The 140,409-nt window shown below is 57.9% G+C and overlaps 6 protein-coding genes across 7 annotated transcripts; 2 read left to right on the top strand and 4 right to left on the bottom strand.

Annotated features, from left to right (window-relative positions):
- The first annotated feature begins 6,311 nt into the window (after positions 1-6,311).
- KCNE2 (potassium voltage-gated channel subfamily E regulatory subunit 2) lies at positions 6,312-7,474 on the top strand. Its single transcript, XM_080655307.1, has one exon. It carries the CDS (start codon positions 6,686-6,688, stop codon positions 7,265-7,267), a length of 582 nt encoding a protein of 193 aa, XP_080511433.1. The 5' UTR covers positions 6,312-6,685; the 3' UTR covers positions 7,268-7,474.
- Positions 7,475-11,233: 3,759 nt separating this feature from the next.
- SMIM11 (small integral membrane protein 11) lies at positions 11,234-21,308 on the top strand. The gene is made up of 6 exons (XM_080655306.1): positions 11,234-11,315; positions 15,382-15,460; positions 16,072-16,191; positions 19,803-19,970; positions 20,555-20,752; positions 21,089-21,308. Exons 3-4 carry the CDS (start codon positions 16,180-16,182, stop codon positions 19,956-19,958), a joined length of 168 nt encoding a protein of 55 aa, XP_080511432.1. The 5' UTR covers positions 11,234-11,315; positions 15,382-15,460; positions 16,072-16,179; the 3' UTR covers positions 19,959-19,970; positions 20,555-20,752; positions 21,089-21,308.
- Positions 21,309-23,623: 2,315 nt separating this feature from the next.
- On the bottom strand, positions 23,624-24,364 carry LOC308241749 (protein FAM243B; the record flags this gene model as incomplete). The annotated part of the gene is made up of 1 exon (XM_080655305.1): positions 23,624-24,364. The coding sequence occupies one exon, from the start codon at positions 24,362-24,364 to the stop codon at positions 23,624-23,626; it is 741 nt and encodes a 246-aa protein (XP_080511431.1).
- Positions 24,365-27,596: 3,232 nt separating this feature from the next.
- On the bottom strand, positions 27,597-32,772 carry SMIM34 (small integral membrane protein 34). Its single transcript, XM_080654561.1, has 2 exons — positions 32,460-32,772; positions 27,597-28,740 (listed from the first exon to the last, which is right to left on the bottom strand). The coding sequence occupies exons 1-2, from the start codon at positions 32,464-32,466 to the stop codon at positions 28,334-28,336; spliced, it is 414 nt and encodes a 137-aa protein (XP_080510687.1). The 5' UTR covers positions 32,467-32,772; the 3' UTR covers positions 27,597-28,333.
- Positions 32,773-48,446: 15,674 nt separating this feature from the next.
- Positions 48,447-56,076, bottom strand: KCNE1 (potassium voltage-gated channel subfamily E regulatory subunit 1). The gene is made up of 2 exons (XM_080655234.1): positions 55,978-56,076; positions 48,447-49,523 (listed from the first exon to the last, which is right to left on the bottom strand). The coding sequence occupies exon 2, from the start codon at positions 49,476-49,478 to the stop codon at positions 49,089-49,091; it is 390 nt and encodes a 129-aa protein (XP_080511360.1). The 5' UTR covers positions 49,479-49,523; positions 55,978-56,076; the 3' UTR covers positions 48,447-49,088.
- Positions 56,077-76,908: 20,832 nt separating this feature from the next.
- Positions 76,909-137,120, bottom strand: RCAN1 (regulator of calcineurin 1). Of its 2 annotated transcripts, none has more exons than XM_080656246.1 (4): positions 136,723-137,120; positions 82,166-82,339; positions 80,555-80,714; positions 76,909-78,447 (listed from the first exon to the last, which is right to left on the bottom strand). In XM_080656246.1, the coding sequence occupies exons 1-4, from the start codon at positions 136,954-136,956 to the stop codon at positions 78,275-78,277; spliced, it is 741 nt and encodes a 246-aa protein (XP_080512372.1). In that variant the 5' UTR covers positions 136,957-137,120; the 3' UTR covers positions 76,909-78,274. The 2 variants fall into 2 exon arrangements, with proteins under 2 accessions (XP_080512372.1, XP_080512373.1); XM_080656247.1 differs by lacking the exon at positions 136,723-137,120 and adding an exon at positions 84,494-84,862.
- Positions 137,121-140,409: the final 3,289 nt, after the last annotated feature.

Genomic DNA, 140,409 nt, shown 5'->3' with positions numbered 1-140,409 from the left:
CGTGCGGGGGTGCTGGTGTGCTGGCGTGTGGGTGTGCTGGTGTGCGGGCGTGCGGGCGGGCGGGGGTGCTGGTGTGCTGGCATGCTGGTGTGCTGGCGTGCGGGTGGGCGGGGGTGCTGGTGTGCTGGCGTGCGGGCGTGCTGGTGTGCTGGCGTGCGGGCTGGCGGGGGTGCTGGTGTGCGGGCGTGCTGGTGTGCGGGCGTGCGGGGGTGCTGGTGTGCGGGCGTGCGGGCGTGCGGGGGTGCTGGTGTGCGGGCGTGCTGGTGTGCGGGCGGGCGGGGGTGCTGGTGTGCGGGCGTGCGGGCGTGCGGGGGTGCTGGTGTGCGGGCGTGCGGGCGTGCTGGTGTGCTGGTGTGCTGGCGTGCGGGCTGGCGGGGGTGCTGGTGTGCGGGCGTGCTGGTGTGCGGGCGTGCGGGCGTGTGGGTGTGCTGGCGTGCGGGCGGGCGGGGGTGCTGGTGTGCGGGCGTGCTGGTGTGCGGGCGTGCGGGCGTGTTGGTGTGCTGGCGTGCGGGCTGGCAGGCGTGTGGGTGTGCTGGCATGCGGGCGTGCTGGCGTGCGGGCGTGCTGGTGTGCGGGCGTGCGGGCTGGCGGGGGTGCTGGTGTGCGGGCGTGCTGGTGTGCGGGCGTGCTGGTGTGCGGGCGTGCGGGCGTGCGGGCGTGCGGGCGTGCGGGGGTGCTGGTGTGCGGGCGTGCGGGCGTGCTGGTGTGCGGGCGTGCAGGGGTGCTGGCGTGCGGGCGTGCTGGTGTGCTGGCGTGCGGGCTGGCGGGGGTGCTGGTGTGCGGGCGTGCTGGTGTGCGGGCGTGCTGGTGTGCGGGCGTGCGGGCGTGCAGGCGTGCGGGCGTGCGGGTGTGCGGGCGTGCGGGCGTGTTGGTGTGCTGGCGTGCGGGCTGGCAGGCGTGTGGGTGTGCTGGCATGTGGGCGTGCTGGCGTGCGGGCGTGCTGGCGTGCGGGCGGGCGGGCGGGCGGGCGTGTGGGCGTGCGGGCGGGCGGGCGGGCATGCTTCATTCCACTGTCCTGCGGGGACCGTGCACAGGGAACCACCAGGGCCACTGTGGGGCCGTCCCTTCCGCTGCTTTCCAGCCAGCGCCGCGGGCCACTCTGCTCCCATCCGTCTCATTCCCCCGTGGAGCTGTCAGTGCCACGAAGCGCCGCTAAAGACAAGCCACTAAACCATGTGTCGGACGATTATACGCTTGAACCCCATGCAATCTTAGTAACCACTGTCACCCCAATACATTTAATTTAAAGAATGGGGGGGGGGCGAGGGGGCAGATAACCTGGCCGGTGTGGCTCAGTGCTTGAGCATCAACCTGTGAACCAGGAGGTCAGGGTTTGATTCCCGGTCAGGGCACAGGCCCGGGTGGCGGGCTCCATCCCCAGCGGGGGGCGTGCAGGAGGCAGCCGATCATGACTCTCTCCTCACTGATGTTTCTCCCTCTCCCTCTCCCTCCTCTGAAATCAATAAAATACCCTTTTTTAACAGAAAAAGTAAAAATAAGCCCTCAGGGACCCCTCTTGCCCAGGCTCTGGAAGCTGCGTCTCCGCGGCGGGGTCCGGTCCGCTGGCCTCTCACTGCCCCTCTCCTGGCTGATGTCCCTGTAAAACAAGAGCAGCGGCGGGTGCGCCCGGGCACTCACGCTGCTGGGCGCAGGCCTGCCCTCTGCCTTATGGCCACTGGTGACCTCGTTCTCCCCATGAGGTGGGCACGCGGGTTCCCTCCCTCTCGGACGAAGGATCCGCAGACCAGGGTCGCTGAGTGATTGGGCCGCCTGGTCTGTCAGCCTCCAACGCCTCGCTTGCTCGCAGCCACCGGGATGCATCGCCTTCCGGTTCTGCCTCGACTTACCCAGCGTACCCCTGCACCCCGCTGGGGTCTCCTCGCCCCTGCAGGGGGAGAGGTCTAGATGTGAAGTTCAACAGCCGCTTTGGGAGGGAGGCGATTGGGCTCTGTTCCCGCTCCCACCAGCAGGTGGCGCAGTCTCCCAGCGGATTTCCGGGGCCCTTTCAGTGACCCTTGCAGCCCATTAGACCAGTGGTCGGCAAACTCATTAGTCAACAGAGCCAAATATCAACAGCACAACGATTGAAATTTCTTTGGAGAGTCAAATTTTTCAAACTTAAACTTCTTCTAACGCCACTTCTTCAAAATAGACTCGCCCAGGCCATGGTATTTTGTGGAAGAGCCACACTCAAGAGGCCAAAGAGCCGCCTGTGGCTCGTGAGCCGCAGTTTGCCGACCACGGGATTAGACCATCAAACCTTCCTTCCTGGTGGGGTTGCCTCTTCTTGTTGGGTGAAGGCGATCTAGCAGCGCAGCGGTGCCCGGAGGAGCGGGTGCAGAGTGACCGTGGCCTGGTGTTTGCACGGCACCCGATCCGTGAACTACTACAATGTGCAGGCCAGACACCCCAGCCACCTTCCGCCGGCCCGCGCCCCTCTGCCCGCAGGTGGACTTCAGACCACAGAGCTCGGAGCACCGTTCCGTGAGAAATTCCGTTGTTCGGCATCGTTTCCTTCACGCGGTGCCCTCACGGAGCCGCGGCGCCTGGGCCCGCCGGGGGACTTCGCTGGCCTGGACCCCACAGCCGCCTTTGGGATCAGCCCCAGATCCTGGCTCTTCCTCCCCGTGACCCGACCCCGGAGCCCTCTGTGCCTGGCAGACCACCTGGCACTAATACAGTGGAAGCTGGCAGAAGCACGGGTCCTCCCGGGGCGGGTGGCGGCTCCGGGTAAGCCTCACGCTGCCCATGGCTCGGCCTCCGCACCATAGAGACGGAGCTCTTAGGCCAGGGGTGGGCACACTTTTTGACTCGAGGGCCACATGGGTTCTTAAACTGGACCGGAGGGCCGGAACAAAAGCATGGATGGAGTATTTGTGTGAACTAATATAAATTCAAAGTAAAGGAGCGGAGGGGAGAGCAAGAGAACCCTCTGCTCTTTCGGCTCCGAGGGCCGGATAGAACAGCCGAACGGGCCGGATCCGGCCCGCGGGCCGTAGTTTGCCCACGGCTGTCTTAGGAAATGTTAGTCTCCCTGTGCTTGGCGGGACTTGCCGCACCTCCGCCACGCAGCGCCTTCCTGGTGGCCGGCTGCCGTGTTGTGAGATGGCCGTGTTGCTGCAGAGACTTTGCCATCGTCCAGGGAGGAGCAGTTCAGCGGCATCTGGCTTTAGGGGAGGCGGAGGGAACAGGGGCGCTTGCCGCCAATCCTTCCGGCCTCCTCGTCGCCCCCCCCACCCCGCACCCAGGGGCGCCCGCCCTCCACCCAGCTGCCATGGGCGTGTGCTATGGGCCGGCTTCCTGGGGGCGGGGGGTGGGGGGGTTCCCCGTGCCAGGCATTGTCCTGGCTGAGCTGGGTCACGGGGCCCGGGAGCGGACCTGGCACTTCTGCGCAATGCCAACACTCCAGGCGGCACACCCCCGGCCCCAAGGCGAGCTCCGGCGGCCGTATTTAACTTCCCACACAGATTAGATTAAACACGGGGCTCCCCACGCGCCCGGAGGTGCCACTGCACTTGGCAAGGGCGGCTGAGGGTGCGCGGCGGCCGCCAGCCACAGCGAGACGGCCAGGGCCCGGCTGGGAAGCAAGGGTTCCGCGCCCGGCGCCCGCCGGTGAGTACGGGTCCGTGGCTGAAGCTTTACCTTTATTTCATCTGAGGAAGGAGGTGACGGAGCTCTCTTCCTTTGCCAGGAAATTACAAAAGGAAAGGTTTTTAAGGGTTCCTCTCTCTCTCCCTCCTTTTGTTGGTAGGGTTTTCCTTGTTTACTCAGCAATTACATTTTGTGCGTTCTTCTTTTTAATCCTCACCCGACGGTACTTCACCTCTGATTTTTAGAGAGTGGGGGGGGGAGGGGAAAAGACAGAGAGAAACATCGATGTGAGAGAAACACATTGATTGGTTGCCTCCTGCACGGGCCCCGTCATCTCCAAGGCCCATGGTGGTGGGTTTTTTAAGTTTGTTTGTATTGATTTCAGAGAGGGAGAGGGAGAGGGAGAGGGAGAGGGAGAGGGAGAGGGAGAGGGAGAGGGAGAGGGAGAGGGAGAGGGAGAGGGAGAGGGAGAGGGAGAGGGAGAGGGAGAGGGAGAAACATCCATGATGAGAGAGAATCACTGATCGGCTGCCTCCTGCACGCCCTCTACTAGGGATGGAGCCCGCAACCCGGGCATGTGCCCTGACCGGGAATCTAACTGTGACCTCCTGGTTCATGAGTCAACACTCAACCACTGAGCCACCCAGGCTGGACCATCATGGTGTTTTTGTTGTTACTGTTGGAGCAAGAAATCCTTAGTAAAAATATCTGAAACGTATAGGCCCACCTGTACTTGGTGGAACCATGTGAAATTGCCAATTTCGGCCGTTTTAGCCTGTATAAGAGGCAGTGTCACAGGGTTTAACAGAACGTAAGTAATGGCTTACGTCAACACCTATTAGGGGGAAGTATGCATTCCAGACATGGCCAGCGCCTCGGTGACAGAGTTGTGTGGGTATCAGAACTGGAACCCTACTTGTATGTTTCTGCGTGTCCGTCGGGGCAACGCCCTCGCACGCTGAGCCTGGGCTCTTTCCTGAGGTCGCGGAGCAGACCCCGAGTGCTCAGTGTTCAAAACGGGGGTCCACCTCGGACTGGACTTTCCCAGCCTGGCCAGGCCCCTCCCGGGCACTCACTCCCGAGGCCTTTCCCTGCGGTTCGGTCTTATCAGAAAGCCCCTCCGGGCTGCTTAGCGGACGGCGTGTCCCTGCAGGAGAGCTGACGAAAGAGCAGGGTGCGCCAGCGGGTGGGTGAGCGCCGCCACGCCCGCACCTTGAAACCCCTGGGGCGTCCCCACTGAGGTATTTTGTTGCAGATTCTAGGATGGGCTTGAGGGGGCCCAGGAGCCCCTGAAACGGAAGGGAGAGCTTCGTATGTACCTACGTACACTGCTCAGGAGAAAGATAAAATGAAATGGTTTCCTTTCTTGAGGGACCTGCACACCCTTCTCCTGCCCTGACTCCTTCCCTCCCCTGCAAATACGTCACGCGTCACTGTTGCCGTGGTTTCTGGTTCACTGCACAGGACACAGGAGAGGCACGGTCACTCGCCACTCTCCGAGGGCGCTGGGCAGACCCCTGCTGGGTCGCTAGGGTTCTTATGGCCTGAGAGGACCTGCAGGCCCCTGCTTGGCACAGGCTCCTCCCTGGCCGGGCCCTGGTCGGAGGTGTGCAGGAAGCAAGCAATTGATGTGTTTCTCTCACATTGATGTTTCTCTCCATCTCTCCCTCTCTCTTCCACTCTCTCTAAAAATCAGTGGGAAAATATCCTCAGGTGAGGATTCACAAGACAAAAAAACAACAAAAGGAGACAGTGACCGGCGTGCAGGACAGAGAGGGCAATGGGGCCGAGGAGGGGGTGTGCAGGAGGCTGTGTGGCACAGAATGGCGCCACCAGGGTGATGCTGGGGGCTGGGAGGGGGTGGGCAGTGAGGCGGAGAGAGCTGGCTTAAGGATATGATGGCGTCTCAGGTTGTTGCTTTGCATCCTCACCTGAACGCGTCTTTCAGATGCGGATGGAGTGGTCACCTCTTCGCTGTACTTGGGAAGGCGCTGCCTGGACATAGGGTCTGACACGAATTCCAAACCCTGTCAACGTCCCTTTGCAGCCTTCCATCCCATAGTTCTCTAAGCATGGGGCACCCGGGCCGTCGGGGTAGTAGCTGAGGCTCGTGGAAAGCCTCTTACGAACAAGGCATTGTGCTAACCACTGTGAGGTTAATAGTCCATCTTAAAGCAAAGGAATGCAAGAATATTGGTGAACACTGGAAACGTGAGAAAAGCATAAAGAAGAAAAGAAATGTTAAGTGTACCACTCACTATTAACATTTCAAACTACTTATTTCCAGTCTTTTTTCCATTTTCCCAGGCCTTTATATTCCATTACATACATATTTTATTTATTTGTTTTTATTGATCTCAGAGAGAGAGGGAGGGACGGGGAGAGAGAAAGAGAAACACTGAACAGTTACCTCCTGCACACAGCACGACAGGGGATGGGACCCTAAACCTGGGTACGTGCCCTGACCGGGAGTCGAACCTGCCACCTTCTGGTGTATGGGACGACGCTCCAACCAACCAAGCCACGCCAGCCAGGGCTATGTGCATATATAACTTGGGATCATACTATGTACAGTGTTATGTCCCGCATTAATGCCAGACGTTGGGCATAACTTAACACCAGTGGGTCTTGATCCGGCATCTAGAAAGGTTCTGGAATCTGGAGAAGGGGCTGTGCGTAAATTAAATAAGAGTCCAGAGACGAAACATAATTTTGAGAGGCATATTGGGGGAGGCAGAGGAGCCTGGCTGAAGAAACCAAGTTCTCCTCCTCTCAGGACCCCTTGCTTTTTATTAACACAATTTGTCCTAAGGCGAGGTAGATATACACATCAAAGGGTAGGGTTTAGTACAGAAGCATTGTTAGATTGGGGAATTGCCTTAGGCTGTTCAGGTGTTTGGCCAACAGGAGGCAATAACATGTAGATTAGATGCCTGGAGCTGTCTGGCAGCAGACAATCAATTTATGTATCCTTTTCAGGTTTGGGGAGGGAAATGCCTTCAGCCATTCCCAACAGGCGATAACATATGTGACTCAGCCCTTGTTGAGTCCCCAAGTTCCATCAACCTTTCAATGAGACTCTTGCAGTTATGACATGCTGGAACTGGCTTCCGGCACCCCATTACACTTTTGTCAAATATCAGGCATGCAGCAGAGGCATATGAAAAGCTTGAAGACCAACCGAATGTGCGCTCGGCCCATTGCCAGCCAGGTTAGGGAGGGATCACATCGCTTCCCCTGGCGTGAGGCAGGGACCCCTTTTAACTGTCCGCCCGTCTCCCCGTTGGCTTCACGCAGGAGCAGCATGCCCTCCCTGGCCAACCTGACGCAGACCCTGGAGGATGCCTTCCGGAGGGTCCTCGCGGGGTACATGGACGCGTGGCGCCGGAACACGACCGCCCAGCAGGACGCCCTGCAGGCCCGCGTGGACGCCGAGAACTTCTACTACGTCATCCTGTACCTCATGGTGATGATCGGCATGTTCTCCTTCATCGTGGTGGCCATCCTGGTGAGCACGGTGAAGTCCAAGCGGCAGGAGCACTCCAACGACCCCTACCACCAGTACATCGTGGACGACTGGAAGCACAAGTACAAGAGCCAGATCCTGAGCCTGGAGGAGGCCAGGGCCACCATCCACCAGAACCTCGGCGCGGCGGGGTCCAGCGCGTCCCCGTGAGCCCTGGCCGGCGTGGCTCGGTGGATAGAGCCTCGGCCTGCGGACCACAGGGTCCCGGGTTCGATTCCAATCCAGGGCACGGACCTGGGTGGCAGGCTCCTCCCCGGCCCAGGCCCTGGTTGGGTCGCGCGCAGGAGGCAGCCCATCGATGTGTTTCTCCCACATCGATGTTTCTCTCTGTCTGTCCCTCTCTCTTCCACTCTCTCTAAAATCAATGGGAAAACATCCTCGGGTGAGGATTAACAAAAAAATAAAAATGTCTCCTTGACCAGCAAGAAAGGCAGGGAGCCGACCTCGGACGCCCGCGCCCTGGAGCACCCCAAACTCTCTGCTCCGAAGACACCGCGCCGCTCGCTGTCGGCGGAGACTCTGCATGGAGCCCGCGTGCGGGTCCCTGAGGCAGGCGGCGGGCCTGGCGCTGCTCGTGGGAGTGCTGTGCTGTGTGAGGGCCCCTGACTGCCCGCGATGGGACTGTCACTGTCCATGTCAGTGCTGAACACAGAGCCGGATGGAGGCCAGGCGCCTGCGAGTGGCGGGGGGCAGGAAGGAGAGATTCGCAAAGCGCCGCTCGTTCCTCCTCCGGACACGTGATTGCGTGTGTGGCTAATTCACTGACAAACAGGATGTGTGACCAGGGGCCGCGGGTGGAGATCTGTCACTTGTCACTGGGCTGACGGGGAGACTCTGATTCTCTCGTAGCGCGGGTCCCGATGAAGATGGCAGCGCCGGGGGCTTACGGGAGGGGCATCGCTTTCCTGGCGTTGAACTTGCTCGGAGTCTGACCACAGAGCAAGCATTCCCAGGGCGGCCAGCCCACCAGGGCAGGAGACCTTTAGGGCCACCCGCACACGTTTCTCCGTGGCCACTGGCAGTCCTGCAGAAAGGCGCTCTCTACGCTCCTCGGTAGCATGGAGGGGACGCTAACGCAGCCGTGGGCAAACTATGGCCCGCGGGCCGGATCCGGCCCGTTCGGCTCTTCTATCCGGCCCGCGGAGCCGAAAGAGCGGAGGGTTCTCTTGCTCTCCCCTCCGCTCCTTTACTTTGAATTTATATTAGTTCACACACACTCCATCCATGCTTTTGTTCCGGCCCTCCGGTCCAGTTTAAGAACCCACTGTGGCCCTCGAGTCAAAAAGTTTGCCCACCCCTGCGCTAAAGGCATGACGTGGCTCAGGAACACCCTTTTCTCCCCACACAGTTGCCTCTGCCTCTCTTCACAGGGACCATCCTTACTCAAGTTTGCAAAGACAAAGGGGACAGAATGTCGAACTGCTAGTGTCTGCTGCAAAGCTGGACAGCAATCGCTTACCATCACGGAACGTGAGGTCGGGGGTCACCCGATCATCACACGCGTGTCAGGCGGTTTCACGTGTAGATGATGAGTCTGCCCTCCGCAGATTAGGGGCCTTCGCTCGTTAATTCCAAAAGCGGCATTTGCCATCCGTCCCCTCGGGTCACGGGCTCGACCTCCGCAGTTCAGAGGGGACCGAGACCCCCTGAGCGGGAGGCACCCACTCAGCAGGGAGGCAGTCAGACCCCTAAGCAGCATGATGATAATTGACAAGGTCACAGCAGAGATCCTCAGAGTGGGTGGGGCTAGAGCAGGGCCGGGGGCGGGCCTAAGGCAGGCCACAGTCCACTCTCTCAGGAGCTGGGGGAGACAGATGCCTGGGCCGCGGCTCCATGGCGCTCCCTGCCTCCTGCCTCCCCCTCCCTCGCCCAACCCCCATCCATCCACAAGGCAGAGCAAGGCAAGCAGGGCCTCACGTTTCAGGGCAGGAGACAAAACTCAAAACAGGAGCCCTCCTTCCCCGCGCGCTTGCTTGTCGGTGCATTCCACCTGCTCCAGGGTCTGTCTCTCTGGAGGGAGATATAATCAAGGTATCGATTCCTAGTAACAAGCTGCGGTTTTGTCCCAAAGGCAGGAGAGTTAGCTCAGGGGACAGAGGCCCTGGGCTCCATCCCGCCCTTCTAAGTTAGAACGCTGCGGATGTGACCTGTGGCTGACACCTGTCCCTCGCCTGCCCCTCGCTGCTCCCCTCCCAGTTTCCTGGGGCAATAATTAGTTGAGACAAATAAAAACTGGCCTCAGCCAGCGTTAGCAGCTACATTGACCTACATGACAGTTTTTGTTGTTTTTTAAAAAATATATATTTTTATTGATTTCAAGAGAGGAAGGGAGAGGGAGAGATGGAAACATCCATGATGACAGAGAATCACTGATCGGCTGCCTCCTGCACGCCCCACACTGGGGATCGAGCCCGCAACCCGGGCCTGTGCCCTGACCAGGAATTGAACTGTGACCTCTTGGTTCATAGGTTGATGATCCACCACTGAGCCACACTGGCCAGGCCTCTCCCCCTTCTTGGGTGTGCACTGCCACTTTAACAAACCTGCTGTGCTTGGCTCTGTCCCACTCTTGCGTACTTTCCTGCGAGGTGACGGGAACCTGGACACTGGCGCCGGGTGGCGGCCTCCCTCCCAGAGCATTGGAGCCAGTGCCAGAGAAAGCCACACCTGTTCCGAGAGCAGAGTGGCCGAGTGGCTTCCTCCTCAGAGCAGAAGCCCAGGAATGCTGCCGCACCGGACATTCATGCCAACGTGCCCACTTCAGTGACCCGCCTGCAAAGCTGGGCCTCGGGTTGGGCACGGTGCTCTCCGCGGACCCGGCGCTGGCCAGGCTCCCGGGAGCCCCCTGGTCACACGGAGACCTGAGCAAACACGGGAAATGCGGGGTCTGCAGGAACGCTGGGCGTGCAGCTGTGGCAACCCTCTGCCCCATTGGCCACTCCAGCCCCAGTCCCACCGAACCCAGGCTTGCCACCTCAGCCGGGACGGGAAATGCCAGTTCAAACAATTCCCCAGCCCTTTGCTTCAGGACTGCCCTCTGCTTGGTCTACCAGCCCTGGGAGACCTGCGCCCACGAATTCGAAGTGATTTGGTCAGGAAGCCAGGCTGCCCCGAGGCCAGATCAGACCAGGAGTCAGGCCCCGCCTAGCCCGGCTGCTCTAAAGCCTGCACAGATCACCTTCATCTCCTGTGTCCGCCTCTCCTCCTCTATGGACCCTTTCTGGCCTTGTTATGAGGCTTCCCTTTGACAAGAGCCTCAAAGTGCTTAGAACAGAGCAATTTTTAAAAAATGCTTGCTAAGATTTTTAAAATTTTTTTATTTTTACTTATTGATTTTATTAAGAGGAAGGGAGAGGGAGATAGAAACATCCATGAGAAACATGGATCGGCTGCCGTCTGCACGTCCCCTACTGGGGATGGAGCCCACAACCCGGGCAGGTGCCCTGACCTGGAAGAGAACCAGCGACCTCCCGGTGGTGCACCGGACGATGCTCTAACCACTGCGCACCCTCGGGCAGAGCAGAGCAATTCTGTTACTTTCTCCTGGACAGCTTTGATTGACGCACGAACCCCTGCCCCCGGGCCGTCCCCTCCAGGGCACGCCTGACACACGTGCTTCTGCACACACAGTCACGGGCGGGGGGGGGGGGGGGGCTGGGGTCAGGGCGCCTGGTTCCCATCTAGCTCTGCCCCGGCTCCTCCACGCTCTCCAGCCCCAGGCAGTTCCTCTCCCCTGCGTCACGCCGGGTTCTGTCCGGGTGCGCACGGGGTCGGGACTCAGTGCTCCAGCTCTGCACGCGGGGATCGGGAACCCAGCCCGGGGCACCCGCGCCGTCCCCAAGGAAACCGCGCATTTTGTGGCGAAAATGAAAGCTGAGCTGGGAACTCCTGGGGAACCTGGGGTCCTCCGTCGCGAGCACCAAGGATTGCGGCGCAGCTGAGGGTGGAGGGACCCCGAGACGCACCGCCCTCCGGCCTCCAACTTCCCCCGAGGGGAAGTCCGGAACCGGAAATGGCCCGGGGCAGTACCGGGCCCGGGCTCCCTGCGCAGGCGCAGAGCGGTGCGCCCGCGAAGGCGGCCCAGACCCACTGCGCCGGCGCGGAGCGGTGCATTTCGGGACCTGTAGTTTCCGCACCGTATGTGGGAGTCCTGGTTTGCAAGCTCACCGGGCGCCGCGGTCCCCCGCAACTTGGAGCTGTAAGTCATGACCTCTCAGTCAGCGGGGTCCTGACGGGAAGCCCGAGGGCTCTTTGGGGCACTGGGGTGTCCCGCGGCCGACCCCGCGTTCGCGCTTTCTCCAGGATGCCCGCCAATCGGCCCCCGGCCATGCGGTGCCGGCTCCCCGCCGAGTGGGGACCGGAGGGTCATGGCCCTCACCTGCCCGCCTACCTGGCTAGGTTGTCCGGGCGCCGCGAAATCCAGGCACCGGGGGCGGCGTGTGTAGGCTGGCACGTGGCCCGGGAGGGCCCGGGGTTGGTGCTGGCCAGAGGGTGTTGGTGTCCGAGGGTTGGGGATGAGTGAATGTTCTGGACGCCCTGTTCAGTGGAGGGTTGGGGTGTGAGGGGGGCAGGTGTTGCTCCCTAAGTTTGGGGGTCGGAGAGGACCCTGGCCGGGTGGCAGAGGAGCTGAGACCCAGGTCTCTGGCTCAGGGAACCCCGGCTGACCAGGGAGTGGGGCCCCGAGGTCGGCCAAGGGATGCCCCTCCTCCCCGCACCTCCTTCAAGTGAGTGGGTGAGGGGTTGGGGTGGAAAGGGTGGACTGGGAAGGGAACAGCTGCGGAAAGTTGGGACTAAGGACACAGCTGGCAAGAGTTGAGGCTCCAAGGGCGCGAGACCACCCTGGAGTTCGCCAAGAAGGAGTAGATGGCGGTCAGTACGTGTCCGTGTTGCTTCAAGTGGCCTGGCCTAAGTCAGCGAGTAGCTTTTCTGTTTATCGAGAAATCTGGCAAAAGAAAAAATCAGGATATTTTTGCAGTAAAGGAAATAGAACTATTCCTCTCTAAGCCATTATTTGTTAAAATACTTTTATTGATTTTTTTAGCGAGAGGAAGGGTGAGGGAGAGGGAGAGACATCGATGAGAGAGAATCATCCATCAGCTGCCTCCCGCACGCCCCCACTAGGGATCTTGACTTCTTGATGGGAATGGAACCTGGGACCCCGGGCCAGTGCTCTATCCATTGAGCCGGACCGGTTAGGGCTATTTTTCAGTTTTAAGCTAAGACTGAATAGTTCCAGGAGAGTTTAAAGTGCCCTGCACTGCTCAGGTTGACTCTACGCCTCAGAGCTGTCCCCAGCTTGTCGTTTGCAGACAACAGCTGCCTCCGTTTCTAATTTTGCACCAGGGGTTTATAGGGAGTCAGAGCACAGGCCGGGATATTTTTAGCCTCCTCGGTTTTCATTTGCTGAAGTCCTGCCGAGGCCTGCAGAGTGGGAGCATGTCACAGGGAGATGGGACCCCCCCCCCCCCGCCTCCCGCAATGTGGATGGAAGCAGAGGGTGAGAGGAGCCACTCTGATCTGCCTCTCCTCCCACCCTCACCGCGCCCCCAACACTATTGCAGGTTGACTTCCTGTATTTCTCTCCTAAAGAGCTTGAGTTGTATCACGCGAGGCATGAAGGCGAGGCAGATGCCAGTATATTTTTACTCTCTAATTCATCTGTGATGTCCGCGAGAACATCTGTGATGTCAGCGAGAACGGTGGCTTCCGAATTCCAGAGTGGCAGCATTGTTCTTTGGATTCTGATTTTTTAGAAAATATATTTTTATTCATTTCAAGAGGGAGAGAGAGAGATGGAAACATCAATGATGAGAGAATTATGGATCTGCCTCTTACACACCCACTACTAGGAATCGAGTCCACACCTGGGCATGTGCCCTTGACTGGAATCAAACCCGGGACCCTTCAGTCTGCAGGCCGATGCTCTATCCACTGAACCAAACGGGCTAGGGCTGTATTCTGATTTTTTTAAAAATATATTTTATTGATTTTTTACAAAGAGGGAGGGAGAGGGATAGAGAGTTAGAAACATTGATGAGAGAGAAACATCGATTAGCTGCTTCCTGCACACCCCCTACTGGGGATGTGCCCGCAACCATGGTACATGCCCTTGACCGGAATCGAACCTGGGACCCTTCAGTCCACAGGCCGACGCTCTATCCACTGAGCCAAACCAGCTAGGACTGGATTCTGATTTTTAAAATGAGGACACTTTGGCCCAAAGAGGCTCATGACTTGCCCCAGGTCACGTGCCCCGCCTTGGGTGCCACCGGGAATGGAGTCCAGATGCCGGCTCTCCTGGTGCTCGCGTGGTCTCTATACCATGGCGGCTGTCTTTCAGTGACCACATTTCTCACAGGATGGCCCTCGTTTATGGTCTGCAGCTTGGCCTGTCCATGAGCGGAGGAGAGGCATTTATCATAATCATCGTGCTTGACGTTCATGTAGTACTTTCCGTGGGCCGAGGGTGGTGCTTCGGTTTCTCATCCAGCCTCGAAGGAGAATTTACAGATGAGGGAGCCGAGGCTTGAGAGGGGCCAGGTGACGGGTCCGAGACCACACCACCAGTAAACACACGTCGTGCAACAGATCTCCAATGACGTCTGTCCTTTTGTTCAACGTTGTTTCATGACAACCTTGATGAGACGTCGTAGGCACTTAACTCTTGTTTATGTGACTTAGCCTCCTGCAAAATGGGTTTCACTTGATGTCATTTTGCTTAAAGTTGCAGAACCGATGGCCTGTTGTGGGGAGGCCTTGCTGTACCTATTTGCCAGAGGGCCAGACGCCAGGGTGTTCTTTTTCATTCACTTCCTCCTGTAAATATTTTGGACCTGTTTGTTGTCCTTGACCTTGGGGAATCAAGGTGTGTAGTGGGGATCAGCCAAACTCACCTACTGTATTTGTACACAACTCAGAGGAGTTGTAAAAGTGCGATGTACACAGCCTTAGGTATTTTATTTTCACTTACAACATGGCTAATCCCTGAGATTATTCGAGATTGCTCCAAGTGGAAACTCTGGCAACACTTCAGTGCAGATCAGAATCTGCTGCTCCTTAAAGACAAACAGGCCATTTACACACGAAGGTCAGCACACCTTCGATCACAAGTAAACAGATTGTGATATAAATTCCTATTGTTAGCTTATCTGACTTTGAAAAAGTCTTGGGGAAAACTTGGCTATCCTGTGCCAACTCCCAGCTTGTTTTCAAAATACTGTGACCTTGAATAGATGAGGTTCGAATGTTTTAGAGAGAGAGGAAGGGCGTGAGAGAGAAACATCAATTGGCCGCCTCCTGCATGCCCCTTCCTCGCCCCAGGGATTGAGCCAGAAACCCAGGCATGTGCCCGGACCAGGAATCGAACGGGCAACCCCTTCAGTGCATAACACAACACCCAACCGAGCCACACCGGCCAGGGCTGAACATTTTATATTTAGACTAGAGGCCTGGTGCACAAAATTTGTGCACTCGGGGGGCGGGGGTCCTTCAGCCCGGCCTGCGCCCACTTGCACTCTGGGAGCCCTCGGGGGATGTCTGGCTGATGGCTTAGGCCCGCTCCCTGCAGGGTGGGCCTAAGCTGTCCGTCAGACATCTCCCAAAGCGTCCTTAGCGCTGCCGCAGAGGCGGGAGAGGCTCCCGCCGCCAACGCTGCGCTCACCAGCCAGAGCCCGGCTTCTGGCTGAGCGGCACTCCCCCTGTGGGAGCGCACTGACCACCGGGGACAGCTCCTGCGTTGAACATTTTGCCCCCTGGTGGTCAGTGTGCATCATAGCAACCAGTCGTTCTGCTGTTTGGTCTATTTGCATATTAGCCTTTTATAATATAGGATGCTTTTGCAAGTGAAAACGTTTTCTATGAAACATCTTCTCTGAAGTTTGTAACATCTCCATCCTGCAGGCCTATGAGACTCTGCTGTCTCTCTTCGTTTTAATTGTGAGTATATTTAAAGAAAAGCATCCCTGTGGTTTTTGGGTGCAGAGCTCTCTGCCTACCTCAGGATAAGACCGTGGGGCCAGACTGGAGGGTTGAATCCCAGGCCCCCCTGCCTGTGACCCTGGACGTGTTTCATAAACTCTGTCCCGGTCTCTGAAGTGGAGACAGCGAACTCCCCTCAAAGGGCTGGTGTGAAGACCGAATGAGTGGGTGCATCGCTGCCCGTCGGCCTGGCTGGGCACCACGGCACGAAGCTGTACGTCTCCACATTCCAGAAGCAGTAGGGGCCCTGGGCCCAGCCAGTTGACACCCCCTTTCTTCGTTTGCAGATGGGACCAAGGCCCCAAGAGGGAAGTCGCCCGAGTGTGTAGTGTCTGCATCCCGAGCTCAAGTCTTCTGACTCTTGGGGTATGTGTCACCGTCTCAAAACAGTGACCGCGAGGCCTCAGAGCCACGCTGTGCTCCGCCGTGTCCCTGCCTGTCACGGCCTGTCCCCCTCTTTCCCGGGGCCCCTCACTTTAGGAGGGAGTTCTAGGCCAGAATGGCTTTCTTAGACGTTTCCCATGTCATGCACTCCCTTCCCTCCAGATAGTTTTTAAAAACCTAGCTTTGCTTAATTAACACTCAGGGGCTTGAGAAAGCCTCTCACCCACAAGGCAGCTCGGGTTCAGGGCAGGAGGGGGTGGAGGCTCCGACTTTGGACCTGGGCTTGTACGTCCCCAGTGAGTGGGAGCACCGTCCCCGTAGGAGCAGGAGGGCCCTTCTGCTTGCGGCCGGGCTGCCATTCCTGGCAGATCAGCCAGATCTTTCTGCCCCACAAGCCGCGCCTGTCCCGGCTCTGACCCAGGTCGCTGCTCCCCCGCCCCCCGGGCTCCGGGTCAGCTTGCTGGGGACACAGCCTCCTCTCTGCGGAGCGCGCTCTTTGCTCATCATGGGCCCTCTCTCTCCATCAGAGACTTCTTTCTAAGGTGCTCGGCCCCGGACAGCCCCCGCTGACCTGTTTCTTCTCTTCCCTCCAGACCAGCACGCCAGCTCCTCCTCGTGTGCTCGCCGGGGTCTGCGTCGACCAGGAGTGACTGCTAGTCCGGCTCTGTGTGGACCAGGAGTGACGTCACAGTTGGTCCAGCATGAACTGGGAGGTGACCGCACTTTTAAACATCGGTGGCTCGGGGGTTTTTTTCTTTCTCCTGATTGTAGAACTTCAGGATGAGGAAAAGTCGACTCGAGCAGGAATCACGCTCGTAGTTAACATTTGGCTTTAAGTTAAAACACGCAGGTGTGCGCTGGCTCACCGGGCCTCCTGGGCGGGGCCCACGACCAGCCTCGGATCCGCCCCTTGTCTTGCAAAACCCACACCTTTAAAGTCCCCACGTTTCCCATTGCGGTTCCTTCGCAGTGGATTGCGATCAACGGGAGCATCTGCGTACGAAATCGCCCCCCATCTGCATGCTCTTCCTCCCTAATCTTTACCTTTGTGTTGCCAACAAGTGGGTTTTCCTTTTCCAACGGAAACTTGAAAATGCATGGAAGGCCCTAGCCGGTTTGGCTCAGTGGATAGAGCGTCGGCCTGCAGACTCAGGGGTCACAGGTTCGACTCTGGCCAAGGGCACATGCCCGGGTTGTGGGCTCGATCACCAGTAGGGGGCATGCAGGAGGCAGCCGATCAATGATTCTTTCTTTTTTTTTTAATATATATTTTATTGATATTTTACAGAGAGGAAGGGAGAGGGATAGAGAGCTAGAAACATCGATGAGAGAGAGAAACATTGATCAGCTGCCTCCTGCACACCCCCCACTGGGGATGTGCCCGCAACCAAGGTACATGCCCTTGACCGGAATCGAAGCCGGGACCCTTCAGTCCGCAGGCTGACGCTCTATCCACTGAGCCAAACCCGTTTCGGCTGATTCTTTCTCATTATTGATGTTTCTATCTCTCCCTCTCCCTTCCTCTCTGAAATCAATAAAAAAATATATTTAAAAAAAAAAATGCATGGAAGGCATTACCCTGGGTTTTCAGGGACACAGTCTTCTGTACAGTCACCCTTCATCAGTGTCATGTTGAAGTCAGTCATCTACCGTGACGTCAGGTGCAGCTGGCCCTGGCTGGGGAGTAAACACGCCTGAGCCCCGGAGGCATGGCTCGGTGCTGGGAGCAGAGGTTCAAGGGCAGCGCAGAGGCGCCTGCGAGCCGAGCGGCCGTGGGAGAAGTGTGTGTCCCGTGTCCTGTGCAATCCTGAGGCGGGTGGGGTTAGCTGGGGCTTGGTCACAGGACAGCCGCTAAGATGTATGTTATTGTAGGTACTTTGAAAAGCAGGAAGTCAAATAGAAATCATGCATCGTCATACCATCCAGGGAAGGTACTAGGAACAATTTTGGTATATTTTTTCATGTATGTAACTGTGATATGTGTATTTTAAACTTAGGATCTTGTATGTATTTTTTCAGTTATAATTCCTTGTTCGAAACATCCCTGGGTTTCTATTGCAAGAAGATCTGGAAGGGTCTGGAAGCAGGAGGGGGGAGTACAGACCCCTACTTGCCAGCTTCTGGGGTGTGGGACTGGGGGCTTCAGGAGGCCGGGGGGCCTGTCACGGGGTCCACGGTCTCAGAACCCCTGCACCCTAGACGAGGCGATCAGGACTCTGGGGGCAGGGCCGCACCTGTGCTAACCAGGCCTGTTCACAGCAGCCGTCTCACTTACCCCCCAAGGTCTGCACGTTTGGACGGATTTGTTAGCAATCAAAGGAAGGGGTTAACCCAGTGAAGCTTAGCGCCCGAGAGGCAGGGCGGGCCCTGACCCTTCGCTTCAGCCCCGTGGTGTCCTTGACCCTGGCTGCCCTGCTCTGCCCTCTCGTTCCCGAAACGCTGCCTCCGCTGGGACCTCTAAGGAGGGAGTCAACAGGACCCGCTTCCCCGTGTCTGTTTGTGGTGGTTCCGTTTCATTGGGTTTCCCGGCTCTGCCTGCAATCCGATCCGCATGCCGTGGCCGCAGCTCCTGGGGCCGTGGCTGGGACTGTGGCGGGGCTGTGGCTGGGGCTGGGACATGGGCACGGATGCAGCAGGACTGCACGGCGGGCACAGAGATTTCCAGAACTGGAGCGAGTGGCTTTCCCAGTATCAGTGAGGCTCAGCTGCCTAGAAATCCTAGGAACATACCAAGAGGCTTATTTATGGCAACAAACTGGTTTTTTTCCCCTCCAAGGAGGAAACGTAAGGTGACAGTTAATAGCTGGTTGAGAAGCGCGCAGCCGAGCCTCGTCTGTAAAATGGGACGCGCAGGAGGCCTGCAGGGGCGGGGAGGGCGGTTAGCTGTGGGTCAGGGAGGGCGGACTGGGAACCAGTCCTCGAAGCTGCTGGTGGTGTTGGAGTAAAGGCGTCTGCTTGTGAAGTGTTAGGACTTCGGGTCTCCTGCCCGAGCGACCTGCCCGCGTGGCCTGTTGTTGGTTCCTGTTGACGGGATTGGGTGTCGGCTGCTGTCCAGTCCCTCGGAGTTCGTGCTCTCACTGTCTAGCTCACTGAGGACAATTGAAACATTCAGTTCCTCCTTTTGATTCCCATGTATTTCCACCCCATGACGCCACAGCTTCCTCACGCCCCGCAACAGCCAGCGGCCTGTGTCAGAGGAAGTGGTTGTGCAGGCGCAGCGCCTGTGTGCAGCCGCATGTGAACAGGCATGTGCGCGGCCTCATGTGAACGTGTGTGTGCACGGCCGCATGTGAGCGGGGGGGTGTGCAGCCGCATGTGAACGGGGGTGTGTGCAGCCGCATGTGAACGGGGGTGTGTGCCGCTGCATGTGAACGGGCGTGTGCGCGGCCGCATGTGAACGGGCGTGTGCGCGGCCGCATGTGAACGGGCGTGTGCGCGGCCGCATGTGAACGGGCGTGTGTGCGGCCACACGTGAACGGGTGTGCGCGGCCGCATGTGAACGGGCGTGTGCGCGGCCGCGTGTGAGCGGGTGTGCGCGGCCGCGTGTGAACGGGTGTGCACGGCCGCGTGTGAGCGGGTGTGCGCGGCCGCATGTGAATGGGTATCTGTGCAGCCACACGTGAACGGGTGTGTGAGCGGGGGTGTGCGCAGCTGCATTGAGTGGCGTACAGGGTGTCCTTACTTTTGTATTTGTTTTACCTTCTGTGCCAGTGCTGCTGGGTGGTGGGAACCAAGAGGAAGTGGTGGGACTGGAGCTGGAGGGTCTAGACCAGCCGTGGGCAAACTACGGCCCGCGGGCCGGATCCGGCCCGTTCGGATGTTCCATCCGGCCCGTGGAGCCGAAAGAGCAGAGGGTTCTCTTGCTCTCCCCTCCGCTCCTTTACTTTGAATTTATATTAGTTCACACAAACACTCCATCCATGCTTTTGTTCCGGTCCTCCGGTCCAGTTTAAGAACCCATTGTGGCCCTCGAGTCAAAAAGTTTGCCCACCCCTGGAGAGGGAAGGGCAGGCCCAGCAACCCGCCCAGGCGGAGAGGCGGCCGCTCCGAACAGCCGGTGACGCCCGGCCACTCAGTTGGTGGCAGCGCAGAGCAGGCCCGGCCCCGGCTCCTTCCGCTGGCGCTCCGCCTCCGGAGCAGAGGGCCTGGCGGCGCGGGCAGGGTGCGGTTATGAGACCAGCGTCCTGAGGTTGGCAGCCCCCGCCGGGCCTGGCAGGAGGGGCGGCTCTGGGCTGGATGTCAGCGACGTGGGGACAGGGACGGACGTGGTCACGCACGGTAGCGTTTGATGTCGCACGTTTAGAGCCGCTTCTTCTTTCCCTAGGTTCTCGATCACGTGCCCCTGCTGCTGTATATCTTGGCAGCGAAAACGTTAATTCTCTGCCTGGCATTTGCCGGAGCCAAAATATACCAAAGGAAGAGGTTGGAAGCCAGAGAGCGACAGCTGGAAGCGGAGAAGACGGGGAAGAAAGAGCGCTAGCGGGAGCCACAGGTACGGGCGTGGCGGGCGGCAGATGCAGGCGGGCGGCCGGGCCATGTCCCTCGGGCCTAAGGGGGTGCGGGCCGGGGTGCCAGCTGTCAAGTGCTCCGGGGAGACGGGAGAGACCCTGACCCTCGCGCCTGTGCCGATGAGCCGGGAGCTCGGGGTTGGTGCTCGCCCAGCCTGTGATTCTCCCTCGTTGAGGGCCGGGGCGCTTCAGGGCGGTGGGGTCACAGGGCTTGGGGAATGGCGTGAAAGCTACGCCTTCTCCTCGGAGAAGCACACTCTAGAGCAGGGATGGGCAAACTTTTTGACTCGAGGGCCACAATGGGTTCTTAAACTGGACCGGAAGGCCGGAACAAAAGCATGGATGGAGTGTTTGTGTGAACTAATATAAATCCAAAGTAAAGGAGCGGAGGGGAGAGCAAGAGAACCGGATAGAACAGCTGGATCCGGCCTGCGGGCCATAGTTTGCACACGGCTGCTCTAGAAACACCTGCAGTTGTCCGTAAAAGCACAAGCGGGGGTGGGGAGGAGGTGGGTCACAGGCCTGAAGCCCGCCTGCACCTCGATGAGCCCCTGCTGTGGGTCTTCAGGGTGAAGTGTGGCGTCAGGGGTCCTCACCCAGCTCCCCTCGCCGCTGCTGCTGCTGCTGCTGCCCGCTCCTGCAGCGTCCGGACCCGGTCCTCGGAGCCGCCGGCGTGGTGGGCGCCGCCTCCTTAAAGAGATGCTCCGTCGGCTGGACCTCGGGAGCCGGAGCCGGTGGGGGAAGAGGGAACGCGTCCAAACGAAAGGTGAGGGGCCGCTTGCACAGAACGTGGGCTGAGTTTTGTGGGGATCTGAGAAGGGGGGGTCGATCACACACACTCCTCCCTCCCTGGAACACCAAGGCTCAGGGAGGGGCGGCTGACGGCTGAGCTGGGGCTGGGGGTTTGGGAAGAAAGAAAACTGTGATACTGAAAGTACGGGGGGACCCTTTTCTGAAAAATGAACAAAGAAAGCACGTTTATGAAAAGGTGGGCTCAGTGGAGTCTGAGTCAGGGTGGCTGCTCGTGAGCGCTGCGCTGAGCGAGTGGGGCGTCGGCGCCGCCGATCCGACGGCTCCTGCTGACCCCGGTCCTCTTCCCCAGACTCCGCACCGCACGGCGCCCGCCCGCGTGGAGAGGACTCGGCCGAGGAGAAGAAACTCCCGAGCGAGCGCCGAGGGGTGTGCCGGAGGTGACTCCCAGCCGCAGCTGAACTTCCGGTGATGGCAGCTGGCGGAGGCTTTAAGAACCCGTGTTTCCTTGAGTAAAGTCAACACCTGGACAGGCGTCTCTGGTCTCTGGGATAGGCCTGCGTGGTGCACGCACGTGTGCATGTGTGTGTCCGTCTGTCCGTCTCTCTCTCTCTCTCACACACACACACACACACACACACACACACGCTGTGCTGTGAGGCAGGGAGTTCTGCAAACCCACAGCTGCTATAGGTGCCCCCCCGCCCCCCCCCCAGGGCTGGGCTGTAGCAGTGGCCACGCTGTGGGGCGGAAGCCCCCGCTGCACACCCTCACCCTCTGACCTCCGCCCTCTGACCTGCCGCCCTCCTACCCCGTTTTCTCCTCTTCCCAGGAGCTCGGCCCTTCGTGCTTTCATTGAGGGGAGGCAGGGGTAGGGGTGGCGTGGCCTGCAGGGCCTTATTGCCCAGCCACTTGGACCGTGAAGGGGTGGAGAAGGGACCGAGTCTGAGACAGGAGTGGAAACGGGCCCCTGGGTTCCTGGTGGGCGCAGATCTGTCATTAGCCCTGAGCTGCCACTTCGTGGGGGGCGGGGTGGGGGCGGGGGTGAGGGTGGGGCTCCTCCTGTTTTGTGTGAAGCTCTGTGGTTAGGTCTCCACTCCTCACAGCCTGGCCTGGTACCACCAGCCTTGCCCCATGTAGAGGAGCTCATCCGTGCCCCCTGCCCTGCCACGTGCAGGGGCTTGTCTGGCTGCAGGAGTCACGTGTGTAAAACTGGTGGTTTGTCCAGCGATGCGATAGGAGGCGAGCGTGCCTGGGTGGCGGCAGCCCCTGACTGGCCGGCTGGCTCCGTCCACCCAGTGGGGCCTGGACCTCAGGTGGGCAAGGCCAGGGCAGCGGCCTCCGGGGCAGTACCTGCCGTCACCTCGGGTCGCGCTGGCCCAGGGAGGCCGGGGGGAGGCGGCTGTTGGGGATGCCCGGGCTCCGTCAGCCAGCCTCGGGAGAACGTACGTGGGGTCGCTGTCATCGTCACCCGCGGTTCACGCTGCTCCGAAAGGGCTGGGCCTGTACCCACCATCTCACCTGCCCGCCCGCCCACCCGAGATGAACTCCCCGACTTCCTGCCGAGGGTCTCGAGGCGCAGACTGGTGCCCTTTGGTCAAGTATCTGAAAGCGCGTCTGTGGTGGTGCTGGGGTACAGGGAGGGATTCCCTCAAGAGCAGGCAGGACGGGAGGTCAGGGTTCGGTCTGAACGAGGACGCGCTGAGCCCGGACTCCATGGGCAGGGCCACCACGTATTGAGGCCCAGGCCCCACGGGGTGGCGGGTGCCCAGCGTTTCAGAGCCCTCACCCCTCAGGGAAGCCAGGGAACTCGCCCAGAGCCTCATAGTTAAGAGGCTGAAGCTTGAGTTCCATCCCGGTCCCTCTGACCCCTGGGCGCCTCGGTGCCCCGGCGGGAGGTCCGTGCAGGGGCAGCGCCGCGTTCCTCGGATCCATTCCTCGGGTCCACTGGCCGCCATGTACTTTCTCTTCACCCCTGCGGTGCACAGGGCGCGAGGCTCACCTGACATCACACCGGACAACGGGCAAAGCTGCCACCACACAAATCAGTGTCCACACGGAACAGCGGGAGGCGGAGACCCTTAGAGACGGGTTCGGGGTGGGGCTAAAGCAGGGGTGGGCAAACTTTTTGACTCGAGGGCCACAATGGGTTCTTAAACTGGACCGGAGGGCCGGAACAAAAGCATGGATGGAGTGTTTGTGTGAACTAATATAAATTCAAAGTAAAGGAGCGGAGGGGAGAGCAAGAGAACCCTCCGCTCTTTCGGCTCCGCGGGCCGGATAGAACAGCCGAACGGGCCGGATCCGGCCCGCGGGCCGTAGTTTGCCCACGGCTGGGCTAAAGGCAGGCTTGGCAGGGTGCCCAGTGAGCAGGGCGCACCAGCAAGAGCTACTCTGGTGTGAAAAGCAGAACCACCCAACCTCGGGTTCAGGGCGCCCCTCCTCCGCGCCTGGTGTGATGTGAGCAAAGCGGGCGGGGCCGGCCTCTGAGCAGAGAACATGCGTGGGGGACGTGAGCACGCCTGGCCCTGTGGGTCGTTTGGGGCGGGACACAGGTGGGCACACTCCTTAGCTCCAGCTCCTGGGGGCCTGCGCACGCGTCTCCCGTTTCTGAGACCTACACGTTGGCCCCTTGAGCTGGGCTGCCCGCCCCCGGCCGCCCCTGGCAGAGCTCCAAGTCACCGTCACGCAGGAGTCCGGACCCTCCTCTCCCGGGAAGCTTTACTGAGCCGCCGCGCTTCGCCCACACCCCCGGGAGCCGCCGTCCCCCTGGCGTCCCTGCGCGGTCGCCGTGGAGCCCAGGGGCTGCCGTGGTCCAGTGGAGCCCAGGGAGGCCGTGGCCCCGCCCAGGCCCGGACACAGTCTGGCTGCTCGGCGAGGACGCGCCCTAAGAAAACCTGGCCAGGTGGTGGTTCTCCCACCGGCGCACTTTGTTAATGAGCGTCCTCCACTTGCTGGGGTTGACCCTCTCCATCCCTTTGCTGATGAGGTCGCTGAGCAGGATGAACTGGTAGGCGTAGACGCTGTCGATGGACTGCAGGCAAAACTCGTTCCTGTTGTTGATGATAAACCACTTGAGCGAGGACCAGGCCAGGTCCAGCGGGTTCAGGTAGCCGTACGGGGAGGGCAGGCAGAGCAGCTCGTGGCCGCAGGCCTTGGCCACGTCGGGGCAGCAGGCCATGCTCGTCAGGGTGATGACGGACCGGGCCTGGGGCTCCCCGTCCTCCTTGGGCCTGGCCTCCGGCCGCCGGGCGTCCTTGACCACGATGGCACACTTCCCGTAGGTCTTCCTCACCGCCTCACAGAACTCGGCGAAGAAGCCGTCTTCCGGGCGGACGCTCAGCTCGTCTCTCAGGAACACCCGGTACCTCCACGGCACCCAGCCCTGGCTGCCCCCCGCGTGCACCACGCACCAGCTCGGACTCGGCAGGCAGGGCCCACCCCTGAAGTCCTCCCCCGTGGCCAGGCTCTCGGGGATCTCGGTTTCCCCCAAATACACAGTCTTAAACCCGTCAAACTGCAGCGTTCTCAGCACCTTCAGGTACTGGAGGCATTGCTTCCTCTTGATGCCGTCCAACGGGCTCCTGATGACGATGTTTCTAAAGAGAGGGTGTGCACGGTGAGGCATGGCGGTCCGTGCTGAGGGGCTCACCCGTCTCCATCTGGGGGCTTCTGCCCGGAGCAGGTGGTGACCTCACAGAGGCCTTCTCCCTGCGGGGCCTCCCCACGGACACCCCAGGGTGGTGACCTCACAGAGGCCTCCCCACGGACACCCCAGGGTGGTGACCTCACAGAGGCCTCCCTGCTGGGCCTCCCCACGGACACCCCAGGGTGTGACCTCACAGAGGCCTTCTCCCTGCGGGGCCTCCCCACGGACATCCCAGGGTGGTGACCTCACAGAGGCCTTCTCCCTGCGGGGCCTCCCCACGGACACCCCAGGGTGGTGACCTCATAGAGGCCTCCCTGCTGGGCCTCCCCACGGACACCCCAGGGTGGTGACCTCACAGAGGCCTTCTCCCTGCTGGGCCTCCCCACGGACACCCCAGGGTGGTGACCTCACAGAGGCCTTCTCCCTGCGGGGCCTCCCCACGGACACCCCAGGGTGTGACCTCACAGAGGCCTCCCCACGGACACCCCAGGGTGGTGACCTCACAGAGGCCTTCTCCCTGCGGGGCCTCCCCACGGACACACTTGGGTGTGAGAGCATCGTGGGGCGTGTTCAGAACATTCCCTCTGGCTTCTGTGACGCGGGAAAGAGACGTGTCACCCGCAGAAGACGTGTCTGACGTGGCTTCTGCCTTAGGTCTGGGCAGAGGTGGGCAGGCTGAGTTTGCTGGGGCTGCTTGGCTTACACAGAAGTTCACTTTCCCGCCGTCCTGGGGTGGGAGTCCCGGGTCAGGGTGCTGGCGGTTCGGTCTCCCGCCGCCTCTCCAGGGCTTGTAGGTGGTGCCTCCTCCCCGTGTCCCCAGGTCTTCTCTCTGCTTGAGCGCATGCGTCCGTCCTAACGTCCTCCCTGGAGAAGGGCACCCGCCGGCCCTGGAGGTGACGGCTGGAATCCCCGAGCCGGAGAGGAACTGACAGGGGACTTGGTGCCGGGCCAGCAGCCGCCCCTGCAGAGCCGAACCATTGCACGGGAGGCCAGAACCTCCCAGAACCTCGAGTTCCTGCTGGACACTGCCTCCTGGGATGCGAACCAGCCTCCTCCAGTCACCTCCCACCTCACCGCCAGGGGCCAGCGTGGCCGTGTCTACCCAGCTCCTTCCCTGACCCAGCCAAGCCCTGCCAGCCCCAGAAGGCCCCGCCCCTTCCCAGGGGGACCTCCTCCCGGACTGCTTTCCTGGGGCACACGGACTGCTTTCCTGGGGCACACGCTGCTCTCCTTCCTCCTCCTCTGCCCAGTGACTCGTGTTCTCCAGGGACATGGACATGCTTCCTTCATCCCAAGATGCAGCGTGACAGAAACCCTCCTCGGCAAGTCTGGCTGCGGTTCTGCTGGGCAGGATATTTGTGAACTGGTGGTACACCGCCCCCCCCAAAAATAAAACGGAAGCAGTTGCCACACGTATGAATAGGCGTATGCGTGTGCCAGTTTGGGTCTTACTCCGCAGACCCAGTTGCATGGGAAACATCCCAGTTATTTATTTAAGCCGTCACCTGGGCTCAGGCATTGTCGGGGCTCCTGACCCCACTCCCAAGGCCAGAGCAATGGCAGGGCCAGGGCCCCCCCTCCACTCTGGCCATGGTGTGCGCAGCTCCAATCCTCTGGCCCCATCCCCGGGCACTGCCTACTGCTGGGACTCAGAATGTCAAGGAGACAGACGCACAGAGCCCGAGCCGTCACCCTCCCACTCCTCACCTGCAGGGAAATAGGGGTGTGTTAGTGGGAAGGTCACATGAACTTGGGAATCTGATAGACCAAGCTTTGAACTTCCCGCCAGCTGTGTGACAATGTGCAGATCTCTGCCTCTCTGGGCCTCAGTTCCCTAGCGTTGCCACCCCACGGAGCGGGTGAGGGCATCAGCTCCGCTGGCCAGAGTCCTAGCACTTGGTAGTGTTCGTACATGTTTGCTTTCTTCCTGTGGCACCGTCATGGGCACCTGCTTGCCCACCTGCTTCCAGCCCCTTCCCCACAGCACCGTGGGCGTGGTTCAGGTGTGGGCCTGTCTGCCACCTGCTTCCAGCCCCTTCCCCACAGCACCGTGGGCGTGGTTCAGGTGTGGGCCTGTCTGCCACCTGCTTCCAGCCCCTTCCCCACAGCACCGTGGGCGTGGTTCAGGTGTGGGCCTGTCTGCCACCTGCTTCCAGCCCCTTCCCCACAGCACCGTGGGCGTGGTTCAGGTGTGGGCCTGTCTGCCACCTGCTTCCAGCCCCTTCCCCACAGCACCGTGGGCGTGGTTCAGGTGTGGGCCTGTCTGCCATGCACTCGGGTCCTTCCTCAAGGAGGAAGCCACACCTAACCTGCCTGTGACAGAAGCAGCCCAGGATGAATCTCAGGACTCCCGCATGGACTTCCAGGGACTCAGGCTGCAAGGGGACCAGACGTCTTCCCCTGCGCCTCTCTCCCGGAGCAGAGCTGTCCTCTGTCCTCACGCACAAAGCCTCACCGACCCTTGTCCGGACACATCCAACCCAGCGGGAGCACAGCCTGGACACCCGTTGGGCCCCACTGACTTGCTTCTGCTGATTAAACTTCCTAATATAATTCCAACACCTCAATCATCAGCATCACCACCATCACCACCATCTACATCAACCTCCCCACCACCATCAGTATCAACCATCAGCACCACCACTACCACCACTCAGCACCACCACCACCATCTACATCAACCTCCCCACCACCATCAGTATCAACCATCACCACCATCACCACCACTCAGTATCAACCATCAGCAGCACCACCACCATCTACATCAACCTCCCCAACACCATCAGTATCAACCATCAGCACCACCACCATCATCTACATCAACCTCCCCAACACCATCAGCATCAATCATCAGCACCACCACCACCATCTACATCAACTTCCCCAACACCATCAGTATCAACTGTCACTACCATCATCACCACCACTACCATCATCTACATCAACCACCACCAACAACACCATTAATATCAACCATCACCACCACCATCCACATCAGCCTCACCAACACCAGTATCAACTGTCACTACCATCACTACCACCACCATCATCTATATCAACCTCCCACCACCAACAACACCATTAATATTAACCATCACCACCACCATCAGCAGCAACCATTGGCACCACCACCACCACCAGCCACATTAACCTCCCTACCACCACCAACACCAGTATCAGCTATAATCACCATGAACACCAACAACACAAGGCTTATAATTATGTATTTATTTTACTTTTCAAAATATATTCCCATACATGATCTCATTAACTCTTATGCACTTTGTAAGGTTTGAAGAACTGGCGTCATTACCCTCATTTTATCTGTAACAAAACTAAGATTCACACCAAAGCGGTGGATCATGGAATATATATATTTCATTGGTATATATATCAATGAAAACGAAACACTTCCCACCAACTTCTGATGTTAACGACTTTGGTTCTACATTCCAGTCGGGGTCTTCAGAATGACTGATCCTTTGGGACCATCTATCCCAACCCCCACGCGTCCCAGGTGAACCACTAGCCCCCAAAGTTCTTGTGACCCCTAAAGTTGCAGTTTCATCCAGGGCTCTGGACACCAAACTCAGCCTTCTCTCCGTGACAGGAGGCCACCTTCACGGGCCCCCGGGGTCTCCTAGCTCTGAGAACGTGGCTGCCCTGAACCCTTCCCTGGAACACAAGCTTTTCTACTGAAGGGACAGTGTGGCCGGGAGCTCCTGCCCCTGCGGTCTCGTCTCAAAGCTCCAGAAGGCCCGAGAAGGACACAGGATGCTGGCTTTGGTCAACGCCACCCGCCGGAAGTGCCCCGGGCAGGATGGCCTTCAGCCCCTGTCTCCCGGGTCCAGATAAGCCCAGAGCCTCCCCGCACCCTACCCCCACCCCCCGCAGGCAGGCCGGGCCTATTCTCTGGCGACCTGGCTGCCCTGCCTTCCAAGGGACGCCCTAGATTTCGGTGTGGGGCCCGCTGTCCCCGCGCCCGGGCCCCAGGCTGGCCTGGCGGGGCTGCAGAGCGGCCGTGTTGCCGATGGTCAGCGTGGAGCACTTGGCTGCCCTGCTCGGGAGCCCTTTCTTTTTGAGTTCAGAGGTCAAGTTGAGGTAATAAATGTCTTCCAGGGACTTGTCGTTCTTCCTGAGGATGTTGCTGGCCAAGCGGAAGAGGAAGACCACCGCGTAGATGCCGATGATGGTGAGGATGTACCAGGCGGCGCTGGTGCCGTCGGGGAGCCGCAGGGCCCTGGGGGTGCTGCTGCCGTTCCTCCCCTCGGCCGAGTCCCGCAGCAGGTGCGCCAGGGTCTGGGCAGCGCCCGCCTGCGTCTGGTTGGGGGCTCCCCGGGCGGTCCACTCGGCCACTGAGAGACAGAGAGACCCAGGTGAGACCCGCATCCTGGGCCGGGGCTGCCTGGCCAGCAGGCCAGGGCCGGGGAGGTGGGCACCCCAGGGGGAAGCCCGGGCCTGCGGGAGAGCCTCCTGTCCAATGAGCAGGAGCCTGACCACACGTCCACAGGGTGATCAAGGTCAACGAGTTCAGAACACCAAGTTGTTGGATAGGAGACGAAACATCATGAAGATGTCAATTGTCCCTAAACCCGTGGTCGGCAAACCGCGGCTCGCGAGCCACATGCGGCTCTCTGGCCCCTTGAGTGTGGCTCTTCCACAAAATACCACGGCCTGGGCGAGTCTATGTGGAAGAAGTGGCATTAGAAGAAGTTTAAGTTTAAAAAATGTGGCTCTCAGAAGAAATGTCCATCGTTGTCCTGTGGATATTGGGCTCTGTGGACGAAGGAGTTTGCCGACCGCTGCCCTAAAGTAACCTACACAAGTAACACAATTGCAGTGCAAATGCAGAAGCATTGCATTGAGAACTAGACAAACTGCACAGGAAAAATGAGCTGTCAAGGCTAAGCGGAAAGAACGTGGGAAACAGGGCTGGGCGGGAATCGCCAGCCAGGCAGGACAGCGATTTACCTTTTCGGGAGCATGAACCTTGTCCCTGCCCACCTGGCCCCCTGGGCTGTGCAGCGGGAGTGCGGGCGCCAAGGGCCAGGCCCACCGCTCCCTAGACAGCCCCCCCGAGCACACAGCTGGAGCGGTGGGAGGCGGGCGCGCCACAGAGAGACCAACGGCCCGGCCCGGCCCTCCGGAGGCGGCAGCGGGGTCTGTAGGTGACAGAGGGCCGTCCCTGCCCCGCGAGGGAAGCTGACCACTTGGGAGCCTGCAGCCACGGGCCCTCGGCCCACGTCGCCCACGTCCTGCCCAGCCAGTGCAAAGTCCAAGGTGACGGCGTGGAAAGAAGCCATTTAAAGCAGGCTAGGTGATCCCTTCAGGGGTCCTCCAACTTTTCAAACAGGGGGCCAGTTCACTGTCCCTCAGACCGTTGGAGGGCCGGACTATAGTTTAAAAAAAAACTATGAACAAACTCCTATGCGCGCTGCGGGCCCGGGACGTGTCGGCTGCTAAGCAGGACAGGCAGCGGCACCCGGCGGGCCGGATCCATGTCCTCAGCGGGCCGCATGTGGCCCGCGGGCCGTGGTTTGAGGACCCCTGCTTTCACCTCGGAGTGAGTTATCTCTTCTAAACATAACCCAACGCAGAGGGAAGGAGAGAACAAAGGTTAAATTCAGCCAACAGAAGAACGTTGTTTCTGCTTACTATTAAACCAAGAACAAACGGCAAATGAGAAAATTTACGATTTATACCCCTGAGTTTCTCTTCATAGCTTCCGGTTCTGGAAGAAAAAGTCCAAAATGCCAGTAGAAAAAATATGCTAAGGATACAGACAGTTAAGTTACAGAACATGCAAAAGGCTTCTCACTGTCACTCATAACAAGAAAGATGCAAATCCGAAGTACAGAAACTACGTCTTGCTACTATGGGTTCGCAAACGCACGATGGCTCAGGTGCACCGCGGGCGTGCTGGCTGGCTGGCTGGCTGCTGGGAGGCGAGGTCGCACACCTCGTTTGCAGGGCGCGACAGCACAGCCGCTCACCTTGGACCCAGCGCCCCACCTGCGGCCAGCGGGGCCTGGCGGGGGCAGTGCTGGGTAAGGCAGTCCCTGGGCGCCTGGCTGCTGCCCGCGAACAGGCTGAGCGCACCGCCTTCACACGGCGCGGGGCGTTCTGGGAGCTCCCTGCAGCGGGTGCTATGCAGCCCCGAAAATCCATCAGCGTCTTTGGTACTAAATATTACTAAGGTGAAACCCAAGTGTGGCATAGTGTGCAATCGTGCGTGTAAGTGAAGGGGGATGTGTTATCTGCTTGAAGCTTTTACATATATATATGAAATATAGATATATATGAAATATAAATATATGAAATATAAATGTATGAAATAAATATACATGAAATAGAAATATATATATGAAATATAAATATATATATGAAATATAAATATATATGAAATATAAATATACATGAAATATAAATATATATATGAAATATAAATATATATGAAATATAAATATATGAAATATATACATGAAATATAAATGTATGAAATAAATATACATGAAATATAAATATATATATGAAATATAAATATACATGAAATATAAATATATATATGAAATATAAATATACATGAAATATAAATATATATATGAAATATAAATATATATGCAATATAAATATATATATGAAATATAAATATACATGAAATATAAATATAAATGTATCTATGAAATATAAACATCCCTGGGAGAACAGGCAGGCAGGACTGCGGTGCCCATGGGGAGGAATGGGGGGAGATGGGCTGGGCCCCGCCTCTAGTGCATGTGACTGTGTGCATTCATTTCACAAAGAAAAGGGTTGAAAGCCGCGGAGTCCCAGCAGGCGCTGTCCGGCCCGGTGCAGTGCCCTTGGGGAGAGCCGGTGCCCTCCCAAGGCCGGGAGATTAGCATCTAAACTGCTGTTTAATCCAAAACTGTTTTCGCTCCCAGGAGCCACGGGCAGGGAGGACGCAGCGAGGAGCCGTGAGGAAACTGAGGCGCTCCCTGGAGCTTTGCTGGCCGAGTCCCGTGCCGTGCGCCTCGTGAGCACAGAGGGAGTCAGACACGTCACAGGGTGAGCCTGTGGCCCGCTGCTGGGGGCCCGAAGGCTCCATAAATGCTTCTGTGTGAGGTTGTTGCTGACTCATTTCGCTGACGCAAGATTCAGAGAGGCGGGTATTTTTCACGGTAGTTGATTGTCAGAATGCGTGAATAACCTTAATACATGTATGTATGTATGTATGTACGTACGTACGTATGTATTTTTTATCCTATCACCTTTTATCCCCTCTGTGCCCTCTCCCCCTTCACCCACCCCCCTCCACCCCCACAACCACCACACTAGTGTCCCGGTCCACGAATTCTCTCTTTTCTGTTTTGCTCAATCCCTTCACCACCACCCCCCAAGCTGGCAGCCTGCTCTCTATCTATGAGTCTGTTTCTATTTTGCTTGGTAGTTCAGCTCATTAAATTCCACATCGACCAGTAACCTGAGCACTTTAAGATGAAGGGAGAAACCAGTTAAAAATAAACTCTGCACACCAGTTTGGCAAAGCCCAAATGAACAGATTTAAGTTGGGCACTCGTAAGAAACACTCCAACCCTCAGGAATTCGACACCACAGTTGGCCGAATGCTTGCGAACTTTATGTGAAGAAGCGGAAACGCCCGTCATTATTGTAAAAAGCAACTCAACCCGCCAAGAACATCATAAACGTAATCAGGGCAAGAGGACTTGTTTAAACGTGGAACACACGGATGAGCTCATAGAACGGTCTGCGAATTGTTACGGAATGATGGCCTATGTTCAAACACACACACAAACATCCAGCTGAAACCTGCGGACATGAACTCACTTAGAAACCGGGCTGTTTGCCACATGAACAAAGCTGACCCTGTTCATCAGTGAAGCACACTGGTCTTTACCTCTCTTCCCTGAAAACGGTCAGGGTGAGTTGGGTGGCTTCTGTGCATAAACATCCTGCAGAAGAAACAGACCACCCACCTGTGGCGTCCGCACGTGTGCAGATGTGAAATACACAAGTGGCGCCGGAGCGGCCACGCTGGCATCGGGAGAATACTCACCCTCCATGCGGTCCTTCCTCCACGCGGGAAGGCGAGGAGGGACTCCTCTTCAGCGGTCGCCGTGCCCCTGCAGTCAGGCGTGGAGGTCCCCAAGCGGGGGTAACAGGAGCCCGAGACGGCAGGGCAGCACCAACCAGAAACTTAGCAGAAAGGAGCGGGGTGAGTTGCTCATTCAGTTAATCAGAGACCTGAGGGTCTGTCTCCTGTTGGCACAGAATGGAAGCGCCTCTTGCTCTGGCTCGTTTGAGAAGGTCTGGAGCGAAGTAGCTGTTGGAACCCATGCTGGTCCCAAGGGTTGTCCAGCCCTCCTGTCCCCTCCAGCCCTCCTGTCCCCTCCAGCCCTCCCGCCCCTCCAGCCTGTGGGGCGGGCCTTTCCCTGTGGTTGGCTCCCGCCTCACAGCCTGATGGCTCCTGAACTCCCTGGTCTGCACCTGCTGCGGGCGTGGCAGGGTCAGGTGTGCGAGGCTATGTCATGGGGCCAGGAAGCTCCAGGGGCCAGTCACCACTTCCTCTGGGACTGTCCCTGGCTCGGAAACGGGCAGGAGGCTGTGGAGGACACAGCCCCACAGGGTCAGGGAGCAGTGGGTCCGGGCCAGGCTGGAGGAGTGTCTGAGCCACAGGCACATGCAGTCGAAGTGGGTCTATTCTAGCCCTGGAGAGGGTCCGCCCCCGGCCCCGTTCCTCCTGACTCACCACTCGCAGGACCATGCCCTGCCACACTTGTGAAGGGTGTGGGCTTTTATCTATTTATTTTATACTAGAGGCCCAGTGCATGAAATTCGTGCACGAGAGGGGGGGCAGTCCACTCAGCCCAGCCTGCACCCTCTCCAATCTGGGATCCCTGGGGGGATATCTGACTGCTGGTTTAGGCCTGATCCCGGGGATCGGGCTTAAACCGGCAGTCAGCCATCCCTCTCACAATCCGGGACCACTGGTTCCTAACTGCTCACCTGCCTGCTTGCCTGATTGCCCCTAACTGCCCCCCCCGCCGCTGGCCTGGTCACCCCCAACTACCCCCCCTGCTGGCCTAGTTGCCCCCAATTCCCGCCCCCCTACCCCACTGGCCTAGCTCCCACCCACCGGCCTGGTCGCCCCTTACTGCCCCCCATGCTGGCCTGGTCACCCCCAACTGCCCCCCACCCCCGCCGGCCTGGTCACCCCTCATGGGCCCCCCCCCCGCCATCCTGGTCGCCCCAAACTGCCCCCCCTGCGGGCTTGGTCACCCCATGCAGCCTGCTGTTCGGTCGTTTGGTCGCCCCTCACTAACCCCCCTGCCGGCCTGGTTGCCCCACGCAGCCTGTTTGGTTGTCTGTTTGGTTGTGATGGTCGCTTAGGCTTTTATATGGATAGATATTTCAGAGGAAGGGAGAGGGAGAGAGAGAGAGAAACATCAGTGATGAGACGGAATCATAGATCGCCTGCCCCTTGCACGTGCCCCACTGGAGATGGAGCCCACAACCCAGGCATGTGCTCTGACCAGGAATTGAGCTGTGACCTCCTGGTTCATAGGTTGATGCTCAACTGCTGAGCCACACCAGCAGGGCTTAATGAATATATTCATTTTTATTCTCACCCAAGGTTTTCCATTGATTTTTTTAGAGAGAGTGGAAGGAAGGAAGAGGAGGGGGAGAGAGAGAAACATCGATGTGAGAGAGACACATCAATTGGTTGCTTCCCGCTCATGCCCCAACCGGGGCCAGGGATCGAACTTCCAGCCAAGGTATGTGCCCTTGGAGGGGAATGGAACCTGGGACCTTCATTCCACAGGACAACACTCTAACCCCTGAGCAACCGGCCAGGCAAGGCAGGCTGTTGGCTTTTAAAGTGTAATTTCATCAAGTTTACCTCAATGGGCACGAGAGGAGTGAATTACAGCATAGGCCACAGGGCCCAGCACGTCCCTCACGGCCCCCCCCGCCCCCCCCGAGAAAGGAAGACACTTCCAGACTGTGCACCGTGCCCCGAGTGCCCACAGGTCATTGCTCCTAGTCGCTACAAAGTGGAGACAGCCCAGATGTTCACAGACATCGAGAAGAACACGGAGGAGCGAGGTACAGGCATGAAGAAGAACACGGAAGAGCGAGGTACAGGCATGGAGAAGAACACGGAGGAGCCCGATGTACAGGCATGGAGAAGAACATGGAGGGGCCGAGGTACAGGCATGGAGAAGAACACGGAGGAGCGGGGTACAGCCATGGAGAAGAACACGGAGGAGCCCGAGGTACAGGCATGGAGAAGAACACGGAGGAGCCCGAGGTACAGGCATGGAGAAGAACACGGAGGAGCGAGGTACAGGCATGGAGAGGAACACGGAGGAGCCCGAGGTACAGGCATGGAGAAGAACACGGAGGAGCGAGGTACAGGCATGGAGAAGAACACGGAGGAGCGAGGTACAGGCATGGAGAGGAACACAGAGGAGCCCGAGGTACAGGCATGGAGAAGAACACGGAGGAGCGAGGTACAGGCATGGAGAAGAACACGGAGGAGCCCGAGGTACAGGCATGGAGAAGAACACGGAGGAGCGAGGTACAGGCATGGGGAAGAACACGGAGGAGCGAGGTACAGGCATGGAGAAGCCACGGGAAGGAGCCGGGGTACAGGCATGGAGAAGAACACGGAGGAGCGAGGTACAGGCATGGGGAAGAACACGGAGGAGCGAGGTACAGGCATGGAGAGGAACACGGAGGAGCGAGGTACAGGCATGGAGAGGAACACGGAGGAGCCGGGGTACAGGCATGGAGAGGAACACGGAGGAGCGAGGTACAGGCATGGAGAGGAACACGGAGGAGCGAGGTACAGGCATGGAGAGGAACACGGAGGAGCCGGGGTACAGGCATGGAGAGGAACACGGAGGAGCGAGGTACAGGCATGGAGAAGAACACGGAGGAGCCGGGGTACAGGCATGGAGAAGAACACGGAGAGCCGAGGTACAGGCATGGAGAAGAACACGGAGGAGCCGGGGTACAGGCATGGAGAACACGGAGGAGCCGGGGTACAGGCATAGGGAAGAACACAGAGGAGCCGGGGTACAGGCATGGAGAAGAACACGGAGGAGCCGGGGTACAGGCATGGAGAAGAACACGGAGGAGCGAGGTACAGGCATGGAGAAGAACACGGAGGAGCCGGGGTACAGGCATGGAGAAGAACACGGAGAGCCGAGGTACAGGCATGGAGAAGAACACGGAGGAGCCGGGGTACAGGCATGGAGAACACGGAGGAGCCGGGGTACAGGCATAGGGAAGAACACAGAGGAGCCGGGGTACAGGCATGGAGAAGAACACGGAGGAGCCGGGGTACAGGCATGGAGAAGAACACGGAGGAGCGAGGTACAGGCATGGAGAAGAACACGGAGGAGCCCAAGGAAGCGAGAGCAGGCGCCGTGGGGGAGGGGGGAGGGGAGGGGGCCGGCGGCGGCAGCAGGGATGGAGAGTTCCCACTCTGTGTTCTTTACACTTTAAGGAACTTGAACTTGGTGTTGGGTTTGCTGTTCAGTAGTAAGTACATCCACTGGTTAAACGTAAATCTTGAAAGTTCTGTTAGGCTCCTGCTGTCCCCTGCCCGGAGGCGGGACCGTGGCCTTGGGCTCTGCCACAGACACAGGGGTTCCCAGCCTGTGCGGTGAGAGGGGGCAGGGCAGGCCTGGGCATGCAGGGCGATGGCTGGGGGTCAGGGCTCCCTGTGTGGCCCTGGGCAAGGCCCTGCCCTCTGACCCGCAGCTCCTCCCTCAGCTGTGAGGCGGGGAGGCAGGGACCCGTCCCGGGAAGCAGGAAGGAAGCTGGGCCCGGGGAGGCGAGCTCCCTGTGGGGGTGTCTGCACGGGAGCGCGGCCGACGCAGGCGCCTGGGGACAGGGCGGGGCGCGGGCAGCTGGTGCCCACGGAGGCTTCAGAGGTGAGTCGCCTGTGCCGTCACAGGGGAGGCACCCGGCTCGGCTCCGGAAACCGGGGCTGCTGTCTGCGTCCCTGCAGGCCAGCAGTGGGTGCCCACGGAGAGGCAGGGGTGCTCTCTCGGGCTCTGAGAGTGACGTGCCCCTGTCACACAGCCCGGGGCCAGCGCCAAAGCTGCTCTCCCGCCACCACCTGCACGTCCCCTTCGAGCCGGGCCCAGGGTCCCCTGAACTCTGCCGGTCACCTGCCCTGCAGGCTGAGCTGTGGACTGTCACCGCCCAGGGTGCCGTGACCTCGGAACCCTTCTTGTTGGTAAATCATACTATGGTGTTAAAAGTCAGGACAATGGTCCCTGCCACCATGGTGCAGGGGTGGGCAAACTTTTTGACTCGAGGGCCACCATGGGTTCTTAAACTGGACCGGAGGGCCGGAACAAAAGCATGGATGGAGTGTTTGTGTGAACTAATATAAATTCAAAGTAAAGGAGCGGAGGGGAGAGCAAGAGAACCGGATAGAACAGCCGGATCCGGCCCGCGGGCTGTAGTTTGCCCACAGCTGGGTTAGAGCGTCGGGCCACGCACCGAAGGGTCACGGGTTCTATTCCTGGTCAAGGGCACGTGCCTGAGTTGCAGGTTCAATCCTCCTGGTGTGTGGGAGGCAACCAACTGATGTGTCTCTCTCACATTGATGCTTCTCTCTCTCTCCCTCTCTGTCTCCCTCTCTCTCCTTCTCCTTCTATTCCTCCCTCCACCCTCTCTAAAAAGCAATGGAAAAAGTACCATCAAGTAAGGATTTCTTAAAAAGTCAGGATAATGGATGTCGCTCAGTGGAGGGTGAGTGATGGGGGCGGGGGGTGGGGTGGCTCACAGAACTGAGCGCTCAGCCGCGGTCACTCTCCTCCTCGTCGCCTCCTCCACGCGACCCTCACCGCTGTCTCTCTAACACCCAGAGCCCCGACAGGCGGAGGGAAGACAGCTCAAGGTTTAGGTAGACAGTACAGATGCTCTTCTTCAAGGGGGTTCTCTTCCGTCTAGACAAGTGCCCTGACCCTGGAGGGGGTGGCGCAGCCCGCGGTCACGGGCAGGGCAGCCGCCAGCCCCACCCAGAGTGGCCGTGCCACCCGCCCTCCGAGTGCTTACACAACAGAGAGGTGAGCAGCCTGTGCCCGGGGCAGGACGGCCTTCCTCCGGGTGTGCCTCCCGGGCCGCGGGCAGTCCAGCCGCCCCGCCGGGCCAGGCCGGTGACATCGGTCTGAGCGCGCCCGCCCCGCCGGGCCAGGCCGGTGACATCGGTCTGAGCACACCCGGCTCCGGTGCCACTGCAGGGCCAGGGCTGCTGCGTTCCTTTTGTGCGTTTGGTGCGCTGAGGGGCAGGGAGCTACGAGGACGTGGAAACGGGGAGCAAAGGTGGCAACGATGTGGGTTTGACTCCCCCAGAAGAGGAAAACAAAAGAGAAGCGAGTGCTTCTGACCTTCCAGGTGTGAGCGCTGGCCTTGAAGAAGAGGTCAGAAACACAGGCCTGTGGCCGGCCCGTGTGGCTCGGTGGTTAACTATCAACCTAGGAACCAGGAGGTCACAGTTCGATTCCCGGTCAGGGCACAGGCCCGGGGTGCAGGCTCCATCCCCAGTGTGGGGCTGCAGGAGGCAGCTGATCAGTGATTCTCTCTCATCACGGATGTTTCTCTCTCTCCCTTCCTCTCTGAAATCAATCAATCAATCAATCAATCAATCAAATAATTCCTTTGCAGCAAAAACAAAAGGCTTATTAACAGACTCAAGAAGCAAATAAAGGACGAACTGGGGGAAATCATTTGCAACACGTACGATAAAACGACACATTTCTTAACATCGCCAAGGCTTTTACCGTTAAGAAACGGGGCAGCACCTTGGCAGAAAAACGGCCCAAATTCAGGAAAAACTAGTCACAGAAAAGGAAGCGCGATTTTTTTTAAAACATCAAAACATGCTCCCTCTCACGCACGGGGATCCCAATGCACCTTACATGACTCAGCACTCATTCCTGCTTGCTGACGGGGAGGCCACCTGTCAAATGGGTCTCTGCGCGGCCTTCACCCCAGTTCCCGAGGCTGTCAGAACGGCCCGGGCTCACGGTGACAGCCCGCGGAAGTCAGTTCCTGTCGTCATTAGGGTATTGACATTGCGAACCGGTCACAGCACGCTGCCTCCTGCCCGCTCCGCCATCCAGGCATCCGGGGGTTTGTGGGTGCGAGCCGTTTCCCGGACACACGTCCCGGGCTTGTCACTGCCCCGTTGTAACAGCGAGAGGCGGAAACCATCTCACGTCCGGCGAGAGCTGGCTGCAGCCAGGACGGAGAGCCACGCTGTGGGGTCCCCTTCATGCGTCTGCGTCCCAGCAGGGCCCGTCTCCCATGTGTTGTTCGGCAGGGACAGCTGAGCCTGGTGAGTGCTGGGTACCTCGTGTGTAAAGGCCGGGAGCCCCTGTACGTGCAGAGACCACCTGACAGGAGCCCGAGCCGCTCCCCTTCCTCGGAGCAGCGTCCCGTAATGATCCGTTATTTTCTTTGCCAGCATCTGTCACCCACTGTGAGGCAGATCCAGTTTTTTTGGTTGTTTTTTTTTTGTATTTTATTGATTTTTTTTACAGAGAGGAAGGGAGAGGGAGAGAGAGTTAGAAACATCGATGAGAGAGAAACATCCATCAGCTGCCTCCTGCACACCTCCCACTGGGGATGTGCCTGCAGCCAAGGTACATGCCCTTGACCGGAATCAAACCTGGGACCCTTGAGTCCGCAGGCCGACGCTCTATCCACTGAGCCACACCGATCCAGTTTTTTGAGTTTGCAAGGAACATTATCAAGGCTTGGCGAGGAATCGGCCGTTTCCTGCCAGCGTGTTTGAAATCCTTGCTTCCAGGCCTTTGAAGTCCCATCCCCCAGAGTTGGTCCCCCCCCACCACCCCCCTTAGCATCTTCTTGTAGGAGGTTCATCCTGTTGTTGGAGAAACAGCCTGCAGGCCAAATGGGGTGTGAAAACTGCACCTGTGGCTGCCCGACTTCTAACAAAAACAAACAAAAGCCCTTGGGAATTCAGTCAGGCATCCTCGGCAGTCACCGAGGCAGTAATTCCTGATCAGCAGGCGGTCTGATGGCACAGCAGCACACCTGGCCTCCTCGGGGAGCCGCCTGGGGGCGGGGCGCTGGGACCCGCATTCTCCCGCTGCAGGGCTCCGTGGTACCCGTGGATGCTCTGCCCCCTGGTGGCGAGGGGGTCACCGCGCGGAGCTTCCCCCGGGATTCCTGGGGTGTCCTGCTGAAGGGCTTTCAATAGAGGGCGCTGATGAGACAGCCATGTTTGTATGATGGGGCCGCAGGGTTTTCTAGCATCACCATGGTTAGCACCGGATTTTACACGCACACATACAAAAGCATTAAGAAAAAGCTTGTAAAGTGCATACATATGGGCCTAATGATCGTTATTGATTTTTTTAAATGCAAACTCTGACTGTGACTCTACACCGAACCAATAAAACTCCCGCCAAGACATAGGGGTGTGCGTATCGGCTGCCTGCCTGTTTGACTCCAGAGCAGCTGTGGGCAAACTACGGCCCGCGGGCCGGATCCGGCTGTTCTATCCGGTTCTCTTGCTCTCCCCTCCGCTCCTTTACTTTGAATTTATGTTAGTTCACACAAACACTCCATCCATGCTTTTGTTCCGGCCCTCCGGTCCAGTTTAAGAACCCATTGTGGCCCTTGAGTCAAAAAGTTTGCCCACCCCTGCTCCAGAGCGTGTCCCCGTGTCTCTCAGCCTCTTCCCCCTGGGTAGCCTCCTCGGTTCTGCGCCTGTTTAACCAGTTTCCCCATTAGCTGCGCTGCCACCACAGAGCGTGAGGTTTGTTTTCCCTCTTGGACCCCACGGACCAGCCCTACCGATAAAGCCAAGGGCAGCGAGGCCTCGGGTGAGAGAAGTCACAGTTGGGTTGATAGTAGCAACGTCCGTTTGGTGAGAACAGGTACCACCAAGCACGTGTTGAGCGCTTGCTCCGTGCCCGGCATCGCTCTAAACCGCCGGCCCAGAATCACTGTGGTGGGCTGGGTCCACCCAGAACCTCAAAACGTGGCCTTGTTTGGAGAGAGCCATAGCTGATGTAGTAAGCGAAGGGTCCATGAATGGAGCATCCTGGGTGAGGTGGGCCTGGGGCCCATGGCTGGGGCTCCTGTGAGAGGAGGAAAGGACACACCCAGAGGGGGAGACCCAAGCGGAGAGCGGAGGGATGCAGCCACAAGCCAAGGACAGCAGGCGCCACAGAAGCTGGAAGAGAGGGGAAGGGACCTCGCCCAGAACCCCAAAGGGAGTGTGGCGCTGCCAACACCTAGTTTTTGGACTTCTGGCTCCAAGAGCTGGGTGAGAATTAATCTTGGCTGTTTCAAGCCACTAGTTCTGAGGAAAATGGTTATGGCAGCCACAGGAAACAGTACAATCACTCCCTACGTTCTCACTCCAAAGCTGCTTAAAGAGCCACCTGGACACGTGGCTCTTTCCTGTGGGTCCCTGGGAATCCCCGAGGTCAGGCATGGTCTCCGTGCTTCCTGCTACCTCCAGGCCTTTCGTGGTCGTGAGTCCCGAGCCCCTCCCTTGTCCTGGGGAGCCTTCCTGGCCTGGGGTGAGCCCAGCCCCGGCCAGCTTGCCTCCTGCAGCGTGTCTTTGAAACTAGACGGCAGCTGGTTTCGGAAGATTGTCCAGGGTGAGAGACACAGGGGTGGGCGAGCGGGCAGGGCAGTGGGGGACAGGGACCCAACCCCATTCACTGTGGGTGAGTGGGAGGGCTAGGGTTAGGGTTCAGGGTTATGGTTAGGATTAGGGTTTAGGGTAGAGTTCTGGTTATAGTTGAGGGTTAGGGTTTAGGGTTATGGTTAGGATTAGGGTTAGGGTAGAGTTCTGGTTATAGTTTAGGGTTAGGGTTAGGGTTTAGGGATAGGGTTGGGTTATGGATTAAGGTTAGGGTTAAGGTTATGGTTATAGTTAGGGTTAGGTTTTAGGGTTAGAGTTAGGTTTATGGGTTATGGTTAGGGTTAGGGTTATGGTTAGGGGTTAAGAATTAGGGTTAGATATAGAGTTATGGGTAGAGGCAAAGGTAGGCATAGTGTAGGATATGGGCTAGGGTTAGGTTTAGGGTTAAAGCAACTTTCCCACTGCTCCTCCCTGCGGCAAATTCAGAATTTATCATCTACTACAAGGGGTTAGCTTCCTGTTGTCTTGTTCTGTATCCACCTGATTCTGAAAGGTCTTCAGAAGCGATGAAATTACTCCACTGAGTCACTTCTGACCCCACCATAGTAGGCTCCATGGTGACCCTAATGATAACCTCAACCTTAACCCTAACCCTAGCCTTAGTACTAACCCTAAAAAATAACCCTAACCATCAACAACAATCCTAATGCGAACCCTAACCCTAGCCTTAGTAAAACCCTAAAAAATAACCCTAACCATTAACAATAATCCTAATGTGAACCCTAACCCTAACCCTATCTCTAACCCTATCCTGAACCCTAACCCTAAACCTATCTCTAACCGTATCCCTAACTGTGACCTAATCATAACCCTAACCCTATCCCTAAACCTAACCGTAGCTCTAACCCTATACCTAACCCTACCACTAACCATAACCCTATCTCTAAACCTAAACCTAACCCTAACCCTATTCCTAACCCTAACCTTAACCTTATCCCTTACCCTATCCCTAACCCCATCTCTAAAACCATCCCTAACACTAATCCTAACCCTAAACCTATCTCTAACCCTAAACCTAACCATATCCCTAACCCTAACCCTAACCTTAACCCTAACATTATCTCTAAACCTAACCCGAACCCTAATCCTATCTCTAACCTTGTCCCTAACCCTAAACCTGTCCCTATCCCTAACCCTAAAACAAATGCTATCTCTAACCCTAATCCTAAACCTAACCGTAACACTAACCCTATAACTAACCTTCTCCCTAAAGCTAACCTTAATCCTAATCCTTACCATATCCCTATTTCTATCCCTATCCCTAACCCTATCTCTAACCCTAACCTAATTCTAACCCTAACCCTACCCTATTCCCTAACCCTAACCCTATCCCTATTTCTAACCCTAAACCTAACCCTAACACTATCCCTAACCCTATTTCTAACCTTATTGCTAACCCTAACCCTATCTTTAACCTACCCTAACCTTATCCCTAAACCGAATTCTAACCCTATACTTAACACAATCTCTAACCCTAAGCCTAACCCTAACACTATCTCTAACCCTAATTCTATCCCTAACCTGAACCCTAACTCTATCCCTAACCATAACCAAAACCCTAACCCTATCCCTGACTCTATCTCTAACCTTATTGCTTACCCGAACCCTAAATCTAACCCTAACACTATCTCTAACCCTAAACCTATCTCTAAACCTAACCCTATCAATAACCCTATCCCTAACCCTATCCCTAACCCTAACCGTAACCCCAACCCCAACCCCTAACCCTATCCCCAACCCTATCCCTATCGCTAAACCTATCCCTAACTCTAAAACTAACCTTATTCCTAATCCTAACCATAACCCTAACCCATCTCTAATCCTAATCATATATATAACCTTAACCCTAACCCTATCTCTATCCCTAACCTTATCTCTAACCCTAACCTTAATCCTAACCCTACCCCATCCCTAACCCTAACCCTATCCCTATTTCTAACTCTAACCCTAACCCTAATCCTAACCCTATCTTTAGCCTTAACCCTAACCCTATACCTGCCCCCAACCCAACCCTATCCCTAACCCTACTCTATCCCTAACCCTACCCTATCCCTAACCCTATTCCTATTTCTAACTCTAACCCTAACCCAATTTCTAACTCTAACCCTAACCCTAGCCCTAATTCTATCCCTAGTCCTAACCCTATTCCTATTTCTAACTCTAACCCTAACCCTAGCCATAACTCTATCCCTAGCCCAAACCCTAACCCTATCTCTAATTCTAACTCTAACCCTAACCCTATCTCTAACCCTAACCCTATCTTTAAACCTATCTCTATCCCTAACCCTATCTTTAAACCTATCTCTATCCCTAACCCTAACCCTATCTTTAACCCTATCTCTAACCCTAACCTTATATCTAACCCTAACCCTATCTTTAAACCTATCTCTATCCCTAACCCTATCTCTAACCCTAACCCTATCCCTATCTCTAACCCTATCCCTATCTCTAACCCTAACCTTATATCTAACCCTAACCCTATCTTTAAACCTATCTCTATCCCTAACCCTATCTCTAACCCTATCCCTATCTCTAACCCTAACCCTATCTCTAACCCTACCCTGTCCCTAACCCCTAACCGTAAGCTTCTGCAAGGTCCTCAGAAGGCAGGAAATGACTCTACTGAGTCACTCAGGGCCCAGTCCTGTTGGCCTCAGGTGACTGTGCTGTGGGACAGTCCTGTGCGTGGGCTGAGCCGCCGAGCATCGTCCGCTCACAGTGACAGCTGTGGAAGGTGCAAAGGGAAGGGGGGCAGATGGTTCAGGGTCCATGTCATGTCCTTGGAGCAGCGGGAGAAGGGACCCCCCCCCCCCCCGCCGCAGCCACATCCCGCTCCAGGGACTAGTGGCCTAATGAGCCCCCAGGCCTCCCCTGTCCCGTGGGGAATGCGTGACGGGCCATCCCCACAGCCTCGGGTGGGCCTGTGCCCTCACCAGTGCGGTGAGGAGCAAGGGTCAGAACATCGGGGGCCCTCTGCGGTCACCCCCGGGTGGAGTCCTCCCTCCACATACAGCAGCACAGCACGGTTAGAGTTAGAAACACGGATAGGGTTAGGGTTAGAGTTAGAAACACGGATAGGGCTAGGGTTAGAGTTAGAAACACTGATAGGGTTAGGGTTAGAGTTAGAAATACGGATAGGGTTAGGGTTAGAGTTAGAAATACGGATAGGGCTAGGGTTAGAGTTAGAAACACGGATAGGGCTAGGGTTAGAGTTAGAAACACGGATAGGGTTAGGGTTAGAGTTAGAAATACGGATAGGGCTAGGGTTAGAGTTAGAAATACGGATAGGGTTAGGGTTAGAGTTAGAAATACGGATAGGGTTAGGGTTAGAGTTAGAAATACGGATAGGTTACATATATGATTAGGATTAGAGATGGGTTAGGGTTAGGGTTAGGATTAGGAATAAGGTTAGTTTTAGAGTTAGGGATAGGTTTAGTGATAGGGATAGGGTTAGGGATAGGGTTAGGGGTTGGGGTTAGGGTTGGGGTTATGGGGCTCCCAGCCTGGGACTGAAGGGGGCTTCGGTCCCGCTGAGAGATGGATTTCCAAGAGCTGGAAGGGAGCGGGGAGTTATCCCTGGCAATGGGCTAGGCAGGCTCCATCACAAAAGAGCGGGGGGGGGGGGTGGGGGCGGGGAGGGGTGGGCAGCAAGTCCCCAGAATTCGGAGTGCCCCGCTTGGAAGGGGCCTTGGACGCACTTCCAGAGACGACCTCTCCCTCCAGGCTTCCACCCGCTGTCTCGCTGATCCCAACGCGGGAATAGCAGTCACTTTCCTGAGAGTCTAAAGGTCACTGGGGAACCTCGCCAGCCCCAGGTAGGCCCCCACCTGCTCCAGGTGGTGCTCAGGATTCCCCCCCCCGCCCCCCGCCCCGCCCGTGCAGGCACTGAGGAAGGTGCCCCGCGCCACCACCAGGGGGCAGCCGCGCCCAGAGTGCCTTTCCATGGTGGAGCCGCAGAGCGCCCAGGAGTTGGGGCCAGGCCCTGGCTCTGCGGACTCACAGACGCGCCCTGCACCCGGGGCCGGTGGCTCCACACCCCCCGCCTCCCGGCTCCTTTCTGCGCGTGGATGTGTGCCGTACCCAAGGAGCTGGCTTCCGCACAGAGTTCATACTCGGGTCCACCCCTCCTGGCCCCTCGCCCGTTTCTTGTGTCCTTAAGTACTCCCGGCCTGTGCTCACCTCCCGAAGCCAGACTGACAGTTCACCTCTCCCTGGGCCGGGGAGCAGGATCTTCCTGTGGGCATTTGAGATGGGCGCACTCGGGGAGCCACGGTGGGTCTGCAGGCCACACGGCCTTGCCTGCAGGCGGAAGGGTAGGAAGTGCACACACTCGCCCTGCCTGCCCCTCATGGCTAGCTCTCATGGCTGCAGTCCAACAGGAGCCGACCCGGGAGAATTCGGTGGGGGGGGGGGGGGAGAAGGAGGGAGGGGAGGGGCACTTCACACCCGTCCCCCAGTGGCCCCCTTCGGCTCAGTTGTCCGCCTTTCTTCCTCGAAGGCCCTGCAGATGGGTCAGACCTCCTGCCCTCGGAGCCACCGGGGCACGCAGGGCAGGCGGCGTTAGGCCCTTTTGAGAATGAACGGATACTACAGGCGGTAGCCTGTAAAGATGATCAAGTTGAGTGAGCGTGTGCAAAAGAGTCCATCGGGGAAATCCCCGTCCCCGCCCCCGCCCCGCAGTGTCCATGGTCTCTGCTCTGTGGCCACAGCGACGCCGACCCTCTGAGCGGCCCTGTGCTCCGTCCCGCCTCGCCGGCCTCCAGGGGCCCCGGCCTGATGAGCAGAAGGACGAGAGCCAGAAGTTAGGGAGGCAGCGCTCCTTGCTGACCTCCAGTGGGTCATTCGGCCACCGATGACCTTGGGTGTGTCCTTGAACCTCCCTGTGCCTGTGCCCTCAGCAGTTCCGTCACCGGTCATGGTTGGAACTAGCGCTTCAAGGTCAACAGACCAATGAATTGCCTATCTTTCCTGCAGTATTAAAGCCAGGCCGGGGGGTGCAGGGCAGGCGAGGTGTGAGGGTGGGCTAACTCTCCCCGTTCCGAGTAAGCGAGGTGCGCACACAGTAGGTCCGCCTCTCCAGGGCAGACTCCCTCGGCCAGTCCCAAGAATCTGAGGAGCAAACGGAGTCATGACACACTGACTCACAGTGACGGGGTGAGGGGCGTGGGGTGAGCTGAGCGGCTGGCTCCCCCAGGACGGGCGGACTGGAGCTCACGGCCTCGCCCTCCAGGGAAAAGTCACGGAGTCCCAGGGGGAGTGACTGATGATAAGGAGCCAGGCCCATGCCTGGAATACCAAGGTCAGCGTGACCCCGTGACTCACAGGGGCCACGTACACCCTGGGTCCCCCCACACCTGAGCTCCTACCCGCCTTTCCTTTGACGTGGGCGAGGTGTGTCTGTCTGCAGTTGGGACCACACAGGAGCCAGCAGGCAAACAGGCTTTTGGGCCCATGAACCCCCAGATGGTGGGCAAAATGCTGTGCATGAGTATTTGCTTCTGCGGGGGGAGGAGTGGGGTGAGGGATCATTAGCTTTCATTAGATTTTTCAAAGGACTCTATGACCCCAAGAAGCACCCACTCGAGGACTGTAGGGATCCATGCCGGGACCCTGCTAGCATTCCTGAGGCCTGGCTGTCTGCCACAGGAACCAGGACACAGCTGGGGACGGAGCTGTCCCTTTGAGGACGGCCCATGATGCTGTGTTACTTCTATATTCTGTGTGGGTTGTGAACAATTGTTTTACTATGTATTTAGGAATGCCCAGCCAGGTGAGCGTGCAAGGGGTCCCAGAGTGTTAGCGCTGCCCGTGGCCAAGGCTGCCGTGGCTAATGCTGCCTGTGGCCAGCACTGCCTGTGGCTAATGCTGCCCGTGGCCAAGGCTGCCCGTGGCCAGCACTGCCCGTGGCCAAGGCTGCCCGTGGCTAATGCTGCCCATGGCCAAGGCTGCCCATGGCCAGCACTGCCCGTGGCCAAGGCTGCCCGTGGCTAACACTGCCCATGGCCAAGGCTGCCCGTGGCTAGCAGTGCCCGTGGCCAGCACTGCCCATGGCCAAGGCTGCCCGTGGCCAAGGATGCCCGTGGCCAGCACTGCCTGTGGCCAGCATTGCCCATGGCCAAGGCTACCCATGACCAGCACTGCCCGTGGCCAGCACTGCCAGTGACCAAGGCTGCCCATGGCCAGCACTGCCCGTGGCCAAGGCTGCCCGTGGCTAACACTGCCCATGGCCAAGGCTGCCCGTGGCTAGCAGTGCCCGTGGCCAGCACTGCCCATGGCCAAGGCTGCCCGTGGCCAAGGCTGCCCGTGGCCAGCACTGCCCGTGGCCAGCACTGCCCGTGGCCAAGGCTACCCATGACTAGCACTGCCCGTGGCCAAGGCTGCCCGTGGCCAGCACTGCCTGTGGCCAGCATTGCCCATGGCCAAGGCTACCCATGACCAGCACTGCCCGTGGCCAGCACTGCCCGTGACCAAGGCTGCCCATGGCCAGCACTGCCCATGGCCAAGGCTGCCCATGGCCAGCACTGCCTGTGGCCAAGGCTGCCCGTGGCCACGGTTGCGTGTGGCCACGGCTGTCCATGTACACGCTGCCGTGTTGCTGGAGAAGGAGGCTGAAAACCACGGGCACGTGGCTCTGGCCTCTCAGGTCGGGCATGCTAAGGAGGCCTCCTCCTCCTGCGGGAGGGAAGGCGGTATGCTCCACGCACCCCTCAGCCCCTTCCCCGCCCCTCGTCTGCGAGCGGGAGGCCGGGAGGAAAGCAGCTGCCGGGGATGGGTGGAGGAGAGGAGCTATGTGACCTCCTGAGCTTCCGCGGCTGCCGTAACAGAGAAGCCCACACTGTGCGGCCTGAAACCACAGCCACGCGTGGCCTCCCAGGTCCAGAGGCCGGGAGTCGGAGTCCAGGGTCCTGGGCCACGCTTCCTCTTGACCTGCAGGGGCCGCCCCCTCGCCTCCGCCAGCTTCGGTGGTGGCATCACCCAGGCGACCCGTGGCTGTGGCTGCGTCGCTCCAGTCTCTGCTCCGTGGGCACACGGGGCTCTCCTGTGTCCGGGTCCAGACCTCCCTCTTCTTCGAGGACATCAGTCACCCGCGGCCCCATCTTCCTTGATGCCATCTGCAAAGGCCCTGTTTCCCAATAACCACACCTGCAGGGACCGGGGACATGAACGGATCTCTTGGGAGGACATGACTCAGCCCCAGTGGGCGCACACCTCGAAAGGCCCTGCCCCCTCGGCCCCAGGCGGTGCCACTTGCCCACACCCTCTCCTCCCCTGGGCTCGGGGAGGGGGGGGGGCTCCCTCCTGCCATGATAACCAGCACCTTCCTCTTGGCATGCATTCTGAAGCGGGGTTTATTTTCTCCTGCATCTTCGTCCATATTAGTGAGAATATCGACTCTGCTGCTTTAACATAAACCAAAATCATCTTCGGGAAGATGGGAGCTAGTTTCCTTTTCCTATCAAGTCTGAGCGGGCGGGTGTCCAGAAAGGATGGGAGAACCTGCCCGTGGCACTGCCCAGAGACTCCGCCGTCTGTGAACACACCATCCGTTCCCGGAGCCAAGCTGCCTCACCTCTACCCAGGCCCCAGCCCCTGGGAGGTGGGGAAGGGGAGTGGAGGACACGTCCTTCTCTTTCCAAGAATCTCTCAGAAATCGCCCTCCTCAATCCCACTTCTACCGGCCAGAACTTCATCACAGGACCTTGCTAGCTGCAAGGGAGTCTGGGAAGTGCAGCTCTTATCCCCAGAGGCCAGAATCTCTGGGGGACAGATCCTGGGGGACAGCTGACAGTCTCTGAGAGAAGGGATGTGATTTTAGAGAAACAGTGCTATTAACCCACCCCTCACCCTCATAATAGCAAAAAAAAAAAAAAAAAAAGTGTCCATACCATAGAGAGTACGAGAGAGAAATAGTACTGTCCGGGGTTAGAGAAATCGGACTGTCCAGGAGGCTCTGTCCAGCTCCCCCGCCCCGGGTCACGACGAGGGCCTCGTCCCGGGCAGGTGCGTGTGGGGCCGCTCCACGGCCAGCTGGTTCTGGATGACGTAGCAGGCCTGGAAGCTCTCCAGGACGCGCGCCTGCAGCAGCGCCTTGTCCTGCTCCTGCCACGAGTCGGACTCGATGTACACGTTGAAGGGGTCGTGGGAGTGCTCCAGCTTCTTGGAGCGGATGTAGCTCAGCATGATGCCCAGCGTGAAGAAGCCGAAGAAGCCGAGCACCATGAGGATGTAGAGAGCCTCCATCTCGCCCGTGCTGTCGCCCGGGGCGCGGCGGGCCGGGCCGGACGTGGTGCCGCCCGGGTGAGCGGTCTCCCGCCACAGCCTGGCCAGGAGGGGGGTCACGGCCGTGGCGTTGGACAGGCTCATCCTGCCCTTCAGGTGCCGCTGCGGAGCGCGGAATCCTGGGAAACTCTGTAGAAGAAAAGGGCAACTTGAGATCAAAATGTACGTCTTGGCCAAAACCCACACACCACGCACACAAAGGGGGGCCATTTTTTTTAAAAAATATATTTTATTGATTTTTTTACAGAGAGGAAGGGAGAGGGATAGAGAGTTAGAAACATCGATGAGAGAGAAACATCGATCAGCTGCCTCCTGCACACCCCCCACTGGGGATGTGCCCGCAACCAAGGTACATGCCCTTGACCGGAATCGAACCTGGGACCCTTCAGTCCGCAGGCCGACGCTCTATTCACTGAGCCAAACCAGTTAGGGCAGGGGGGCAATTTTTAAAACTGCCCAGCCAGCGTGGCTCAGTGGTTGAGGTTGACCTATGAACCAAGAGGTCAGGGTTTGATTCCCGGTCAGGGCACAGGCCCGGGTTGCGGGCTCCATCCCCAGTGGGCGGTGGCAGGAGGCAGCTGATCCATGATTCCCTCTCATCATTGATGTTTCTCTCTCCCTCTCCCTCTCCCTTCCTCTCTGACATCAATAAAAACCCCTCAGGTGACTTCCCACATGCCTCGGTCCATTCCGTGGGCCACCTCCTGGTCTGCACAATGGTCTCTCTTGATTGGTCAGCTGATAAATTGATTCCCTTTTATTCCCATCGGCCAGTCCCACCCGCCGCCTCCACAGGGACCACCAGCATGGTAGACACACTGTCTGTGTGCATTTTAGCTCACAGGCCAAGGACCAAATCGTGTTCCTCCCCCCAATTCATAAGTAGCCCTCACCCCCAAAGTGACTGTCCCTGGAGAGAGGGCGCTAGGAGGTCATTGAGGTTCAAGGGGGCCCTCAGGGCGGGGCCTCCTCTTTACAGGAAGAGGAAGAGCCACCTCGCTCCCCCGGCCCGGCCCGGCGAGGACACGTGAGCAGGTGGCCACGTGCAGCCAGAGGAGCGCTCTGGCCAGACACCAAGCCCCACCGGGACCTTGATCTTGGACTTTCCAGCCTCCAAGACCGTGAGAAAATAAACGTCCGTGGCGGTCCCGCCTGGGTGCAGCAGCCTGAGAGATAACACATTATGTACATGGCATCGGGTTCCGTAACCCCCGGCTTTCCTTCTTCCCCTTCCTCCTCAGCACCGCGGCCGTCCCGCCCACTCGTGTTCCGTGCGTGCCCGCCTTCCTTCCCTTCCCACCGAGGCGTGGCGCCCATGGCGGGTGCGGCTGCGCCTCCGTGCTCACCCCCAGAGCTGACAAGCAGCCCCATGGCCTGGGAGAAGCTCACACGGCTGGTGCCTGTGGTTTACACACCTGGTCAGGCCGAGGGGCTGTGGGGCGTCCAGGAGGACACCCCCCCCGGGAACAGCAGAGAGGGAACCCCACCCGATCCCCCGGCAGCCTCGCGCACGGTCCTGTGGGATGTCGTGTGGTGCTCCCTCCACGGCCAGCTCGGGTGGGGTCTGCCCCTCTCAGCCCCTCCCTCCCCCTGAACTGCCCAGGAGCCTCATAGAAGGTGACAGTTTCCCCGTCACTTTCATCTGGATGCCCGCCCCTGAGCACCCACATAACACCCTGGGGTGCAGAGGGTGTCTCCCGGAATCCTGACGGGGTCATGCTCCCCGAAACCCTCCCCAGGTGGCCTCACAGTCATGGATAAGCTGGGTCACGGTGGTGCTTTTGTGTAATGAGCCTCAAAATGAGCCTGGCACCAGCCTGGCATCGCCAGCGCAGTTTTAATGACCCAGATCCAATCTGCACGCCAGCGGGGGCTGAGCGCCATTCCCACGTTCCCTCCACGGAATGACATGCTGCCCAGGGCCGCCGTGGGAGACGTGGACTCAGGTGAACCCGGAGAGCCACGGCTCCGACCACCTCGACTCACAGGAAACTGGCTCCACAGAGGGGAGCGGACACACCCAAGGTCACGCCTTTTCTCAAAAATGCATCTAAATATACACGGAGTGGCCAGATGATGATGATCTCTAAGCGCATAATAATCTGGCCACTCAGTGTGTATACACATATATATATTAGAGGCCCGGTGCATGAATTTGTGCATGGGTGGGGTCCGGCCAGCCTGGCCAGGGGGAGGGGACATGGGCGGTTGGCTGGCCTGCCTGCTGGTCGAACTCCTGGTCGAGGGGACAATTTGCATATTAGCCTTTTATTCTAAACGATAGACCAGGGGTGGGCAAACTTTTTGACTCGAGGGCCACCATGGGTTCTTAAACTGGACCGGAGGGCCGGAACAAAAGCATGGATGGAGTGTTTGTGTGAACTAATATAAATTCAAAGTAAAGAAGCGGAGGGGAGAGCAAGAGAACCGGATAGAACAGCCGGATCCAGCCCGCGGGCCGTAGTTTGCCCACGGCTGGGATAGACACGGAGTGGCCAGATGATTACGCGTTCAGAGATCATCGTCATCTGGCCACTCCGTGTAAAGACTTTGCGGAAAAGGCAGGGTCTGGTCTTTGCAGAAGAATGGTTTGCTCCTTGGGCTCAAAGGAGCTGAGGAACCGACCTCCCGGATCCAGTAAAACTGGGTCTACCCAAATGGGCCTGGCTCCCGCCCCAAACGTGCCATCAGGGTCCCCGCCCGCGGGGGAGCCCCCGCCGTTCGCACCTGCACAGTGAAGGGGCCGGGGCGCAGGAGCAGCAGGAACCGGAGGCTCCGGCTCCAAGCACACCCCTTGGATGCTCAGGCCGCGCCCCACGTTCTCAGAGCTCGGACCCAGAGCTGCCGGAATCCCTGGGGGCACAGGGCTCCAGCCGTTGCGCTGACACAGGTGCACGTGGAGACCGCTGGACCCCAGGCCCTGGCTCGGTGAGGTCCCCACTGCACCAGCGCGGGGCAGGGGGCACGCCATGCAGTCCTGGTTCATGCCAGCCCCCTACGTCCCCCCACATGCCCTGGCCCCGTGCCTATCAGCACCGACAGCAGCCGGGAGCTCTCAGAGCGGACTTCCCAGCACCGCCCTCTGCATGCTTCCTGGATGGGCCGGGCCGCTGCGGCGGCCTCCACGTTGTGTCCTCAGAGGGACAGGTCCTGGGGTGAGTAGGGGCGGGGAGTCAGGCTTGGAGTCCGGCATCTTGAGGTCCAGCCCGACTCGGCCTAGATGGACCCTGTGCCCCTTGGGCCCCCCGGGCCCCGCGTACTTACTGGGGAGAGAGAGAGGGACATTCCTATCATGACAGCATGCCTTCAGCTTTTCCTAAAGAGCATCAGGCCCGGAAGCCATCACGCGGCCTGGCCTGGTCAGGAAGCAAACTCGGGGGAAAGCAGCCACGGAAAAGCCCGATGCAGGCGGGTACGGTCTTATCGGGTTAGGAATTCTAGGAGCTGCCCGGCCGTCGTGGCTCGGGGGTTGAGCGTTCACCTATGAACCAGGAGGTCGCGGTTCAATTCCCAGTCAGGGCGCATGCCCAGGCTGTGGGCTCCATCCCCAGTGTGGGGCGTGCAGGAAGCAGCTGATCCATGATTCTTTCTCATCATTGATGTTTCTATCTCTCTCCCCTTCTCCCTTCCTCTCTGAAATCAATAACAGGATATTTTTTTTAAAAACTCCATGCACCCATTTTCCTTAGAAGCAGCTGTCAACCGTTTGCATCATCACCAGGACACCGTGTCCGAATTCTGGAGGCACATCGCCCCCTTGCAGAAATGAGCCAACAGGGCCAACCCCTCCCGGGGGTCGCTGGCTCCATCTGGGTCTCCCACGTGGCCTCCTGGGGGCGGCGCATCCCGAGGGTGGTCGGGGTGTCGGGGACGAGGATGCAGCCTGCTCAGGGCTCAGCGCCGCTGTCAGAGGACCAGGTGACGGGGAGGGGCTTTGGGGGGAGGGGCCCGGTCAAACCACATGGAACAGGACGAGACATTGGCGGGGAGAGGGGGTGACAGTAGGTTCCCAGGCTCGGGGGTTAGGGGAGGTCACAGGGAGGGAGGCAGTGGACTCTCCCTCAGCAGGTTAAATGCATTCGGGGAGCCCCAGCTTCCCTCGACCACCCCCAGGGCTTTGTGGAGGGGAACAAGCCCCACTTCGCCTCTCGCTTTTGCCGGTCTCTGCGAGAAAGGCATCAACATTCTACTGGGCTCTCGCCTGCTGCTGGGCCCACTGCCTGTGAACCCCATCCTGACGCCCGACCCTCTTTGACCCCCACAGCACCCTGTCCGGCAGCTCCTCTCCCTGCGGGCCCTGTCACCACTGGTTGAGCCACTGGGCACTGGCTGCCAGGACCTGGCCAGGTGAGACTTGCCCCCAGCCCCACTCCAGCACCGGACGCTGCCAGGTGAGACTGCCCCCAGCCCCACTCCAGCACCGGACGCTGCCAGGTGAGACAGCCCCCAGCCCCACTCCAGCACCGGACGCTGCCAGGTGAGACTGCCCCCAGCCCCACTCCAGCACCGGACGCTGCCAGGTGAGACTGCCCCCCAGCCCCACTCCAGCACCGGACGCTGCCAGGTGAGACTGCCCCCAGCCCCACTCCAGCACCGGACGCTGCCAGGTGAGACTTCCCACCCAAAAGGGAGGCAGAGCGCTAGATGGGAAGCAAGGCCACGGGAGGGCAAGTAACCGAGAAGCCCAGGGCACTCTGGGAAGAGATGGGGAGACCGAATGAAAACCTCTACCCACGTGGCAGGTTTTCACATAATAAAATGTAAACTATTTTATTTATATTATTCATGTATTTATTAGCATTGTGTTTTGCGTATTAAAATGTGTATGATTAATATCAACCCACCTTTTCCTGAAGAGCTGTGGGCAGTGGGTGACTGAATAACAGCATGATTTCCACTCGCCGCCCCACTCCCCTGCCCCCCGCGCGCACCTGCTTAGATAACTGCGCTCTCACTGTCACCTTCGTAGTTTATTGTTTGTCTTCCCCACCAAGACGGGAGCTTCGGAGGGATCTCTGCCGCCTTGTTCCCCACGGCAGAGGCCAGAACAGTGTCTGGCCGTGGCAGGAGCACCAAACTTACTCCCAGGACGCAGGCATGCGGGCGCGGAAGCATGAACGAATCGTGTCCCATTCAACCCCCAGCACGCCCGCACACGCAGACACACGCAGATGCCCGCACACACACACAGACACGTGCACACGCAGATGCCCGCACACACACAGATGCCCGTGCACACACACACAGACACGCAGACACCACGCACAGATGCCCGCACACGCAGACACACACAGATGCCCGCACACACACACAGAGACAGACACGCGCACACGCAGACGCCCACACACAGACACACACAGATGCCTGCACACGCAGACACACACAGACGCCCACACATGCAGACGCCCGCACACGCAGACACACACAGACGCCCGCACACGCAGACACACGCAGATGCCCACACACGCAGACACACACAGACGCCCGCACACGCAGATACACGCAGATGCCCACACACGCACACACACACAGATGCCCGCACATGCAAACACACAGAGACGCCCCCACACATAGACACACACAGATGCCTGCACACGTAGACACACACAGACGCCCGCACACACAGACGCGCGCACACACACACACACACACACACAGACGCCCGCACACCCAGAGCTCTCCCAGCTCCACCTGCAGGGGGGACGACGGTGAGTCCGCTGAGGTCTGCAGCTTGCACTTGAGTTTGAGAACAGCTCACGTTCACTAATGGAGCAGGCACACCTGAGGCTCTGGAAACTCGGAGAGCTGCGGGGACCCAGCGGGGGCCCTCCGCCAGCAGCAGGAGGCAGGGGGTCTGCGCTGTCCGCAGAGCCAGAGCGGAGGGCGCGCCTCCGGCAGCTCGCACCCCGGGAATGGGAGCAGCTGTGCCCAGAGTTCCACACCGTGACCGTGACCGTGACCGTGACCGCGACCGCGACCCACAGCGCGCACGGGCCCCTCACTCATGGAGCTGGAAGCCCTTCCTCACCCAAACGCGGACTCGACAGAAACTCAGTCACACCCGGAGCCTGGAAACCGGCGGGGGCAAGAGGGGGGTCTCCCCGGCACGTGGCTGCCTCCGCCAACTTTCTCTAGAAGCTGCCCGTGTCCCCACCACCGAAATCGAGCTCAGACACCGGTCACGTTCTCCATGCCTTTCCCGGGACCTGCCGAGACCCAGCGCCCGCCTCGCCGAAGAAATCACAGGAAAACACAAGCCCCTCAGGGCGGCGTGCGCTGGGGGTCCGAGGCCGGGTGGGCGCGTGGTGGCGGCCTTCCTGTGCTTTGGGTGCTTTTCGGTATTCTCTAAAGTTTCTGTAAGAACGCCTGTAATTTAGCATAACGGGGCGGCGCTGCCCTTACTGTGGTGACGCGAGGCTCCGTGCCGGCTGCTGTCCGTCTGGCGACAGAGAGCGAGGAGTCTCCACCGCAGGTTGCGCGCCTCTGGTCTGGGGGGCGCCCTGGGCTCAGACCCGGTCCCTGGAGCCCCCTTCGGGCCGCCCGACGGGGGCACCCGGGAGCCGGCGAGGAGCCCTAGACTTACCGGGTCTGGGCGCCGAGAGGCCGGTGGGCGGCGGTGTCCGGTGTCCGTGCGGGCAGGCCGAGCGCAGGGCCCCGACAGCCAGCCCAGACGGCGCGCTCCAGGCCCAGTGCGCGGCGGGCGGGGCCTCCCCAGCCAGCGGGCGCCCGCCCCGCCCCGCCCCGCCCCCCGCGGGTCCCGCAACCCCAGGTCGCCTGCTGCCGCCCGTCTCCTGCGCCTGGCCAAGCCCTTAGCTCAGGGCGGCGGGTGGGCTCAGGCCGGCACAGGTCCTGTTACAGCCGCCAGCCAGCCAGCCCTACCCCCGCAGGAGTGGGGGGGGGGGGGGCCGGCGAGAGGCTGCTGTTGCTGAGGGAAACCCCGCCCTCGGGACAAGCACCCTGCAAACAGCTCCCCCTATGGCGCCAAGTCCGCTCACAGCCCCAGCTGCCTTCTCCGAGCAGCGCCCGCACCCCAGCTGTGGTCACGCACCTGCTGGGCATTTACTGAGCACCTTCGGTGGGGTCGGCCCTGCCTGGGCTGCGGCTGTGGACCGGGCTGGCGGGGTCCCGGCGCGGGAGTCAGCCCCTGGAGCCGCCCAAGCCTTGGCACCTGCGCTCCAAACCACGCAATGCGCCCCCCCACCCCCACCCCCACCCCCACCCCCACCCCCACCCCCACCCCCACCCCCACCCCCATCCCCACCCCTACCCCTACCCCCACCCCCACCTCGGGCAAGTTCCAGGCAGGTAGCGGGCAGCAGAGGAAAGCTCTGCCCTGAGCAGAGAGAAATTGCCCGAGCCCGCATCTTCCCCGCCCATCACTTCTCCCGGAGCCTGGCGAGGGGTCCATGGAGGTGCCCTTCTCGGACGCAGCCTGGCCGGCGCTCCTGCGTCCAGGGTGCTAGTGGCACCCACGCGGCCACTTTGAAAGTCTGAAAGGCCATAGCCTTGCTGTGAAATTGTCCTGCGTGGAACCCGTTCTGTGGAGAGGACCTGAACCGTGGGAAAGCCTCACACATAGGACACGCGCTTCCCAGTCTCACTCACATGCTAGAATCTAAAGGTCTCAAATAGAAAACCGGACAGACCATCACATACATGGGGGGGGGGTAGTGTACGCAGTCGTTAAGACAACGTGTGGGAAATACTGTGTAACAACACGGGGCTCCCTGTTACAATGTTAAGTGAAAAGATCAGGCCCGGCCCGGTCCGCTGGCTCAGGGGTTGAACAGTGACCTATGAACCAGGAGGTCACGGTTCTATTCCCGGTCAGGGCACATGCCCAGGTTTCGGGCTTGATCCCCAGTGGGGGGCGTGCAGGAGGCAGCCGATCTATGATTCTCTCTCATCATTGATGTTTCTCTCTCTCTCTCCCTCTCCCTTCCTCTCTGAAATCAATAAAAATGTATTTTGGAAAAAAAATACAATGCCCTGTATTACACCTACAAGATGCTGTGCATTCTTTCAAAAGATGGCAGAAAACGCACTGCAGTGTTAGCAGGGCCTGTTAGTGTGGGCTTACAAGAGATTTATGTTCTAGAATGAAGAAAAAAAAAAGAGATTTATGTTCTTATGTATACTATGCTGCTTTCCTTCTTTCTGTAATAACTCCATACGCTTTACTATTTAGGGAAAACACATAAAGTTCATCGGAAAACTCCCCGGCTCCTCCCTTCTCTAAGACCTGCGGCACAGAGGGAGTACCTTTTGCCCATCTTTCCAAGAACTCCACAGGAGGGAACATGGGTTAAAGCAAAATGTGTAACCCTTTTAGTCACGGCTCGTAGGCCAGGTGAACACGCATGGGGTGCCCAGACCAGCCGTGGAGGTGGGGGGGGGGCAGCGCTGCCCACTGGCCACCAGGGGTTGTGAGGACTGTGTTAGACGTGTTTTCAAAAGGGGCAGGGTTAGGTGGGTGGCGGGCTGTCTCGCCCCTGCTTCTCTCATCCCACACGGGGTGGACTGTCTTACGATTCCTGTTTGTAATGATACGGCACTGCGGTAGTGGAGTGTTGGTTACCCTCGGGGAACTTGAAATGGTTTCTTCTTTCTCTTCTTCTTCCTTCTCCTCCCCTCTCTCATGCTCCCCTTTTCCCATTGGACAAGAGTGATTGCTCTTCAGTAATTATAACAACAACTAGTGTTGCCCGAATGGTGGGCAGCAAGACTGCCCATTAAGCCCAGCCGGTGTGGCTCAGTGGGTGAGCGTCAGCCTAGGAACCAGGAGGTCAGGGTTCGATTCCCGGTCAGGGCATACGCCCGGGTTGTGGGCTCCATCCCTAGTGGGGGGCGTGCAGGAGGCAGCCGATCAGTGATTCTCTCTTGTCATTGATATTTCTCTCTCCCTCTCCCTTCCTCTATGAAATTAATAAAAATATTGTTTAAAAAAAGAAAGAAAAAAGACTGCCCGTGAAAATAGTCACTTAAGCTGCCTCTGCCCGTCTTGGGACGCTGGCACTAACCTTGGCACCTTCGAGTCCCCCAAGGAACACACGCAGCCGGCCATGGCCCCCTGTTGGCTTCCCAGCTGCCCTTGCTCCTGACAAATAACCACAACCTCCACCTTGTTATGAAAAGAGCACAAATCCAATTAAGAAATGTTTCCCAAGGAAATACCAGCACTCCCACCCCCTCCGGCTCTGCCCTGGAATCGGCTGTGCTGATGGGAACGTGGATACATTCATTACAGTCTGGAATGTGATTCGCGCCGAAGGCACCCTATCTCCACCCGGACAGCACCCGGAGGGGCTTGTCTTAACACTGGAATATGAACCTTGTCCTTACGTGCGTGTTTCAAACCCAGTGGGTCCAGGGCCCCGACGGAGGCAGAATCCCTTTACACGCGGTGGGTTTAAAGGCACAGAGGCGGCCAGTGCTGGGCTTGGTGGGGACGGAGCTGCTGGCCTGAGATTAGCATCTCTTCAGCTGCTTGCACGCGTGACGTTACCTTGGCGTGCTTTCAGCTCCCGGTAACACAGAGCATGTGTGGCCAGAGTCCCCGCGCGGGGGGCCTTGCCAGCCTGAACCTAAGCCAGTGCGGCGGCCGCCTGGGAGCGAGCACAAGGTCACTTTCTGGAAACGCGACTGGTGGTGGCCGCTGTCGTGGTCTCTGTACCCCCGCAGGGCCCTCGCCCGGATGGATGGACGTGGGGGCTGCGGGTCTCCCAGGAGGAACCGGCGATGAGGGACGAAGTCAGAGGTGGCGCTGGGGTGACGCCAAGAGGGCGAGAGGAAACATACACCAGGGGACCTTCAGAAACGCAAGCGCCCAGCGCCCCTCAGCGCCCGTGGTAACAGGGAACGGGTGTGGATGACACCTGCATCGCAGACGGAATCCTTACTCGACGTGCTGTCCTAACCTGAGCTTAGGGGTGGGCAAACTTTTTGACTCGAGGGCCACAATGGGTTCTCAAACTGGACCGGAGGGCCGGAACAAAAGCATGGATGGAGTGTTTGTGTGAGCTAATATAAATTCAAAGTAAAGGAGCGGAGGGGAGAGCAAGAGAACCGGATAGAACAGCCGGATCCGGCCCGCGGGCCGTAGTTTGCCCACGGCTGGGACCCTTTCCTTAGAATTTTTCTCTGCCCGGCCAGCGTGGCTCCGTGGTTGAGCATCGACCTTTGAACCAGGAGGTCACAGTTCAATTTCCCGTCAGGGCACATGCCCAGGTTGTGGGCTCCATCCCCAGTGGGGGGCGTGCAGGAGGCAGCCGATCAGTGACTCTCTGTGGTCATTGATGTTTCTATTTCTCTCCCTCTCCCTTCCTCTCTGAAATCAACAAAAATATTTTTAAAAAGACTTTTTCTCCAAGTACATTTCTTCTTTGATGGCTAGTCAGTCCCGTTCAGTATTTACTGAGCTCCTACACCGGAGGGTGTGGGCACCCAATCAGCTATGTGTAAACCCGCCCACCCTGCGGAGTCGAGCTAAATGCCCACCCCCTTCTCTCACCGCCTGCACCGTCCCCTGCCTCCAACACACGCAAGCCTTTCCGGGGGAAGTGACCTCTCTCCCCAGTGGGGACAGCTGTGCAGGTCCCAATGGCACAGGCGTCACCTTTGACCACGGCCCTCCCCACCCAGGGCTCCCGGGACCACTCTTCCCTTTCATCGCTGAAGCCCCCGCCCAAGGCAGCGCACAGCAGCGACTCCCAGGAATACGACTGGGGCTCCTGGGCTAATGGAACCCTCTCCTCTGTCCTGAGTGGTCCACTCACCAGCTTCATTTTCTTAAAATATTTTTTTATTGATTTCAGAGAGGAAGGGAGAGGGAGGGGGAGAGAGAGAGAGAAACATCAATTAAGAGAGAGGATCGTTGATGGGCTGCCTCCTGCACACCCCACACTGGGGGGATGGAGCCCGCAACCCAGGCATGTGCCCTGACGGAGAATTGAACCGTGACCTCCTGGTTCATAGGTCAACGCTCAACCTCTGAGCCGCGCCATCCGGGCCATAGACTACTTCTTGATTGGATAACTGGCTACTCACCTATCTGTGATCTGGGGGCGCCCCTTTCTGGACCAGGCGTAGAACAGACCGGGGGGTGCCTGAGCCCGACGGAGCCTCAGTGAACGTTTGCCGAGCCGAGCTGATTCAACGGGATGTTTGCTGGAGCCGGAGGTTGGGCTGGAGAGGTAGGCGGGGGGCATCGGTGTGGGTGCGTGTGGACATCACCCCAGTGCTGCGGTGGCCGAGCAGCCCCAGCCTCTGCTGCTCCGTGGATCTGCAGAAGCCCAAGGACTCAGGGACACCGAGTGTCTGGGGGGGGGGGGGGGGGGGACTTGTCTGCACAAATGCCAGGGCTATTCCGGTTCTACTTCTCTTACAGCAAAGGTGCCCTCAGAACCAACCTGGGGCAGACTCAGGGCCTGCGCGGGGCCAGGCCTGCAGATGACCGTCCGTTCACCAACCTGAGCCGAGGCACGTGGACGCTTCGTTCTGGTCGCTCCTTTGCCACTCGGGTGACGAGAATGGAGAACACCTGCTCGGCGGGACTCCTTGCGTCCGTGGGTGGACGTTAAACAACTCCGTTCAGGCCGGCGCAGCAGGCAGCGAAAGGCTCAGTGTGCTCAGCTCTATCCACCCCTTGGCTGAGTGCACAGCCCGGCAGATAAGGTATAAAAATAGAAAGCGGGGCCTGGCTCACAGACACGGAGCAGGACCCACGGGGAGCCTCTGACCCACGGGCTCTCTGTCCATGGTCGGCAGGGAGGTGGGCGAACCCAGGGTGCGGCCACGCAGACGGCAGAAGGAGCCAGCCCGTTGCGTGAGGTCCAGGTGCTGGGTGGGAGCCCGGGAGAGGAACCCTGGCTTCCTGTTGCCTGAGGTGAAGATCTTAGACCGGTGGTTGGCAAACTCATTCGTCAGCAGAGCCAAATATCAACAGGACAACGATTGGAATTCCTTTTGAGAGCCAAATTTTTTAAACTTAAACTTCTTCTAACGCCACTTCTTCAAAATAGACTTGCCCAGGCCGTGGTATTTTGTGGAAGAGCCACACGCAAGGGGCCAAAGAGCCGCATGTGGCTCGCGAGCCGCAGTTTGCCAACCACAGTCTTAGAAGAAGAGGGTCTGGAATGTGGAGCTGGAGACCCGTCACCAGACGAAAACCGAGCCTCGGGTTGATCCGACGGGATGCTGGAGCCACACACTGGCCTCAGGTGGGCACAGGTATCCTCGGGGTCACCGTGGGATAGAAACCCCCCAGTACCACATCCAATCCGGTCCAGGGTGGAACCCCACGTCAGGGGGAGCTGCCACATGCCGGTCCGGGAAGCTGGCTGGTGGAGGGCAAGCTCCTCTGCTCTGCTCGGTGCCCGGTCCCCGGGGCCCAGCACCGTGACCTCCAGGCGAGCACCCCAGGACTGCATGCCTGGCCACTGACACAGAGCTCCCACAACACGCACCACCCTGTCGATTGTGGAGGCAGTGCCACGCTGGTTAGAAGCTTGGTTCCTCCACGTTGGTGCCTGTTCCAGGCCTGCGTGCACACCTGCCTGGGCCATGTGAACAGAGGAGAGACGGGTTCTCGGGACCTGCAGCCAGCATCTCCCTGAGGACGGTTCTATTGGGGGGAACCCTTTATGCTCCTCGGACCAGCGGGATCACCACCCGGCGTCTAGCCTGTGCCCAGCAAACAGCAGACACTCCATCAAGGTTTGAAGAATTCAGTTTGGATCTTTCGCGTTGTTCTTGGGGCGGGTCAATGGGAGCCGTGCCTGGGCTGTCAGAGCACATGGAGTGGGACTCAGCACAGCTGCAGAACGGCTGTGGGTGCCTCGTCTGTGCAGACGCGAGAGCAGGAAGGGAACATGGGGACATGAAAGAAGGAGGCACAGATCCATCCACTACATGACTTTTCACCTGCTCACAAACGTCTAGGATCTTTTGTTGTTGTGAATCCTCACCCGAGGATATTTTCCCATTGACTTCTAGAGAGTGGGAGGGAAGGAGGGAGGGAGGAAAGGAGGGAGGGAGGGAGGGGGAGAGGGAAAGGGAAACATCCACGTGAGAGAGACGCAGTGATTGGTTGCCTTCCGCATGGGCTGAGGCCAGGGATCGAACCCAAGACCCTTCAGTGCAGGGCCAACACTCTACCCACTGCCCCTACACCTGCCACAGCACTGAAAGCCTATTTACCAAGTTCCTTTTAGCCGGTACACCATGTCCAGCTTTCAGCAAGAAGTGTCAAGGCACACCAAAAGCAAAGAGCACAGAGTGACGAGATAAGGCAAGCACTGGAAACAGACTAAGATATGGCACAGATGTGGGCACAGATGTGGGAATGACCAGAGTAGGGATTTTAAATAATTCTGATTAATATGCAAAGGGCTCTAATGGAAATAGTAGACAACATGCTAAAATATATGGGTAGTTTAAATAGAAAGATAAAAATTCTAAGGAATAATTTTTAAAATGCTAGAGGTCAAGAACCTGCAACAGAAATAAAGAATGCATGGGACTGGAGATGGCTGAGGAAAGAATTGCTGATGGTATATCAATGGAAACCCCCAAAATTTAAAGGTAAAGGAGGAGAAGACTTAAAAAAAAAGAACACAATGTCCAAGAATTACAAAAGGCATAATATATGCATAATGGGAATACCAGAAGGAGAAGAAAGAGATAAAGGAACAGAAGAGGGAGAAACCAAGATGGCGGCATAGGTAAACACCTAAACTGCTGCCTCGCACAACAATTTCAAAACTACAACTAAAAGACAGAACGGACATCATCCAGAACCACAGGAAGGCTGGCTGAGTGGAAATTCTACAACTAGAAGGAAAGAGAAAAGCACACTGAGACTCAGAGGAACTGCAGAAGGCAGAGGTACGGAGACGTGTGTGCGGAGAGGGCGGGCAACTGAGTACGCGGCTGGCTTTCTCAAGTGGGAGGGAGACAACAGCTCCCGACTGCTCTGAACTCCAGTTCCGGGCGAGACTCTGGGGACCAGACTCATATGGGGAGAAACTGGACTGTCAGGAAAGAGAAAAGCGCACTGAGACTCAGAGCAACTACGGAAGGCAGAGGTACCGAGGCGCGCGCAAAGGGCGGGCAACTGAGTATGCGGCTGGCTTTCTCAAGCGGGAGGGAGACAAAAGCGCCACTGCACTGAACTCCAGTTCTGGGCGAGACTCTGGGAACCCAGACTCATTCGGGGAGAAACTGGACTGTCTGGCAGCGGGCGGAACTTGAGGGCGGCTTTCTCTCAGAGGTGCTTGCAGTGATTACCACGGGACACTGAGACACAGGGGCCTATTAAGACAGGTCTGATGGGAAACCAATGTTGTCTGCTCTGCCCTGAGACTCCACCCCATTCAAGCTGAGCACAGAGGCTTTTGCAAGTCTTTTCCCATAAGGGTGTCTCCAGCACAGAAGTTCTCCCAGTGTAGACACAGCTGATCCTCACAGCCAGTTGGAGGTCAATTCCTCCCAGTGATACGAACAACAATCAAGGCTTAACTACAACAAGACTGTGCACACAGCCCACAAAGAGGTGCACCAAGAGTGTCCACCTCAGGTAACTGGGGAGGCTGAGCCACTGGGCCCTATAGGACACCTAGCACACAAAGCCACTCTATCAACTCAGGGAAGCAGCCAAAATGCGGAGACAAAGAAACAGGTCACAAATGAAAGAAATGGAGGAAAGCAAACTACTGGATATAGAGTTCAAAACCACGGTTATAAGGTTTTTCAAGAATTTTCTAGAAAAGGCCGATAAATTTAGTGAGACCCTCGAGGATATGAAAAAGGACCAACTAGAAATTAAGCATACACTGACTGAAATAAAAAATAATATACAGAGGTCCAACAGCAGACTAGAGGATCGCAAAAATCAAGTCAAAGATTTGAAATACAAAGAAGCAAAAAACACCCAACCGGAAAAGAAAAAAGAAAAAAGAATCCAAAAATATGAAGATAGTGTAAGGAGCCTCTGGAACAACCTCAGGCATACCAACATCCAAATTATGGGGGTGCCAGAAGAAGAGAGAGAGCAAGATACTAAAAACCTACTTGAAGAAATAATGACAGAAAACTTCCCCCACCTGGTGAAAGAAATAGACTTACAAGTCCAGGAAGCGCACAGAACCCCAAACAAAAGGAATCCAAAGAGGACCACACCAAGACACATCATAATTAAAATGCCAAGAGCAAAAGACAAAGAGAGAATATTAAAAGCAGCAAGAGGAAAACAGTTAGTTGCCTACAAGGGAGTACCCATAGGACTGTCAGCTGATTTCTCAACAGAAACTATGCAGGCCAGACGGGAGTGGCAAGAAATATTCAAAGTGATGAATAGCAAGAACCTACACCCAAGATTACTCTACCCAGCAAAGCTATCATTCAGAATTGAAGGTCAGATAAAGAGCTTCACAGATAAGAAAAAGCTAAAGGAGTTCATCACCACCAAACCAGTATTATATGAAATGCTGAAAGGTATTCTTAAAGAAGAGGAAGAAGAAGAAAAAGGTAAAGATAAAAATTATGAACAACAAATACATATCTATCAACAAGTGAATCTAAAAATCAAGTGAATAAAAAATCTGAGGAACAGAATAAACTGGTGAATATAATAGAATCAGGGGCATAGAAAGGGAGTGGACTGACAATTCTCGGGGGGGAAAGGGGTGTGGGGGTGTGGGAAGAGACTGGACAAAAATCGTACACCTATGGATGAGGACAGTGGCGGGAGGGGTAAGGGCAGAGGGTGGGGTGGGAACCGGTTGGAGGGGAGCTATGGGAGAAAAAAGAGGAACAATTGTAATAATCTGAATAATAAAGATTTATTAAAATTTTAAAAAAAGGAACAGAAGAAATATTTGAAACCAAAATGACTGGGAGTTCCTCATACTTACGTCAGACACCAAACCACAGACCCAGGAAGCTCAGAGAACACCAAACAGATAAATGCCAAGGTAAATATGTTTAGGTATATCACATTCAAACCGCAGAAAATCAAAGATGAAGAAAAAAAGTCTTCTAAGAAGCCAGGGATGGGGGAAGGGCTTACCAAAGAGGAACAAAAGTAAGAATTAGGTTTTACTTCGTAGAAACCACACAAGCAAGAAGAGAACGGAGAGACATACCTGAAGTGTTGAGAGAGAAAAATCACCAACCCAGAATTCTGTATCCTGTGACATTATCCTTCAAAAGTAAAGGGAAAATAAAGACCATCTCAGACAAGCCAACATTGAGGGAACTTGTCTCCAGTAGACCTGCCTTGCAAGAAATATTCAAAGAAGTTCTTCAGGATGTGAGGGCGATCTGGCTGCGACATCTGTCACCCCATTGATCGCCAGGGTTGATTCGGCTGATCTGGCTGGCTAGGCGGGTGTCCCCCTCTCCCCTCACTGATCCATGTGCGTCCCTCCCGAAGCTGTGCGCTTGGTCGAAGAGGATGACCTTCCCCCCAGAGGAGAGGACCGGTCTTCGGTCAAGGGTATAGGAGTAGCTGCGCTCCCCTGCTAGAACCTCCAAAACAAGCTCTCAAAGAAGTTCTTCAGAAAGAAGGAAAGTGATATATAGGTCAGAAACCTGAATCTATATATTTTTTTTAAAAAGGACGAGTATTGGAGACTGAATGAGTGAAGATAAAATAAAAACTTTTAATATTCATAACTGAGCTAACAGATACTAGTTTGTTTAAAATAATAGCAACATGCATTAGATGATTATAGCTTATGTATAGGTGAAATGAATGGCCATTAGGATACAGGGATGGGAGAAAGAGTAGGAATGTTCTGTTATTATAAGGTACTTGCACTACTCACGGAGTAAGATAGTATTATTGGAAAGTGGACCTGGATTAATCGTAAATGGATACTGCAAACTCTAAGGAAGCCACTAAAAAATCAGTTCAGAAAGAGTAGAACTGATATGCTAAGAAAGGAGAGAAGATGGAATCACAAAATGCTCCATTAAAACCAGGAATGCACAAAAGGAGCGGAAGACAAAAACAGAAATAACAAAGGCAATAGATAGCAAACAGTGCAAAGATATGGTAGATATTAATCCAACTATATCGATAACCATTTCAAACGTCAATGATCTAAACACAAATTAAAAGACAGAGATCGTTGCCCAGCTGGCATCGCTCGGTGCTTGAGCGTTGACCTATGAACTGGGAAGTCATGGTTCAATTCCTGGTCAGGGAACATGCCCCAGTTGTGTGGAGATTTGATCCCCCGTCGGGGGTGAGCAGGAGGCAGCCGATCAATGATCCTTTCTCATCATCGATGTTTCTATCTGTCCCTCTCCCTTCCTCTCTGAAATAAATTTAAAAATATATATTTTTAAAAAGATAGAGATTGCCAGAATATATATATATATAAAAACACACACACTAGACACAACTATCTGTTGTCTGTAAGAAATCAGCTTTACATGGAAAGATAGAGATGAAGAGCGAACGGATGAAGACGGGTACACCAACCAGAAGAAATGGCTGCAGTTGTTAATTTCAGAAGAGCAGACTTCAGGGCAAGGCAAATGATCAGAGGCAAAGCGGGGCACTGCATAGTGATAACGCAGCCAGTTCTCCAAGAAGTCATGACAGTCTCTAACATGTACACGTCTGACATCAAAACACACAAGGCAAAACGGGCAGACCCGCCAGGAGAGAGCGATGAACCCGCTATCACAGTCGGAGACTTCAACGCTCTCCTCCCAGATTCCACAGGCAGGAACGTAGTGAGGACGTAGCTGAATTTCACAGCACCATCGGCCAATGGAATTGAATCTACAGAATGCTTGATGATGTATATAAACCCTTCTCTTTCCTGCTCTGCCTTCGGAGAGGGCCTACAAGAAATGACGCTCAGTAACAGGCATGCCTCATCACCAGATCTTGGTTTCTAATACTCTTTGTTCTTTTTTTTTTTTTTTTAATATATTTTATTGATATTTTACAGAGAGGAAGGGAGAGGGATAGAAAGTCAGAAACATCGATGAGAGAGAAACATCGATCAGCTGCCTCCTGCACACCCCCCACTGGGGATGTGCCCGCAACCAAGGTACATGCCCTTGACCGGAATCGAACCCGGGACCCTTGAGTCCGCAGGCCGACGCTCTATCCACTGAGCCAAACCGGTTTCGGCTCTTTGTTCTTCATTAAAAGGAACCAGGGCTCGCTCCTTGGAGAAATGGAAGTTTCGAGCAACAAAATATAAAGTTGGATTATAGCTCAAAGTGTAAAGTCAATATCCACAAGTCCAAGCTGATCTAGATGAATGATGGACTATAAATAAACGAGGAAGAAGAGACCTGTCTCCCCACAGAGAGTTCCAAACAGTTTACGCTGATACTCTGCCTCCCGGGAGAGGGAGCAGCCCCCCCGCCACCCGCCCCGCACACCCCCACATGTGGGCTGTGCACCACGACCCCCCTCCAAACTGCGCCACGTGGAAGGGGGAGAAAAGGTAACTCTACAGCGAGAACCCTGACAGGACCTCAGGCGGGTGACCCCGGCCGTCAGCGGTCATAAACCATTCCGACAGTTTGCGGCTTATCACGATGCGATGAAAACAGCCCTTCACCTCGGTGGCCCTCCAGCACCCGTGAGCCCGCCTGGCCACGGGGAGGCATCAGCACAGGCCAGCGCGGCACCTGCCACGCCCCTCAGCCCTCCGCAGGCCGCTCCTGCCAGAAGCTGACCCGGCCCCGCGGAGCCTGGGGCACGGGGGGCCATGCCAGGCGGGGTCCTGGGCAGAACAGGACGCTAGGCAAAGCTAAGAAAACCAAGCCAAGCTGAACTCTTCACTCAGGTACTGACACTGGCTCATTGACCGTGACCGGTGACCATCTCCCAGGGGCAAACCGAATGCAAGGCGGACGGGAGCTCAGTACCATCATCTCATCCTTTTCTGAAAAGTCTACAACTTTTCTAAAAAACCAAGTCTATTGCTGAAACCAGTTTGGCTCGGTGGATGGAGCGTCGGCCTGCAGACTGAAGGGTCCCGGGTTCGATTCCGGTCAGGGGCATGTACCTTGGTTGCGGGCACATCCCCAGTAGGGAGTGTGCAGGAGGCAGCTGATCGATGTTTCTCTCTCATCGATGTTTCTGGCTCTCTATCCCTCTCCCTTCCTCTCTGTAGAATATCAATAAAATATATGAAAAACAAAACAAAACAAAAAACCAAGTCTATTAAAAAGAAAAGAATTCACTTAGTCATTTATTTTATTTTATTTATTTATTTATTTATTTATTTATTTATTTTATATATATATTTTATTGATTTTTTTTTTTTACAGAGAGGAAGGAAGAGGGATAGTCAGAAACATCGATGAGAGAGAGACATCGATCAGCTGCCTCCTGCACACCTCCCACTGGGGATGTGCCCGCAACCAAGTTACATGCCCTTGACCGGAATCGAACCCGGGACCCTCAGTCCGCAGGCCGACGCTCTATCCACTGAGCCAAACCGGTTTTGGCTATTTTATTTTTTTTAAGGACAGCTGCACCCACATGTTTCTTACAGCATTATTTATGTGTTTGTTTAAAATATATTTTTATTTATTTCAGAGAGGAAGGGAGAGGGAGAGGGAGAGGGAGAGGGAGAGGGAGAGGGAGAGGGAGAGGGAGAGGGAGAGGGAGAGGGAGAGAGAGAGAGAGAGAGAGAGAGAGAGAGAGAGAGAGATGGTTGCCTCCCACATGCGCCCCTACTGGGGGTGGGGCGGAAACCTGCAATTGAGGTACGTGCCCTTGACCGGGAATGGAACCCAAGTCCTTTCTGTGCACAGGCCAACGCTCTAACCACTGAGCACACCAGCCAGGGCAGAAAGAAAAGAATTTAAAATGGGCAAACTGCTGCCGCAGAAAGCACAGATACGTCTCCCCAGTGGGACCAAGAGAAGCAGGCCCAAGGCTGCGAGCTCAGAGCTTCCTCCGCAGCCTTCGAGCGGGAACCACGGTGAGCACTAGCGGGTGTGTGTGTCCTTGGGGAAGTGGCAGGTGGTTATGGGATGAGGTCATATGAGGGGCTTCTGGGGTGCAAATGCCATTCTATTTCTTTAAAAAATTTGTTTAATGTGTTTTTATTGATTTTTTAGAGAGAGAAGAAGGGAGAGGGAGAGAAACGTCGATCGGCTGCCTCCTGTACGCCTCCTGCTGGGGATCGAGTCGGCAACTTGGGCATGTGCCCCGACTGAGAACCGAACAGGTGACCCCTTGGTACGTGGGGGGATGCTCAACCGCTGAGCACACTGGCCAGGGCTCATCCTCCGTGGCGATCCAGCTGGTGGTTGCACGGCTGGTTCCCTTTCTTTAATTTGACGAGCTGACTCTGTACGGTTCCGTGAAGCTCAGTGATGGAAAGAAGACAAGAACGCATGAAGAATGAATCAGGATGTGTATCCACGTGGACAGTGTTGGATTAAAAGAAGTAATTTTCCCATTTATACCTAAAATACACCAATTCTTAAAATTTACCATCAGTCAAACAGTGTCTTGCTTACAGACGTATAAGCTGAGTAAGTATAAAGACACATGAGATTGTAAGTAATGAACTCATGATCACAGCTGGCTCCGCAGAGGGAGGAGGGGAAACAGAATCGAGGAGGGGGAGAGGGTCTCACAGTAATGATGTGTGTGTGTGTGTGTGCGTGTGCGTGTGTGTGTGTATACAGTATATAAACTTTCTGGTGGACATATTGCAAAATATAGAGATACAGTTAGATTGTGATATTATTCTCAATTCTTTTTCTAGTTTTGCAAGAAAAATACATAGTGTATACACATGCCCAGAACACGTGACATCCTTGGAGGACGAATAGTATGCTGAGAGCCCCCGTGGCCCTGCGTGTGGAGGAGGGATGGGCCCGCGGGTTCCTTGCAGGAGGGAAAGCCCGGCTGCCCTTCATCAGGGGCTGTTCTAGCTCGCAGACCAACGACCTTCGTGTTTCACCAGCCCCTCGTTAGCTGCACGTCTTTCATGAAGGTAATCACCAAGTTTCCCGGGAGGTAAATTACATCTGCTGACAAGACCTTACACCCACGGGGAGCAGTCAGATGGTGGAGCCCCGGAGGTGAAGGAAAAGTCAAGGTCAGCCGGGGTCACCTGAGCCGTGTGGGTGGGGAGGCTGGTGCCACGAGTGTAGATGAGGAGGCGGGGACACAGAGGACTGGGACTTTTGAACATGTGGCATTTGGGTGCCTGTCGGAGTTGGAGTCCGAGTCCAGGCGTGGGTGGTCTGCTGGATCTCTCTTTGCCTCACGTCTGGGTGTGGATGCCAACGCCTGGTCTTCTGGAAACTGCCTTAGAGATGCCAGAGACCTCAGAGCAGAGAGAGGTGGGAAAGGACGACCTTGAGTGGCAGTGACAAGGTCAAAGCCCCGTTTAACCCTTCTCAGACTCCCCCCTCCTCCTGATGCTGTTGTCCACAGATGCAGTCGCTAAAAAGGAGACAGGAAATCAGTGTTTACAGGAGCACAGCCTGAAGCACACAGCACCTGTGGTGTGAGGGGGCCCGGGTCCGCTTGGGGCTGCCGCTCAGAGGCGCACAGCCGGCGGCGCTCAGCTCCTTGCCAGGTGAGGCCACCTGAGCGGAGGTGTCAGCCACAGCCGTGGTCTGGGGGAGGCGGGGGTCCCTCCAAGCTCAGGCCGCTGTGGCCAGCATTCACCTCCTTGCAGTTGCAGGACGCTGCCCGCAGCTCCCTCCTCCTCCGCGCTCCCTCCCAGCCGAGCTCACCCCCACCCGCCAGCTGGGGCCCCGCGGGGCTCCTGTCTCCCAGGAGGGCGCACCTGATGGGGGGGGGGGGTTGGCCAGGATGTTCTTACCGCTCCCACGTGGCCCCGCAAGCTCTGCCAGGTCTGCTACCGCCTCCTGCCAACCGCCAGGGAACTTGACCTCCACCAGAACTTCGTCCCCACGCTCAGGGCCCCCTGCTCTTGGTGTGCCCCGCTCCGTACAGACAGCAGGGGGCGCCGCGGGCTTGGGCTGGGGCAGCCGCATCAGCCACTCACCTCCCAGATTCCCGCTGTCTCCAGGCCTCAGACGCACTCTCAGGAGGTGGGCGGACACTGCAGGTGGGGGCCAGGAGCAGAGGTGCACGCCCCCCCTGCTTGCGACCTGGGGGCGGGGGCTAGGCTGCAGTGGGAAGGTGAGCGGTGCCTGATGGCCAGGGGCCTGGACGGCGCCCTTCTCTACTCCTTCTGGTCCCCACCGCCCCTCAGGCACCTGCAGCGTTCACACTGCCTCAGGGCGGTCTCAGGAACCCGGCAGAACATTCTGGTCTCCTCCCTCCAAGTCCAGGACCACTCTGCCTCCCGCAGGACAGCAGGGTGCTTGTCTGGCTGGGGGCCTATCAGTCAGCTAACCTGGCCTGCAGGTGAGGCCGGACATCCCGCAGGGCAGCTGCGGGCACTCCCCCGCCCAGCTGTTCCGTGGCAGCATTCCACAGCTGTAGCGATGGGTGTGTCCTAAGACTAGAAAGTGTGCCGGCCCTCCGTTCCTGATTTCTCACTGTGATGAGAGTTTAAGAAGCTTCTCCGTGCCCACGCATGGGTACCTCTGCCAGACACCATTTTTCAAATTTCACAACCTGCCACGGAGATCTGAAACCGCAACCGGCAGTGTTTACCTTATAAAAACCATGAACTCAAACAAAGACAGTGAAAAGAGGTTATTTGGCAACTGAGGCCATAAGGCCACATGGAAACCATTAGATTTGGGGAGGCATAACCGTGCTGCGAGGATAGGAGCCCCCCTATAATGCTCGCTAATGATCCTATGGAGCTTTAAATGTATTTCTGTAAGGAAAAGAATGGTGTTTTTGTATGATTTGCAGGAAAAATGTTTTAGAAGCTTCAGAAATAAAACAGACCTGGCAGGAAGTGGGTCTTTTTCTTGTTTCTTCTCCAACAGTTCATTCATTTCAAAGGCATCGCTGAGATGTATGTTCCCGGTCTGGGGTCCTGCTGCTCGAGGCCACACGGCCATGTGGGCTGTCGTCACGAACAGCGGTGTCAACATCTATTCACTTGCTCTGGAAGTAGCAGTGTGTTGGTTCCGCACATACGTAAACTTAGGCATATATTAAACTTTAAAGAAATGTGACCCACGTTGATTTTCCAAGTGTCGAGGACACATGACTTCTTCTAGGAAAGCTTCGCTGGAATCTCACACTGATCGGGCTGTCCGCCTGGCTTAAGGCTCTGACAGCGTCAGACACGAAAACCTTTCCACTGGGTGTGACCAGAGCTAAGACCTTCTCCCGACTTCTGTCCATGGTCCAAGATTGAAGTTTTTTCCTTTTATCCTGATTTTTAAAACATTAAGGGGAGCAGGGGCCGGTGGGAGAGGGTAAAGGGGTAAATGGTGGTGGAAGAAGATTGACTTGGGGTGGTGAACACACAATACAACGTACCGGTGAGGAGTGATAGAACTGTACACCTGAAACCTATGTACCTTTATTAGAACCAGCGTCACCCCAATAAACTCAATAAAAAGGTAAAAAATCATGAAGTCAACTTTATTAAGCATACTTACATGTAACAAAATGCTACCCTTTAAGGTATGCAGTTTGATGCGATTTTTTCCATCCATTCACTCACCCACCCATCCATCCACCCATCCATCATCTATCTACTCACCCACCCACCCACCTAGCCATCCATTCATCCATCCATCATCCATCCATCCCTCCCATCCATTCACCCACCCACCATCCATCCATCCACCCATCCATCATCCACCCATCCATCATCCACCCAGCCATATATCAATCTATTCATCATTCATTCATTCATTCATTCATCCACTGCTGTGTTGTCACTGACATTATTATTGTGCTGCTCAATCAAGGCACCAACCTCTCCCATTACCTGAGAAGTCCTCTTACCCTCTTCCCAGTCACATCTTCTAGTCAATCACTCTATTTTGAGAAGAAAATCTAAAAACATATATTTTTTTCTTTCCTCATCTATTGTCTACCCCAACACTTACATCTATTTTCTCTTTCATTCTTATTGCTCCAGCTGCCTGGAAATTTATTGGATTAAAACACTGAGATGCTTACAGCTCTACTCACTAGGAAGATGAAAGCATGCCTCACGATTTGAACTCCTTCTCAGTGACCTCTAACTCCTCTGCCTCTAAAATCCCCATCTATCCATCCATCATCCATCCACCCACCTGCCCACCCACCTAGCCATCCATCCATCATCCATCCACTCAGCCACCCACCTATCCATCCATCCATCATCCATCCACCCATCCATCATCTATCTACCTACCCACCCAGCTAGCCATCCATCCATCCACTCAGCCACCCACCTATCCATCCATCCACCCATCCATCATCTACCCACCCACCTAGCCATCCATCCATCCATCCATTCACCCACCCACCCATCTACCCATCCACCTATCCATCAATTCATCCATCCATCCATCCATCCATCCAATAAATGTTGAATGTCTACTGTGAGCCACGGGCTACCAGGAATCCTGCCTCCACTTGACTTACATTCTAACAAGGAAGACAAACAATTTAAAAATTGTAATTAAAAGACAATATGTATCACAATGGGGAAATGTGGGGTACAGTGGGAGGTGCAGGAGCAGCAGCTGGGATCCTTCTCAAGGGGAGAGATTAGTGACGGGGCTTGTAGAGCATGTCAGTAAGCCAGTTAATCACCTCAGTTGTATTTATTGAGCACTGCAGGCGGGGCCTGGCGGAAGCTGCTGCTGACGCAGACAGAGGGGAGCAGGACTGACATGGGCGTTAATCCGGGCTAGGCTGGGGCAGTGGGCGATGTTCTGGGCAGAGAAAACCTGGGCCAGGGTTCCTAGGGAAGAGATCTTGGTGAGCTAGGAACAGGGAGCTGTGAGCAGCTGTTAGAGCGACCACTCGGCTCTCATTTGCTATGCAGAATGCTCATCGAATCTCTAATCAGAATCTTGTAAGAAAAAGAAATGCCGAATGTAGACACCACACCTTAATCCAACCGTGGGCAAACTACGGCCCGTGGGCCGGATCCAGCTGTTCTATCCGGTTCTCTTGCTCTCCCCTCCGCTCCTTTACTTTGAATTTATATTAGTTCACACAAACACTCCATCCATGCTTTTGTTCCGGCCCTCCGGTCCAGTTTAAGAACCCATTGTGGCCCTCAAGTAAAAAAGTTTGCCCACCCGTGCCTTAATCCCTTACAAATCATTTCTTTCTTTCGTAAACAAAGCTGTGATGCCCAGCTGGCATGGCTCCGTGGTTGAACGTTGACCGATGAACCAGGAGGTCACAATTCAATTCCCGGTCAGGGCACATGCCCAGGCTGTGGGCTCGATCCCCAGTGTGGGGCGTGCAGGAGACAACTGGTCAATGATTCTCTTTCATCACTGATGTTTCTATCTTTCTTCCCCTTTCCCTTTCTCTCTGAAATCAATAAAAACATAAAAAACAAACCACCGAAAACCAAAGCCATGATTAAGGTGGCCTTTCACCAGCGGAAGGAAGGACGCACTGAAGAGGGGGTATGAGGGTCCGATTCCCCCCTGGGGCCGGGCCCTCCTGGGGTCCCAGATGTGACTGGAGCCTGCCAGGAGGGGTGGCACGGCAGAACAAAACTCCCCGCACCTCCTGCTTTGGAAGCGGAAGGCCAGAGAGTCGGGGAAGGAAGGGTGTATTTCGTATTTATTGTATTCCAAACTCGCCCTGAATGATCTGAAGGTAAATTGCTCATGTGTAGCTTCTTGCGAATTGCTGACCTTGAGATGAACGCTGCTTGTAGGCAGATGGTCCAAAGGCTCCGCAAACCCGTGAGGGCGACAGACCCGCTGCCGGGTCACTGCTGTCCTCCCGTCCACAGGGTGTTTAACGCTTTGCTACTGGGTATTTATTCCATCTGTTTCCTTTGAGTGAGCTCTGTGCATCACGCCTGAAATTAAAGCTCTCTGATGACCCAGGTCTCCCGTGGGCGCACTCACCCCGCACACTGGGTCTCCCGTGGGCACACTCACACACGCTGGGTCTCCCGTGGGCGCACTCACACACGTGCTGGGTCTCCCGTGGGCGCACTCACACACGCTGGGTCTCCTGTGGGCGCACTCACACACGCTGGGTCTCCCGTGGGCACACTCACACACGCGCTGGGTCTCCCGTGGGCGCACTCACACACGTGCTGGGTCTCCCGTGGACGCACTCACACATGCACTGGAGACGTAAAGTCCCACCCGCCTGTGACTGCAGGTCAGGCTTTGCTGCCCGAGGATTCACAGCTGCCCGAGCAGGCACCGCACCATTTCCCCCCTTCACGGTGACGCAGTGTCCGTTCTGGGGGCTCGTCTTTTTCTTGGAGGGTCTCCTCACCATCAGCTCAGAAATATATTCTATGAAGAGCTATCGAGGAGCACGCCAGGCCACGGCAGGGGTGTGTGCTGCATGATCCCGCCCGCGTGTCTGTCAGTTTTGCCTTTGCTGAGCCCCTCACGGGCGGGGACGGGGAAACCCGGGCGGCCTGGGCACACTCACGACTCCAGGCCTCACGTCCATCAGCCTGGTGACCAGCGACCGCAGCACCACGGGGGTGGAATTTCAGCGGCCACGCCACACATACCTACCACAGGACAACTCACGGGACGTGGTCCGGGTGAGGGAGAGGGTGTGATCTGTTGTGATTCCATCAGGTCTGCCTGCTTCCCCGCAGTGGGACCAACCGCCCGTGCTTCCCCAGGAGCCAGGCGCAGAGCCCCGCCTCGGCCTAATCCAGGTTGTTTATGAAACAGGGTCCCGGGCTCCCCCGTGCCAGCGCCTCTGGCCACCACGGGGCTCCTCGCGACTCTAAGGCTCAATCAGTGACAGCCCCGCCCCCGATGGCCCCTTAGCGAATCTGCTCCGTCATCAGCGTCACGGACGTGGTGACTGAAGTGTGGATTCCCAGCACGGTTAAGCCTCACGCACACGTGGCTTTGAAACATGCAAATGCTGGTGAGATGAGTCTGTCGCTGAGGGGGAGGCACGTGGTTTTTCATGGGAAACGGATGAACACTCATCTCGATCAGGATGCCTGTCACGGCGGCCGCCTCGTGAGCAATAGATCCTGGTGAGGTCGGCCTGAACAACCTCCCCCCCCCGCCCCCCCGCCCCCCCATCTATAAGGAGAGTCCCGGCACCAGGCTGCCTGCCGTGCGGACAGACTCTCGGGACAGAAGTAGCCTCTGTAACTTCCTATCCCCATGGGTGTCTTTTTCTAACAGGAAAGAGAACTTTTCGAGTGGACGGTCACAGCGCTGTTTGGCGGCGGTGCCAGGAGAGTGGCATCTGCCGGACACAGTGAGCGGGCTCCCTCCGATGCCCTCCGCCGTCCCCATGACTCGTGCCGTGTCAGGGTGGCGGACCCCCCCCCGAGCCACAGCCACGAGGCAGCCGTTTCTAAACTCAGCCTGACGGGGGGCGATCCTTCCGAGACTGGACGGATTCAGAGGGTCCACAGACCGATCGTCAGAGAGAACAGGACAGGCAGGTCACTTTCCCATGAGAGCATGGTGTGCGCTTTATTGCAGAACGCAGGTAATACAAATGCTGAGGCGGCCTCTCCAGGTGCAAGCACTCCGATGGGAACCCCGAACGACGGGCAGCGCGCTCCGCACCGGCCCCGCCAAGCACCGTAACGGGGCTTTGAGGATATTCAGTCCGCTTCTGGCATGAACAACCACACGCGCTCGCTCCCTTGAAGAGAGCCAGCTCGCAGGTCGGTGCTGCATCGTGACTCGGCAGCGGGTCGTGTTGAAGCGACAGGCGTCGTCATGGTGCTTTAAGGCCAGAGTAGAACACCCACTTACCCGACCCGACGCACAGCCTCCACGAGGAGAGTCCCGGAGGGAACCGCATGAACGAAGGGGGAAGGCACTGTGTCCCGCTCACGTCGCCGGCGCCCACGGTCCACGCCACACCTCCGCGTTCCACCGCACACGCCCAGGTAGGCCACAGCGCCCAGCTAGGCGCCCTCAGCCGCGTCTCCACCAAGTGCACAGCGGGTGGGAACATGTGCTGCCGGCTTTATTTACAAGTTCACCTCGATGTTTCGTGGGGCAGACACCCAGCGACCTTACCCCGCCATTCCCAGGAATCAGTATCGACCACCACGTGAAAGAGACAGACAGACCGACGCCAACCCCAGATGCCTGCGCCGAGACGCCGCCCCCACCGGAGGCTGGCAGGGAACCTGCTGTTCTCTGACGCGGGAAGGGACCACCCAGAACCGCAGAGGGACCGTCAGGGAGCACAGCTGCAGGGCGCCGGCAGGACGCCGAGCCACGGATCCGGGTAGAAGCCGTGTGGGTGCTCTTAGGAGCTGCGAGCCGGAAAGGTGGCAGTTCCAAGGCTCTCGGATCTTCCGACATGCAGAGCGAGGGCGGAGCCACGCGGACAGGCTCAGTTCCGGAGGCCGGCAACAGACATGCAGGAACGTGGGGCGGGAGGGAGGAGGATGGGCGCCACGCTGTCCACACTGCACTGCGGTCCCCCCAGCTTCCCACCTCAGACGCTTCGTGGGCACGGGGCACTCTCCCCCCGGAGAGGGCCTACCCCGAGGGCTGCTTGGGAACGGACCCCGGCCCACGGGTCAGCCTGCCCTTGGCAGAAACAGAGCCCCTGGGAAAGGGACGAAACAGGACCGCTGCCGGTTGGCGTGAGACGCCCGAGGTCCGTGTGCGATGACCCAGCTGCGTGACGGGTCCGGACATTCCCGGGGCCACGCGCAGCGATGCGGTCAGGACCAGGAGACCAAGCTGGTCCTCCGCTGACAATGAGAGCTGGGCTGTCCGCGCTGCGGCCACGGCGGCCGCCTCACAGTAAGACCCCCGTGGGGACAGGGACTCTGCAGCGCCGCTCAGCTGAGGTGCACGGGCGTGTACTCCGGCCTCCTGGTCTGGATGATTTTGGGTTTGGGCCTCTTCGTCCTTTCCATCTCGTCCTCCTCCTCGTCCTCCTGCTCGCTCTCGCACACGTGCACCACGACGCTGGGCGTGGTGTCGGTGGCCGCGTGCAGCTCATACTTGTCCCCTGGGGAGAGAGCAGCGCAGGGTCACCCGGGCAAGGGCGAGAGCCCAGAGCGAGCGAACGCAGACCAGGGTCCGGGTCGGCGGCCTCGCCTGTGCGCACGCAGCGGGGACGGAGGGACACGCCTGGACAGGCCTTGCTTCGGTGGCGCCTTCCCGACAGGAGGAGCGTGAGCAGGGCCTCCCGTCAGCACGGCGGGCGCCTTCCCCACAAGAAGGCGGAAGATGCCTTTGCTCAGCTGCACGGTGAGCCTGGGATGCTGCCACTGTCCCCGGGGGACAGCTGCAGGGAGGGTCAGAGGTCACGGGCCATCTTGGCCACGATGTTCCTAACAAACCCTCCAACCCACCCACCAGACGCACCCAGAGGGTAGGGGGAGGACTACATTTGCAAACCCTCTGCCATCCTGTGGGCTGCAAAGCACGGCCAGACCACGACTTCGGCCACCGGCTCCGCTAGGAAGGCCCGGGCACGCTGGTCTCACACAGTCTGTCCACCAGAGCTTCTCCCTCAGCCTCCGCGGGGGAGGTGCTGGCAGAGGGTCTCCCTCAGCAGTGCCCTCTCCCCGCAGGGGCCCGTCCCCCTGCTCTGCCCGGGGAGACCCCGTCCCCCTGCTCTGCCCGGGGAGACCCCGTCCCCCTGCTCTGCCCGGGGAGACCCCATACCCCTGCTCTGCCCCGGGGAGACCCCGTCCCCCCTGCTCTGCCCCGGGGAGACCCCGTCCCCCTGCTCTGCCCCGGGGAGACCCCGTCCCCCTGCTCTGCCCGGGGAGACGCCGTCCCCCTGCTCTGCCCCGGGGAGACCCCGTGCCCCTGCTCTGCCCTGGGGGAGACCCATGCCCCCTGATCTGCCGGGGGACTCCCACCCTCAGCCTAATCGCCTCGGCAGGAGCTGCTGGGAGCACATGCCCCCAGCCTGGCTGCCCGCCTCGACCTTCACGCGCCGCGGGCAGTCGGTAACCGATCCCTGCGCTCCACGCACAGGACGTTTCCGATGTTTTCAGAAACGTAACCTTTCCCACAAGAAACTGCTGATGGCCGAGAAACTGACACCCTCGACCGAGGACATCTGATTACGGCTCAAGGAGAAACGAGGGGCCATGGCTCAGCACCTTCTCCTCTGCTGCAGGAACCAGGCGGGCCTACCCCTCTGCACCCCGAGACCCACCTGCCTCCTCCCCAGCCCTCTACCACACGGCCAGTTGCCCCCACATTTTACTGTTTCGGGAAACCATGAGCTGAGCGTGGCCAAGGGCCAGGCTCAGGGGTAACTGCCCAGGCCCCCCAGGGGGAGGGGGTCAGAGCCCGTTTCCTGAGGAGGAGCTGAGGCCAGGGTGCCTGTCCCCCGAGGCTCACACCTTGTCCCTCGGGCACTGCAGCCTTCTTTCTCTGGCCGGCTCCACAGGGAGCAGCCCCTGGGGCAGGAGGGGCGCGGGGGGCTCCCTTCCTTCCTGTGACCAGTGGCTCTGCACCCCGACTCTGGGCAGGGAGCTGAGAGTCAGGCAGTGGCCAGAGGACCCTCCCACAGAGGAGCATTTCTGGGGGGGGTGGGCTGGCTTCCTCCCCACAGTCCACGCTCATCTCCACGTGGAGCGGCAGGACTGGGTCTGGAGCCCACACAGGCTGTGTCAGTGGGTGAGGATGGGGTCACGGATGCTGGCCAGGAGGGGCCCTGGCATTCGGTCCCCACAACCAACTACATCCCCGTGGTCCTCCCTGAGGAGCGAGGCCAGAGGCAGCACGCCCGCACCCCACAAGTTCCACTGAAACTGAAGGTGCAGACAGGGGATTCTCGCTGGCGCCATGCACACGGGGTGGGAGGACAGTGGGGCGGCCATGCCTCCCGACCCCGAGCATCTGCGTCTGGGCCCTCAGCACTGTCTCTCCTCACTGCTGCCCCGCGCCCCTGGCCCACTCACCTACCCCTCCCCTCTCCCGGGGCCCCGCTCAGCTGGCCTTGGCACCCCGCTTACCTGGCCCTGGGACCCCGCTCACGTGTTCCCCGCCCCCCCCCCCCCGGGGCCCCGCTCACCTACCCCTCGGCCCAGGACCCTGCTCACCTGGCCGGGGGGCCCCGCTCACCTGCCCCCCCGCCCCAGGACCCCGCTCACCTGGCCCTAGCTTGGAGATGGCATATAAGAGATCGTAATTTATGACGGGGGTGGCGTCTTCCACTTGCTTCCAGCCAACAGGCGGCGAGGCGGGAGGAGAGATCAGAAACTGCTTGTCCGGGTTTGGGGGGGCCAGGTGGGAGCTCCCGATGTGCAGCGTCTGGGAGAGAAAGGGGCAGGCGATGCAGCAGCCGCAATGCCGCTCGCGAACACAGGTGCGAGGACAGGTCCAGGTGTCTGGGTTCGGGTTCTGGGGGAGCCTCCCAGGACGGGGGCTCACAAGCACTCCGGCTCAGAGGCGGAGGGAGGATGGACAGAGATGGTTTGTGTATAAATGGGTCCAGGTCAGAATGAGCCGGGACACCCCTTCCTCCCCGCTCCTCACACCGGAGGCACGGAGGAGGCTCAAGCACCAGGAGGCCAAGTACACTCCAAGATGACGTCACTCTTCAGGGACCCCGCAGGGCCGGGGACCCAGGCTCCCACCACACACCCTCTGATCCTAGTTGAGCTTAAAAGTTCTACAGCGATTAGAGGGCTGAGCAGCAAAATCTTACCAGTTTGGGCTGTCCTCCCCACACACAATGTGCACGTGCATTTATCTGAATAATCAGAACAAGTCGTGGAGGGACTAAGCCAGGGGTGGGCAAACTTTTTGACTCGAGGGCCACAATGGGTTCTTAAACTGGACCGGAGGGCCGGAACAAAAGCATGGATAGAGTGTTTGTGTGAACTAATATAAATTCAAAGTAAAGGAGCGGAGGGGAGAGCAAGAGAACCGGATAGGACAGCCGGATCCGGCCCGCGGACCGTAGTTTGCCCAAGGCTGGACTAAGCCGTTATTTGTAGGAAACCCCACCTCGCGCAGCCAGGAGCGTGCTCACAGCCAAGCATCCTCAGTGAAACCTGCGCCCACACTCACCACTAGGGGGCAGGGCAGGGCGCCCGTTCTAAAGTCCAGGGAGTTGGCCTTTTCTGCTCAGGAAGCTTCCCTAGAGGGCTGCTCCCTGGCCTGGGGGACACAGCGCCCACCCCGTCCCCCGCACCCCACGGGGCTCACATTAACCAGGGAGTGGCACCCCAGAAGCTCCTCTTTCCCCTGGGTCACACCATCAAATGGAACTCTGCCTGGAAGGTGGTCACCTCCACGGAGGGCCCGGGGCACTGGGAGGGTGGTGAGCAGGAGGCAAAGCAAACTGGGCCCACAGCGCTGGCTGCTGCGCTGAGGTGCGAGCCACGGTGGGTGGCAGCCGAGAACCCGGGAGCGGGCCCCTGTGGTGGGCAGCACCCCATCAGATTCTCAGAAACCTACTGCCCAAGTCTTGGGGGCCAGGGGCCACGCCCACCCAGTGCAGGCGGCCACCTCCCCCATCAACACTCCACCCAAGGCCATGTGTGAAGTCACTTTCACATAAATCCTGAGGTTTTCTGAGAAGAGGGGAGACCTGGGAATCTGGAAGATGAGGTCTGCCTTTCCCAGGACGAGTTCTCGGATCTAAATGGATGCAGGACGTGATCCCTGTCCAGGCTACTTCCTTAGCAGGGCCGGGGGGGGGGGGTGCGGGGGGGCCGGGGGACGGAGAAGTACGCACGCCAACGAGCTCCGCTCACCTGCGCAAAATACAGCTTCATCTCCTTCCCGAGAAACTCGGTCTTGTGCAGGTGCAGCCGGGCATCGGCGGCAGACAAGGGGCTGCTGAAGTTTATCCGGACGCGCTTGAAGCTCTTAAAGTACTGGAAGGTGATGTCCTTGTCGTATGTCCTAAAGAGGGACTCGAACTTGGCCTGGGAAACAAAAATAAAAGGAGTTGAAAGGTACCTTCACCGGACCCTGGAGAGCCGCTTCGTGACGTTTCTGCAGGAGGAAGTGGTTCTTACCCACCCGGAACCCGCGCTCCGGGAGAAGACAGATGGCTTTAGCAGGAAGGAAGAGCGCACGACGGACTGAGCTCGCTCACCGGCGGGACAGTCACCAATAAACACTTCTCAGCCTCACAGAAGCGCTCTTGTTAACGTAGAATGCGGTGCGCGCCGGTCCCCTGCCCGGCCGGCCGGGCCTGAGCCCAGTGACCGGCCCCCGCCCGTGAACCCCGTCCCTGCCACGCGGCGCAGGACCCGGGGCCGTGTCCACCGCACGCTTCTCAGGGCTGAGACGCAGTGCGGCTCATTTGAGAAACCGTTTCTGTGGACCTGGCGGACAAGGCAGTGAGTCTTGCCATTTTAATGTAAAGGAAGAGGGTGAAGAACCCTCCCCGGTGTGTGCTCACTCCACCTGTTGCTTCCGAACTCTCCGAAACAACACCGCTCTGAGGTCCGCGTCCTGCCGCGGCCCCCCCACCCCTGCACGCTGGCACAGCGCCCGTCCCTGCGCATCTCCAGTGATGGCGCCGGAGAAGACGATGGCGCAACAAAGAGCCAGCGCCCTCCCGGAGAGGCTCTGAGGAGACCACCCCCTCTCCCGCTGGAGGTGTCACTGGGGAGGGTCCCTGGGGTGTCCTTAAGGGGGGGCGCGGGGCATCCACGGCAGCCCCTCAGGGTTCCAGCCAGAGAGGGAGCGGGCGGACAGGCAGGCCTGGAAGAACTTGCAGAGTTTGGGCTGAGCAGGTGCCAGGGCGGGTGCCCTCCGCACGGAGATGCAGGACAGAGCTGGCCCACGGGGACCTGAGACCTATGGGAGGCACCTGCTTCTGCAGAGGGGAGGGGGGTTCCTCATGCGAGAGAAAAGCATCTTCTAGACCATTCGGGCCGGGCACAGGGCGGGGACGGCCCCGGGCCAGTGCCCACTCACACGGCAGGGCTGGGGCAGGTCCCCGTGCCCGCCCCCCGTGCCCGGCAGGGCTGGGGCAGGTCCCCGTGACTCCACCAGCGTCTGTGAAGCGGGAGTGGGAACTCACACACTTTGGCTCTTGGAATTCCCTGGCTTCCCTTCGGGTATGGAAACCTGTCCTCTCCTCCCCGCCCCCCCGCCCCCCGGCACCTGCAGAGGTGAAGGGTGAGAGAGGGAGCAGCTGCGGCTGCAGCCTCACTGCCCGGGGCTCTCTCCACCTCCCCGCGGGCAGGCTCCGGCACGGGTGTCCTGACGGTGCCTCTGGAGTGTCGCCTGACCTCATTGCAGGCGCTGGGACTGACTGCTAGGTCTGAAGTTATGATTCATAATTGAGGAGCGGTGACTCGGGCGAGTATTTTTAGAATACAAGTCAGGGCTCAGGACCAGACGCAGAGCGTGCGCCATCTGTGAGGTCCTGCCACTGCCAGCCCCCCCAAACCCTCCGTCCCAACAGCGCACGCCGGCTGCACGGCTGTCGGTGGCCCCGCTGCTGCCCCGGGAAAGCACGTGCTCTCACAGAGAGTGCCTCCCGCACACACAGGTGGAGCCGCAAACCTCCCATCTCCTCCAAGGAGGACCGCACAGCCGTGACAGTGACGGGCTGTGCTCACTGCCAGCACTGAGCGCGGCTTCCGGAGGCTCGGACGCTGTTTCTCCAGCTCGACCACCTGCCGTGGCTGCGTTTTCTCGGCTAGAGAAATCGGGAAGGACTGCAGACACACACCCACCTTCACGGCCTTTATTTCCTAAGATAAAACCAAGTTCTCCAGACGCCAGCGAACGTGCCCTTCACTAAGACCTCCCCCAGAGAGTCTGCCCAGAGTGAAAGCCGCGGGCCCACGTCGCCGCCCTCGCTGGCCAGGGCTCTGGCGTCACGGAGCTTTGGAAGTCCCTTCCCAGCCCATCCCGCGGGCGAGCACTTTTGCTTTTTAAGGCTCAACGCATTTTGGATTTATTTCAAAAACTCCAAAGCCACAGGAGAGCCACATACCCCCACCCCCAAACAGTTCAGTTAATAGGCCCAGTTAAGAGAAGTGGAAAAGAAAAAGAAATGGTTCCAATTAACATCACGCTTCGAAAACTCCAAACTCGCTGCGGATTAGAAGCCTTACCCTCGCTTCACTTTCGCTGAAGATGTCCCTGTCTGCCACGCAGGCAATCAAGGAGCTAAAACTGTAGTTAAAGTTTCTGAAATGCATCTTGCTTCCTCCCGGGGAGAGGGCGAGAGACCTCGGTCGCACCCGAGAGCCAGCGAGGTTCCTTTGAGACTGGGCTTGTGCGTGGAGCCCGCGCTTATAAAGCGCCCAGGTCCAGCCCCAGGGAAAGCTGGGCTCCTGGCGCATCCTGTTTGGAGGGCAGAGTCCGAGCCGCCGCCGCCGGCTGCAGCCACAGGGACACAGTGTGAGGCTCCTGGAAAGAGGTGACGTCAGCGCCTTAGTCACCGTCCCTGCGCGAAGGAGCGGCGAGGATGGAAAATCTGCGCGCTGCCTGCAGCTGCTCCATCGCCCTCCTTGCAGCATAGTTTCCACTGGTAGTAATTCCATTCACGCTCAGACACGCTCCGGGCTGAATGGACGCCGCTTCGGATGGAAAATGTGACAGAGAAAAGGAGGAAGGCCCGCAGTAAACAGCAATTAGCCTCCGAGCGCGCGCCCGGCGTTGGGGAACCTGGAAGCCAGCCTGGCGGCTGCTGGAGCCCTCTCATTTCCTGAAAGTGTGAGAGAGAACGCTGGAAATCTGTCTTGGTCAGTGAACTGCTTTTAAAGAAAAAAGTGGAGTTCGGTTTGCAACACAGCTCCTCCCCTCCTCCCCCACAGTTGGACTTTTTCGGCCAATGTCCCGATTCCCTCGGGGACCCCACAGTGGGACGCGGGAAGGAGCTACAGAGCGATGCAGGGTTTGCACCGGAAAGCGATGGCTGCAATTTGAGAAGGAGGACTGTGCAACCTGACTGTCTTCTAACGGCTGCTGAGTTCAGAGAAAGCCCTAAACCTTGCAGGGAGTCTGGGGTCTGAAGTGGAGAAAGGGAGCATTAACGGGGTGTCGGGCTTTGAGACTCAGAGACAGAAAGTTTTTATTTTAATTAATTAATTAATTAGCTACTAATCTTTATTGTTGAAAGTATTTACAGGCCCCCTCCCCCCCCAATTGACTTCCTTTCACCTGCCTTCACCACCCTGTTGTCTGTGTCCATGGTATGCACACATGCATACAAGTGTTTTGGTTGATCTCTTCCCACCCACCCACCCACCCCCCACCTTCCCTCTGAGATTCTGCAGTCTGTTCCTTGGGTCTATGTCTCTGGATCTGTTTTGTTCATTAGGTTCCATGTATGAGTGAGATCATGTGATTGAAAGTTCTTTTTTTCCTAGGGAAGGAAGAAGGAGTGGAAGGAATGGACCCCGGGCCGCAAGGTTAGCTCAGCTGGCCTTTTCGGGTCAGAGGTCAGGGCTGCAGAGCATCCTGGGGTGGCTGACCTTCCCGCACTTCAGGAGTTTAGGTCTCTCTGCCTGCGGGGGCCCTGTCCTCCCCGCCCTCCCGGGACCCACCCCTCACATTTAAAGATTAACTTCAAAGAACCACGAAGCCAGCCAAGAAGGACATCTGCCACCGGATGTGACACCCAGAACACGAGTCCTCCAACGAGGAAGGCCGCCTCCTCGGACGGATGAGTGCTGTGGGCTCAGTGCCCGCGCTCATGCCGGGGCGGTTATGGAGGAACCCGGCACGGCACTCGCTTTGCCGATTTACCAGAGTGCCCAACCCAAAGGGAGCCGAAGGCGTGCACTCTAAAACCGTGGGGCCACACCGAGGCCGGCACAGGGGCCGTGCTGGGCAGGGAATGCGTGCTGGGGGCGCGGAGTGGCGGCGTGTCCTGGAGGCGCACGCAGACTGAGTGGTGCGGGGTGTGGGAGGTGTTGGGGGGCGCAGGGGGAGGGAGGAGGAGAAGGACCCAGAGCTGCACCCGCGCCTCCGGCTGCACCTTCTCGGAGAGCCCTCGGCCTTGGTGCCAACCCCTGCCCTCCTGGACCCACTTGGCAAACAGTGGGAGGCGATGGGAGGAGGGAGAAGAGGCAGTTAGTTCACCGTCTTCTCTATAAAGCACCCGGGCGGGAGGTCCAGCACGGCTGTGGGCAAGGCTGGGCATTTCTGTCCCCGAGGCAAGTGCGCGCTCACCCAGGCCGCAGTGCTGGCTCCCTGTGGGGAAGGAGAGAGCGCCGCGGTGGGGAATCTGAAGACTGGCCACTGTCTCTCTCCTGGAAACACTGATAAAGGACCGATTCCTCCCTGGGCTGCCCCGGAACCAACTTTAGTGAAGTTGAGGCTCCACGTTTACATCAGGGACAGGTGGTCGCCCGGAGGGAGGGAGGCGGGAGAGGAGGGAGGGAGGCGGGAGAGGAGGGAGGGAGGCGGGTGAGGAGGGAGGGAGGCGGGAGAGGAGGGAGGGAGGCGGGAGAGGAGGGAGGGAGGCGGGAGAGGAGGGAGGGAGGCGGGAGAGGAGGGAGGGAGGCGGGTGAGGAGGGAGGGAGGCGGGAGAGGAGGGAGGGAGGCGGGAGAGGAGGGAGGGAGGCGGGGAACCTGTCCATGTACCACAGGTAACACTGCTTTGAGCTCATTTCCTATCCTTTTACCTATTGATCTGACAGTTTCTGTAGGAACGCCCGCTCTCTGACTGCACGTCTATTACACACGGACTTGGATTTCTAAGCGTCCTGTGCAAAAGAATTCACTTTGCAAATACTGATTTCCCCCACTGAGAATAAAAATCGATCCAAAAGCACATATTAAAAATTTTGACTTTCAAAATAAACAAATAAGACTATATCAAACTCAAAAGCTTCTGAGAAGCAAAGGAAACCATCATCAGCAACTTACAGGACGGGAGATGATATTTGCAAATGGTACATCCGACCAGGGGTTAATGTCCAAAATATAGAAAAAACTCATACAACTCAACCACAGAAAAACAAACAACCTGATTAAAAAGGAGCAGAGCATTCCACAGCCATACAGATGCCACAGCACATGAACAGATGTCAAAATTACTGATTATCAGGGAGATGCAGGTCACAGCCACAATGAGATGCCCCCTCACGCCCGTTAAAATGACTTTTATCAAAAAGACAAGAACGAACGGGTGTTGGAGAGGATGTGGGGGAAAGGGAGCCCTTCCCGCGGGAATGCAAGTGGGTGCGGCTCCCCTGGAAAACAGCGTGGAGGTCCCTGAAGAAGTTAAGGACAGAACTACGGTATGACCCAGCAACTCCACTGCGGAGCGTTCGCCCAAAAGATACAAAAACACTAATCTGAAGTGCTCCACGGACTCCTAGGTTCATCGCAGCGCTATTCACACAGCCAACACATGCAAGCAACCGAGGTGTCCACCGATGGGTGAATGGCTAACGACGTGGCACAGATACACAGGGATTCTACCCAATCACAGAAAAGGAATGAAATCTTGCCATTGGCGGTAACATGGATGGACCGTGAGCGCATAATGCTAATGAAATAAAACAGAGGAAGAAAGACAAATATTGTGTGATTTCACTCATAGGCAGAATCTAAAAACAAAACCAAACCAGGTTCATAGACACAGCGAACAGATGGGCGGATACCAGAGGGGAAGGGCTTGGGGGTGGGAGAAAGGGGTGAAGGGTCAGTTGAGGGTGATGGATTGTAATTAGGCTTTTGGGGTGAGCACTCGGTACTGGATACAGTTGTCAAATTATAATGTTGTATACCTAAAACTTTAATAACAACAATGAACAAACAAACCCGAACTAACCTACAGTAGCAGGATGCAAATCCTAAGTGCCTGGGGCCAGGGTAGAGGAAGGCACGAGCTACAGAGCAGCATAAACTTGGGGGGGTTGGGGGGGAGGCAACCATGTCCCGACTGTAGTGGGAATTCACAGTGTCCACTTCAAATCTGAGAAATTTAATTCCACTAAGGTTGGAGAAGAAGTTAAACGAGAAGCTGACTTCCTGCTTGTACGCCTGTGATTCGGACCGGTGCATCCCCGCGCAGGCTGGTGGAGGCAGGTGATGTGGGGAGAGCAGGGCTAATGCAGGGTCTCATCAGACTCCTGACCAGCCCTCTAAGAAGCGTACGCGGAGGGGGACACTGAAAACAGCGCCCCGCGGCCCACTGAAAGCTTCAGCTGTTTGCGTTTCTCCATCCTCACCAGGAAGTCGCAGTGACTGCCAGCCCGCACCGGCCCGCTCTGGCCCCAGCGGTTCAGAGCGCATGTGCACAGAAGCTGCCGTTTCCAGGGGAAACTGAGTGGCTGCTGCATTCCATCCCCGCCGTTACAGCACTCCGGACGCGCAATCGGGGTGACCTCAGCCTGCCCACTAGACACCCCAAGGAGTTACCATCTCACCAAGATGCAGCACCCGTGGAACTTTCCGCCGAGTGACCATGGGGAAAGCGCGTGTTGACTTGGTTGTGCAAACCGAAGCGGAGCGAAGAAGGAAGAAATTCGAAAAGATCCCATGGGCAGGAGAGGACATACGTGGTGGAGGCCTAAGGTGTCGCGCCCACCTGGACCGCTTTCACTTGAGGTAATGGACCGGCTCTGCTGTCCCACAGCCTGTGCCGCCGCTCCCTCTCCTGTGGCTCTACTGTCCCCACCACCCGAGCTGCACGAACACAGGGCTCTCTCCTCCTAGGCTGCACCACTCCCCGGGTTAATATAAAATCCAGTCCCGGTGAGAACCGAACAATCCGACACCCGCAGAGTGCCTAGCTGTGCCTGAAACGCAGACCGTGGCTGGTGTGTTAGCTGCCTTTTCATCCCCAGTTCGCGGATAAAGATGCTGAGGGCCAGGGGGCGCACTGGGCTTTGCGACTGCAGCGTCCACGCTTGTGCCATAGCCATGCCCACTGAGCATCAGTGCCCTTGGCATTGCAGCTCACTTCCCCACGCACTCCCTCAGGCCTCTGCTGGACTTCCCAGAGGCCCTGTGCCAGGCCAGCCCGTGGGCGTGAGGTCGGTGCTCTGTACTGTCTCCACTTTGCACCCGGCACCCCCTTTAAGGAGCCCTCCGCAACCACAGCACCTTCCTAACCAGCCTTGCTATGGCAATTTCCTTTTGCTCCAAACAGTATGGGATTCCCACATCTCACTTCCTGAAGCCCAGCTTGATCACAGTCCTCTCCTACTGCAAACACAGCAGTGACTTCCCATTGCTCCTTCAGTTGAAGATGACTAGTACTCATCTGTTCATCCATCCATCCATCATCATCCATGCATGCACCCATCCATCCATCCATGCATGTATTCGTCTATCCATCATCCATCCATCCATCATCCATCCATCCATGCATGTATTCGTCTATCCATCATCCATCCATCCATCATCATCCATCCATGCACCCATCCATCCATCCATGCATGTATTCGTCTATCCATCATCCATCCATCCATCATCCATCCATCCATGCACGCATCCATCATCCATCCATCCATCATCCATCCATCCATGCATGCATCCATCATCCACCCATCCATTCATTCATCCATCATTTTAGCAGAATGGCAACTGTGTTCTGTTAAGCCTCATAGTGGAAAGAAAGGGAAATTGCAATCATTAAGAAAAGAAGAAGTGCAGTGAAATGAGAACCAGTGGATTGGGGGACTAAGACAGGAACAGTGTGTTCCTACAAGACTTCATCTTGTTTGTTAAATTCCCAGGGCACTCGAAATCCCATTACCTCTTGTTCCTCATGACCGCAGTCCTTCCCTAGCGCAGATTAGCCCCCCGCCGTACTTCTTCGTGCACGGCCTGCCTCGCTGAGGGAGGCGCAGCCAAGACAGGGCGGGGAGCCCAGCAGCTGAGCCAACGGCAGGACATTGACTCTGAAATGACAGCTGCCCGGGGTCTGGTCCTCTCCGACCACCCTGCTCTAATTTGTGATTTTTACTGGTGCTCTGGCGCTGTGCTAGGCAGGGCAAGTCCCGCAGGGACCACACCTGGGCCGGGACAGCCGTGCAGGAGGGCTGGTGCCAGCCCGTGTGCGCCTCACTCACAGCACCGGCTTGCTGTGGGCGCCCAGCTGGCTGAGGGCATCCGGCTGGCTGTGGGCACCCAGCTGGCTGTGGGCGCCTGGCTGGCTGTGGGTACCTGGGTGGCTGTGGGCGCCTGGCTGGCTGTGGGCACCTGGCTGGCTGTGGGCACCCGGCTGGCTGTGGGCGCCCGGCTGGCTGAGGGCGCCTGGCTGGCTGTGGGCACCTGGCTGGCTGTGGGCGCCTGGCTGGCTGTGGGCGCCCGGCTGGCTGTGGGCGCCCGGCTGGCTGTGGGTGCCTGGGTGGCTGTGGGCACCTGGGTGGCTGTGGGCACCTGGGTGGCTGTGGGCGCCCGGCTGGCTGTCCTTCTGCCCAAGCAGCTTGCACAGCCCAGCCGATTCATTCCGTGTGAGCTCCACGGCCCGTGTTCACGCCGACGAGAAGCCTCGGTCTTCCTCGCCTGGTCCACACTCACCTCCGAGGAACGGATGCGCCTAAGCGGTGGATGCGCTGCTGTGAGGCCCAGGCTGTGCGGTTCTGGTAGGTTCCCCCGGGGGAGGATGCAAGGGCCCATGGATACCAGTGAGACTGGCTAACCTCACATACAAGATGGAGAGGTGAGAAGGTTGGGGAGGAAAGGGAAGGGGAGGGGCCCCTGGGAACCTGTAACCCTTTCATTCCAGAGAGAACACACTTTCCACAACTCTGCAATGAGGGGTGTGTACCGCACTCAATTTAAAAGCTCGCGAGTCAGCTTGGACGCGTCTTGGCGGACGAGGAAGGTCTCTGCCCTCTCAACCTCGAGGCGGTTTCCTGTCTGCAGCGGGGAAGTTACGGACGGGCCCTGGCAGCGCTTTCCCACACTCACCTGTCCTCTCTGCTGAGGGTAAAATCTTATCGTAAGTCGCACGAGGAGAACACAGTGATTCAAACTTCACAAACAGTGAACTACAACCACAGGACACACCCCACCCCGACCGACATCTTGATGCTGACATTTGCCATCAAGAAAGCGAGCCTGGGACCAACTTGGGGCCAACGTGGGGTGTTCCTGTCCGTGACTAAGACGTGGAGACCATCTTTCGGAGCCGGGGTGTCCGAGGTGTGAGAGCTGCCCCCACTCACAGGTCCGGACGCCGAGTGAGTTCCCGGTTGTGAACCAGCAGCCTCAGCATTTAACAAAAACCAGGGGTCAATATTCAAACACTGGGAGGTTTCACACGGACATGGAATTGCCGGCTTCTTTGGGAAAAGGAAGGAGGCTGTGGCAATGCCGGGTCTGGGCACGTGGCTACGGCTGACCCCGTGGCTGCACCGTGCCCTCCAGACACCAGGACCCCGGGGCCTGAGCTCAGGCACGTGAGGTTTCACCTCTGCCTTGATTGAGTAAGTCATCGAAAACAGATGCGTTCCCCGCTGTGAGCCAGGCACGGGGAGAGCGGCTCGCCCATCCGCCCATGGCCAGGATGTTCTCCACAGAATAATCTGCGTGCCCTCGCCCCCCACACAGCCAGGCGTTACTTTGTTCTGGCCCCTGTGTCGCCAGTCCCACCATCCCGTGACTTCCTCATACCAGCGGGGAGTCCTCTGCCCCTCCTGACATCAGACTGCACTGCGAAGGAGCTTTGGGGACGGTATTCCATTCCCCAGAGGACCTAGATTTGCCCGAGGGCTTCACACCACAGTCGCTTTCTTTAGCAACGTTAGTACGTTAGTATGACGTGGTGGGGCGCCCCAGGGAGGCAGACAGCGTGGCTGAGAATCGGAACCTTAAGGACGCAGGCATTTCCCCGGGGCTGGCTGACAATGACGATGGCAGCAAGGTCCTGACATGAAGGCCTTAGACGTGTGAGAGGGAGGCCCTGGAAGAGACTGAGGCCAGGCACTGTGGGGTGAGGGGTAAGATGAGCTGAGAGAGCACTCTGGGAAGCCAGCTTTCCCTGCGCGTGTAAGACTCCGGGACAGTCTGGTCAAGGTTCTGATGCTGACACAACTGTCAGGACGACTGTGCCTGACGTCAAGCTTGCAAGAAGCTTCAAGTGAGCTGAGCTGCCCTGGGCGCCTCCGTCCTGAGGGAGGTCACGGTGGCAGTGCTGCCCTCTCCAGAGGGGAAATTATGTGGCATCTACAGTGACAAACTGCTGGGGCTGCGGAGCCCACCCCCACTCCCTGCAACCCCCACCCACCAGCAAACCCAACAGGCACAGGCTGCTTCCAGACTCTGGGTCAGGGTCCTTGTGCAGGGGGTTATTGGGGAGTGCTCCTGGGATTAAGCCCAGGGAAGGAGGGGAGGAGAGGAGAGGAAGGGAAAGGGGGGAAGTTAGGGGGGAGGGAAAGGGCAAAGCGGGGGAGAAAGGGAGGAGCAGAGGGAAGAGGAAGGGAAGGCAGAGGAAGTGAGCAGAGGGGAGGGAAGGGGAAGAGGCATAAAATGAGATCGAGCAGAGGGAGAGTGGAACTACAATATGGTCTCAGGGGAAGCCTCCCTGACCCCATGGGGAGTTCTGGAGATGGGACCACCCTGGTTGGAGCATAAACATTGGGCCTTGATACACTCACGCAGGTCAGCACTGTGGGAAATGGCTACCTTGAGAAGGCGGGGCTTAGGAAGGTGGCTCTCCTGAGCTGAAGTGATCCCCAAAGGGGGTGACTGCCAAGGGCAGCTGGGAGACAAATCCTTTATTCCTGAAGGGACCTGGGGTGTGTTACAGTATCCACTAACCAACCAACCAATCAATGAACCAACCAACCAACCAATCAATGAATCAACCAACCAACTAACCAACCAACCAACTAACCAACCAACCAATCAACTAAACAACCAACTAACCAACCAACCAACCAACCAACCAATGAACTAAACAACCAACCAACCAACCAATCAATGAACCAACCAACCAACCAATCAATGAATCAACCAACCAACTAAACAACCAACCAACCAACCAACCAATGAACTAAACAACCAACTAAACAACCAACCAACCAACCAATGAACTAAACAACCAACTAAACAACCAACCAACCAATGAACTAAACAACCAACCAACCAACCAACCAATGAACTAAACAACCAACCAACCAACCAACCAACCAACCAATGAACTAAACAACCAACCAACCAACCAACTAAACAACCAACCAAACAATGAACTAAACAACCAACCAACCAACCAATGAACTAAACAACCAACCAACCAACCAACCAATGAACTAAACAACCAACCAACCAACCAACCAATGAACTAAACAACCAACTAAACAACCAACCAACCAATGAACTAAACAACCAACTAAACAACCAACCAACCAACCAACCAATGAACTAAACAACCAACCAACCAATGAACTAAACAACCAACCAACCAACCAACCAATGAACTAAACAACCAACCAACCAACCAACCAATGAACTAAACAACCAACTAAACAACCAACCAACCAACCAACCAATGAACTAAACAACCAACCAACCAACCAACCAACCAACCAACCAATGAACTAAACAACCAACCAACCAACCAACCAATGAACCAACCAACCAACCAACTAACCAACCAACCAACCAACCAATGAACTAAACAACCAACCAACCAACCAACCAATGAACTAAACAACCAACCAACCAACCAATGAACCAACCAACCAACCAACTAAACAACCAACCAACCAAACAAACAAATAATGAACTAAACAACCAACCAACTAACCAACCAACCAATCAACCGACCAACCAACCAACCAACCAACCAACTAACCAACCAACCAACCAGCCAGCGAGGCCTAAGTTCCAGACCGCTCAGACCCAAGGGCACAGACTTGGGCCCCACGCTAACGTTTAAAACACCTCACAACTATGACACACTTGAAAGCGGACACCCTGAAAACACCACGGATTCTACTCCAGATCAGCTACCCGTGCAAGAAATTCAAAGGAATCTGGTAAAGTAAGTAGTAAACTCATCAGTTTAAACTTCTAGCACAAACTAGATCAACTCAACCCTGAATACTGACCCAACAGTTTCCTTCCTCGGAATTTATTCTAAGACAGCCTCCCGGCTGTGGGCAAAGACTGAAATGCAAACACATTCTCAAGGGTCTTTCATGGTACAATGCCCACTAACCAGCTGTATAGAATGAGCATCCACCCCCGTAGAGTCAGGCGGTCAGCCTGCCAGGAAAGCCATGTGGCCGTGCCCTCCTCCGCCAGCGGGTAGCGGGCAAGCTCTGCTTCTGCGTGAGCTCTTCTCACAGCACACCAAGGGCCTGAGGGGGTCAGCACGGAATTCCACGTCCTGTGGGAATTCCCATCCAGGCCTTGCCGATGATCCCAGTGCGACGCCTTCTCTGAGCAAAACCATCACGTCACTCCTGCCACTGCCACGTCCCCACACCCACTCCTCCCTCCCGCTTGTCCTCCCCTTTCTTCTTGCTGTCCCGGGTGATACCCAGGCCTGCTCCTCTCTCGCTGGGACAGTCCTGCCCTCTGCGCCTCTCTTCCAACAAGACGGGAGTGTTACCTAATGAACTCTCCTCACCGCAGCGTTAGCAACAGCAGCTGTTTAATGTACGACTCCCGGGGAAGTTGTATTTAATCAGCAAAGTCTGGACGCCAAATCCCAGCCGCACAGGAATGCGCCCCATGGGGGGAATTCCAGGCAGCAACCAGTTCCAGGAAAGTCCCTGCGCAGGTGGGCTCTGTGGGGCTGGGTGCTGCCCACCTGGAGAGGAGACGTATTTCCCGAGCACTTACGTTGAGCGGATTCTTGGTGGCTGTTTGGGCTTGAGAACAGACTTCCAAGGAAACGCACTCATTGGTTCATTCATTCAACCACCATTTGCGAAGGATCTGCTGTGTGCCTGCTTGCACTCTATGGCTGGGCCAAAGGATAACTATTCCCTATTCTCATGGCACTGGGAACCTCTAGTTCTTAGCATGTATCACATTTTCATGGATTGGTTTCCCCGCTAACCTAAGGGCAGACCAAGCCGCGGAGCCTGGGACATGGAAGACCTTCCCTAAATACACATGCAGGTAAGTGCCGACTCTTCATGGAGACACAGCGAACAGTGAGGAACCGAGTTCCTTATCGTCAATAAATCACGAAGTACTGAGCCAGGCGCAGGTGCTCAGTAAGAAGCTGGTTTAGTAAAGGCCACACACACTTTACTCCCTGCAAACAATTCTCTAACACATTGTCTGCGTATTGTACTGTGTTCACCACCCCAAGCCAAGTCTCCTTCCGTCGTCATCATGCGCCCTTTACCCTCTTCTACCCCCGGCCCCCTTCCCCTCTGGTAACCACCATGCTGCGTGTCTGTGAGGTTTTTGTTTGTTCTTGCTTAAACCCTTCACCTTTCTCCCCCAGCCCTCCAGCCTCCCAGCCCCCTAATGTCATCTCAGTGTGCCTCTGGCCCTCCTGGCAGATCACAGTGTGACCCACACTTCCAAACCCGGAGGACAGTCTGCACCCGGCATGACGCTCGCCAGCCAGCTTGTGGTTGGAGGCCAGGAGCCTTGGTCCCACAGAACCTGGCCGAGCTGTGACTAAGAAGGTCGCCGTGGAAACCAGGAAGCGTGCCTTGGGCTCCTGTGGTTTCTGAGGAAAGTGCTGCGCTGCGGGGCCTGGCGGAGGGGACACCTGCCTCCGTCAGTGTGTGCGTTTGGAGCGCTCCGCACGGCAGCAAGGAGGTGGGAAGACCCCTAGTCCTAGTCCCCTGGGAGCCCAGGCTCCCTCCGTGTTCTCCACAGCCACACTCATTGCATCCGGGACATGGCAACTTGTCCCCGCGGGGCCCTGGCCTTGGCACGCTGGCCCGAGAAGCAGCCTGCAGCCCAGAGAAACCAAACCGAGAGGCAGGAGCAGAGACAGCGTCCCCTCCGCAAGGCCCGCAGCTCCTTCCCTGTCACCCAGCGGCTCCTCCTGGACCTGAAAGCTGCAGGCTGCTCGGCCGCCCTCAGATTAGCCCAGAGCGTCGGGCAGATTCCCTCTCCTGTCCGACCGGAAGCAAAAGCCCTTTCAATACAGGGCTCTTTGACACTGTCACTTCAAAAGGGCCCAAAGGACAGTGTCCGAGTCTGCACAGCTCAGTTCAAACGCGTGCAGAGATGCGGGAACATTCCGGTCCTGAACGAAGTGCAGTCCCTTACACGTGACATGCCACCACATACGTGCGCTTTCATCTGCTGAAGGATGGTAAGGAAAAAAGTGACTTACAGATGAAACATTTCAGCGACTCAGGAAACGGCGAGGACTCACACCAGGCAAACATTCCCTGCTTTCTGTTAAACACACACACACACACACACACACACCTGCCTAACAACACCTCCCTCTCACACAGGGCCCGCATGCAGAGAGCTTGCCAAGTGTCGGCGCTAAGAAATGACATGGAAACACCGCCTCTGTGTCTGTTTCTTGTCACCAGGTTTGTGTAACCCATGTCGGTACCACTGTCTTCGTTTCAGAGTAAATGGGCTTTAACTGGAAATGATTTACTGGTAAAACTGAGCGTTACATGATTTGAAAAATCCCAGTAACGATGCTACTACTGGTATATTGCCCACGGGCGCATAGCTACTGTTTATTTTAGAAGCTGATGCGAAGAAGATACGGCGAGCGAGAGCGGGAGACACCCGTCCCTGCAGCTTCAAACGCCCGCTCCCCTGCAGGGTGAAGACACACAGCGTCCCAACGCTAACTAAGAGCAGGGTGGGGCAGCTCTCGGCCTCGCAGCCGCCTCCACGGGCCAGGAACTGGGGGCCAGGAGGAAGCGGGACCAGAATAGCAGCGGGCTTTCCCCCGAGAGGCAGATTTTACGAGAAGCGTTCAATTCCACTTGAGATGGGAAAGACAGTGTGTTTTTCCCACTAAGAGGGGAAACAGGAAAGGCATCAGCGCTCGCTCCGTCCTTTCTGGAAAACCCAGAAGCTGGAACGATGATGAGTCAGCTGCGTGACTTGGGGAGAACGGCTCTGGGTTAACCAAGACGCCCTGCCGGAGGACACTTCCCCAAACCTCTGGGCTTGGGGTCCGTACCTTTGAGAGGTCCACGCAGTGAGCAAGACTGTGGATTTGGGGGTGCTGTGATCACAGAAGGACTCAAGCCCCCCAGGACCAAGGAGCAGGGCAGTCAGGGCCTGGGGACTTGGGAGACTGAGCCCAGGCTCGGGGACAGTCCGGGCACCTGGAGAGAACGAGGGGGTGGGGTGAGGGCATCCCAGTGGAGCCAAAGGAAGGCCTCACCTGCAGCCAGGCTGTCGCTTGAACCCACTGCTCTCTCACACACGCAATGGACTCAATTGGGTCGCCCCCCCCAAAATCCCATGCTAAAGCCAACTCCCATGTGACGGTTTCGGGAAGGAGGGACCTGGGGATGGGATCAGGGTCAGGTGAGGCCATGTGGGTGGGGCCCTCAGGATGGGATTAGTGCCTTGACCCAAAAAGAGGCGACGCCAGAGCTCACTCTCCCTCTGCCAGGTGGGGGCACCAGATGGGAGCGGGAGACGGCGCCACCAGAGCCGGGGCCACCCCGGCACCTAACTCAGACTCCCCAGCCTCCGACTGAGAAATAAGCACCTGTGCCCAGACCCACTTCCCTCAGCTTGGGGACCAGGTCTTTGAGCCAGAGTCCAGGGACCCCCCTTTCCGAGCAGCCCTGAATTACGACAGTCGATGTGTTCTGCTGCAGCACGCTGCCTGCCTCCGCGGCCACACGCGGGGTTGGTTTCGCGTGGTTAGATGTGTGCTGCGTGATTGAGAATTTTGAAATTAACACATCCACGATCAAATCAGCTCTCTTAATCAAATGCCATTTCTCTGATTTCCGTAAAAGCTCTTTAACGACCAGGAAGGCTGGGTTTTCAGGTTTAAACTGGGAAAGTGGCTTTCTAAAGGGTAAAAATGATCAAAAAGGTTGCGTCAGTACATGCTCAGGATTTAAATTCTCTTCAATATTGAAAATTTTGAAATATGAACATAGTACTTTTTCAATAGCTTCGCTGAGATATAATTTAAATACCATTATGGTACTTTAGAAGTCTGTCTTTATATTGTGATAAAAATTGAAAGTTTGCTTGACATCATGAGTAATAATTGTTTTAACTGAAAAACATTATTCATGAAAATTTAAAAAACTGCTATGAATTCTACATCTGTCATTAAACCTACTAATGTTTAGTGCAAGTGTGCTGGCTAAAGAATGTTAATTTCTGTCCGAGGGCCATCTGAGCGAAAACTTCATTTCTTCTAACTTTATATTGTAAACCCAAGCAAAGGGCTATACACAGTGTAAAGCAGTCACAAAGAATACCTGCTTGCCTGGCCGGTGTGGCTCAGTGGTTGCCCTATGAACACGGAGGTCACAGTTCCATTCCCAGTCAGCGCACATGCCAGGTTGCGGGCTCGATCCCGGTAGGGGTGTGCACGAGGCAGCTGATCAATGATTCTCTCCCATCGTTTAATCTCTCTCCCCCTCTCCCTGCCTCTCTGCAATCGATGAAAGAAGAATGCCTGCTTTTCCTCTGTGCGTGCTCCTGACTGGGTGTGGCTGTGGTGACTTTGCTAACTGTACTGCTGACCCACGGGCTGTGGCCACACACCAGGAGCAGCGAGATCCCGTTTGCCGGCTGCTCCCTCGATTGCCTCCAGTTGCCCGGGCTCTTCCCTGTCTCCGTCCTGCACGACGGAGAAGGCGGTGTCTGTGGCCAGTGACGCAGGCGCCGTGCCCGTGCCTGCTGTTTGCGTGCTGGTGCCTCCTGACTCATCTGCCGCGGACCTGGAAGGTGCTGGGCCAGAGGAGGGAGCCAGACAGCCAGTCGCCACGGATGCGGCGGCCTGCGTTCCAAATGGTGAGACCTGCCACGAGGGCACTTTCTAGGCGAGCCTGTGACCTTCTGTAATTACAGTGTTCATCCCTCAGAGCAGTGGTCAGCAAACTGTGGCTCACGAGCCACATGCGCTCGCGAGCCGCGGTTTGCCGCTCTGTTGACTAATGAGTTTGCTCACCACTGCCTTAGAGCAATGCTCACTTCCTACCCTGGGGGCGCGTTAGGTGATGTTGATCTGCTTCTGAGTCTGAACATGAATCTTCAGGTGACGCCCTGTGGTTGCTCAAAACCAGGATTAGTGGTGGTGCCCCTCCCACAGCCAGGGTGGCGCTGTGCCCTCCCACGGCCAGGGTGGCCCTGTGCCCTCCCGCGGCCAGGGTGGCCCTGTGCCCTCCCGCGGCCAGGGTGGCCCTGTGCCCTCCCGCGGCCAGGGTGGCCCTGTGCCCTCCCGCGGCCAGGGTGGCCCTGTGCCCTCCCGCGGCCAGGGTGGCCCTGTGCCCTCCAGCCCAGGGGATAACGCTGCACAGGTCTGCCTTGCTTCCAATCTACAAGGGCAGATGAGGTTTAACTCTACTGGTGGCTTGTACAACAGCGGTGCCTAGAGGGCTGCACAGGGTGGAGGAAATGACTGAGGGCTAGGAGGAGGTCGTAGCCTCGATGGCCAACATTCTTCTGAAATACTTCTGAGCAGGAGTAGGTGTGAAGTGGTTTGCCATTTTTATCAATTCACCCATCTATCCATGCATCCATCATCCATCTAACTGTTCATTTATCATCTACCCAACCACCCATTCAACCATCCATCCATCCAACCAACCAGCCATCCAATCATCAATCCATCTAACCATCCATCCATCCATCCATCCATCCATCCATCCATCCAACCATCCATCCAATCATCAGTCCATCTAACCATCCATTCATCATCTATCCAACCACCCATCCATCCATCCACCCATCCATCCATCTAACCAACCAGCCATACATCCATCCAATCATCAATCCATCTAACCATGTATCCATCCATCCATCCATCCATCCATCCATCCATCCATCCATCGATCCATCCATCCATCCATCATCCATCCATCATCCATCCATCTATCCATCCATCAAATATCTACACCACGGGCTAGGCACTGACTATGTCAGGGACTGAACCAGGAACAAATCCGTCATAACCATGAGGAGCTGACAGTCCCTCAGGGACACTTGGCCACTCTGGTGGTAGCCTCTGCAGACAGTGAGGAGGAGCAAGTGGGGATGGGGGATCCACAGCCAGGACTCCTAAGTGGCAAAGGTCCATTCTGTTCTCTGTAGAACACCCTGGATGCATTTCTAAAGACTTCTTCTCACAAAGTAAGACCCTCCAATGACCTCAAATATCATTTAGAGAATTAGGTTGTGTTGTTGCAATTCTTCCACAAAATAAAATGCCAGAGCACCATCTCCCTTTAGGAGGAAGACAGAAACATTCTAGAAAAGAAACAGTACTGCTAAATAACCCGAGTCTAAGAAAGTTTTGCAATTTCAAAGGGGTTTCTATGACTCTGTCACGGGCCAAATTGTGTCCCCCACCCTGAAGTCACATATTGAAGCCCTAACCCCTGGCACTCAGAATGTGACTGTACATGGAGGCAGGGCCTTTCACAGGTAAACGGACGCCTTGTTAGGGGGGCCGTATCCCGCAGATGTGTGTCCTCGGAAGAGGAGATGTGAGCACTCAGGGGCACCAGGGGTGCGCACAGCGCAAGGCTGGTGTGAGACCAGCGAGAAGGCGGCCCTCTGCAAGCCCGGCAGAGATTTCAGGAACAATCCATCCTGCTGACACCTGCCCCCGGACTCACAGCCTCCCGGCCCTGAGACCGGGACTTCTGCCCCCAGGCTGGGTGCCTTGTTGCAGCAGCCCCAGGACACCACACAGCCTCCGACTCGAGCCCTGTGACACTATAAACGGTGCCCAACTTGAACGACCACTCTTACGAACCACCCCACAGAAGGTCTGCGGGTCCGAGTCCTGCCTACGTCTGCCTTCCTGTTTGCAGAGAGAAGTCTCCGGAAGAAAGCCTTAGCAGGACTGTGAGGATAGCTCCCGTCCCCCCACCACACTCCCAGCCACTCAGCCACGGCCAGGGGTGTGCACGGCTTTATTACACACATGTGGGGAGGCGTACCCGCCTCCCCCCACACCAAGCTGGAAGGTGCTCATTCATGTTTGCAAACCCACTAACCGATGCTGATCAAGTCAGACAAGCTCCTCCATGCCGGGGTCCCACCTGCCCCTGCAAATGCAGCCCTCCTGGCGGTGGTCTGGATGGGTGCTCACGTCCTAAACACAGACCCCAGGGAAGCAGGACAGGCTTCCCAAGCCCCCGGGACACGGGCACCGTCGAGGTGCAGATGTGCCCTGCGAACACTGTTTCTTTTCAAACCGGCGGGCGTCGGAGAGGCCTGCTGGCGGGCGGGCGTCCGCTGGAGAGCTGCGGCATCTGCTCTTGCAGAAAAGAGCTGTAACCGTTTCTTCCTCAGAAAAACAGTGACAAGCCCTGAGTCATATTTCCTAGGACCTTAAAATAACGCTTTGCTGGTTTACTTGAAAATTCCGTGGTCATCAAATAGCCGAGGAAGGTTGTACCCTATCCCCACCGGACCGTCAAGGGGAAGGGAGCTTGTCCCTGGGCCCAACGCTTCCGCTGGCCCAGACCCAGGTTCCCACGTCGGTGACTGAAACACGGCCGCTGCTGAGGCTTCTCGCTGGGACAGTCCCCGGCGAACATTCCTTCTCCGTTCTTTATTTTATTTATTTCTGTTAATCCTCACCCGAGGACATTTCTCCATTGATTTTTAGAGAGAGTGGGAGGGAAGAGAGAAACATCAATGTGAGAGAGAGACGCATAGATTGGTTGCCTCCCGCACACACCCTGACCAGGGCCAGGGACTGAGCCTGCAACCGAGGTGCGTGCCCTTGACCGAGATTGAAGCCAGGACCCTTCAGTTCACAGGCCAATGCTCTATCAGCTGAGCCAGACTTGCTAGGGCTCGATCCTTTCTTTAAATCCCCCTTAAGGAATTCGAAAGCCTCCTCAACCTTTGTTTGTAGGACGAGCAAGGTCCCCTTGGCCACTAGAGTTGAGTCCCCTCTGTCCTCCTGACCTTTCTGCGCCCCTCCCTGCAGGCTGGCGGGGAGACCAGTGGGCTGTGGGGAGACTCTCAGAAGGAAGACCTCGATCAGTCGGCCGTGGGTCCCGGGATGAGAGGACCCGGAGCTGCATTGACTGTCTTCATGCTGAGAAGGCGCAGTCCAGGGGAAGGGGAGGAACTGGCTGCCACCTCTGCGGGGCTGTGGCAGCCACATACGTAGAGGAGACAGTGGTTCAGGCTGCAAGGTGGGACAGCCAGCAAGGGACTCAGGCCACCTGCCCATGCGGCTCCTCCGTGCTGGGTGTCTCCCAGTCCCGCCGAGGGTATGTGACGTAGGAGATGAGGTCGAAGGGCTTGTGACTATTAGTATCAGCAATGGCCCCTTCAGGCCTGGCGCTCGCAGCCCTGCAGACGCGGTTCACTCCGCAGCACTGGCTGGGCCGAGCAGCGGCAGCATCTCCGTCAGCCCGTGGGATGCACCGCACGGGCCCCACTTGCGGTCTCCCTGTGCCCTTCAGCCAGGTCCAGTGGCTCCATCGCAGGCCCGGGCTGGCCGGGCGGCGGGAACGGAAGGCCATGGACCCTGATTTCCCCGTCCTGGAGGCGGGGAGCCCAAGATCGAGGCCGCCGCAGGTTTGATGTCTGGTGAGACCTGGCTTACAGACACCGTCCGGCCGCTGCGCCCTCACATGGCAGGGGTGAGCCAGCGCTCTGGGGTCCCATTCTTAAGGACCTAATCCCACTCACGGGGGCTCTGCCTTTAGGACCGAGGCCCCTCCCAAAGGCCCACCTCCTCGGACATCACACCGGGTTAGATTTCAGCATATAAATGGGGAGGGGGCACAGACACTAGGCTGAGAAGCAAGGTCAGGGTGGAGGGTGGAGGGTGGAGGGAGGAGGGTGGAGGGAGGAGGGAGGAGGGAGGAGGGAGTAGGGAGTAGGGAGGAGGGAGGAGGGAGAGGGAGGAGGGAGGAGGGAGGAGGGAGAGGGAGAGGGAGAAGAGAGGAGGGAGGAGGGAGGAGGGAGGAGGGAGGAGGGAGGAGGGAGAGGGAGAGGAGAGGAGGGAGGAGGGAGGAGGGAGGAGGGAGGAGGGAGGGAGGGAGGAGGGAGAGGGAGAGGGAGGAGGGAGGAGGGAGAGGGAGAGGGAGGAGGGAGGAGGGAGGAGGGAGGAGGGAGGAGGGAGGAGGGAGGAGGGAGAGGGAGAAGAGAGGAGGGAGGAGGGAGGAGGGAGGAGGGAGGAGGGAGGAGGGAGGAGGGAAGGAGGGAGGAGGGAGAGGGAGAAGAGAGGAGGAGGAGGGGAGGAGGGAGGAGGGAGGAGGGAGGAGGGAGAGGGAGAGAAGAGAGGAGGGAGGAGGGAGAGGGAGAGGAGAGAGGAGGGAGGAGGGAGGAGGGAGGAGGGAGAGGGAGGAGGGAGGAGGGAGGAGGGAGAGGGAGGAGGGAGTAGGGAGTAGGGAGTAGGAGGAGGGGAGGAGGAGGAGGGAGAGGGAGTAGGGAGGAGGGAGGAGGGAGGAGGGAGAGGGAGGAGGGAGGAGGGAGAGGGAGGAGGGAGGAGGGAGGAGGGAGAGGGAGGAGGGAGGAGGGAGGAGGGAGGAGGGAGAGGGAGGAGGGAGGAGGGAGGAGGGAGGAGGGAGAGGGAGGAGGGAGGAGGGAGGAGGGAGGAGGGAGAGGGAGGAGGGAGGAGGGAGGAGGGAGAGGGAGGAGGGAGGAGGGAGGAGGAGAGGGAGGAGGGAGGAGGGAGAGGGAGGAGGGAGAGGGAGGAGGGAGAGGGAGGAGGGAGGAGGGAGGAGGGAGAGGGAGGAGGGAGGAGGGAGGAGGGAGGAGGGAGGAGGGAGGAGGGAGGAGGGAGGGGGGGAGGGGGAGGAGGAGGGAGAGGGAGGAGGGAGGAGGGAGGAGGGAGGAGGGAGGAGGGAGGAGGAAGGAGGGAGGAGGGAGGAGGAGGAACACGCGGATTGTGACCTCCGATGACAGCACTAGACCGCCCTGGGTTCACTGCGGAGCAATCCTTCCCCATAGGAACCTCGCGGGTCGTCACACATGGCAACAAGGCCGACCTGGCTTCCGGGTTCTTCCGGAAAATGTTTTCCAGGTTGCCAAGGGCGCCGGGGTCTCTGGGATTCCTCAGTGTTCAATGGGAGTGAGTGCACAGGCCCCTCTTTAACCGAATTACTCCATTAGAATCACTGGTTAAAAACATGTATTTATACACACACACCCTATAGACACGTGTGTGTATGTGTGTATGAAGGGGGGATCCTGCAAGCTGTAATTACTGAACCTTCTATGCACTTCCCAAGCATGACCGGCAGGGAAGAGGCGACTTACTGCCGGGTTAGTTTCACCGACTTGCAGGGTCAGGAGAACAGCAGACGCATCGCCCTCACAGCAGATTTTGAGGCTAACGCTCCGTTTTCGGCATTTCCTCTAAAGACGCGGTTTTATGGAGGTTACATGACTCACACTCTGAACCCGCCCATTTCCACAAGCTTTTCTTTTTCACTTTTTAATTTTTGTGTTAATCCTCACCATTGCTTTTAGAGAGTGGAAGAGAGGGGGGAGGGCTCCATGTGAGAGACACATATTGATTGGTTGCCTCCTGCACACGTCCCAACTGGGGCTGGGGATCGAACCTGCAACCCAGGTATGTGCCCTTGATCAGGATTTGAACTTGCGACCCTTTGGTGTGCCGCCCGACGCTCTAACCACTGAGCAACGCCAGCCAGGGCCGCCAGCCTTTCTCTCAACTGGGATGCTGGGAGCCTGGAGGTGCTGCTTGGCCCTGCATCTCGGAGCACCTTCCTGACACGCGTGGAGCAGCGCCCTCCCGCAGACACACACGGGGCAGCGTCAGACATCCAGACCCCGCACGAGAAAGAGTTACAAGCAAAAGAAAGAGCAGACCCGCCTGCAGGGCCAGCCGCTCCCCAGACCCCACCTGGAGACCTGAGGGCCCGGGTGACTGAGGAGAGCAGGCGCCTCCTGGGCCTGGAGCTGCCGCCGTGAGCCGTGATTTGCAGCCCGGAGCCTGGAAAGTCACGCCACTTCCCGGGGCACGGCCGCTGACTCAGGCCTCCGCCCTGCAGCCTTCCCGCTGACTCTCCGCCCCCTCTCGTTTCCTGCAGGGATTCCGAGGGAGGTCGTTCCACAGAAAGAGTGAATGACACGCAAAACCCAGACTCCTAGGGACAGCATCAAGTCTCACCTCGGCTCCCAGGACACTCCTGGCCACAGAGTCCCAGCAGCCCGGCCTGGGCTCGGGCTCAGCCACCGCACTCCGCTCTGGGATCGGACCTCCTCGTGTCCAAACTCATCAGCCACGAAGCAAAACGCTCCTCAGACCAGAGGGTTCCGACACCTGAAGACCTGTGATGAGAACACACCCGGGCCGGCAGGACGGGCTGCGGCTCCGAGCCCCCACCGTGAGCTTTATGGAAAGGGCCAGGTCAGTATCCACCACGGAGGCACCGGGTGCACCACTAGCCAAGGGGACGTGGAGGTCCTGGAGTTGCTCCAGGCGCCTGTGCTTAAGGGCCAGTGCTCTCCTGGAACCATGCGCGCTCCGGAACTTGGGTTGGAGCTCACGGAAAGAGAGCAGACAAGGCTCCCTTGCTCATCCCTTCCCTTTCACCTTCTTTCTTTGGGACTTGGAATCACCTTACTGTTCTGGTTAGCATCCCGAAAAGCCGGGCTGTTTTAAAAGGTAACACCGTGTGAACCACGCAGTCACTTTCACCTAAAACGCACCGTTTGATTACCGCCGCGTCTTTAGAAGCACGCGTGCCTGACGCCCACTGAGGCGTGTTTTTAGGAATCTGAATGAGCTGTGCACTGGATGCTGAAGGCTGGGTTTCAGGTGCGGACACGCGAGTGAGATGATGCCCCAAGAGGCTCCCCGGCCATGGCTGCCCGACCACCAGGTGAAAAGCTGATGGGGGTGTCAGGGCTGGATCAGAGTGGCCACGCCGGGACCAGGGATGCAGCCACACGACGTCCCCGGGGCAGCTGCCGTCCGCAACAGGACATCAAAACAAAGAAATAACACCAAAGCAGAACCCTCTGACTTTGACCGATCTCCCAGACCTGGAACTTTACAGTAAACAGAGGGAGGGGTGGTACGGACTCCCGCCGAGGCCACCGCTGTCAAGGATCGGTGTCTTCGGACACAGCGACGGCGGGGTAGGGGGGGGGGCGGATGGCGAGCGACCCCAGTGCAGTGGGTGTCTCTTCTCTGGGTTCTGACTCTCACACACCGATGACAAGCACAGACCCGGCAGCAGTGGGGGGATGGGAGCACAGAATGCCTGCCTGGGGGAGGAAGGGACTTCTATCTGCTTGCTATCTCAGAAAGGAGTCCTTATCGCCCAGGGAGGCATACACGTGGGAGGCTAGATGCTGGGGTGTTTAAAATCAGGCCCCGGTATGCGGGCGGGAAGGGCTGACATTTGGGGGAGCTGGTGAGGAACTGAGCACGTGTGGAAAACTCCATAATGAAAAGTTATTTTTAAAAAGTCAAAAGGCAACACCAAGTAATGAAAAACTGATACAGGATTCCAAAGAAGGCCAGCAATACCTGGACGAACTCTGCTAGCGGCTCGATGTGGCACAAGGTGGTTTCCTGATAAAGCATGTAATTCACACTGGCGCAGGCCACATTTTCACGAGAGCGGGGTCTCTGGTGAAATTTCCCGGCCCTGGAAGTGGCCACAGCTCTCCTGGGCGAGGCTTGCCTTTGCGATCACTGCAGCCCAGTGCGCGGGGAGATAGAGCAATTCTCGAAGTGCTGCGGAGAAATGCCACCCGCCCTTCCGGGAAGACCAGGGCGGCGAAGCTGTGTCCCTTCCTGTGGACAGCCCTGTGGCAGGCGGGCACGGGACCGGAGGCGGAGGGCCCTGCTGGGAGGTGCTCTCCTGGCACCGCAGCCGAGACACGGGGAGCCTCCTGCATCTGCAGCTGTGGGGAGCCCACGGCCTTTGGGCCAGACACGCCACTCAGCCCCCTCAGGCCGGTGTGGCTCGTCCCAGCCACCCCTTCAGAAGCCAACTCCCAACTCCCACAGCGACCGGATGGGGTGTGGCGGGTGTGGAGGTGGCCACCTGTATGAGTGGATCTCATCTGTGAAAAGACGGACACGATCAGGTGACTGCTCAGGTCAGGACTGACTCGGGGAGGGCCAGAGACAAACCCGGCCCGACACGTGGAGAGCCAGGCACGCACTGCGCCTCACACCTGCCGTCACAGCGTGCCGTTCCGCCTGGGAAGATGCTGAGCTGAGAGGCGTGGTGAGCTGCCTATGAGCGAGGGTCAGCTGGTGGGATTTAAATTTCCAGATAATGTTTAAAAAAAAAAAACCCTGAAGCCACGTCCGCACTGAATGTGCTTAGACTCTAGGCCAGGGGTGGGCAAACTTTTTGACTCGAGGGCCACCATGGGTTCTTAAACTGGACCGGAGGGCCGGAACAAAAGCATGGATGGAGTGTTTGTGTGAACTAATATAAATTCAAAGGAAAGGAGCGGAGGGGAGAGCAAGAGAACCGGATAGAACAGCCGGATCCGGCCCGCGGGCCGTAGTTTGCCCACGGCTGCTCTAAGCCTTAGAGGGTGAGAGGAGGTGGCCTGTGCTCTCACAGAGGAGGACGTCAGGCCTCCCCCCCTGGATGTTTGACTCAGAATCAGCCTGGAGCAAAGCGAGTGATACCGTTCCCGGCCTGAGACAGAGTCTTAAAATAGTGAAGCACGATCCCTCGCGGCCAGCGACAGGCCGTGCGGACAAGGTCAGGCTGCAGGAGGGGCCCGGGGCCTACGTGCTGCTGATGGAAAGGCGCAGTTCTTCCAGCGCCGCGGACCGTCTCGAGACGTCAGGGCTCCGTGGAGGCTGTCCCCGGCGGTGCCCCGCACTGACCCAGGAGGAGCGGCTGGAGAAAGGCAAGGGTCAGGGTCAGGGTCAGGGGCTGCGGAAGGTCGTGCCTTCCTCAGGAAGCAGCCTCAGGCCTGGGCGCTTTCAGCCCCCACCAGCCCCTCCGCCTATGCCGCCCGGTGACTGAGGCGCAGGGGTCCAGAAAAGGCTTATGGAGCGTTACCGAGAAAGGAAATTATCTAGGACAACTCACCCGTATTTAAGAAGTCCGACCGGCCATTGTAGGCACTAATCCCCAAATGGTTCATGAAACACTGAACTCTGATCAAGGCTGTACCCTCCGCATCCACGGGAGGAAGGCCCTATGCCAGGGGTGGGCCAACTTTTTGACTCGAGGGCCACAATGGGTTCTCAAACTGGACCGGAGGGCCGGAACAAAAGCATGGATGGAGTGTTTGTGTGAACTAATATAAATTCAAAGTAAAGGAGCGGAGGGGAGAGCAAGAGAACCGGATAGAACAGCCGGATCCGGCCCGCGGGCTGTAGTTTGCCCACGGCTGCCCTACGCTCTGCCAGGACCTGCTGACAAGCGGCTACTTTGAACGTTACTTTCAGTAAAAAGAGAAAGAATCCCCAGGGGCGGGCAGGCGCGGGCAGGCACGGGACGCTGTGAGGGCAGAGGGCGCAGTGCCCACGCCGCCCGCGGAGCTGAGTGCTGCTCTGAGGCGCCCGCCGTGGGGACGGTCTCGCCTCCCTCCTCCACTAAAGAAGCTGCTGCTGGTTTTACTTGGCGGTTTGAATGCTGAAAAGCAGAACTGCAGGAACTTTCTGGAAGATGCTTGCTTCTTTCAGGGACTACGAAGTTAGTTGCCTGCGTAAGCGGTTGTAAAGGAGGAGAAGCTGCACAGTGTGACGCCGATGAAACCGGCATTTTAACTCAGAAGCGTCATTCTGGCCCATGCCAGGGCCCCCCTGCCCCACGGCCGCAGCGGAAGCCACAGCGTCTGCACCTGGCCCACTGCACGTCCCACGGACGCGATTCCCCCGGAGACCCGGGCTTTCCCAGCTCTGGGGTCCACCGGAAACACGGGCGCCGGTCACGCCGGGCCCCGTGCCCACCGGGCGCACTGGCTCCCTGGGCCGTGAAGGGAGGGGGCACTCAGGTCCCTGGCTGCTGTGGGACCAAGAACCGGAGGGAAATGGGTCTTGTCCGTGTCTCTCTCCATCTGGCTGGTCCTTCTCACAGTCCGGACCAAACTGGACTCGATGGGCAACTGCACGGAGGGGCTCAGCTCTGAGACTGGGGAGGGGGGCAGGTCCGTGTGGTAATGCGCTTAACGCAGCTCTTACCAGGCGTGAGCCCCCCCAGGACCGAGCTCAGCGCTGAAAGCCCCGCGGCGGCACGAGGAGGAAGCCTGGCCTGCACACGGTGCTGACCTCCTGCTTCGGCTCTTCGGCTGCCTCGGACGGGGGCCTGCTGGTGCCTCACCTGCCCTCCAACCTCAGAGTCCACCCTGATCCAGACCGCCTGTGCCCACACGTGCTCCAACCTCAGAGCCATCCGACACCTCGTCACGCCTGCGCTCACCGGGCCGGAGAGAGGCGCTCTCGGTGGTGTGACTCCTCCCCACCACGCCGTCGGAGGACCTGGCTCTCCCGTCAGACGGGCAGGTAGAACCCAGGTTCCCAACCGCGCAGTGACGTGCAGGTGACTGGGTCTGGAAAGTGCATCTGCTGGGAGGTCAGCAGCGATGCCAGGCAGGCGTGTTGGTGCCACCTCAGTCCCTGGCCCAGGCAGCAGACTGGCACGTGCTTTTGTTTAGAGAGCTCCATGACGCTGCAGAGACATGTTTAAAAGCCCTGCCCCGTCACAGACTCAAGCAGGTGGGAACTTTAACTAAAACCCACAAAGTCGTCGCGATCGTGACGAGGCGTCGCTCGGGAAGCGGCTTCCCGGGGGGATGTTGGGATCTGGCGGAGCACAGGCTGGTTTCTGATAAAGTTATGCTGAAAAAACAAACAGGTCGCCACGTGAGAACTGACTAAGCGCAATCTATAAATGAAGCTTACACCTACCTCTTTAAAATAAGAATCGTGTCAGAGCATGAATGCACTTTAAAGAAACCAAATTGCCCTAATATTGCCAATCAATTCATTTTAAATTAAAACCAGGCAGAGACTGCCGATAAAAATATTACACGACTTTACAATGAATCATGAAGACAGCTTATTTAATTCGGTAAATTATGGCGAACTGCGTCTCCTCGCATGCCTAGCAACGCCCTGATCTGATGGCCACTAACGAATCGGTGACGGCGGAGAGGCAGAGGCGATCGCCTGCTGCAGGCGTCCTCCCTACCGCGGGCGCAGCGGCCTGAGGACCGGGCGGCAGCTGGGAGCCGTGCGGGCGGGAGGGCACGTTGGGTCTGGGACAGACACACATTTCCCAGGGCCCACGGGGAGGAAGCCCGGGGTGACCCTCTTGGGCGATGGCTCCTCCCGTCCCCTGGGGGCTCGGGTATCCGAGGTCGATGCCCATCTGTGACTTTGGCCCAGGACGCACTGCCTCTCGGGTGGCGGGGAGAACACAGTGCACCGAACTGGGGTGGGGGTGGGGGGCGGGGTGCAGGTCTGACCTGCCCGCCCTCTTTGGGGCTGGGTTCCATCATGGTGAAGTAGGAGTGTCCTCGGAGAGTGTGGCGGGGGCACAGGGGTGCACCACTCTGCCGTTTATGTCTGGTTCCTGGAAAAGTTCATTTTAAAGGCACTTCATTAAAAATAATCAAACAAAAGCAAGACGGTTTCAAAACTACCGAGCTTACCAGCCTCACAGCCTAGGTCCCAGCTCTGCTCCGAGGCCTCGCCAGCAGAAACTGCGCGCGACACACGCTCGGGACCAGGCTTTGCTTTCACGAGTCCCCGAGGCTGCCGCTTGGAGATGGACTTGATGGGAACGGGAAGATTTTGGCAGAGACCCTCAAACTTGGGGACCAAACGTTCCCAAGTTCTTCTTTGTCCCAGTCCTTCCTGGGACCCATGTTGGCATGGTGACGGTGACAGTGATGGTGACGGTGATGAGGACGGTGATAGTGACAGTGATGGGGACGGTGATGGTGACGGTAACAGGGACAGTGATGGGGACGGTGACGGTGACAGTGATGGTGACGGTGATGAGGACGGTGACAGTGACAGTGATGGGGATGGTGATGGTGACGGTAACAGGGACAGTGATGGGGACGGTGACGGTGACAGTGATGGTGACGGTGATGAGGACGGTGATAGTGACAGTGATGGGGACGGTGATGGTGACGGTAACAGGGACAGTGATGGGGACGGTGACGGTGACAGTGATGGTGACGGTGATGAGGACTGTGATAGTGACAGTGATGGGGATGGGAATGGTGACGGTAACAGGGACAGTGATGGGGACGGTGACGGTGACGGTGACAGTGATGGTGGTGAGGACAGTGATGGGGATGGTGATGGTAACGGGGACGGTGATGGGGACGGTGACTGTGATGGGGATGGGGACGGTGACAGTGATGGTGACAGTGATGGTGATGAGGACTGTGATGGGGATGGTGACAGTGACAGTGATGGGGATGGTGATGGTAACGGGGACAGTGACGGGGATGGTGACTGTGACGGGGATGGTGACAGGGACAGTGATGGGGATGGTGATGGTGACGGGGACGGTGACTGTGACGGGGATGGGGACGGTGACAGTGACAGTGATGGGGATGGTGATGGTGACGGTAACGGGCAGTGATGGGGACAGTGATGGTGATGGGGACGGTGATGGGGATGGTGACTGTGACGGGGATGGGGACAGTGACGGTGACAGTGATGGTGACGGTGATGAGGAGGGTGATGGGGACGGTGACAGTGACAGTGATGGGGATGGTGATGGTGACGGTAACAGGGACAGTGATGGGGATGGTGATGGTAACGGGGACAGTGATGGGGACGGTGACTGTGACGGGGATGGGGACAGTGACGGTGACAGTGATGGGGACGGTGACCTTGTGGAGGGGAGGTGTGCAGAGAACATTCAGTCACGGCCCTGAACAGAGGCAGGATTAGCGATCTGATCTCAGCATTAACCATCACCGATGAAACATCGTGCCCGTTGGTTAGGTCCCTCATGCACGTCCTGTCGCCATGTTCGCTTTGCCCAATTCCCATGCCACGCCTGCCCACAGGTTCTAACTGCTGGGTGTTACAAAGCCAGGTGGCGGTGCCCACCCGTCCATCCTGCACAGCGCCACTGCCTGCTGCCCCTGCCACTCGCCTAGGCCGGCGTTCAGACCTTCTCATGCCCGGAGGCTTCGGTTGAGCCAATGACTCCCCTTCTCCTTCATAGGAGTCAGGCCCGGAAAGCTGAGTGGGTCCCGTCTCCACCACCACATTCTTCTGGATCCTGACTCATTCCTGACTCCTTCTCGATGGTCCGTCCTCCCTCCTTCCCAAGACAACGCCTCCTTTGTCCCCTCCCGCCTCCTCCGAGCCTTATTCCGACTTACAATTACTCCTACTTTTAATTACTATTGCTGTGACTACGTTCACGCTTCTCTAATTAAGAGAACTCTGCAAAATTACTGTGTCATGAACACACTTAGCGGGAGAAAACATGAGACACAGACACACTTTAGAACCCCCCCGCTCACTGCCCGGGTTCCCGAAAGAGGAGAAGTGCGTGACGGGAGACGAGGAACGCGAGGCACCACCCCTCGGGCCCACGGGCCGTGTGGCAGACGAGGGCTCAGCAGACGACGGCAGGCCCGCAGAGCGTTCAGAGCACCGCGATGAAGGGAGATGCTCTCCGAGGAACAACGCTCCCGCCACCCCCGGTGCGCGAGGCCCACGGCTCCTGCCCACAGCCACGCTGGCCCCACGCCGGCCGAGCCCGCGCTCCCCGCAGCATCTGGGAGCCAGGCGTGCCCTCGGGGCTGCAGGCGGGACCGGCCAGGAGCTGCGGGGCGGCACGTGCTCTGAGAAAGAAGCGCTCGGGAAGGCAGCTCGCTGCGCACCGTCTGCGGGCGGGGGGGGGGGGGGGGTGGGGGAGGTGGGGTGGCGACGCTCCGTGCGTGTGGCCCAGCGAAAGGAAAGCCTAAGGCAGAGAGAGCGAGCTGGGGTCCAGGAACCCGGGGGGACGTGGGGAGGAGAGGGAAGCCCTGGCCGGACAGGGCCCGATCTGAGAGCCGTGCGTGGGGACGGGCAGACACAGTGCCCGTCACCGAACACGATAGAGGCTCTGAGGACAGGGAACACGCTGCTCAGGAGAGTCGGGTCCCAGCACGAGGTACAGCGTAACGGAGGCTGCAGGCGGCCGCGCGAGTGTCAAGAGGCCTCGGCTCCGAGGCGACGCCCTCCAGGCACCTGCTGGGCGCGGAGCTGGGCCTGCGTGGCGGAACCTGGCCCCGCCTGGCTCGGCACCGCGGGTCCTGTTGGGCCGGAACGGCCTCCACCCCCTCGCTGGTTTTAGGGTTTGAACCAATTTATGAGTAAAACGCGGACAAGGGTTCCAGCACAGAATAGAAGCATCGGCCTCCGCAGGACACGCGCTGCTGGAAGGTGGAACTGGACCGGCAGACGGGCAGAGGGACGAGCGGAGGGAAGGGACACCCCGTTCCGACTTTGAGGGCGCCTGCTAAAACCGGTCCAGTGGCCTCAGGTGAGCGTTCGGACAGTATCATGGTCACTGCTCCCCAAACTGGTCCTGGGCCTCTGGGCCCGCGGTCGGAGTGAGCCTCTCTGCCACGGCCCATGGCCCAGGCCGCCCGCGCAAGGACAGCAACGTGCACGGAACACAGTTCCTCCTTCACCTCCCCCCACCTCCCCCCCCACTCTGCTGGCTGGTGACTTCGTCTCCTCCTCTCCCACCCCATCCCGGTCCCCGTTACAACAAGCCATGTTCTTGCTCTCCAGGGGAGTCCGGCGGGCGCGCTCACACGGAGCTGGAACCTGGGCTGGAGGCGAAGGAGGCGCGCGAGGGAGGTGCCCGAGGCGCTCACACAGAGCAGGGGCCGGCTCCCCGGTTCCGCCAGCGGGAAGGACAGACGACGCCCTCGCTGACACAGGCCACCGACACGACCTCACACGGCCCTGCCTGGGCCCCGGGACGCCCCTCTGAGGGGGCGCAAAGGAACCGGAGCGGGCCCACCGGCCTGGGTGGCAGAGCCGGGCCCTCTCCATCACTGGCTGGCCCCTCATTCTCCGTTACCCGCCTGAGCGAGTGGGCGAGCGAGCCAGGGTCCCACGGAAGTCCCAAAGCACCGCAGGCAGCGGTGAGGCTGGCGGGGAAGAGAGAGCCTGTGGGAAAGAAAGTTCCAGAAGAGTCTGGTTCGCGTCCGAGAGCTCAACCATGTGGCTCACTCAGGCCCCCCAGGGACTACCCGTGATACAATGTCACGGTTCCACGTGGCCCTCGTTCTTCCTGCTGCTTCTGCACCAGGACAGGGTCCGACCACCTGTGACGGTGCGGTCACCGCGGCTGGGGCCTCCGCAGGCTCGTGCCTGCCCCCTGCAGCGGGGCCGTGCCCTCCCCGACCTAGTCCCCCTGGACAGACCGGGCCTCTGCCGGGCAGGGCTGTGGCAGCTCGGAGGGGCCTGTGCCCGGGGCCAGGGGAGGAGAGCCCGTGACGCCATCCACGGAGGAGTTCCATCAACAACCAACCCACCGGCCAGGCGGCCAGGCCCGAGGCGGGAAGGCGGCTCGGCAGTCACGTGCGGAGAGCAATGGCGAGAAGCACCTTCAGATGTGAAACCTACAAACTTCCGGCCCAGTAAGTGAGGGTGAGTTAGACGGCGGCACAGCACCCCCTAGTTTCCGGCACAAAAAGGGGTGAGCGAGACGGCAGCACAGCATCTCCCCAGCTTCCGGCACAAAAAGGGGTGAGCAAGACGGCGGCACAGCATCTCCCCAGCTTCCGGCACAAAAAGGGGTGAGCGAGACGGCGGCACAGCACCCCCCAATTTACAGCACAAAAAGGGGTGAGTGAGACGGCGGCACAGCACCCCCCAGTTTCTGGCACAAAAAGGGGTGAGCGAGACGGAGGCACAGCACCCCCCAGTTTCCGGCACAAAAAGGGGTGAGCGAGACGGCGGCACAGCATTCCCCAGTTTCCGGCACAAAAAGACTGAGCAGCCAGTAGAGGACAAGAGAGGGCAGACGGCCAGTCCAGGTTGGAGGCGATGGCGGGGTGTGGATCCCCGGAGCCCGAGACGCTGCAGCGCGGGGCGGGGGCGGGGGGCGGTGTGGAGCCCCGCGAGGGGCCGGGGTCCGTCGGCCCTGTCGGCAGCAGCCGAGCGGGACCCGTCGGCCGACCCGGCGCGGTCAGAGCCGGAGACTCGGACGTGCAGGCGGCCAGCAGACCCGTGGAGAGCGAATGCTCGCTGTGCACACACAGGCTTCCCATCGCCCCGGCCCGTTCCTCCACTTCCCTCACGGTGGCTTCCTTTACGGAGACAGAATAAGGCGAATCCATCAGGGGCCCTGACACAGGCCCGCCTCTCGATCCCGGAACATTTTCTAACAGTGCAGCAGTGCCAGCAGGTCCCTGAGCTCAGAGGCGTGAGCTGGCCCGTCCCGCCACGGGCGCTAATTCCATCTGGGCCACCAACCGGCAATGATGACCCTGAGCAGAATTTCTGCTTCTAAAACGCCTTCTAGGGGCTGGGAAAAAAGAAAATGCCTTCCACTCGACAAAAATCACAGCCCCCATCTGCCTCCCAGGCAGCAGGAAGCGTCCCACGGAAGCCGCTGTCAGTCGGAGTCTCAGGCTGACGGGGCGGCGGGGGGATGGGGGGCCTGGAAGAAGGTCACATTCCGCTTCACTCTCAGGCCCCAGCGCCTGCACTGTGACCACCTCTCCAGCTGGAGAGAGCCGCCGAGGCTTCGGGCGCGGGAGGGGCAGGTCAGGCTTGAGCCCACTGAGCCGCCTCACCTGCCTCAGGTGCGCCGGGGACGGGCCTGCACGGCCTGGTCAGCTCCCACCTCCCTCGCTGGAGGCGCTGGCAGGGGCCTGACAGGAGCCGTCGGGGATGGAAAGAATGAGCGTCCTCCCACCTTCCCGGCCGGCGATAGGGCGAGCGGCTGGCCGGCGGCAGTGGGAAGTATGAGCCGGTCTGGCCGGGGTGACGGACGGCCCAGCATGGCAGGCCTGATGTGCACGCATCCCTGCAGCGCCCACGGCAAGGCCGCCCCTCCAAGGCTGCGGGATGAGAGCTGCAACCTGCCCCGGGGACAGAGCCTGCGGGGCGGCACGGGCGGGCGGTGGGGCAGGTGTGCCTGGGCGCAGCACCTACCCTGTGTCGGGCGGGGCTCGGGTGCTTTTCCAGCCCCTCACCCCGGTGACACCTCGCTGTGGCCCTAACGAGCGTGTGGGGTTCGCCCCGCCCTATGGATGGGGACACAGAGACCCCGAGGTGGCACCGAATAGGCCCGTGAGCCCGAGTCCTGGGCCTCCAGCTGCCCGCCCGCCTGTGCCCGTCACACACGGAAAAGCAGCTGCAAGTCGGGAAAGCACAGGAGGGCGAGCGGCAGGGAGGCGTGTGATGGGGACGGCGAGGAGGAGGGAGAGGACAGTTAGGCTAGTGGGTGGGCAATGCCTCACGCTGGAAAGAATAACCCACATGTTTGAGCTTCCTCAGCCCTTCTTTCAAAAAGCATCTCGGAAGGGAAAGCTGCCTGTTCCCGCAGCCCTACCACCCAGCTCCTGCTCTCGGGCCGGGCGTGGGCGAGCCGGGGCAGGGGGGCAAGTGCCACCAGAAACGACAAAACCACGACTGCCTGGCGAACACCGAACGGGGATTGCCCTGAAAGATCTTTCCGATCTGAAAGGTGTTATCCTGTCCCCCTCTTCCTTACGGAAGGAGGGGAATCAAAGGAAAGGGAGGAGCAGGAGGATGCTCCCAGCCTCCGCCCCCGCCCCCACCCAGGCTCCTCCTCCCCCTGTGACTGACCTGGGAGGAGAGAAGCCCAGGAGAAGGGCCGTGCACAGGCTGGGAGCCGTCACTAACGCAGACGTCACTAAAAGTGAGAGGCCGCCACGCACAGGCCTGAGAAGCAGTAACCGCAACCAGGACCCTCCCTGACCGTTCCCAGGTGTTAACGGAAGAACTTTAAAAAGTCAGGGAATCAGGCAGCAGCGAGAGCGAACAGCGAGGAGGGCGCCCCCCAGGGGCCTGGCCACGTTCCTGCAGAGCGGCGCCTTCCGCGGAGTCACAGAATGGGGGGGGGGGCGCCTCATCAGGGAGCCCCAGCTCTGCATCTGTTATCACAGTGCCCCCCGCCCCAGGGCTGCGCTCTCAAGCCAGGCAGTCATTTTCTCCGCCTCCTGAGCTGATGTGGGTGGGAGAGGAGCCAGCGCTGCCAGAGGGAGCGGGACCACGCCCAGAGCGGATGCTGCGAGGAGGAGCGGGTGCCGCGGGGAGGAGCGGGTGCCGCGGGGAGGAGCGGGTGCCGCGGGGAGGAGCGGGTGCCGCGGGGAGGAGCGGGTGCCGCGGGGAGGAGCGGGTGCCGCGGGGAGGAGCGGGTGCCGCGGGGAGGAGCGGATGCCGCGGGGAGGAGCGGGTGCCGCGGGGAGGAGCGGTGCCGCGGGGAGGAGCGGATGCCGCGGGGAGGAGCGGGTGCCGTGGGGAGGAGCGGGTGCTGTGAGGAGGAGCGGCGGGTACTTGGTCTTGGTCCTGATCTGGCAGGGGCTCCTGAAAGCCCTGGCGTTTCCTAAGTGATGCGAGCACAAGGTGTCTTTCCTTGTGAGTGAGGTGACCTTCGGGCGACCTGAGGAGGGGGGCTAGTTGCCAGGGGAGCCAACTACGTGGTTAGACTCTCAGTTGAGAACCCACAGGCTGAGAACCGCGAGCAGGGTCGCCTAAGACCATCGGAAAACAGATATTTACATGACGATTCATAACAGTAGCAAAATGACAGTTAGGAAGTAGCAACGAAAGTAATGTAATGGTTGGGGGTCACCACCACATGAGCAGCTGTATGAAAGGGTCGCGGCGTCAGGAAGGTTGAGATCCACTGGGTTAGAGGGTGACGTGTGCAGCCTCACCTCTAGACCCCCCGGAAGGAGCGGGCTGAGGCTGGATCCACTGCGGTGGCCCAGGATCTAAACAGCCTGCCGTCACGTTCTCTACACGTGAAGCCCCCATAAAACCCAAACGGACACTCGGAGGGCTCCCGGCTCGAGGGCTGCGGTGGTGAGCACATGGACTGTGGGGCAAGTGGGGTGCTCAGAGCATGGGCCCCACACTTCCTCCCACGCCGCCGCACGTGTCTCTTCACCTGGCTGCTTCCGCGTTACGGCCTTTTACACCGACCTGCCGAGCCGGTCGGTAAAGTGTCCCTGAGGTCTGTGAGCTGCCCCAGCAAGTCAACAGAACCTAAGGATGGGCATGGCACCTGCCTGCTTGTCAGAGGCCGGGAGACAACCTGGACTTGCACCTGGCGTGTGCGCATGCGGGTGCGTGTGCGTGTGCGTGTGTGTATGTGTGTGTGTGCGCGTGTGCGTGGCGGGGCAGTCTTGCGGGACCGAGCCCTGACCTGTCTGGCTCTGATGTTATCTCCAGGCAGACAGAGTGAGAACTGAGATGAACTGCAGACACCAGCTGGAGTCCGAGAATTGACGGGGCCGCACCCACACACGCTGGAATCCGGTCGAGTCATCAGTATGAGAGAGAACAACCCGATGCTTGTTTCAGGAACCACAGTGCTAATACATTCCTGTCGGTAACCCCCCACCCCCAGCTGTATTGGGGTGTAATTGACAAATAAAATGTATATTTAAGATGTACATGATGAGTTATATGCAGTGAAATAATTACTGTAATCAAGCTCACCAATATATCACCTCGCACACTTACCCCCTTTGGGTGTGTGGTGAGAACACTTAAATCTACTCTCAGCAAATGTCAAGTACAGCCCAGCCAGTGTGGCTCATTGGTTGAGTTATTGACCTAGGAACCAGGAGGTCACGGTTCAATTCCTGGTCTGGGCACATGTCTGGGTTGTGGGACTTGATCCCCAGTAGGGGGCGTGCAGGAGGCAGCTGATCAACGATTCTCATCACTGATGTTTCTGTCTCTCTCTCCCTCACCCTTCCTCGCTAAAATCAATAAAAAATGTTATTTTAAATGTCAAGTACATGATACAGTATCACTAACTCAGTCACCATGCTGTGCACTGTAGTCGTCTCCCAAAGTAACTCATCTCATAACTGAAAGTGCACCCCCTCTGACCAACACTTCCCCATTCTGCCCACACCCCAGCCCCTGGTAACCACCACTCGCCTGTTCCCACTGGAGCTAAAATTACCCTACCAGTGTTGCAGGCTGCACTGAGCCCCATGATATGCATGAGGAAGTCCTAACCCCCGTTCCTCACAATGTGACTATTTTGGGGATGGGGCCTTTAAAGAGGTATTAACTTAAAAAGAGGCCTTTCAGGTGGGCCCCAATTCATAAGAGAGATTAGGACACAAAACGGGAAATCAGATGCGTGCACACGGAGGGAAGACCACACGAGGACATGGCAAGAAGGCGGCCGTCTGCAAGCCCAGGAGAGAGGCCGCGGGAGAAACCACGGCGAGGGCGCCCTGGCCTCCGTCACCTTCAGGACCGGGGGAGGGTAAGTGCGCCGTTTACACCGCCCGGTCTGTGGTGCGTCCATGTCGCAGCCCCAGCAAACCAAGACACGGAGCTCCGCTTTGCTTTGAATCTCCCTGGCTGATAAATTTCACTGGAGTCCACCCATTCCATGACCAGATCAGCCACTGCAGAGGCCCGAAGGCTGGCCACTGAGAACAAACCACACACACCTGCACACACACGCACACATACACATGAGCATACCAAGCACACGCACGCACACGCGCACACACACATGCGTGCACACACACACAATTTCTCCCAGAGCTCCCAGGAGGCGCGTGGCTGTCCTGCTCTGGCCCCGAGTCTGAGGACAGGGACAGCAGGGACAGTGTGCAAGCGCCATGTGGGTGCTTTGCTGGCTTTAACTGCTGCCCGTATTCTAGCGGCAGAAAGAGCTCATACCTTATTTCAATATCCCTATTAATATCCCTTCCTGGCCCTCAGGCGATCTTAAGAAACCAAAATGAAATCAGAAACGCAGTGAGCTAGAAATATCCAGAATGTCTCATTCAGAATGAATGTATCGGAGCAAACAACGCAGGGGAAGGAGCCGTCCACCGCCGGAAGCCGTCCATCCAGCAAACCTCAGGAAGCAGGGCCCGCCGCGGTTTAACAACCTGCACTGGGTCAGGTGACGCGCCCTGATCACAGCCTGTTCTTGTGGATAAGTCCTCAAACACAGCCTCCTGTAAAAGGCTCTTTGACTGAGCGCCCCCCGCCCCCTCCGCCCGCTTACTGACGGCAGCGGAAAATGTCATGCCCAGGAACACGGTCCTGCGGATAGTAACACCTATGAAGGCTTTCATCACATCGCTGGGGGCGGGGGGGGGGGGCGTGTAACTGGGGACAGGCAGGGAGATTACGAAGGACATCAGTCCAAAGGGGTGAAGACTGAGGAGCTCGAACCCTGCTTTTAGCTTAGGATCACGCGCCTACAGATGAACAAGAGTCCCAGCCAGGCTTCCTCCAGCCTCGGCAGAAGCACGTACTGCCGCCCGCCGACAGTCTTTCTAAAGGAAACCTGGACCCTGTCTCAGTCCGACTTCCATCACAAGATCCATAAGAGCATCACGAATTCAAACTAGGTGCACACTGACCCCCGTCCCGCAGCTTCAGGTAGAGTGTGGCATCAGCAATGAAAGCAGAGATGGCCGTGTCTGCGGGTCATGCCTGACAGGCAGTCCACGGACACGCTGGAGTATGCTGAGAGGGCAATGCTTTAAGCTTTTACAGGAACTGTGCTCTTTGGTTCTGATGAAAATAATCTACACATTATTCTTTAAAACAATTTTTTTCTTTTTCTAGGAAAATTAGTAACAGAATTTCAAAAAAGATTAAGAAATTTCTAAAGATGATGTAAGATTTCAACCTCACCCTTTTCACCCACTTGGGGGATTATCACATTAACAGCCCTAGGTCTTAGGGACAGATGGATAGACACTTGGCGGGACAGATGGAGGCAGACTTACAGGCGTTTGCAGGATGATGATAAGGCACTCGCTACGGAAGCAGCATGTGCTGAGACATCGTTTCTCCTCTATAGTGTCTGTGTGACCCCAGTAAGCCCAGGACGCACCCGCAGTCCCCACAACGACCCTCACCAAGCAGCAAAGGCGCGGCAGCGAGCACGTTGGCAGGGTGAAACCATGAGGCAGCAAGAAGTGGTGAAAGGAGGAAAACGGAACGTAAAATGAGTGGAACAAACAGAAAACTCTGAAATGACAAAAAGCAGGAGAACAGAAAAAGTTATACCGCGTGGATACTGATCAGAAGGAAGCTGAGCGCTGTCTCACAGCATGCCGACAGACACCAAGACAAGAAGCATTCCCAGCAGAAAGAGGGGCCTTTAATAATTACGGAAGTTCCACTTTGCCTGAGAGGTACCCGCAAGTTGTATGTCCCTAACAATATCGTGTAGGAGTGGACAGGTCAGAAAGGAGAAATAAATCAGTCACAGCTGGAACCGTTAACACTTCTCTCGGCAGGGGCTAGACCAGACACAACTCGGTAAGGCGGCGATGACACGAGCAATGCCATCACCAATGAACCCGAATGACTGTACGTGCAGCGAAGGCTGCGCCCAGCGACCGAGCCTCCCTCTCTTCTCCAGTGCCACCGACACTGGCTCTCTGTTGAGCCAGAAAGCAAGTCTGAAAGAAGTTCAAGGGGCTGAGGTGGAGTGTTTTCCGAGCACACACTGGAATTAGGCTAGGAATCAATAACATAAAAGGTGATTAGAAAATCCCCCAATGTTTACAAGAAAGCAATGCATTTATAAAGAATCTGTAGGTCGAAGAAGAAATTACAATGGAAATCATAAAATATCTTGAAGTGAAAGATAATGAAAATATGACACATCAAAGCTGTAAGATGCAGCAAAAGCCATATTTAGAGGAAAATTTATAGCATTATATGCATACATTGGGGAAAAAGACTGAAAATCAATAATTTACGTATTAATCTCAAAAAAACAAGAAAACAGAACAACAAATGTAACCCAAAGAGAATAGAAGGAAAAACACAAGTAGAAAACAAACATCGATGGATTGCCTCCCACACGTACCCGACCGGATAGTGAACCCACAACCTGAGCATGTGCCCTGACCAGGAATTGAACCTGTGACCTTCTGGTGCACAGGACAACGCCCAACCAACCGAGCCACCCGGCCAGGCAGGTTTAAGTGTTTTGACATAATGCTCATCAGCCCCACCCACAACCACAGGCGGGCAGAGTGCCCAGGACTGCCAGGCAAGGCACCGCCTGCCCTGACCACACGCAGGGCTCACCTCCCTGCCGACTCGAAATGCCTCGTCACAGATTATGAAATAACTGAATCGCTATGAATACGATTTGCTTAAGATATGGACGGTTCCTCCTAGGATGCTGACAAGAGCATTTCTGCACCTTCTGCCTTAACCAAGAGCGAAGCACTCTCGTCATGTGTGACGACAAGCCCGCTCTGCAGACGATGTCAGGGAGCCCGGGAGAGAGGGAGGCGCAGACCTCAGTGAGTCCCGTGGGCTGAGGAGTCCTCTGGCTACTGAGCAGCTCACGCGTGGAGAAAGGAGGCGACAGCTTCCAGGGTAGGTCCAGGAGCAGTCAACACGCAAATGAGAAAGCCTGGAGAGAGGACTGTCCTGGGGGCCCTCCTCATGGGCCCTCCTCATGGGGGCTCTCCTCATGGGGGCTCTCCTCGTGGGCCCTCCTCATGGGGGCTCTCCTCATGGGGGCTCTCCTCATGGGGGCTCCTCATAGGCTCTCCTCATGGGCTCTCCTCATGGGGGCTCTCCTCATGGGCTCTCCTCATGGGGGCTCTCCTCATGGAGACTCTCCTCTTGGGGCTCTGGGCCAGTTCCTGGCTTCCTGGGTCTCCCAAAAATGCATGTGAGCAGCCACTGTCCTTCCCTGGACAGTCACCCCGAGGAGGCTCCCACACCCTAGGGCCAGGCGCAGGGGAACGAGGTATGGGCCTCGCCCTCAGGGGCCGTGTGCAGACCAGAGGAGTGACCAACAGACCCCATGACCCATGGGGGGACACAGCTGGTTTACATGTGTCTTCATGAGTAGGCTGGGGGCTGCGGTTACACGTGTCTTCATGTGTGAGCTTGAGGCTGCGGTTACACATGTCTTCCATGCACAGGCTGGAGGCTGGTTTACATGTGTCTTCATGTGTAGGCTGGAAGCTGGTTTACATGTGTCTCCATGTGTAGGCTGGAGGCTGGTTGCATGTGTCTTCATGTGCAGGCTGGAGGCTGGTTTACATGTGTCTCTATTTGCAGGCTGGAGGCTGGTTACACACGTCTTCATGCGCAGGCTGGAGGCTGGTTACACACGTCTTCATGCACAGGCTGGAGGCTGGTTACATGTGTCCATGCGCAGGCTGGAGGCTGGTTACATGTGTCCATGCGCAGGCTGGAGGCTGGTTACATGTGTCCATGCGCAGGCTGGAGGCTGGTTACATGTGTCCATGCGCAGGCTGGAGGCTGGTTTCATGTGTCCATGCGCAGGCTGGAGGCTGGTTACATGTGTCCATGCGCAGGCTGGAGGCTGGTTACATGTGTCCATGCGCAGGCTGGAGGCTGGTTACATGTCTCCATGCGCAGGCTGGAGGCTGGTTACATGTGTCCATGCGCAGGCTGGAGGCTGGTTTACATGTGTCTCCATGCGCAGGCTGGAGGCTGGTTACATGTGTCCATGCGCAGGCTGGAGGCTGGTTACATGTGTCCATGCGCAGGCTGGAGGCTGCGGACGGGGTTCACCTGCATCCCACCCTCCTCAGCTTCGGGGACAAGTGACCATTTCCCAGTTGTTGCAAATGGCAAGGACAACAGTGTCGCGTGTGCATGGATGAGCACAGAGGAGCTTGCCTGACCTGAGGGGGTGTGGACCTGCCGACGAACAGTCCAACAGCCAGAGGCAACATCCGAGCTGCCCAGAGGCAGTGACCAGGGGCAGCAGAATGCAGCCCGGAGCCGGCGCCCTCCTGAAGATGGGCTGTGGCACGGGCAGGGGGCCAGGCCGGGGTCTTGCCGGCAGCCCCGAGTTCACAGTCTCAGGAGACGGGCTATTCAATGCACGGGATCAAAGGACCAACACTTCCTGCCACCAGCATTTCCCGAGGATGCTGGGCCCCAGCCCAGTGCCCACAGGGGTCAGAGCAGACCCTGGATGCACAGCGGGCTCTGACCTCCAGGCCCGGGCACGGCCCGTCACCGGAGAGCCTGGAGCCGCCCTGGGTCAGCCACTCGGGGGCGGTCTGGGGCGAGGCCTGCGAGCGGCTGCTGGTGGGTCTGCACGTGAGACTTGGTGCCACTGAAAGGAGGGCAGCAGCAGGGGGGGAAGGAGAGGCGTGGAGGGGAGCGAGCAGGGCGGGCCCCTCCTCTCCCCGTGGCCATGAACTTGCTGCGTGGCCTGCAGCCAAGCCCACCCCTCCGGTGCCGAGCGACCACGAGGTCCTGCCCAGTGCTCGCAGCCTCCCCTTCTCGACACGATGGAGGAACCCAGGCTACCGGCCTCCCTCCTGTGGCTGTTTCAGTGAAAATAAATTAAATTTAAACAAAACGGAAACTTCAGTTCCTCAGTCTCATCAACCACATTTCAGACTGTCAGAGGCCAACACCGTGGGCAGTGCAGACAGACTGTGCCCACCAGTGGGGGGTTCGTGGGCACTGTGGAGACCGTGTGCGTGGCGACATACGGCTCACACAAAATTCTGAAAGTCATTTTTAAAAATATGTATATTCTTATTGATTGAGAGGAAGGGAGAGGGAGAGAGAGAGAAACATCAATGATGAGAGAGAATCATGGATCGGCTGCCTCTTGCACACCCCTCACTGAGGATGGAGCCCGCAACCCGGACCTGTGCCCTGACCGGGAATCGAACGGTGACCTCCAGGTTCATAGGTCGATGCTCAACCCCAGAGCCACGCCGGCCGGGCTGGGAGTCACTCTTTCAAAAGGAGACCTGAATGCAAGGTCAGGGCTAGGTGAGGAGCAGTGGGAGGAAGCTGGATGTGTGTGTGTGTGTGTGTGTGCAGCCAGGTGTGGATCAGGGAGTATTCGTCAAAGACGCCTACAGTAAGTCCCAACCCCAACACATACCAAGGCGTGGTCCAGGGGCGATGCCTCACTTCCCCTAAAAGGTCCGTGTGAGACAAGGATGCCCTTCAAGGCTGCAGCGCCATGTGGGCGGGGAGAAAGCACGGCCGCACAGCTGACACTCAGGAAGAGGTCCGCGTGAGAAGACGCCACACCTGTAGCGAAGGCATAAAGGACGCCTCACAACGCAGAACAACAACAGAGGGCCTGGCAGCCAGCGCTGTGCACTCCCTCAGGGCCGGCAGCCCCGCAGCCACAGCCCATCTCCAACAGGTTGGGCGGCTGCATTTTTGTCCTCCTCCTTGTGGGGGCGGAAGATCGTTTGAACGCGACAGAATAAGCTTCAAGTTCACAAATGAGAATAAGCAAAGGAAACTGGCCAGGAAAATAAATTCTGAAAAAGACGAAGAATGGGGGAGAATTAGTCCTATTATTGTTAAACAGGCTAAAACGTACGGCAGTCATTGAAACAGTATGAAACGGGCTCAGAGTCGGACCAAAGATCAACAGAAGAGCCCTGATTCCAGTATATTTGACCACTTAGGTGCCATTTCAAATCTGTAGGGAAAGAAATGCCTTGTTGGCAACACTGAAACCGCATGTGATGTGCAAAGCAGAAAGCCAGAGACCGACCTTACTCCTTATACCACAACCGCCAGTGACGGAAAGGCACACCCAAACATCCTAGCTAATAAAAGAGTAATATGCAAATTAACCGTCACTCCGTGACAAAAATGGCAGCGCCCATAGCCACAAGATGGCGGCGCCCAGTCCTCTCAGCCCCGCCGGAGTCCCCCAGTCTCAGGGAGGGCTGCCACTGACAGCCTGCAGAGTAAGCGGCCTGGCGGAATGCTGCCCACAGGCCCTCCTGACCCTTTATAAAAAACAAAAACAAATTCACTCCCCACAGCGCAATCCCCACCCAGCGCCGGCAGCCTGGGCTGGGGTCTCATACCGGCAGGGGCGCACACCCCCACGGCGCGATCCCACTGCCAGCAGCAGCAGCCTGGGCTGGGGTCTCGCTGCACCCCCATGGCCCAATCCCCTGCCAGCGCCGGCAGCCTGGGCTGGGGTCTCAGCCTGGCAGGGGTGTGCACCCCCATGGCGCGATCCCCTCCCAGCTGGGGTCTCAACCACTGAGTCACACCAGCCAGGCAGATATAGAGAAATCTTAAATGTTTCTTTTTTAAAAAAAATGTATTTTATTGATTTTTTACAGAGAGGAAGGGAGAGGGATAGATAGTCAGAAACATCGATGAGAGAGAAACATCAATCAGCCGCCTCCTGCACACCTCCTACTGGGGATGTGCCCACAACCAAGGTACATGCCCTTGACTGGAATCGAACCTGGGACCCGAGTCTGCAGGCCGATGCTCCATCCACTGAGCCAAACCGGTTAGGGCTGTCCAATATGTTAAAGAAAAAGTCCTATCTAATAAAGAGGGAATATGCCAGGGGAGGGCATTTGAGGGTGACTGGGTTGTCAGTGGAGGGCAGTTGGGGACGATCGGGCTGGCAGGGGAGCAGTTAGGCATTGATCAGGCTGGCAGGGAAGTGGTTAGGGGGTGATCGGGCTGGCAGGGGAGCAGTTAGGCATCAATCAGGCTGGCAGGGAAGTGGTTAGGGGGTGATCGGGCTGGCAGGCAGAAGCAGTTAGGGGCAATCAGGCAGGCAGGCTGGCGAGCAGCTGGGAGCCAGCAGTCCTGGATTGTGAAAGGGATCGGGCCTAAACAGGCAGTTGGACATCCCCCGAGGGGTCCCAGATTGGAGAGGGTGCAGGCTGGGCTGAGGGACACACCCCCCCAGTGCACGAATTTCATGCACCGGGCCTCTAGTAGAAATATAAAAGCATTAGAGGAAAACACACTTCTATTCATTTTGGCCCAGAAAGGGTTCTCTAGGAATGAGCCAAAGATGGGAAGGTAAGATTTCTCCATCTGAACTGCAAATAAAAAGAATAAAATCTTCTGGGGTAAAGCAATCAATTTACAGAAAAAAATCAACAACAAATGACCAATAAGCATTAATGATCAACCTTGTTCCTAATTAAGGAAAAGCAAATTAAAACAGAGAGATCCTCTCGTCACCTGAGATCCGGCAAGGACCTGGAACAACCCCCGGGCCTGGCGGAAAGGCGGGGAGAGGACTCTTGTGCAAGGTCAGGTAACGGAGGTTAGAGTGGGAACCACAGACAGCAGATGGGCAGCGTCTATCAAAATGCAAAATGACCGCACCCCGGCTCAGAAATTCACTCCTAGAACTGCATCTCACAGCCCTGGCCGGTGTGGCTCAGTGGATAGAGTGTCCGCCTGCAGACCTAAGGGTCCCGGGTTAGATGCTGGTCAAGGGCAGGTACCTCGGTGGCAGGCGCCTCCCCGGCCCGGGCCCTGGTCGGGGCACGTGCAGGAAGCAACCCATCGATGTGCTTCTCTCACATCGCTCTCTCTCTCTCTTTCCTTCTCTCTTCCACTCTCTCTAAAATCAATGGGAAAACATCCTCGGGTGAGGATTAACAAAAACAACAAGAAAAGCATCTCCTAAACATTTAGGCATGTAACACGGATTTATGTTTAAGGATGCCGCTTGCAACCCTGTTTATACAGGAGAAAAAACGAGAAACCACCTAAATGTCTCTGCTTAAATCACGTCTGTACTTGTCATGAAAGGCCAGAGTCATCAAAGCAATGCACCGAGCTCACTGGAAAGACGTCCCCGGCGATTTTAAAAGGCAAGTAGCGAAGGGGTGTCCCCAGCACACTGTAAAAACTTGTGTAGCATCTACATCACTGTGCCTGTGTTTTTATTGACACTGTGCATGTGACACATGTATAGAACATACATGAAAGGAGTACATGTGAAACCTCAGAGGCTACCTCTAAGAGACGGGTGGAGAGCAGAGGATGAGAGGTTTTTATTAACATCCGTCTTTATCTTTATGACCCAACGTTACGCTCATAATTCCTCTCCGCAGCCTGCAGCACCGACGCCTGGCCCCAGCTGCCCTCAGCAAGTGGCGCTTATTCCCAGCGTGCTCCCCAGGAGTCTCCCCGGGGCCACTGCGGTCCCCACAGCCAGCCCAGCGTGGAACCAGCACAACAGGCTGGGTCACTTTTGCTAAGTCGGCGGTAAGGCTGCATGCGGGGCGTGCTATCCTGGCCCTGACGCGCCGAGAACTGGTCCCCAGACCCCGAGCCCGTCACACGGTGCTGAAGCCCTCGCTCCAATCTGCGTCCCCACGGGGCAGCCCGCTGATGCAGCGTCTCAAATTAGGGCACCGGGGCCAGACTGCGGGTGCTGTGCTGCGTGTGTAAGAACCACGTTTGCAAGGACGGTTCATTTAACTGGAGCACAGCTGGCTGCCGGGGCCTGAGCCAGCGCATCTCGCTCAGTGAGGTCGGCCCGCTCCTGGCGCGACGGCTGGAAACCAGCTCAGAGATAAGGAGATGAGCTGAGGGCGCCTCTCGGGATGGGACGCGCCGAAGAGTGACAGCTCCGTCATCCCACGGGCTGGCAGGTGCAGCGCGAGATTTAGCAGATGACAAGGACGCTCTGAAAAGAGCTGTGGGCCCCAAAAGGCATTTGAAGAGCAACGAGAGAGAGACAGAGAGAGAGAGAGAGAGAGAGAGAGAGAGAGAGAGAGAGAGGCGGCGGGGGGAGGGGGGAGGGAGGAGGGGGGAGGGAGAGACCTCCAGCAAACGTGGTGTGTAGTTTCCAATTCCAGTATTTATCTTAACTGCGCCAGGCAGCCCAGGACTTCTCATCGGCAACAACGGCCTATGCCTCAGAGTTTAGGGCTCTTAAATTCATTATCTTGTCTGAGACTTGTTTTTTAAAAAGTGTTTCATTTCTTACATAGTTTTCAACTTCGTAGCAGAAATATCCTTTTGAGTCCAACAGACTACGCGGCAATCACAGGGTGTCTGAGCCCTTACCGGTGGTGACACACACATCCGTGCAGTCAGCCTGACGCCAGGACTCTGCCGGCCTGAAACAACTCATGCACCTTCTCGAGGGGCCTCAGTTACTTTTGGGAAAATGAGGCTTAATATCCAACGGACTAAAAGAGCAGAACATTCCCTTTTCCGCTGGGTGTCACTTCCACGGCTGCACAGCTGTTCGTGAAGCTCCCCCACACGGTCCAGGCAGGCCCCGCCCCAGGCACAAGATAGGTAACGGGAGCAATCCAGACACTTCCTCTTCGCGCTTCGATACCTTCAACAAAGCGGCTCCTGTACTGATCGCTGACCACGAGCCTGGCAGCACACCCTCTGCCGGGCATTTAGGGTACCCTTTCACCCTCAGCCCATTTCACAAGTGAAGAGCGTAAAGCACAGAGTGAGGAAGCTGCTTGCCCAAGGTCACACAGCCAAGCTGCCGGCGGAGCTGGGATCTGAACCAGGCTGACCTGGCTCGGGGCCCTCCCTCCTTACCGCTGTACCATCCCACCTTTTCAAACGCAACGCTCCAAACGCAGGCAGCTGTCTGCCCACAAAGGGCGGGCACTTGTGGATAATGTACGTGCACCCCAGGGAATGCAGAGCCACCTCCCTGCGGGCCCCTGCGGTTAAACTGCACACCCGGGCGGGCGCCGTGTTTCAGCTGCGAACTTTATAACCGCTCCCTGCGGCCGGGCCTGGCTTCTCCCTCCCGAAAAGGCACTCGGGTCTTTGATGCCTGAAATCCTCAGCCACCAGGCTCCATGCGGAACGTACGGGACGCACCGCCCCCTGGCGGCCGGCGCTGGCTGGTGCTCCGCACAGCAGCTGCCATGATCCTTCCTGCCTCGCTGTTTGCAGGGAGAAGAGCAAATAGAGTTTCTCTTAGGCGGTTGTAAGAGGGATGAAATGATGATGCACACAAAACACGTGGCACAAATGGCAAGTGCCCAGCAAGCAGGCGCAGCCCTCGCCCAGAAGCTGCGGCCCTCGTGCCCACCAGCACCAGCCTGCGATTCGGTGGCTGACTCCTCCCTGCCTGCGCTGTACACGGTGACTGTCCCCTAACTGCCCGCCGGCCCAGCCTGCGATTCGGTGGCTGACTCCTCCCTGCCTGCGCTGTACACGGTGACTGTCCCCTAACTGCCCACCGGCCCAGCCTGCGATTCGGTGGCTGACTGCTCCCTGTCCCCTAACTGCCCGCCGGCACCAGCCTGCGATTCGGTGGCTGACTCCTCCCTGCCTGCGCTGTACACGGTGACTGTCCCCTAACTGCCCACCGGCCCAGCCTGCGATTCGGTGGCTGACTGCTCCCTGTCCCCTAACTGCCCGCCGGCACCAGCCTGCGATTCGGTGGCTGACTGCTCCCTGTCCCCTAACTGCCCGCCGGCACCAGCCTGCGATTCGGTGGCTGACTGCTCCCTGTCCCCTAACTGCCCCCCGGCCCAGCCTGCGATTCGGTGGCTGACTCCTCCCTGCCTGCGCTGTACACGGTGACTGTCCCCTAACTGCCCCCACCGGCACCAGCCTGCGATTCGGTGGCTGACTGCTCCCTGTCCCCTAACTGCCCCCCGGCCCAGCCTGCGATTCGGTGGCTGACTCCTCCTTGCCTGCGCTGTACACGGTGACTGCCCGCTAACTGCCCGCCGGCACCAGCCCTCCCTCTGGCAGCGTCACAATGGGCTGTGTCCACAGGTCTGTTCTGCTCGGCTTGTTCGTTTATTTTGTTTTTTAGATTCAGTCCTTGATAGGCAGGTATTCATTGCCATTTTATCATTCATACTTTTTATCGTTTCTTCTTCTTACGTAATTAAAAAGGTGACTGTCCTCCGGTAACCGAGGCCGCGCTTGGGGGTGGGGACTGACTCCCTGGGGTCCCACAGCTGGTGCCGGACCAGTACAGTGCTCAGTGAACGAGTGAAGGGGACAAATGAGAGGAGGGGACGAATGAGGGGAGGGAAGGAAGGAGGAAGGGAAGAGGGGGGAGTGAGACTGGAAAGCAGACGTGGGCCTCTGTCCCGCACCAGCCCGTCCTCCTGCCCTCGGGCACGGACTGGGGCTGGGAGCCGGACTGGGGCCGGGAGCCGGACTGGGGCCGGGAGCCGGACTGGGGCTGGGAGCCGGACTGGGGCTGGGAGCCGGAGCTGCAGGCGATCTGCTGCCAAGGAAGAGGTGCTGAGAGGAGGCAGGAGGCAGGCGAGCAGCAGGGAGCCAGGCCAGGAGGCAGTGGGGAGGGAGGGGGACCCGAAGGACCTCCCGGACGTAAAAACCCACCAAACCACTTGATTTATTAAAGGGGCAGAGATTCTAAAATTAGGGGGATAGCAGACAACTTCTAAATTAAACTTTCCATACACGCCATGTAGTTTTTTAAAAACATACAACATTCTGAACATCTCAAACAAATTAAGCCAGACGTACTGGTTTTTTAAAATAATTTTTAAAAAATGTTTTTAATTGATTTTAGAGAGGGAGAAAGAGAAACATCAACAATGAGAAAGAATCATCGACCGGCTGCCTCCTGCATGCCCCCACTGGGGATCGAACCTGCAACCCAGGCATGTGCCCTGACCAGGAATCAAACCCTGACTTCCGGGTTCATAGGTCGATGCTCAACCACTGAGCCACACCGGCCGTGCACCATACTGGTTTAACACCTTTCCCCTCCTGGTTTAAGGGGAAATTTTGTGCATAATTCAGTCTGAGAAACTACAAGCCTGTGACACCTGGACAAAAGTGGAAATGGTATAAAAACGCCTGGATTTCACATGAACTAGAACCCGACCGTCACTCTCCCGCCGCACGTCACACCTCACCACCCGCTGCCCCAGGCGGACTCGCAACGGGACAGCCAAGCACACCCCACCCCGGAGCGGAAACCTGTCCCAGCTGGCGGCCTGGCCTTCCATTCCGATCGTGAAATTACTCCCAGGACAGGCCGGGTCTGACGGGTGGAGGGGCGGCGGCAGGGGGGACGGGACAAGGCCCAGGGCAGCACCCCACGTGGAAGGCAGATCTTACCTCAGTGTCCCCTCCCCACGGGCTGGCCTCAGGCTGACCCATCACCCTGCCTCTGGCTGTAGGTCCAAACCCACCAGGGGGCGGGAGGCGCCAACCAGCAGCCCCACCCCCATTGCGGACGGGAGGAGACGGCACAGGCCTGGCCGCAAGTGGCCCCCAGCGACCCCCAGCGACCCATTGCTCAGTAATCTTTTCGTGACACGAGACTCTGGTCAGGCAAACCCTCCTGGCCAGGACCGGGGTCTCACCCGCCTCCAGGTACAGCCCCCGGGTGCTTCCTGGGGGCCCCAGGCCCTGAGAGACGGAAGGGTCTCCATTGGCACAAAGGATCTGAGGGCACCACTCAAGTTCCTTCACGCCCATCGTCCCCTTCCTTGGTTAAAGGGAGTCACGGAGCCGGCAGGGCCGGGGGCCCTGAGGTCAGTGTGGGTCACCCCCGGGAGAGCACACTCCCACGATGAGCACTGTCTGGCTCGGCCTTCGGCCACGCGCTCTCGATCAGGTGCACGTTCGTGCCTCAGACAAGGGAACACAGCATCCACTCCTGTTCCTGCAGGAGCGCACGCATGCCGGAACACGGAGCAGCAGCTGAGAGCTCAAACGCCTGGCTGGCGAGGTGATGGCGGGGTAACCCTCGTCTCGGCCACCCCCACAGCCCACGGCCCACGGCCCACAGCCCACGGCCCACAGCCCACGGCCCACAGCCCACGGCCCACGGCCCACGGCCCACGGCCCACAGCCCACAGCCCACGGCCCACAGTCCGCAGTCCGCGGTCCAGGCCCACGGCCCACGGCCCGCAGTCCACGGCCCACGGCCCACGGCCCACAGCCCACGGCCCACGGCCCATGGTCCACAGCCCACAGCCCATTGCTCATGGCCCACGGCCCACAGTCCGCAGCCCACAGTCCGCAGCCCACAGCCCATGGCCCACAGCCCACAGCCCACGGCCCACGGCCCACAGTCCGCGGCCCACAGTCCGCAGCCCACAGCCCACGGCCCACGGCCCACGGCCCACGGCCCACAGTCCGCAGCCCACAGTCTGCAGCCCACAGCCCATGGCCCATAGCCCACAGCCCACAGCCCGCAGCCCACAGCCCACGGCCCACGGCCCACGGCCCACGGCCCACGGCCCACAGCCCACGGCCCACGGCCCATGGCCCACAGCCCACGGCCCACGGCCCACGGCCCACGGCCCACGGCCCACGGCCCACAGCACGTGCCAGCACTGGCTCACCCACTGTTCAGGCTGCTTTCTCAGCCTCAAACAAACAGGACAGAACAGCGTTCACAGGGCACAGTGGGGTGTGCTCAGCGAACACTCGCATATTGGTGTCCCTCGTTCGGGCGTCATAAATATTGGTGTCCCTGTTCGGGCGCCATAATGCCGGGGTTCCTCTCCCGGCCTTACAAAGGGTTCCGCATTCTGGAGAAAGGGGCTTCACGTAGATGATTAAAGAGTCCGGAGACTAAAGATAATTTTGTAAGGCATTGCGGGTCAGAGGATCTTCAGCTAAAGGAACTGAAGACTCATCCTTGTCTAAGGACCCCGTGGTATTTATTTAACACAATTTGTCCCAAGGCAAAGTGGAGATATACACTTCAAAGGGTAAGGTATCGAAGGGTACAGAAGCATTGTCAGTTTGGGGAACAGCCTACAGCTGTTCAGGTGTTTGGACAACAGGAGGCAGTAAAATGCCCTGAGCTGTCTGGCAGCAGACAATCCTATTCAGGTTTGGGGGAAGTGCCGTTTAGCCGTTTCCAACAGGTAAACTACATATGTGGCTCACCCTTGTTGAGCCGCCCAAGCCCCATCAACCTTTTGATGGAACTCTCGTAATTATTACATGCTGGAATTGGTTCTCAGCACTCACACAACACAAACACCTCCCCTTAGCAGGCCTCGCCCATCGATCCTGGTGCACACCCCCCGCTATGTCCTAGGCAAACGCGATGAACATATTCAGTAAAATGACTTCAGCTAACGAGGACCCAGCCAACAGCAACTCTTACAGACCAGACCCCACCATCAGGCAGGGGCGGCCTCAGATGTGAGCCCCGTGAGCTGGTCGCTCGGGTCAGTTTCCTCCTTTCGTCTGTGACGAGGGTCAGAGTGACATGAACACGTGTCAGACGCCAACACGGTCTCCCCTTTACGCCCTCCGCCACAGCCTGGATGCTTGGGTTCCCCCAAATCCACATGCAAACATCCTGATCCCAAAAGATATTAGCAGGTGGGCCCTTTGGGTGATTAGGTCATGGCATGGAGCCCTCATGCTGGGATCCGCGCCCTCGTAAAAGGGCCACTGCTCTCAGAGCCCCTTCCCCTCCTCCCACCAATGAGGGCGCAGGAGAGGTGCGAAGTCTGCCTGGGAAGCAGGCCCTTCCTCTGCTCCCTGCTCAGCATCCAGGGCCAAGTCGGGGTGTCCCTCCCACCCCTCCCTGCTCAGCATCCAGGGCCAAGTCGGGGTGTCCCTCCCGCCTCTCCCTGCTCAGCATCCAGGGCAATATGCAATTCGACTGAACAGCCGAATTACGGGTGGCTGTGATGCGCACTGACCACCAGGGGACAGACGCTCAACGCAGGAGCTGCCCCCTGGTGGTCAGTGGCTCCCACAGAAGCCAGGCTCACAGCTGCTGACCACAGGGCAGTGGCAGGAGCCACTCCCACCTCCGCAGCAGCACTGATTTCCAACAGCCACATCCCCGGAGGGCTCCCGGCTGCGAGAGGGTGCAGGCCGGGCTGAGGGACCCCCGCCCGAATGCACAAACTTCGTGCATCAGCCCTCTAGTCAATTATAATCAAATTATAATCAAATGGGGCTTAAGCACACACTCCCCACTCCACAGTGGCTCCCCTAGGCAGCAGCCTCCAACACAGTTCAGCGGTAGCGTGTGTAGTGTGTATAGTGTGCACAGCATGTGCAGCATGTACAGCAGTGTGTACAGTGTGTGTGCAATGTGCACAGTGTGTGTGTGCAATGTGTACAGTGTATGTGCAATGTGTACAGTGTGTGTGTGCAACGTGTACAGCATGTACAATGTGTACAGTATGTATAGCGTGTACAGCAGTGTGTGCAACCATGTCTATAGGGTGTGCCATGTATAGTGCGTGTAGTGTGTACAGTGAACAGTGTGTAATGTGTGCGGTGTGAACAGCATTTGCAGGGTGTGCAGTGTGTACAGCATTTGCAGGGTGTGCAGTGTGTATAGTGTGTAGTGTGTGCAGTGTGTAGTGTGTACAGCATTTGCAGTGTGTAGTGTGCAGTGTGTGCAGCATTTGCAGGGTGTGCCGTGTGTATAGTGTGTAGTATGTGCAGTGCGTACAGCATTTGCAGGGTGTGCAGTGTGTAGTATGTGCAGTGTGTACAGCATTTGCAGGGTGTGCAGTGTGTATAGTGTGTAGTGTGTGCAGTGTGTACAGCATTTGCAGGGTGTGCAGTGTGTATACTGTGTATTGTGTGCATTGTGTACAGCATGCAGTGTGCAGCATGTAAAGCATGTATAGTGTATAGTGTGCATAGTATTCAGTGTGTGCAGCGTGCAGTCCAGAGCCAGGAGGGGAGGCACTACGTCTGGCAGCTGCCCTCCACCTGGGCATCTCCTGGAAGACAGGCTTCACTCCACACCGCCTGTCCACATTTTATTCTGATGCTAACTGCAGGTCTGAAATAACTCCTCCTCCCACACCAGTTACTCATACCTGCCCCCTCACCGTCCCAGGTGTCTGTGGAGGTGGAGGGGGCGGGGGCTCCATGTACAGAGTGTTCCTGCGGGCGGGCGGGCGGCATGTCCCTCCCCCAGCAGCAAGATTCCCAAGTAAATGTCCCACAGGCCTCGAAGGGGAGCCCCTTTCCCCGCGCCATTCGACCCAAACTGGCCAACCGCAGGAGGGCGATGAGCAGCGCTCTCACCCAGCCAGCCGCTCACCCAAACACGGGCTGGTCCTCCCTCCACCAGCGCAGACGGGGACGTGGTGAGTCAGTCCGCGGTGAGTCCCCAGGCGACCCCTTCTCCGCCAGCAAGTGCGGGGCGCCGCCAGCTCCCGCCACTGGGGTGCTAATTCCTCCCCAGCCGCCGGGGCAGGGGCGTCGCTGGGAACCCGCTGGGCGGATAGTGCACGCCGCCAGCAGGTGCTGGGGACCCGGCCCTCGAGGAGCGCGACCCACCCCAGCGGCACCAGGGAGCCGGGCAGGGCGCCCAAGGGGTCGCCGCGTCCCCGGGGTCGCCGCCCCGGCCCCCGCCGGCCGCGACCTGCCCGCCTCCTCCCGCAACAGGCGTCCGTCCTCCGACGGCGCGCTCACCCGGCACAGGCCGTCCGCGAACACGCGTGGGTCCAGGTGGCAGGCGATGGTGGCGCTGGGCAGGCCGCGCAGGTCCACCTCCTCCATCTCGCAGTCGATGAAGCTCCAGTCGCCGCCGCCCTCGCCCACGCCGGCCGCCCCCGCGAAGGGCGTGAAGGGCCGCAGCGTCACCCCCGGCCGCACTCGCGCCTCGGCCGCCTCCCCGAGCGGGGGCCCGGCCACGCCGTCCTCCATCCCGGCAACTGTGCTCCCCGCCGCCGGCCTCGGTGAACCCGCTCCCGACCACGGCCCAGCGGGGCCCACCGGGGTCGGGAGACGCGGCCTCCGCGCCAGCCCCGTCCGCCGCCTTCCCTTGACGCCCGCCCGCCAGGCCTCGGGGACGGAGCTCCGGCGGATTCGGCGGCGGGCCCTTTAAGGCCGAACCCACTGGGCTCTCGTGTCCCGCCTTCCCAGGAGAGTCAACCAATCAGAGAGCGACCTTCTCCTTACGTGACCCACATGCCCGCTGCAGCCTGAAGCCCCGGCAGCCATGTTGGTTAAGGGCAGAGACCTGTGGGGCCAGTCCTGCTTTCCGGACCTTGGGTGGCGGCCGCGCTGGGCCCAGGCTGGTGGCGGGGCTGGCGGCGGGGCCCCCAGCGGCGACGTTGAAAGCACGTGGGCCAATCGTTGGAGACCCGCGTGTGGCCCAGTCCGAGCCCGTGGCCTGGGCCCGTGGTTGGATGCTTAGCTGCATTATTACAGGGAGCCGCCAATGAGGAGCGAGGGGGACCATGACGTCAGCGCCTTACTTTTACACGTCAGCCTCAGTCATGACGTCACTGTTCACAGTTTCAGGGGTCCTCGAAATTTTTAAACAGGGGGCCAGTTCACTGTCCCTCAGACCGTGGGAGGGCCGGACTATAGTTTAAATAAAAACTATGAACAAATTCCTATGCGCACTGCAGGCCCGGGACGCGTCGGCTGCTAAGCAGGACAGGCAGCGGCACCCGGCGGGCCGGATAAACGTCCTCGGCGGGCCGCATGTGGCCCGCGGGCTGTAGTTTGAGGACGCCTGGATCCGTGAGGCTTTGACTTGCCACTGTAGGACAGAGAAGAACTGAAATGTCTGCTGTGCCCTCGGGAACGGATCGGGGACGCACAGGTCCCCGTCTCTCCCTCCAAGAAACACACTATTCCTCCCCCCACCCCCCAGGACAGCGTGGGGCGGAGAAAACTTGCCTGAATCCCAACTGTGCCCTTCACTCCCCGGCCAGGTAACCAGAGCATCTGTGTCCTCTCCTGAAGAATGAGGGCACGTAGGCTCCGGCTCCGGGAGGGCCGACTGGGCGGCAGCGCCGTCCATGTGTCGGTTTTCTGGAAGATGTGCACCTAGACCTGCGTTTTCTCCTCCAGGAGGCCTACCCTCCGGCTGGAGCTGGAGCTGGAGCTGATGATAATGAAACGTACATCCCATGAACAGCCGAGATGTATGCAGACGTGCCCTGTGCTTCCGTTGCTATAGTGACGCCTCAGGCCAGCCTGTGGCCCCCAGAGGCTTACATCCATCGGGGGTGGTGATGTGTAGGCAAGGCAGAGATGGCTCATGACCTAGAAAGTGCTGTGAGGACCTGGAGACCTGGGCCCCCCTGCCTGGCTGGTGGGGTGCCACGTGGTGCGGCCGCTCTGGGAAAACAACGGGCAGTTTCTCCAGCAGGTCAACACGGAGCCGCCGCCGGGCCGGGCCAGCCGTTCCTCTCCTGGGTGGAGGCCCGAGAGAACGAAAAACAGGTGCCCACACACACACCTCTCCACGAGGGGGCATGGCGTCGTTCTGCTAATAGCTCCAGAGTGGAAACAGCCCTGAGTTCAGCAGCCGGTGAAGGGGTAAACCCGATGCACAGCCTGGGCAAGGGACTGATTCACCCTCAAAGGCACGTCCCGACCCGGAGGAATCTTGAAAACATGCTGAGTTCAAGAAGCCAGTCACAAAAGGCTATACGTGGTTCCATTCGCATGAAATGCCCGGAAAAGGCAAATCCATAGAGATGGGAAGCAGATGAGTGTTGCCAGGGGCTGGGAGGTGGGGTGGGGGGGGATGCCTCTAAGGATACAGGGCTTCTTTGGGGAGCAAAGAAAATGCTCTGAAATCGGAGGCTGATGTTTGTTACAACTGCATGAGAACAGTGAGAATCACTGATTGTACTTTAAAGGGTGGATTTTATAGTAGGTGAATTCTACCTCAACACAGCTGGTATTTTAAAATAACAGAATGTGGCCGAAACCGGTTTGGCTCAGTGGATAGAGCGTCAGCCTGCGGACTGAAAGGTCCCAGGTTCGATTCCGGTCAAGGGCATGGACCTTGGTTGCGGGCGCGTCCCCAGTAGGGGGTGTGCAGGAGGCAGCTGATCGATGTTTCTCTCTCATCGATGTTTCTAACTCTCTATCCCTCTCCCTTCCTCTCTTAAAAAATCAATAAAATATATTTAAAAAATAAATAAAATAAAATAACAGAATGTGGCCCGGCCAGCGTAGCTCAGTGGTTGAACATCAACCTATGAACCAGGAGGTCACGGTTTGATTCCCGGTCAGGGCACACGCCTGGGTTGCGGGCTCCATCCCAGGGTGGGACGTGCAGGAGGCAGCAGGAGGCAGCTGGTCCATGATTCTCCCTCATCATTGATGTGTCTATCTCTCTGTCTCCCTGCCTCTCTGAAATCGTATACATAATAAAATATATTTAAAAATAAAATAAGAGAACGTGGGGAAGGCTGGAAGGGGTTAGGTGACGTGTGCAGCGCGAAGGCTATCGCAGAGCTGAAAGCTCTAAGCCCCGCCAGACGCCAGCCGCCCCGAAGGGGAACCGAGGGGAGCAGGCACGGGTTTTGGAAAAACAACTCGGGGCCAACCTGTTGCGGGGCGGGTCCCTGTTGTGTCCTCACCCTGAGCACCCGAGGCCCTTTCCATCTGGCTCGCCCTAAGCCTCTTCCGGCGCCCAGACAAAGCGGGGAGAGAAAGGCGCCCCGAAACGCAGAAACCCGAACTGCCACTCACACCCGGCGCCCCTGGCAGCGCTGAGCTGGGAGGCAAGAGCAAGCTCAGCCCCAGGCGAGGGGTGAGGACAGGTCCCTGCAGCCGACGTGACTGAGAAGTCGATGGAGGAAAAGAAGTAAGTGGTCAAGCGTTGATCTAGGAACCGGGAGGTCACAGTTCGATTCCCGGTCAGGGCACAGGCCCGGGTTGCAGGCTCGATCGATCCCCAGTGGGGGGCGTGCAGGAGGCCGATCAATAATTCTCCCATCACCAGTGTTTCTATCTCTCCCTCCCTCTCTCTGAAATCAATAAAAATATGTATTTTTTTTAAAGAAACAGATGGAAACGCACCTTCTTCCAGTGACTTTGGACTCCCTCCTATGTTGCCCCCCCCCCGCCCCATGCAGCACAGTAAAGAACAGGTGTGCCTTAGCGTCTGCATGGCTCCGCTAATGCTGCCGGCTTCACCGGGGCAGCTCTGAAATGGTGTGTGCGAGGGCACGGAAACTGGCTCAGCTCACCGTGGACAGGTGTGACTCATCACTCCAGAGCCTTAGGACTGAGCCTCCAGGAAATGGAATGGTTTTCCCACGAGCAACAGGCAGCTAGTGGCCAAGCAGAGCGCCAGTTCATCTACTAGTAAGTGGGGAGCAGGGGGGATGGCCCTGAGGAGGACCG

This window comes from Plecotus auritus (genome assembly GCF_963455305.1).
Source record: "Plecotus auritus genome assembly, chromosome: 2".
Classification (NCBI taxonomy): Eukaryota; Metazoa; Chordata; class Mammalia; order Chiroptera; family Vespertilionidae; genus Plecotus; species Plecotus auritus.
The sequence above is the reverse complement of the archived record's forward strand: the minus strand, read 5'-3'. Positions and strand labels throughout refer to the sequence as shown.

Bases quoted from the DNA above. Each gene is read 5' to 3' on its own strand.
- RCAN1 (XM_080656246.1), bottom strand. From the start codon at position 136,956: ATGGAGGACGGCGTGGCCGGGCCCCCGCTCGGGGAGGCGGCCGAGGCG. The intron at 82,340-136,722 runs GTGAGCGCGCCG...TTTGTTTCCCAG, and splicing joins TCGCGGACGGCCTGTGCCGG to GCCAAGTTCGAGTCCCTCTT. The intron at 80,715-82,165 runs GTGAGCGGAGCT...TTTCTCTCCCAG, and splicing joins TGAAGCTGTATTTTGCGCAG to ACGCTGCACATCGGGAGCTC.
- KCNE2 (XM_080655307.1), top strand. From the start codon at position 6,686: ATGCTGGAACTGGCTTCCGGCACCCCATTACACTTTTGTCAAATATCA.
- KCNE1 (XM_080655234.1), bottom strand. From the start codon at position 49,478: ATGAGCCTGTCCAACGCCACGGCCGTGACCCCCCTCCTGGCCAGGCTG.